Source organism: Capra hircus, chromosome 7, assembly GCF_001704415.2.
Source record: "Capra hircus breed San Clemente chromosome 7, ASM170441v1, whole genome shotgun sequence".
In the NCBI taxonomy this organism is placed as follows: domain Eukaryota; kingdom Metazoa; phylum Chordata; class Mammalia; order Artiodactyla; family Bovidae; genus Capra; species Capra hircus.
In genome coordinates this window covers 93,959,479-94,103,657 of record NC_030814.1, presented here as the reverse complement: position 1 = coordinate 94,103,657, position 144,179 = coordinate 93,959,479, and the positions used below count along the sequence as shown (strand labels likewise).

At 40.0% G+C, this 144,179-nt stretch overlaps 2 protein-coding genes and 6 pseudogenes across 2 annotated transcripts in view; 2 read left to right on the top strand and 6 right to left on the bottom strand.

The window, feature by feature from the left end:
* Positions 1-561, top strand: part of LOC102176031 (zinc finger protein 699) — a 19,031-nt gene extending 18,470 nt beyond the window's left edge. Inside the window, exon 5 of the mRNA XM_005682333.3 lies at positions 1-561. This exon is cut by the window's left edge and continues 2,507 nt beyond it. The gene's annotated coding sequence lies outside the window, so the exon portion shown is untranslated.
* On the bottom strand, positions 9,492-10,828 carry LOC102184615 (annotated as a pseudogene).
* Positions 31,024-32,028, bottom strand: LOC102175757 (annotated as a pseudogene).
* Positions 46,727-47,649, bottom strand: LOC102184334 (annotated as a pseudogene).
* Positions 56,818-57,880, top strand: LOC108636396 (annotated as a pseudogene).
* Positions 63,142-67,181, bottom strand: LOC102184051 (annotated as a pseudogene).
* On the bottom strand, positions 88,424-89,503 carry LOC102183783 (annotated as a pseudogene).
* The window catches only part of LOC108633275 (tumor necrosis factor ligand superfamily member 14-like), an 8,674-nt gene continuing 3,320 nt past the window's right edge, over positions 138,826-144,179 (bottom strand). The window contains exons 2-4 of the mRNA XM_018051672.1: positions 143,611-143,642; positions 143,281-143,322; positions 138,826-142,653 (exon numbers count right to left, since the gene is read on the bottom strand). Coding sequence (XP_017907161.1) covers positions 142,245-142,653; positions 143,281-143,322; positions 143,611-143,642 — 483 coding nt within the window. The 3' untranslated portion in view covers positions 138,826-142,244. The remainder of the gene's footprint in view (positions 142,654-143,280; positions 143,323-143,610; positions 143,643-144,179) is intronic.

The window sequence follows — 144,179 nt, the reverse complement described above, 5'->3', positions numbered from 1 at the left end:
AGTTTCCAGCTTTTTGCCTAATTATTGGACTCACTGATCAATACTGGCTCAAAGCAGAACACAAAGTGCTTGACTTTCATTATCTCAGAGGCAACCACTCCATAGACCCCCCCATAAATTTCTCCATCATGGCCATACACAGCTTCTTGGATTTTTCTGGCAAGTTCTTGCATTGTAATTTTGCTGATATTACAGGCCCTTTGGCACATCTGTTGACTGCATAGAGTTGGCTCCAGTTTGGATCAGGGTTGTTGTCATCTACATGGTCCAAAGTGTGCTAATCTTAAGTGTACAGCTTGATGAAATTTTACACTAAATACTGTGACAAACAGAACTTTTCCAGGATTTCAGAAAGTTCATTTATATGCTTTCTCAATAATTGCTCTGGGGACTTTCCTGGTGGTCCAGTGGCTAATAATCTGCCAGCCAGTGCAGGGAGCTGGGGTTTGATCCCTGGTCAGGGAACTAGATCTCACATGCCACAACTAAAGATCCTGCATACTGCAACTAAGACTTAGTGCAGCCAAAAAAAAAAAAAAAAAAAAAAAAAAAAAAAAAAAATTATGTTGCTCCACAATTTTGGCTTTGATTATAATTTATTAAGTTTGCTTGTTTTTGATCTTCATGTAAGTGTTAAGATACAGTATATACAGTTACATATTTGGCTTCTTTTTTCAATGTCTAATTTGCCTCTTAATTGCTGTTTTGGCAGACTATGAACTTATGTCTCTTGTTACATACTTTGAATATAAGAATGAAATTACTGAATCATAGGATAGACTTTATGTCTAGGTAGGTATTCCAGTTTTTCAAAAGCAATTCCACTTATAATCCTAAAAGCAATGAATGAAGGTCCTAACTGTTCCACATGCCTGATTAGCACTTTCTAATTTTAGCTGTTCAACACAGAATGTACTATTATCTTGTTTCTGGTTTTAATTTGCATTTACCTGATATGTAACAATGGTGAATACTTCTTTTATATGCTTATTGATTATTTGGATATCTGGTGTTTTTTTGGCTGTGTGACTTGCAGGTTTTTAGTTCTCTGACCAGAGATTGAACCTGGGCCATGATAGTGAAAGCCTGGAATCCTAACTGCTGGGGTCCAGCCCCCGCAGGATCCAGGGAAACCCGAAGGAGAAACAGTGTCGGCGATTGATTTAGAGAGAGATAAGGAAAGAATGTTGTAGATAAGAAAATAGAGGAGAGAAAGAGGCTGATATTCCTTGGTTTACATAGAGAACCAATAAAACTTCAAGACAAGAAGTTTGCCCTGTTCACAGAGGCCACAGGTGCCCTCCCGGTCTCCCAGGGGAGTGAAGATGCAGAACGTCTTCCCGTTCAGGTCTTAGAAACCTGGGCAGATAAGTGAACGCAGGGAGCCCCCATGCTCCAAGGGATCAGCCTGAAAAAGAGAGGGAGAGGGAGAGAGAGAGAGAGAAAGAAAGATAGAGAGAAGAAAAAACACGGGGTGAGCAAGCTTCTGCGATGCCCCAAAAGCTTCATTTTTCAAAAGGTACTTTTATACCTTGCCTTTACATAGAGGGAAATGAAAGAGGCAAGGTCATACAGAGTCAGCCCAAACATTCCAGCAGTTTTGCCCTTATCAAAACCAGGATTTTTCTGTATACCTTTTCCACAAAAGATGTTGTGTACAGTATCTTCTGGCCTTGGAGGCCTTTGAACGTTTTATGACCCTCTTTTGATAAAGGCTGCTCAACCAGAAAACTTATTTTCCCTCAAAGTGTTTTTTCTTTATATTTTAAATCTATGTCAGCCTCAGAAAATGCCAAACAGAGTTACGTTTTTCATAGAGCAAAGGTGCAGTGAGTTACAAGAAAGAACCAATTAGCTCAAAAGTCTGATATGGTTAAATTCAAGGCTACACTTGTTTTTCTTGCATTCTCACTATGTTAACTAATGTATTCCCAGGTGCACAGTGGATAAGAGATATGGGAACTTAGCAACAAGCATTGGCCCAATAATGAAATCCTACATCAGCACTAGCATTACTCTAATAACTTTTAACTCTTTTAAAGGCTCTATGTTTTAGGCTTTCTGTGCCTCTCACAGTTGGGAGGCTGTACATAATCACATGCGTAGCTGTAAGAGTCTGGATATACCTGCCAAGCAAGCTAGAATGCTAACAGAGGGAGTTTGATTTGAAATATTCCTCTCATGTCCAGGAAACTTATTAGCTATAACCCTAAGTTGATTTTTTCCAGAGAAAGGTGGTCAGGGTTAGCCCCCTGTTAATGTCAGAGGAGTTGGTGAAAGTCATGAAACAGTAAAACAGACAGATTCTGGTTTGGGGGTAGATGCTCGAGAAAGCCTAGGGAGCCCCTTAAGTTCTGAAGCCTTGCTTAACAGTTCTCTTCCACATGACCCTGTCATGGGTGGGATCTCCCGTGGCGGCTGCCAGCACCTAACCACTAGGCAACCAGGCAACTCCCTGGATGTCTTCTTTCTGGGGGATACCTGTTGAAGCATTTCACCCATTTTTGGTTCCTTTCTGTTTGAAAGGTTTCCTATGGTTGTGTGTGTGTGTGTGCTCAGTTGATCAGTCATGTCCAGTTCTTTGCAATGCCAGGGACTGTAACCTCTAGTCCCCTCTGTCCATGGAATTCTCCAGGCAAGAATACTGGAGTGAGTAGCTGTTCCCTTCTCCAGGGGGATCTTACTGACCAGAGATAAACCCCAGGTCTCCTACAATGTAGGTGAATTCTTTGCTGTCTGAGCTACCAGGGAAGTCAGGTAAGCCCTGACTGTAGTTAGATCTTGAAAATTTATTCATCTTTTATCTGGCAGTTTGCATCCTTTGATCACTATCTCCCCATTTTCCCCACCCCTGGTCCCTGGAGAAACTGGTTGCATGAAATCAAGATTAAATTGTGTAGAGTCTACAGAGATAAGAAAAGAGTTCTATACCTGTGGCAGTGAATGTAGGAGCATGTGAGAATACATAGCTGAGACCTAAAAATGTTATAGAAAATTGTAATTGTTATTGGCCCCATTTTAAAACTAAGAAACTGACATTTCTATAGGCTGGGTAACAAAGTTTTTAGAAACAGGTATTAATAGTTTCAGCTACAATTCATACTTAGAATTACAAGTTGATTCAAAAGAGGAAATATGAACTTTACTTTCATGAGAGGACTATAAAAGAATTTGAGAGCCATGTCTTAAAACTGCCACGTTTGTGCATGATCAGTCACTACACTCAGTCATGTCCAACTCTTTATGATCCCATGGACTGTAGTCCACCAGGCTCCTCTGTCCATGGGATTTCCCAGGCAAGAATACTGAAGTGGGTTGCCATTTCCTTCTCCAGGGGATCTTCTGAGCCAGGGATTGAACCCATGTCTCCTGTGTCTCCTGCATTGGCAGGAGGATTCTTCTGCACTATACCACCTGGGAAGCCCTTCCTCTGGTTACTTATCCTTTTTAAATGTATGTATATGTCTCTATCTAGTTACATACATATACATAAAACATCTGTTGTATATTATATATATGTAAATTATGTATACTGTATATACTTGTATTGCAGGTATATACTATATATAAACTGTTTTGCAGATAATTTTTCCCAGTCTCTGGCCTGTCTTCATTCTTTGCATTTTTGTAAACTATAAAGAGAATTAAATAGTTTGATTACAGAAAAATCCTTGGTTATAACTAATTGCAGAGATGGCTGGATCCTGGAGCTAAAAAGATGTTATCTGGATGAATTCTGTCTCCATTCCTTGACTGTACATCTTTCTGCATTAACTATTCTTCCTGGTGGGCTCTTTCTCTCCACAGTGGCCCTCAGAAGATTCTAGCTGCTTTCTTTCCAGGTTGATGTGTCAGGGAGAAGAGAGTGATTGTCATTCTGACCAATTCCAATATGCCTGTTACAGTTCAATCTGATTGGCTTACTTGCCAACTGTTACCAATTCATTGTGGCCAGAGAAATACAATTCTTTGGTTGGTTTAGGACTGGCTTCTCACTGAATCTTGTTATTCCGTTGCTAAGTCATGTCAGAATCTTTGTGACCCAATGGACTGAAGCACACCAGCCTTCCCTGTCCTTCACTATCTCCTGGAGTTTGCTCAAACTCATGTCCATTGAGTTGGTGATGCCATCCAACCATCTCATTCTCTGTCACCCTCGTCTCCTCCTGCTCTCAATCTTTCCCATCATCAGGGTGTTTTCCAATGAATTGGCTCTCTGCATCAGGTGGTCAAAGTATTAGAACTTCAGTTTCAGTAATGGTCCTTCCAATGAATATTCAGGGTTGATTTCATGATGTATATGGTGAAGGGAGAAGGCAGCAGGGGCAGATAGGGTATAGTAATAGATGTAATAATAACATGCGCCAATACAATATGCTTACTCTGATCCTAGCAGTGGGAGGGAACTATGAAGTCTGGGAATTCCCAGCCAGCCATAGTTCAAGGAATCTTTCAGAAAGGTTTGATTATGTTACCATCTCTTTTGATTGCTGAAGATGATTTCTCAGTCTTAACATAATTTTGCAATATTTTTAGATACTTGGTAGCAAGAGCCTTCCAACCTTTTTATTCATCAAGATTGTCATGCTTTCTCTATTTCCCACTTGATTCTATATTAATTTTAGGATCCCCTTAGCAATTTTCACAAATCTTTTGGGACTCTGCTTGGAATTGCATTGACTTTATAGAATAACATGAATAGAATTAACATTTTTACAACACTAAGTCTTCTAATTGATGAGCCTAATATAATTGTTAATTTATCTAGGTCAGCTTTAATTCCTCTTAACAGTTTTTTTTTTGGTAGTTTCTATTGTAGAGGTCTTGAATAACTTTATTTCTAGGCTTGTGGTATGTCTTCCTTTGTAAATATTTTAATTTAAATTTTGATTTTGGAGGCTAGCACATAGAATTGCAGTTTCCTTTTGTACATTGATCTTTTATCCATGACATTTATAAATTCAATTATTTATTCAAATGGTTTATGAGTTATTTTGGATTTTCATTGTATATAATCTTATCAAGACCAATAAAAGAAAGTCTTACTTGATTTCTAAATTTTACCCTTTCTTTTTCTTCTTTATAGTAATAAATAGAAATGATGAAAGTGAACATCTTTGCATTCTATATTTTGCCATTAAGTATAATAATAGTTATAAGTTTTTCATAGATAACTTTTAAAAAGGAAAGGAATTCTGTTCTACTATCTATTCCTCAATTGTGAAGATGTTTTTGAAAAAATACCTTGTAACTTAAAAAAATCTTTATTGGAGGATAATTGTATTATAATGTTGTGTTGGTTTCTGCAGTACAATAACATAAATAATCCATAATAAGTCATATATATATGGGAAGAGTTTTAAAAATCATTAATGGATAATGGATTTTATCTAGTGCCTTTTCTGCCTATGTCAAGGTCTTTAAAAATAATTCCTTGGTCTCTTAACGTGGAGAATTACTACATTCCTTGATTTTCAAGTGGTAAGACAACATGTATTCCTGGAATAAACCATACTTGTGAATGTTATAGATTAGCTTATTAACCTATTCATTTTGCTAGATTCAAAATGCTATTTAAAAAAATATTTCTGTGTCTGTGTTAGTGACGTTTGTCTTGTAATTTCTTTTATGTCAGTATGCTTTGTATCAGGTTCATGCTGCCTCATAAAAGTTGGAAACTGTTCTGAAGACTTTATATGAAATCTGAACTATCTATATCTATTCCTTATATATTTGGAAAAATTCACCAGGGAATCTGTATTTGGGTTTTCTTGACAGGAAGCTTTTGTAAAATAGTTTTACTGGTAAATTTGTGTGTGTGTGTGTGTGTAATGCTCAGTTTTGTCCATCTCTTTGCAACCCCATGGACTGTAGCCTGCCAGGTGCCACTGTTCATGGAATTTTCCAGGCAAGGATTCTGGAGTGGGTTGCCATTTCCTACTCCAGTGGTGATTTGTATTGAATGTATAAATAGACAAAAGATTATTTAAAATTTGTGTTTGTTTTGCTATATTGTATCTGTCCCTTCCATAACTTTCCAAATTTGTTGGCCTAAAGTTATTAATAAAATCCTATAATTTATTTTTAATGTCTAAAAGCTGTAATGATAATAATATCTCCTTTTTCATTCCTGATCTTGGTAATTTGTGTGGTCCCCCTTTTCTTCATCTTGGTAGGGATTTAGATATTTTAATTGTTTTTGAAGAACCAACTCTCAGTTTTATTCTACTTATAATTCTTTAATTTTTGGTCTTATTCCTTCTACTGAATTTGGGTTTAATTTTCTCATATTTTCCTAGCTAGTTGTGATAGATGCTTATGTCAGTGCCTGTCTTCTGTTTTGCGTAGTTTGCTTATAGAACCATCCCATCAGAATATTCTACCATTAACATTATCAGTTGCGATGCATTTGAGATGTATACAGAGAAACACCTTTATGTGCCTATTGTCATAAGGTCACAGGGTTTCCTTGTTGGAATGGAAAGAAAACTGGTTTGGGAACCAAGACACCTGTCTTCACTTTTCAACTCATTACCTCTGTGACCTTAGAAAAAAGTCATTTAAGCTTTCTGGTCCTTAGTTTAGTGTATTAGAAATGCACATAGGAAGTGCTACTGCAGTGGCCGGGGTGGGACTGCATCCTTTCTGTGCTATCAGAAACACTTCCTTCTCAAGGACTTCCCTGGTGGTCCAGTGGTTAAGACTCTGTGCCTCCAATGATGGGGGTGTAGGTTTGATCCCTGGTCAGGGAACTAAGACCATTGGAACTAAGATGTTACATGCCATGGGGCCATACCCATGTCCAATACCGTGGAGAAGTTTGCTATTGCTGCTGCTGCTGCTAAGTCACTTCAGTCGTGTCCGACTCTGTGTGACCCCATAGACAGCAGCCCGCCAGGCTCCCCCGTCCCTGGGATTCTCCAGGCAAGAACACTGGACTGGGTTGCCATTTCCTTCTCCAAGGCACGAAAGTGAAAAGTGAAAGTGAAGTCGCTCAGTCGTGTCTGACTCTTCACAACCCCATGGACTGCAGCCCACTAGGCTCTGCCATCCATGGGATTTTCCAGGCAAGAGTACTGGAGTGGGGTGCCATTGCCTTCTCCGGTGGAGAAGTTTAGAAGACTTAAATCTGTTTCAGAGAAGGCTTTGAAGAGAAGGGGCTGATTTGGTTTTATGATAAGAGGGAAGAGGTAAGAGAAAAATAATATTTCATAAGTTTCACTCTGTGTCATTCACTATCTTAATACTCAAGATATTTCTATGTATTAATCTTTTTGATTGTCACAAAAATTTATGAGGCAGATACTTATCCACTTGACACAAATAGGGAAACAGCACACATGAGCTCAAATAATTGGCAGGTGTTATACATGTAGTGAAACTACGTCTGAATTCAGAGTGCATGATTTTTATAACTACACTATATTGCCTCCAGTGACCAAAGAATTCTGAAGAACCAGTTAGAGAAAGCAGGCTTATTTGTGGTTAGACAGGGAACTGCTAGGGTCAGCTGAGACTGAGACAGCATTTTGGAGTGACCTTCACTTGGCATCTTCTAGGCAAGCTCCACATATCTTTCCAATTATCCACAGAATATAAACTCCTTATCTTATGGAAGGAGTGTGGTTACAAGGGAAGGAAAGAATCCATTTAATAAAGTATAAGACCTAATTAAAAAAGACACATGCACCCCAGTGTTCATTGATGGACCTAGAGAATGTCATACAGAATGAAGTAAGTCAGAGAAAAGCAAATACTGTATATTAATTCATATATATGAAATCTAGAAAAATAGTATAGATGATATTTGCAAAGCAGAAATAGAGACACAGGTGTAGAGAACAAATATATGGATACCAAGGGGAAACGATGGGGTGGGAGGAATTGGGAGACTGATATTGACACATATATACTACTTATACTGTGTATAAAATAGATAACCTACTGTATAGCACAAGGAACTCTACTTAATGCACTGTGATGACCTGAATGGGAAGGAAGTATGTACACGTATAACTGATTCATTTTTCTGTATAGTAGAAACTAACACAACATTGTAAAGCAACTATACTCCAATAAAAATTAAAAAAAATAAAATATGAGACCAATACGTACAGCTGATCGTTAGCAATATATGCATATTAATAGTTTGATTCAACTGAAATAGTTATGGTTTATTGAACTGTTTGTTACTCTGTGCAGGGAACTCTTTGAAACACTTTATAGCTCCAACGTATTTACTCTTCACACACAAAAATTTTGAGATACCTCTTTTCCAGCTGGAACCATGAAGTGTGCAGAAGAGGAAAAAAAAGGAGGTTCCTACTGTGCCTGAAACCCCTAAGAAAAAGCAAAAGAATTTCACAGAGCTTAAGATTAAGCACCTGAGAAAGAAGTTTGCCCAAAAGATGCTTTGAAAGGCAAGGAGGAAGCTTATCTATGACAAAGCTAAGCATTACCACAAGGAATACATGCAGATGTACAGAACTGAAATTCGAATGGCTAGGATGGAACAAAAAGCTGGCAACTTCTATGTACCTGCAGAACCCAAATTGGCATTGGTCGTCAGGATCAGAGGTGTCAGCGGCGTGAGCCCAAAGGTTCAAAAGGTGCTACAGCTTCTTCGCCTCTGGCAGATCTTCAGTAGCACCTTTGTGAAGCTCAGCAAGGCTTCAGTTAACATGCTGAGAGTTGTGGAGCCATACATTCCCAAGAGATCGAGCAATCAACACGTTACCTGTCAGGGCAATTTGCTTCTTGCTGATTTTTCCATAACCATGTTTGTTACGGACTTCAGATTTGGGTACGTCTGGCGTGCTGCAATTCATGGGGTCGCAAAGAGTCGGACACGACTGAGCGACTGAACTGAACTGAACTGAACTGAACTGATGCAATGTATGGCTCCACAATTCTGTGAATGACACAGAGTGAAACTCATGAAATATTAAATATTATTTTTCTCTTACCTCTTCCCTCTTATCATAAAACCAAATAAGCCCCTTCTTTTCAAAGCCTTTTCTGAAACAAATTTAAGTCTTCTAAACTTCTCCACTGGAGAAGGCAATGGCACCCCACTCCAGTACTCTTGCCTGGAAAATCCCATGGACGGCAGAGCCTGGTGGGCTGCAGTCCATGGGGTTGTGGAGTCAGACATGACTGAGCGACTTCACTTTCACTTTTCACTTTCATGCCTTGGAGAAGGAAATGGCAACCCACTCCAGTGTTCTTGCCTGGAGAATTATTCATCTTTTGAGGATGCTTGAGCTACCAAAGATAAACTATAGAATCTGCATAGATATAATGAGATTCACTCAAGGAGTGATTTTGATACAAAAACTCTTAGAATTCCCTGCTCTCATATTAAACCATGTGTGTTTGCACGTGCTCAGTCTTGTTTGACTCTTTGCAATCCTGCAGACTGTAGACCACCAGCCTTCTCTGTCCATGGGATTTCAAAGGCAAGAGTACTGGAGTGGTTGCCATTTCCTCCTCCAGGGATCTTCCAGACTCAGGGATTGGACCTGTGTTTCTTGTGTCTCCTGCACTGGCAGGGGAATAAACCGTAAAGAGAAGTAATATTCAGGTAGAAAGTGAGGAGAGACATGAAGTCCATAAGAGCTATAAAAATGGTATCATGAGAGAGGTGGAATTTTTAGATCTTCAGGTTTAGTTTTGCTACATTTGTTAGTATACACGCAAATGGGTTGCGAGGTCCTAAGTTGAGTTTGTGCTACCAGGAACCTCCACAGGGCCCTTTGGATGTCTTTGTTCCTCAGGCTGTAGATGAAGGGGTTCAGCATGGGGGTGACCACAGTGTACACCACCGAGGCTGCTGCATCCTTCCTGGGAGATTGTGAGATGGCTGAGCTGAGGTACATATCCAGGGCTGTTCCATAAAATAAGCAAACAACTGCCAGGTGAGAACCACAGGTGGCAAAGGCTTTGTACATCCCACCTGATGAGGGGACTCTCAGAATGGAGACAAGAATTTTACAGTAAGAGAAAATGATTCCTGAGATAGAGAGAAAACCAGTCAAGGCACCGATAGTATAGCTGACTGTGTTATCGGTGAAAGTGTCAGAACAAGCAAGGTTGAGCAGTTGAGAAGGGTCACAGAAGAAACTAGAAATTTCTACATCCTTGAAACAGGTAAGTTGTAACACAATCACATTGTGCACCTGGGAGTCCAAAGGGCTAACACAAAAGGACACCAAAACTAAGGAGCAACACAGGCATGGGTTCATGATGACCGTGTAGTGCAGTGGGTGACAGATGGCCACAAATCTGTCATAGGCATCACAGTAAGAAGCATACAATCCATACATGCAAAAAGGATAAAAATAGACATCTGAGTCAGGCAACCTGAATAGGAGATGACTCTGCTGTGAGACTGGATGTCCACAATCATTTTGGGGACTGTGGTGGAGATGAAACCTATGTCAACCGAGGACAGATTGGAGAGGAAGAAGTACATGGGGGTGTGGAGGCAGGGGTCAGAGGTGACGGCTAATACGATGAGCAGGTTCCCCAGCATGATGACCAGGTACATGGACAGGAAAAGGACACAGAGCAAAGGCTGCAGTTCTGAATCATCTGAGAGTCCCAGGAGGAAGAATTCTGAGACACTTGTTAGATTTCCAGTTCTGTGTATCTCGGACACCTTTGGAAAAAGAAAAGAGGGCTGGAAACAAAGGAAATAAGTAAACGGGCATTGAGACTGTGTCCATATTTTGGATTCAAGCAACTTATTTATAATATACACACCTGTTCCTCCAGCAATATTTCTCACTATGACAAATTCTATTTGCTTAGAATTTTTCCTTCTTGGTTTCTGTTAGACACATCTGTCTACAAACTCTTAGATTATAAAACTTCACAGAAAAGTGAAAGGGAACAAGAACATTAGAATTAATACATCTATGATCTCAGTTAAATACAGCCTACTTCTTTAGAAGTAATACAGAAAGAAATTCCCTTCCCCCTTTAAGAAAAAATATAATTCAAAGAAATTAAACATTTGTATAAATCTTATTTAAATTAAATTCTAGTTCTTTCCTTTATTTGGAATATTTTTACATCTCTATGAAATGAAGAAATTGTTCATCTGGATTCGAAACTAAAAATGAATGTTTACAATCAGAAAACATATTTAGGTGATATTCAGAGTTTTATTATTGGTTTTCCTGTCTTCCCTCCTTCACGAAATAAATGATTACTCAATTATCAGGGTTGCATTTAAAAAATCATTTAGTATATACTTCATTTGACTTTGGTGGACTTAAAAATTTGATCTGTATGGTTTAATTCAGCACACGTGATCATACAGAATTAGTGACTATAATTATGACATTAGCATACAGAGCATTGTCAATGATTAAATGATAATGAAATTTTAGAAACGTTCTTGAAATTTTTTTTTTTAATCGTATACGGTGTTTGTTTCCATACCAGCTCAGTTAAATGTCTAATGTGTGAGACCACTTTACATTTTTTGGAGTCCATTCTTTGCTGGTGAACTAATACTCCTTTATTGTTTTTCTTTTCTTTTTTTTTTTCAGTTTATTGAAGTGATTGACAAAATTGCTTATATTTGGGTTTTGCCACATGAAGTTTATGAAAACTTGTACAAAATGATGATTTACTACAATTCAAATTGTGACTACCACAATCAAATTAATTAATGTATATGTCACCTTACATAGCTTCTATTTGTGCTAACGTGTTTGTGGTGTAAGGTAAACAAACCTTACATAGCAGATTTCAAGAACACAACACAAAATTATTAATTATAGTCATCAGACTGCATATTAGATCCCCAGAATGTATTCATTTTTTAGCAAAAGTTTATATCCTTTGACCAACATTTCTCTACCTTCTCCACCACTAGGCCTCACAACTACAGCTCTTTTTAAAAACTTCTTATTAAAAAAAAATCTTCTTATTTTATATTGGGGTGTAGTCAGTTAACAATGTTGTGATAGTTTCAGGTGGACAGCAAAGGAACTCAGCCATACACATAAATGTACCCATTCTCCCTCAAAATCCCCTTCCCTTCACACTAACACATAACATTGAGCAGAGTTCCCTGTGCTATACAAAAAGTCCTTGTTGGTTGTACATGTGTACCTTTGGCCAATTCATGTCGATGTATGGCAAAAACTATCACAATATTTTAATTATCTTCCATTAAAATAAGTAAATTAATTAAAAACATAAATGTAATGCAGAACAAAAAAAATATAACAGAGGGTTCATGTTGATTCCTCTCTATATCTCCCCTCATGCCTGAGTAATATCCCATTGTTTATATGCACTCCACATTTTCTTTACCTGTTCATCTGTCAACAGACATATATCCATATTCTATTTCAAAAAGTATTGCAATGACAAGGGAGTGTGTTGTGAAAAAGTTTTAAATAGAATAATGCAAACACATCTGAGCAGTTTTCTTATCTATGAAATTGTGATAGTAATTGAACCTACCAATAGGACCATTGCAAGAAAGTTTTAAAAAATCATTTATATTGATTAGAGCAGTGATTTTCAGTTCCATTTCACTAATTATTTACATGTGCTTATTTAAAAATGCTTAGTTACCCTGACCTCAGCCTAGAACTGATTTCAGCACCTCTATAGGTGAGTGTCTCCCTTCTGTGAACCAGGGCTTGATCAACACTGCCTTAGAATGAATATTGCCCAACACTTAGAAAAGTCTCCATGAATATTATTGATTAATACTGTCATGAATACCACACTTATTCTTAAAATATAAACATGTAATAATATTTCTTCAGATCCCAAATATTGTAGAAATTTGAAACTTTAATGATAAAATTTAACTTCTCTTGGAACCTTAGTTCAATCCCACTTCCCTGCATACACGTCCCCAAAGCAACCAGTGTGATGAACTTGACATATGTTTTCTTGTAAATGTTTTCATAATGTCAATATTCATTTACATATCCATAACCAGCTTCGAGGGTTTCTGTAGTAGCTCAGACAGTAAAGAATCCACCTGCAAAGCAGGAGACCTGGGTTCAATCCCTAGGTCAGGTAGATCCCCTGGAGAAGGAAATGGCAACCCACTCCAGTATTTTTGCCTGGAGAATTCCATGGATAGAGGAGCCTCACGGACTACAGTCCATGGGGCACAAAGAGTTGGACAAGATGGAGTGACTAACACACATACAACCAGCTTTTAAAAAACTTCCCTAAAAAAATAATATCCATATTGCCTCTGAATGCACTTTGTTACCACACCATTTGGTTAAGTCTCTTGTGAAGTATGTACAACTACATCAAACAATTTTCTGACACACATTATTACATAAGGAAAGACAGCATTTTCTTCAATTGGTAAATTCATATTTATATAAATTAATTTCACTTTAACAAATTTAACACATTTAAGTGCAGTAATATATAATTTGATATATTTTGAAAAAGCAAGAGAGTTCCAGAAAAACATCTATTTCTGCTTTATTGACTATGCCAAAGCCTTTGACTGTGTGGATCACAATAAACTGTGGAAAATTCTGAAAGAGATGGGAATACAAGACCACCTGACCTGCCTCTTGAGAAATCTGTATGCAGGTCAGGAAGCAACAGTTAGAACTGGACATGGAACAACAGACTGGTTCCAAATAGGAAAAGGAGTATGTCAAGGCTGTATATTGTCACCCTGCCTATTTAACTTCTATGCAGAGTACATCATGAGAAACGCTGGACTGGAAGAAACACAAGCTGGAATCAAGATTGCTGGGAGAAATATCAATAACCTCAGATATGCAGATGACACCACCCTTATGGCAGAAAGTGAAGAGGAACTAAAAAGCCTCTTGATGAAAGTGAAAGTGGAGAGTGAAAAAGTTGGCTTAAAGCCCAACATTCAGAAAACGAAGATCATGGCATCCGGTCCCATCACTTCATGGGAAATAGATGGGGAAACAGTAGAAATAGTGTCAGACTTTATTTTTGGGGGTTCCAAAATCACTGCAGATGGTGACTTCAGCCATGAAATCAAAAGACGCTTACTCTTTGGAAGAAAAGTTATGACCAACCTAGACAGCATATTCAAAAGCAGAGACATTACTTTGCCGACTAAGCTCCATCTAGTCAAGGCTATGGTTTTTCCTGTGGTCGTGTATGGATGTGAGAGTTGGACTGTGAAGAAGGCTGAGCGCCGAAGAATTGATGCTTTTAAACTGTGGTGTTGGAGAAGACTCTTGAGAGTCCCTTGGACTGCAAGGAGATCCAACCAGTCCATTCTGAAGGAGATCAACCCTGGGATTTCTTTGGAAGAAATGATGCTAAAGCTGAAACTCCAGTACTTTGGCCACCTCATGCGAAGAGTTGACTCATTGGAAAAGACTTTGATGCTGGGAGGGATTGGGGGCAGGAAGAGAAGGGGACGACAGAGGATGAGATGGCTGGGTGGCATCACCGACTCGATGGACGTGAGTCTGAGTGAACTCCGGGAGTTGGTGAGGGACAGGGAGGCCTGGCATGCTGCGATTCATGGGGTCACAAAGAGTCTGAACTGAACTGAACTGAGCTGATATATTAAATAAATATTTAGTTTACATTGCATATATTATTTTTATTTATATCAGTTCCTGCTTCCAACAATCCAATGAACATTCTTGTACATTTCTCTGTTTCAGACAAATGGAAATTAGTACATAACATGTGAGTGGTAATCAGTTAAGTTCTCTCAGTGGGTGCATAACCAGTTTGGTATGTGCATGCTCAGTTGTGTCTGACTCCATGTGACCCCATGGACTGGAGCCCACCAGGCTCCTCTGTAAGGATACAGAGGAGCCAGGCTCCATGTAAGAATACTGGAGTGGGTTGCCGCTTCCTTCTACAGGGAACCTTCCCAACCCAGGGATCAAACCTGGGCCTCCTGCATCACAGGTAGATTCTTTGTTGTCTGAGCCACCAGGAAAGCTAATTCCCTGTACTCGTTTCAGTGCAAATATAATATTCTGTCAACTGCATCCAATGCCATTTTCACCTTGTATAGGAAATCTTCTCAACCTTAAATTTCAAAGCTGGACTGCAGTTTGCATGACTATTCACTGAAAACCTTACAGTCATCCATGTTAGTGCCATTATGACCTCTGTAAACTGCAACCTCAGTCCCATGATTCGCAGATTCTCACTGAACCAAAAGAGGATGAAGTAATTATCTACCTTCCTATCACCTATGGGAGCCAAGTAGGTCTGAAAAGAAACACACCAGCTACAGTGGAGATGACTGAGAGCTGGTGCAGGAAAAAGCAGATCAGTGATAAGAGTCCTGGGTCTTTCATCCTTGTAAGTGAAATATGTGCAATTATCTCAAGCTCTCTGTGCTTCTCTTCTTGGACATGAAGATCTAACACCTACTCTAGAATACATGTGGCACCAGAGGGAAGTTGGAAACAATAAATATTTGGTCAGTTGTATAAAGAATTTTAATCATTATTGGGATAATGTGTTTATTAATAGGGCTTTCCATGAGGTGCTAGTGGTAAAAATCCTGCCTGCCAATGCAGGAGACATAAGAGATGCAGGTCAGAAAGATCTCCTGGATGAGGGCTTGGCAACCCACTCCAGTATTCTTGCCTGGAAAACTCCATTGACAGAGGGGCCTGGCAGGAGACAGTCCATGGGGTAGCAAATAGCTGGACACAACTGAAGTGACTTAGTACACATGCATGTTTATTAATTAAGTGCAAAGCCCAAAATGTAATGATGTATCATGGAGTATATGACAGAGAGATCAAAGCCTTTCCTATCTCAGAGGTGGAGCACAGAAAACATCAAATCCTAAAATATGGCTAGGCACGTGAATTAAAATGTGCATGTCCTCTTCTTTTCTAACTCTTTCCCCCCATTTTACCAAAATTTCTTCAATGACTTCTCAATGATTGAATGTTGCAGATGCTATTAAATGGAAAATAACAAGTCTCAAAGGAAGTCCATGAACAGACAGAAACAACCAGTGTTTTAACTTTTCTCTAGTCCTGTGGGACTTTCTGAAAAGGATGAAAACACTGACATAATTGGTCCACTGTGTGGACCATATTGCTCACATGTTGTTTCCATGAAAAAAAGAGTTTATTCAACACTTAACTGGGTATTTTTATCCTTGGTGTCTCTTCTGCACCAACAAGATACAGGTTTTGGGGAATCAGAAATAAATGAGCCTCAGTCAGTTCTCTTAGTCTAGGAAGAATGTACTTGTAGAAACTAAAATGTCCTGTCGCATGGAACAAAATAGAAAGCCCAGAGATAAATCCACACACATATGGACACCTTATCTTTGACAAAGGAGGCAAGAATATACAATGGAGTAAAGACAATCTCTTTAACAAGTGGTGCTGGGAAAACTGGTCAACCACTTGCAAAAGAATGAAACTAGATCACTTTCTAACACCACACACAAAAATAAACTCAAAATGGATTAAAGATCTAACTGTAAGACCAGAAACTATTAAACTCCTAGAGGAGAACACAGGCAAAACACTCTCCGACATAAATCACAGCAGGATCCTCTATGATCCACCTCCCAGAATTCTGGAAATAAAAGCAAAAATAAACAAATGGGATCTAATTAAAATTAAAAGCTTCTACACAACAAAGGAAACTATAAGCAAGGTGAAAAGACAGCCTTCTGAATGGGAGAAAATAATACCAAATGAAGCAACTGACAAACAACTAATCTCAAAAATATACAAGCAACTAATGCAGCTCAATTCCAGAAAAATAAACAACCCAATCAAAAAATGGGCCAAAGAACTAAATAGACATTTTTCCAAAGAAGACATACGGATGGCTAACAAACACATGAAAAGATGCTCAACATTACTCATTATTAGAGAAATGCAAATCAAAACCACAATGAGGTACCACTTCACACCAGTCAGAATGGCTGCGATTCAAAAATCTGCAAGCAATAAATGCTGGAGAGGGTGTGGAGAAAAGGGAACCCTCCTACACTGTTGGTGGGAATGCAAACTAGTACAGCCACTATGGAGAACAGTGTGGAGATTCCTTAAAAAATTGCAAATAGAACTACCTTATGACCCAGCAATCCCACTTCTGGGCATACACACCAAGGAAACCAGAATTGAAAGAGACACATGTACCCCAATGTTCATCACAGCACTGTTTATAATAGCCAGGACATGGAAACAACCTAGATGTCCATCAGCAGATGAATGGATAAGAAAGCAGTGGTACATATACACAATGGAGTATTACTCAGCCGTTAAAAAGAATTCATTTGAATCAGTTCTGATGAGATGGATGAAACTGGAGCCGATTATACAGAGTGAAGTAAGCCAGAAAGAAAAACACCAATACAGTATACTAACACATATATATGGAATTTAGAAAGATGGCAATGACGACCCTGTATGCAAGACAGCAAAAAAGACACAGATGTGTATAATGGACTTTTGGACTCAGAGGGAGCGGGAGAGGGTGGGATGATTTGGGAGAATGGCATTCTAACATGTATGCTATCATGTAAGAATCGAATCGCCAGTCTATGTCTGACGCAGGATACAGTACGCTTGGGGCTGGTGCATGGGGATGACCCAGAGAGATGTTATGGGGAGGGAGGTGGGAGGGGGCTTCATGTTTGGGAACGCATGTAAGAATTAAAGATTTTAAAATTAAAAAAATAAAAAAATAAAAATATATAAAAAAAAGAAAAAAAAATAATCAAAAAATAAAATAAAATAAAATAAAATAAAATGTCCTGTCAGGGATGTAAGGAAACCACAACATCAGATCTAGAGATATTTAAACCTGATGATATGACAAATAGCCTTATCATTATTAGTAACAAAATCAAATATGTATTTTTCCCTTTCTTTGTGCATCCATCACATAGTTATTGCATTGAGGGTGAGCCTGTTTGCTTAGTCCCAATCCAGTGGTTCTGTATTAGTGAGGAATCCCTCAGTTGATAATCCTAAATCTCAAAGATTCTAAGAAATTACCCCACAGTACACTAAGAATGAGTGAAGCAAACAGGATTCAAAACTAAATGTTTTTCTTCTCTGAGTCCCATGCCCTAAATTTCATTGTTTATAGACTTTCTGAAAGTTTTCAGCAGAGGTAGAGAGGTATAACTATGGATACATCTGGAGTATATGATTTTAAATGTTTTCAGTTTCCTTAATAGGACTGGACCCTAAGACTGATTTTGTGTCTCCTTCATGATTGACTTAGCTCATTCTAACTATAGAGGAGAAAGTGGACCGGTGAAGTGAAATCAAAGAACAGCATCAACAGAGATCTACCCTAAAGTATCAGGTGCCAGTTATTTCTACGGCTTCATCTGTGATCTCAGACATTCTTCCTATAGTATATGTGGCAAGTGATACCTGCCCAACACTGTGCCCTCCAGACAACTCCAAGGGGAAGGGCACAGTAAGCAGGGAGTCTCTGCCAGGAAGTGACAGGACTGTTTGGGTGAAAAGGGGAAGTCTGCCCTGATGCTCTGTGTCTGGAGTCAGTCTGCCCAGACTGACAGGCTTCAGACTTGGCTTTAACACTTTAACATGAAGTGGTAGATATGACATAAAATGCTCTGCTTCTTTCCTCTTATTTAAGTAATAATAATGTGTGCACTAATAATTTGGGAAAGATTATGCAGACAGAATCAAGCAAGAAACATAAAACGTGCCTCAGAGCCTGATACTTAGGAAGCCTTGAATAACAGTACATGATGTTATGATGAGCTTTATCCTCCTCATTTTCATCATCTTTTCATCACCATTTCATTTTATTTAAATGTGTGAAAGAAAGTTTACAGAGACCCATTAGGTGCTCTGATGGGAAGGATGCCAGTCAGAATCAGAACCAGTAAGGCGTATGCAGAACTCTGAATGAGAGTTCTCATATGCCAACCAGAACCAAATACATAAATTTCAAAAGTCACTATTCCAAAACCATGTAGATGGGTGTCTTCCTACCTTTCTATGAAAACTATCATATTTGTTGCTCTTGAGGAGGAAATAATGCTGAAATAGTCCCGCTGTCAACCACTGTCTCCCTCTGCACTTACTGGGCTAGGCTGCATTTCTGCTGGAGCATGACCAAGGAGCACAGACTCACTGTCCCTCTCCTGCCTGGCGTGTGATGAAGTCTCAGGGTCCCTCCTCAGGATGGGCAGGAAGACATATTCAGACTGGACCTTCTGATGCAGGTTCCTACAAAGGATGGAGACATAGGTGTGGACTCACAATATTAGAACCGGCAAACTAAAGAGCTGGAGGCACTGGCCAATTATTTTTAATGGTATGACTTTAGGGCTCAATGCCCAAAGCTCATCATTAGTCAGTTGGTCCATGTTATCCCAATCTCTGGAGATTTGTTAATACAGAAAGGAAAAGGAGAAAAGTGAATGTCCTGCGAATGTCCCTCCTCTCCTCAGGTGGTTGTGCACCTCTCCGCTTTACTTCTTACTTCCAAGTTGCAGGAGGATAACATAAAATTCAGACTTTTTTCTCAATTTAATCACACAATGTATGATTTTTGATATTTGTAAGTCTCTTTATTTATCATGAAATCTAGGCATTTTAGGACTTTTTACCAGGGTGTGATACACTTTCCATTTTCTCAGTTAGTTGCCTCTAGGTATAAATTATTGGTTTCATTGCTTTACTCCTTGCTTAGAATGGCATTTTATATCATGAAGATTTACATTTTTTATCTCTAATTTGAATGAATCTTTGTTTCTGAGTTTTTCTCTAATGGAATTACATTGCCATATTAAAAAATATTATTAAAAAAATTATTGGAATACAGTTGACTTACTGGTATTTTAGTTTCAGGTGTACAAGAAAGTGAATCAGTTATACATCATACATATCCACTGTTTTTTAGATTTTTTCCCAAATTAGTCTCACAGAATATTGAGAAGGGTTCACTATGCTATACAGTTGAGTTCAGTTCAGTTCAGTTCAGTCAGTTCTTTGCGACCCCATGGACTGCAGCATGCCAGGCCTCCCTGTCCATCACCAACTCCCGGAGTTTACCTAAACCCATGTCCATTGAGTTGGTGATTCCATCCAACCATCTCATCCTCTGTCGTCTCCTTCTTCTCCCACCTTCAATCTTTTCCAGCATCAGGGTCTTTTCAAATGAGTCAGCTCTTTGCATCAGATGGCCAAAGTATTGGAGTTTCAGCTTCAGCATCAGTCCTTCCAATGAACACTCAGGACTGATCTCCTTTAGGTTGGACTGGTTGGATCTCCTTGGAGTCCAAGGGGCTCTCAAGAGTCTTCTTCAACACCACAGTTCAAAATCATCAATTCTTTGGTGATTAGCTTGCTTGATAGTCTAACTCTCACATCCATACATGACTACTGGAAAAACCATAGCCTTGACTAGACAGACCTTTGTTGGCAAAGTAATGTCTCTGCTTTTTAATATGCTGTCTAGGTTGGTCTTAGCTTTTTTTTCCAGGAGCAAGCATCTTTTAATTTCATGGCTGCAGTCACCATCTGCGTTGATTTTGGAGCCCCCGAAAATAAAATCTGTCACAGTTTCCATTGTTTTTCCATCTATTTGCCATGAAGTGATGGGACTGGATGCCATGATCTTAGTTTTCTGAATGTTGAGCTTTAAGCCCACTTTTTACCTCTCCTCTTTCACTTTCATCAAGAGGCTCTTTAGTTCTTCTTCACTTTCTGCCATAAGGGTGGTGTCATCGGCATATCTGAGTTTATTGATATTTCTCTTGGCAATCTTGATTCCAGTTTGTGCTTCATCCAGCCCAGCGTTTCTCATGATGTACTCTGCATATAAGTTAAATAAGTAGGGTGATAATACTTGATGTACTCCTTTTCCTATTTGGAACCCGTCTGTTGTTCCATGTCCAGTTCTAACCGTTGCTTCCTGACCTGCATACAGGTTTCTCAAGAGGAAGGTCAGGCGTTCTTGTATTCCCACCTCTTGAAGAATTTTCCAGTTTGTTGTCATCCGCACAGTCAAAGGCTTTGGTGTAGTCAACAAAGTAGAAGTAGATATTTTTTCTGGAACTCTCTTGCTTTTTCTATGATCTAACAGATGTTGGCAATTTGATCTCTGGTTCCTCTCTGCCTTTTCTAAATTCAGCTTGAACATCTGGAAGTTCATGGTTCATGTACTGTTGAAGCCTGGTTTGGAGAATTTTGAGCATTATTTTGCCAGTGTGAGATGAGTGCAACTGTGCAGTAGTTTGAGTGTTCTTTGGCATTGCCTTTCTTTGGGATTGGAATGAAAACTGACCTTTTTCAGTCCTGTGGCCACTGCTGAGTTTTCCAAATTTGCTGGCATATTGAGTGCAGCACTTTCACAGCATCGTCTTTTAGGATTTGAAATAGCTCAATTGGAATTCCATCACTTCTACTAGCTTTGTTCATAGTGATGCTTCCTAAGGCCCATTTGATTTTACATTCCAGGATGTCTGGCTCTAGATGAGTGATTATATCATCTGAGTCATGAAGATTATCTGGGTCATGATTATTTGGGTGATTATCTGGGTGATTATCTGATTATCTGGGTCATGAAGATATTTTTTGTATAGTTCTGTGTATTCTTGCCACCTCTTATTATATTTTCTGCTTCTGTTAGGTCCATACCATTTTTGTCCTTTACTAATCATCTGTCAATGAGTAAATGATAATATAATTTAAGAACTCTCTTGAAATTTTGATTCATGGTGATGTTTGGCAAGAACCATTGTAACATTGTAAAGTAATTATCCTCCAATTATAGTAAATGAGTTAAAAAATAGGCATAATATTCTCCAGGTCATTCCATGTTGTCAGAAATCGCAGGATGTCCTTCTTTTTATGGCTGAGTAATATCCCATTGTTTATATATACACCCAACATCTTTTACCTATTCATCTTCAATAAACACACTTTCACTATTCAAGTAATATGATGATTACAAGGGAATGCAAATATCCCTTAGAGGTTCTGATTTCATTTCTTTGGCACCTACCCTGAAGTGGGTTGCTAGATCCTGTGGTAGTTCTATTTCAATTAGTTGCAGCTTTTAATTTTTTTTAAGGAACCTCCATTCTGTTTTCTGCAATGGCTGTATCATTATTCATTCCCACCAACCAAGTACAAGTGTTCCTGTAACAGTGAGCAGGGAGCAGGGAGTCTCTGCCAGGACTGACAGGGAAGTGAGTGACATGATGGTTTGGGGTGGCAGAGGATTGCCCACATACCTTGCATTTGGAATCAGTCTGTCCAAAATGACTGACTTCAAACATGATTTTATCATTCTTTAACTCCTGATCTGGTTGCTATTGTTTAGTCCCTAAGTTGTGTCTGACTCTTTGCTACACCAAGGACTGTAGCCCGCCAGGCTCCTCTGTCCATGTGATTTCCCAGGCAAGAACACTGGAGTCGGTTGCTATTTCCTTCTCCAGGGGGTCTTCATGACCCGGGACTTGAATCTGAGTCTCCTGCATTGGCAGGCAGATCCTTTTGTCACTAAGCCACCGGGAAAGCCCCATAAACTGGTACATGTTACATAAAATATTTCACTTCTTTCCTCTTATTAAAATAATAGTAATGTGTATACATATGATTGGAGAGAAATTATGCAGATGTACTCAAGAGGGAAATATAAAACTTATACTTCAGAGCCCGACACCTAGGAAGCCTTCAATAACAGGACAGGATGGTATGGTTCATATCATCCTCATCATGCTCGTCCTCATCCTCATCACTGATCCCGTAATGAACTGAAGTGTTAGTGGGAAGGGGGACAGAGGATGAGATGGTTGGATGGCATCATCAACTCAATGGACATGAGTTTGAGCAAGGTCTGGGAGATGGTGAAGGACAGGGAAGCCTGGCATGCTGCAGTCCGCAAAGAGTTGGATATAACTGAGTGGCTGAACCACAACTGAACAAGGGGAATGTTTACAGAGGTGCATTTGCTTCTCTCGTGGGAGGGATGCCAGCCAGAGCCAGGCCATTGAGGGTGAAAGCAGAACTCTGAATGAGAGTTCTCACATCTCAACCAGAACCAAGAATATGAACTTCAAAGTGCTTTATTCCAAAGCTGCATAGATTGCTTCCAACATTCCCTTCACCATCCCTCTCTCCCTAGCACTGACTGGGCTGGGCTGCATCTCTGCTGGAGCATGACCAAGGAGCACAGACTCACTCACACCTGCCTGGTGTGTGATGAAGTCTCAGAGTCTCTCCTCAGGTTGAGCAGGAAGACAGACTCAGGCTGGACCTTCTGATGCAGATTGCTATAAAGGATGGGCACATAGGTGTGGATTCACGGTATCAAAACTGGCAAACTAAAGAGCTCTAGGCACTGGCCACTTATTTAAAATAGTATAACCTTACAGCTCGAGGCACAAAGCTCATCATTAGGTCCATGTTGTCCTCATCTCTGGGAACTTGTTAATATTAACAGAACAGGAAAAGGAGAAAAGTGAATGTCCTTGGAAAGGTCTGGTTCCCTCTTCTCTTCAGGAGGTAATTCCATGTACTCTTGTTCCTTACTTCAAAGTTGCAGGATCTTAACATAAAATTACACATTTCCCCCCTCAATTTTGCCACTCAAAGTGTGGTTTTGATAGCTGAAAATCCATCGTATCAATCATGAAATCTGTGTGGCAAGAGATGTAAACCAATGATGTGATACACTTTCCATTTTCAGAGTTAATAAATGTCTCTACAGATAACGTACTTTCATCTCCTTACTATAGCTCACAGTTGATGGGAGGAAATACACAATGGAATGAAAACCAGTTGAGATCAGTGAAAGCATCTAAGGTCCTGCTCACCACACAGGACTCATCCTCTATAAGGACTTTGTGCTCCAAACCCTTCAATAGTCATGTCTTGCCCATCTGCTTTGCAGCATATTCCTAGATTCACTGCACCAACATGATCTCAGCAAAAATTCCCTGGAAACAAACTAGAAATGGGTTGACTTTCTTCTCCACTGGGTACTTCTGCAGACCCTGGTCTATAGCTTCAGGCCATGTAGTCTCAAGTAGACTGCTGGTTTATGGTATACTAGGAGAGCCCCTCCATTAGCATCAGGACAACCTGTAGCTGCTCCATGAACAGATGTAACAAGTTTCTGCATGATATGTTCCACATGTTTCTGATTTCTGCTGATTCGAATGATATCCACTCAAACCTGGGTATGGTTTCTCTTGGTTTCCTTGTGGTCTCAGCTCTTGAAGACTTTAATAAAATGTGGATTTGGCTTACCCATTTTTTGCTAGTGGATAAAGTGGGATGTGTGTGGAGAGTGGTGGGATGTAACCTTCTCAGTCCTGCCATGCAGTCTTCCTGACAGAGAGTGCTCTCCTGATGAATGCAGAGGTTGATTTGTCATTACTGAAGTCCCTCAGTCATGTCCGACTCTTTGCGACCCCATGGACTGTAGCCTACTATGCTCCTCTGTCCATGGGATTTTCCAGGCAAGAGTACTGGAGTGGGTTGCCATTTCCTTCTTCAGAGGATCTTCCTGACCCAGGGATCGAACCCAGGTCTCCCACACTGTAGGCAGATGCTTTACCCTCTGAGCCACCAGTGACATGAAAAAACTTTAAACTAAGTCAAATTGGATATGGAGAGAAGAATGTTATTTAACTGTATGTGAATAAGTGACAGGGTATTTTTAAGAGAGAGCACATAGCAGATATGCACAGGTGGATATGAGAGGAAGAGACTGGGTGTTGGGGCATTTAAATAATTTGTGGTTATTGTTGTTTATTCACTAAGTCATGTCCAACTCTGCAACACCAAGGGCTGTAGCCTATCAGGCTCCTCTTTCCATAGGATTCCCCAGGCAAGAATACTAGAGTGGGTTGCCATTCCCTTATCCAGGGGATCTTCTCAACCCAGAAATCAAACCTTTGTCTCCTGCATTGGCAGGCGGGTTTCTTATCACTGAACCATTGGGGAAGCCCATCTTTTAAAAAATTAATTACATTTATTTATTTTTAATTGCTTGATGATTGCTTTACAATATTGTTTTGATTTCTGCCATACATCTACATGAATTAGCCATAGGTGTACATATATCCCCTCCATTGTGAACCTCCCTCCCACCTCCCTTCCTTTTCCACCTTCTAGGTTGTTATAGAGCCCAAGTTTGAGTTCCCTGAGTCATACAGCACATTTCCATCAGGGATCTATATTGCATATGGTAGTGTATCTGCTTCCATGCTACTCTCTCCAAGGCCATCTTTTAAACTAGAGTACTTTAACCTCCATGTGGTTAAAAATAGTTGGAAAGCATAAGAGTTTGTTTGTTTTTTGCTGGTTCACAAGCTAATGACTTCCAGGAGTTGATGCTTCAGATGAAATATATTACCTGAAAAACCTTTTAGCTGAAACAAAATACTGGCTTATTAACAAGGTGAATATGATAGTGTACACTTCTTGATCCACTACTGTGTCCAAACACTGTTCTGATAAGTACTTGTGATTGTCTAATCTCAACCACTCTCTCAGTTAAGAAATTTTGTTGAAATTCTCCTATAGATGAGGAAGTTGAAAAGATGTTTTGTATCACACGCACAGTCACAGTTGGTAATATGAGGGAACATGTGAGTTGCAAGATGCTCACATGTATTTTGGAGTAGGAAATGGCAACCCACTCCAGTATTCTTGCCTGGAGAATCCCATGGATAAGGGAGAATGGTGGGCTACAGTCCATGGGGTCGCAAAGAGTTGGATATGACTGAGCACACGCACACATGCATAAATTTAAATACATTGCTATGAGGAGGTGAAGATGGGGGAATAAAAGGACACTGAGATCAGCTCCCTGCAGGAAAACAACACAAATGCATCTACATGGGGAGTCATTCTCATTGAAAACAACTGGAAACTGTCAGAGAGACTCTTTTACCAAGACTGTAAAGAGTGAACCACATGTCAAAAAATGTAGAAAGAAATGTGTATGTGTGTATAACTGAGTCACTTTGCTGTACAGTAGAGATTTGCACAACATTATAAATCAACTATACTTCAATAATTTTTTAAAAAAGATGAAAAGAAAACAGAATGATCCACATGAAATTGGGTAGGAAAGGAGAGTGACTTGATACCCTCAGGAGGGGACACAGAAGAGGAGGGACTGGGCTGGGTTAACCTCTATGAGAAGTAGGGATGAGAGATTTGCACAATATATTGGACACCTCAGCCTGAGGCCCAACACTAGGAAGACAAATCTCCACCTCACACCTGTTAGACTGCTTATTATTACAAAGACAAAAAGTAACATGCTGGCAAAAATGTGTAGAAAATGGAATCCTCATGCACTGCTGATGGGACTGTATAAGCACTATGGACAATAGTGTGGAGGTTCCTCAAAAATGTTAAACAGAACTGCCATATGCTACAAAAAACAAACAAAAATGATCCCACTTCTGGGTGTGTCCATAGGACATGACATAACTCTCTCAAAGAAATGACTGCATGGCCATGTTCATTCCAGCATCAGTCATGAGAGCAAAAGATGAAACCAACCTAGTGTCCATGGATGCATAAGGGATAAAGAAAATGTGATATACATTCAGTACATACAATGGAATATTATTCAGTTATGAGAAAGAAGCAAGTCCTGTCATTTGGTACAATATGGGTGAAATTTGAGGGCATCATGGTAACAAATAAGTCATACTGTGAAAGACATATAATGTATTATTTGTTATATATGGAATATAAATTATTGGTCTCATAGAAACAGAATGTATTTTCTCGCCTTTGACCAATTGTGTATATTGTGAAAAAATATTTCATGAATGTTGCAGAACATCTAGGATTAGTATCCAGGTGTGTGCTTTCTATTATAATAACTTTGGGTTTAAAATTTCCTTTTGCTGTGAGAATTTAATATGATTTAATAAGAAAATGGGGCTTCTGAGGCTCTAGTGGTAAATAACCTGCCTGCCAAAATAGGAGACATAAGAGATGTGGGTTCGATTTCTGGGTGAGGAAGATCCCCTGGAGATGGGCATGACAACCCACTTCAGTATTCTTGCCTGGAAAATCCCATGGACAGAGGAACCTGGTGGGCTACAGTCCATCGGGTTGCAAAGATCCAGACACAACTGAGGAGACTTAGCATGCATGCATGCTATAAGAAAATAGGAGGTGTAAATTTAACAGAACATGAACTGGAAACCAAACCACCCACCCACCCACACACACACAAAAGCAGCAATCCTTTGCCTTTTTCCAATATTCTTTCACTATCACTTAGGCTTGCCTAAATGGATATGCAGATGTAGTATTCAAGTAATTTTCATGAATTTTACTGGGTGATATCTCTTCCTCCAACTAATTAAAATTTAGTCTGTGTCGTGTTTTCTTTTCTTTAATATAAAAGTTTCTCAACAATAAAGTTAGTCAGTGATTTTCCTAAGTGGCAAAATGCAAAGTAAATTAAACTAGTTTTTCACAGCTTTTGGATGGCCAAGATTACTTCCACAAAACCCAGGTGTGACACATCTGAGAAGCGATGGATACTAATCTTGTAGAACACAATAGGAACCCTAGGATGTAGGGTTCCTGTGACAGAAGACAGGAAAGCATAGTAATGAAGTCCTAATCAGGCTATTTCTAGTAAAGGGGAAAATCTGTTTGTTGACAATACAGTTCTTTGCAACCCTAAAATTATGTACAAAAAGATAAATTAAGTGTGAAAACTTGGGTGACAATGTACCTCAGGCATCATTAGAGACACACAGCAACTGGACTAGGACATCACTGCCTACTTTTCAGGTGCATGCCCCAAACTAAGACATACGCTTGACATATGCTTTACTCCCTGGGCACATTTTGCAATCTTCCAATTGGAGGTACCTCACAGCATACCTTTATGTCTCTTGCTACTTAGCTGAGATTCAGCCAAGAAAGGAAAAACCAGTTAGTCATTTTAATTAAGGCAATTTAAACTGGGAGTTCACTATGAACAAAGCTAGTAGAGGTGATGGAATATCAGTTGAGCTATTTCAAATCCTAAAAGATGATGCCATGAAAGTGCTGCACTCAATATGCAGCAAATTTGGAAACCTGAGCAATGGCCACAGGACTGGAAAAGGTCAGTTTTCACTCCAATCCCAAAGAAAGGCAATGCCAAAGAATGTTCAAGCTACTTCACAATTGCACTCATCTCACACACTAGCAAAATAATGCTCAAAATTCTCCAAGCCAGGCTTCAAAAGTACATGAATCATGAACTTCCTGATGTTCAAGCTGGATTTAGAAAAGGCAGAGAGGAACCAGAGATCAAATTGCCAACATCTGTTGGATCATAGAAAAAGAAAGAGAGTTCCAGAAAAACATCTACTACTGCTTTATTGACTACACCAAAGCCGTTGACTGTGTGGATGACAACAAACTGTGGAAAATTCTTAGAGAGATGGGAATACCAGAACACCTGACCAGCCTCCTGAGAAATCTGTATGCAGATCAAGAAGCAAGAGTTAGAACTGGACATGAAACAACAGACTGGTTCCAAATTGGTAAAGGAGTATGTTAAGGCTGTATATTGTCACCCTGATTCTTTAACTTCTATGCAAAGTATACCATGTGAAATGCTGCGCTGGATGAAGCACAAGCTGGAATCAAGATTGCTGGGAGGAGTATCAATAACCACAGATACACAGATGACATTGCTCTTAGAGCAGAAAGTGAAGAGGAGAAAGAGCCTCTTGATGAAAATGACAGAGGAGAGTGAAGAGGCTGGCTTAAACCTTCAAAAAATGAAGGTTATGGCATCTGGTCCCATCACTTCATGGCAAATAGATGGGGAAACAATGGAAACAGTGATAAACTTTATTTTCTTGGGCTCCAAAATCACTGCAGATGGTGACTGCAGCCATGATAAAAGATGCTTGCTCTTTGGAAGAAGAGCTGTGACAAACCTAGGCAGCATATTAAAAAGCAGAGACATACTTTGCTGACAAAGGTCCATATAGTCCAAAAGCTATGGTTTTTCCAGTAGCTGTGTATGGATGTGAGAGTTGGACCATAAAGAAAGCTGAGCACCAAAGAACTGATACCTTTGAAATGTGGTGTTGGAGAAGATTCTTGAGAGTCCCTTGGACAGCAAGGATATCAAACCAGTCAATCCTAAAGGAAATCAGTCTTAACTATTCATTGGAAGGACTGATGCTGAAGCTGAAACTCCAATACTTTGGCCACCTGGTGTGAAGAACTGACTCACTGAAAAAGACCCTGATGCTGGGAAACATTGAAGGCAGGAGGAGAAGGGGATGGCAGAGGATGAGATGGTTGGATGGCATCACTGACTCAATGGACATGAGTTTGAGCAAGCTCTGGATATTGGTGATGGACAGGGAATCCTGGCGTGCTGCAGTCTGTGGGGTTGCAAAGAGTCAGACACGACTGAGTAACTGAACTAAATGGAACTGAAACTGGGAGTTGGTTTAAAAGATACTGAAAGACTAACAGGCAAAAAAAGAACAAAGCAATAACATAGCATTTGTGGGTGAAGAAAGATTGTACTCCACCAAGGGCTTGAGGAATATGAAAGGAACAGTTGAGAATTTAGGGCAAAGAGAATTTTACTGACCACTATGGAGTGTATGTAAAATGAACACAAGATAGAACATAGAGCGGTTATTTCCAGAGTCACACTCCGAAGCCAGAGTCACACTCCAAAGCAATGTATACAAGCATGAGTTTGGAGCAGAGATAATAGCTTCATAAACAGCACATAAGCCATAGAGACCAAACTCTGTGGTGCAGAGAGGCTTTATGTGAAGAATCATTATCGGCAATAATGGGGAAACCATGTTGCCTGTTTGGCTTCTCAAATTGTGCAGTGGTAAAGAATATGCCTTCCAATTCAAGAGATGTGGGTTCCATCCTTGGGTCGGGAAGATCCCCTGGAGAAGGAAAGGGCAACTCCAGTATTCTTGCCTGAAAAATATCATGGACCGAATAGCCTGGCAGGCTACAGTCCATGGGATCACTAAAGAGTCAGGAGCAGCTTACTGACTGAATACGCACGCAGGCACGTTGCCCGTTACTATAGCAGGCTCTTTATATCCTCCCCCATGAGCTCAGATCTCTTCAGGATCTGCGACATTTGTCCAAGAGCAGTTAGGACTCATGACATAAAGGTCACATTTGACTGAAAGATCTGACTTAGATCAGAAGTTCTCAACCTTGGCTACACGGTAGAACCAGCCTCAGTGTCTTTAAAAATCCTCATGCTGGGATTTCCCTGGTGGCCCAGAGGCTTAGATTCTGCCTTTGAATGCAGGAGGCATGAATTCAATCCCCGGTCTTGGAATTAAGACCCCACAAGCTTCATGTTATGACCAAAAATAAACAAATATAAGGAATTTTTAAAAATCCTCGGTTCAAGACAACCTAACATTGTGAAGTATTTTTCCTCCTTTAAAATAAGTAATACATTTAAAAATAAATAAGAATAGAATAAATAGACTCTTTGGCAGTGAGTCTCAGTTGACAGTCTTTTTAAAAATTTATTTTATTGTAGGATAGTTGAATTACAATGTTGCAAAATAGTCAGTATTTGTAAGCCCCCCGCCCCACCCAGATTATTTTGTTAAAAGCCAAGGCTGAGAAGCCATAACATGTATCCTCACACGTAGACTGCATACACAGACTTAAAACATAGTAATTAGCTGGAAAATAGACAACAGCTTTAGAAAAAAAATATACTATTTAAATCTGTAAAAAATGGAGTTGTTCATCTTTCTAGTATGTGGGTCACCACAATAATAAATAATAATAATAAACTAGAGACTCCTTCTTGGGTATAATAAGATTCAGTCACAGTAGTTCTGACACCTGCAGAATCCCAGGAGACCCTCCCAGCCCCATCAAAAACATATCCAAAGAAGCAATATTCAGGTGTGAAACAAGGAAAGGCAAGAAGGCCCTAAGAGCTACAACTGATGTCATGAGGGAGGTAGAATTTTCAGACCTAGATGTTAATTTTACTACATTTTCCAATCTACACTCCAAATGGAAGTTAGATTGTTTTGTTGAGGAACCTGCACAAGGCCCTTTTGAAGTCTTTGTTCCTCAGGCTGTAGATGAAAGGGTTCAGCATGGGGGTGACCACAGTGTACATAACTGAGGCCACTGCATCCTTACTGGGAGATTGTGAGATGGCTGAACTGAGGTACACACCAAGACCTATTCCATAAAATAAGCAAACAACTGCTAGGTGAGAGCCACAGGTAGAAAAGGCTTTGTACCTCCCACCTGATGATGGGACTCTCAAAATTGAGGAAATAATTTTATAGTAAGAGTAAAAGATCCCTGAGAAAGGGAGAAAAGCAAAAATGGCACCAATAAAATATATGACTATATTTTTGGTGAAAATGTCAGAACAGGCAAGCTTGAGGAGCAGAGAAGGGTCACAGAAGAAATTAGAAATTTCTACATCTTTGAAGCAGGTAAGTTGCAGCACAATCAGATTGTGTACCTGGGAGTCCATTAGGCTACCAAAAAAAAAAAAAAAAGACACCGAAACTAAGGAGCAACAGAGGTGTGGGTTCATGATAACCGGGTAGTGCAGTGGGTGACAGATGGCCACAAACCTGTCATAGGACATCACAGACAGCAGCATATCATCCATACATCCAAAAAGTATAAAAATAGACATCTGTGTCAGGCAGCCTGCATAGGAGATGACTCTGCTGTGAGTTTGAATGTTCACAATCATCTTGGGGACCGTGATGGAGGTGAATCCAATGTCAGCCAAGGAGAGGTTTGAGAGGAAGAGGTACAAGGGAGTGTGGGGGTGGGGGTCGGGGGTGGGGGTCAGAGGTGATGGCCAGGATGATGAGCAGGTTCCCCAGCATGGTGATCAGCTACATGGACAGGAAGATGATAAAGAGCAAAGGCTGCAGTTCTGGATCATCTGAGAGTCCCAGGAGGAAGAATTCTGAGACACTTGTTAGATTTCCAGTTCTGTGTAGCTTGGACACCTTTGGAAGAAGAAAAGAGGACTGGAAAAATAAAAATACATAAATGGTCATGCAGTACTGTGTCCATATTTTGGACTCAAGTAATTCATTTCTCAGATTATACATCCCAGTTTCTTCAGCAATATTTCTCAGTGTGACAAATTCTATTTTCTTATAATTTTTTCCTGTTGGTTTCTGTGTTATTCACTTCTGTCTATACTCTCTTACATTCATTATAAAGCTTCATGAAAAGTGAAAGGGAGGAAGGATATTAGAGGTAATACATCCATGGCCTCAGTTAAAGACACCCTACTTCTTTAGACATAATACAGAATGAGAGTCCCTTTCCCTTCTAAGAAAGCAAGTAAAAATGCAAATATAAAGAAGTTAAGTTGTTTATATAAATCTTATTTTATTCAAATACAATTCTAGATATTTCCTCCACTTGGAATATTTATAAATATCTATGAAATGCAGAGATACGTCATCTGGGTTCTAAATTAAAGGTGAATGTTCATAATCAGAACTCATTTTATGATACTCAGAGTTTTATCATCCTTTGTTTTTCTGTCTTCTCTCCTTTATGAAATAAGAGATTATTCAAGTATCAGAGTTTTTTTTAGAAGTCATTTAGTATATATATATTTCATATCTTTGACTTTGGCGGACTTCAAATTTCGATCAATATTGTTTAAGTGTACATGAGCTAATGTGTTGTTGACTACAAAGATGGCATTCATGTACACAGCACTGCTAAAGATAACATAATAATGAAATTTAAGAAATCCTCTTAAAAAAAACAAAAAAGAAATCCTCTTGAAATTTTTAATCTTTAACAGGGTTACTTGTTTCAATACCATCTCATTTAAATGTTTGATAGGTGAGACCCTTTACCTTTGGGGGCTCTATTCTGTACTGGCAGAAAAATAATACTTCACTGATTTTCTTTTCTTCAGTTTACTGAAGTGATTGACAAAATTTCATATATTTGAATTGTGCTGCATGGAGATCATGAAAAGATGTACAAAATGATGATTTAATACAATACACATTGGGAATGATTACCACAGTCAAGTTAAATAATGTATGTGGTACCTCACATAGCTTCTGTGAATGTGTGTGTGTGTGTGTGTGTGTGTGTGTGTGTGTGTGTAGTAACAGTTAAACAGATCTCTCTCAGCAGATTTCAAGAACACAACCAGAATTATTAGCTATAGTTATCAGGCTGCATATTAGATTCCCAAACTTACTCATTTCGTAACAAAAGTTTGTACATTTTGACCACCATTTCCTCACCTTTTCTACCACCAATCCTCATAACAAGAGTTTGATTTTCTTAGCTTCCACACAGAACTGAGATCATAGTGGATTTGACTTTCTATGACTGGTATATATAGTTTAATAAGCACAGTATTGTCCAGGTCCATCCATGTTGTCAAAAATGGCAGGATTTTCTTCTTTCTGTGGCTAGATAATATCCTATTGTTTATATATACACATCTCATTTTCTTTACCTATTCATCTGTCAACAGATCCATATTTTCACTATTTCAAATAATATTGCAAAGACAAGGGAATGTAAATATTCACTTTTGAGGGTCTGATTTTATTTCTTTGGCCAATACTCTGAAGTGGGGTTTCTGGTTTCTAGTTCTATTTCAATTTGTTGCAGTTAAAATTTTTTTAAAAAAATTTATTTATTTTAATTGGAGGTTAATTACTTTACAATATTGTATTGGTTTTGCCATACAGCAACATGAATCTGCCTCAGGTATATACGTGTTCCCCATCCTGAACCCCCCGCCCTCCTCCCTCCCCGTACCATCCCTCTGGGTCATCTCAGGGCACCAGCCCCAAGCATCCAGTATCATGCATCGAAGCTGGACTGGCGATTCGTCCAATATATGATATTATACATGTTTCAATGCCATTCTCCCAAATCATCCCATCCTTGCCTTCTCCCACAGAGTTCAAAAGACTATTCTATACATCTGTGTCTCTTTTGCTGTCTTGCATACAGGATTATCATTACCATCTTTCTAAATTCCATATATATGTGTTAGTATACTGTATTGGTGTTTTTCTTTCTGGCTTACTTCACTAGGTATAATAGGCTCCAGTTTCATCACCTCATTAGAACTGATTCAAATGTATTCTTTTGAATGGCTGAGTCATGCTCCATTGTGTATATGTATCACAGCTTTCTTATCCATTCATCTGCTGATGAACATCTAGGTTGCTTCCATGTCCTGGCTATTATAAACAGTGCTGCAATGAACATTGGGGTACACGTGTCTCCTTCAGTTCTGGTTTCCTCAGTGTGTATGCCCAGCAGTGGGATTGCTGGGTCATAAGGCAGTTCTATTTCCAGTTTTTAAAGGAATCTCCACACTGTTCTCCATAGTGGCTGTACTAGTTTGCATTCCCACCAACAGTGTAAGAGGGATCCCTTTTCTCCACACCCTCTCCAGCATTTATTGCTTGTAGACTTTTGGATCGCAGCCATTCTGACTGGTGTGAAATGGTACCTCAGTGTGGTTTTGATTTGCATTTCTCTGATAATGAGTGATGTTGAGCATCTTTTCATGTGTTTGTTAGCCATCCGTATGTCTTCTTTGGAGAAATGTCTATTTAGTTCTTTGGCCCATTTTTTGATTGGGTCGTTTATTTTTCTGGAATTGAGCTGCAGGAGTTGCTTATATATTTTTGACATTAGTTGCTTGTCAGTTGCTTCATTTGGTATTATTTTCTCCCATTCAGAAGGCTGTCTTTTCACCTTGCTTATAGTTTCCTTTGTTGTGCAGAAGGTTATAAGTTTAATCAGGTCCCATTTGTTTATTTTTGCTTTTATTTCCAATATTCTTGGAGGTGGGTCATAGAGGATCCTGCTGTGATTTATGTCGGAGAGTGTTTTGCCTATGTTCTCCTCTAGGAGTTTTATAGTTTCTGGTCTTCCGTTTAGATCTTTAATCCATTTTGAGTTTATTTTTGTGTATGGTGTCAGAAATTGTTCTAGTTTCATTCTTTTACAAGTGGTTGACCAATTTTCCCAGCACCACTTGTGAAAGAGATTGTCTTTTCTCCATCGTATATTCTTGCCTCCTTTGTCGAAGATAAGGTGTCCATAGGCGCATGGGGATTTATCTCTGGGCTCTCTATTTTGTTCCATTGATTTATATTTCTGTCTTTGTGCCAGTACCATACTGTTTTGATGACTGTGGCTTTGTAGTAGAGCCTGAAGTCAGCCAGGTTGATTCCTCCAGTTCCATTCTTTCTTAAGATTGCTTTGGCTATTTGAGTTTTTTTGTATTTCCATACAAATTGTGAAATTATTTGTTCTAGCTCTGTGAAAAATACCGTTTTAAAGAACATCCATTCTGTTTTCTCCAACAACGGTACCAACATTCATTCCCACCAACAATGTACAACAGTTCCCTTATCTCCACTTCCTCACCAGCATTTTTGTTTTCTTTTGATTGTTTTTAATAGCCATCCTAACAGTTATAAGGTGATCTTTGATCTGGTTTGGACCTGTGTTTCTGATATTAACTGATGTTGAGTGCCTTTTTATATACCTGTTAGTCTTGTCCTCCTGACTGTAAACACTTCAGAGCCAGATATCTATGATGCTATGATGTTCTATGATCATAGCAGTAGATGATGTTATGGTTGATGTCACATTCTTCATCCTTGTCCTCAGCTTCATCCTCATCACTACTCTCATAATGAACTGAAGTGTTCAGGGGGAAGGTTACAGAGTCCATTAGCTGCTCTGGTGGGAGGGATTCCAGCCAGAGTCAGAACCAGTGGTGGTGGAAGCAGAACTCTGAATGAGAGTTCTTACACCCCAGCCAGATCCTTGAATGTAGACTTTAAGTGCTCTATTTGAAAACTGAGCAGATCGGTGCCCTCCAGATTTCCCTACCAAGTAACACATCATGTTTGTGGAGGGAATAATGCTCCCAACAGTTTGTCCTTCGATCACTGTCTCCCTCAGTACTTATGGGGCTGGGCTGCATCTCTGCTGGAGCATGACCAAGGAGCACAGACTCACTCACCCTCTCCTGTCTGGTGTGTGATAAAGTCTCAGGGTTTCTCCTCAGGTTGAGCAGGAAGACAGACTCAGGCTGGACCTTCTGATGCAGATTCCTATGAAGGATGGAGACACAGGTGTGGACTCACAGTATTAGAACAGGCAAATTAATTAGCTAGAGGCACTGCCCAATTATTTACAATGGTATGACCTTAGGGCTCAACTCCCAAGCTGGTCCACATTATCCCAGTCTCTGGAGACTTGATAATATTAACAGAACAGGAAAGGAGAAAAATGAATGTCCTAGGAATGATCTGGGCCCCTCTTCTCCTCAGGAGGAAATTAACCTTGTACTTTTACTTATTGCTTCTAACTTGCAGGTACTTAACATAAAATTCAGACCCTCCCTCTTCCAATTTAGCCACTCAATGTATTATTTTGATATCTACAAATCAGTAGTATCAATCATGAAATCTATGTAGTATTAGGTCTATACCAAGAATGTGATATACTTTCCATTTTCACAGTTAGTATTTGTCTCAAAGGATAGCTTCTCTCTTTTTTTTTTTGGCTAATTTTAATGAATCTTCACTTGGGGTCACAAGAAGCAGACATGATTTAGCAACTAAACCACCGCCAAACCAATGAGTCTTCAGTTTTAAGTTTTTTTTCTCTATTGACATTGGCATATTAGAAAACTATTGATCTTTACTTACAATTTAATCACTGATACTTTAAATATTTCAGTGCATCTCCCAGAATGTTGCAATCAAGATGTCAGTCAGGCTGCAGGTATCACAAAGTTAGATCAGCAGATATCCACTCTCAAGCTCACTCATGAGACTGTTGGTAGGATTCACTTCTTCATGGAATATTGTCCAGAGAATTACTTCAGTTCCTTGACATGTGACCTCCTGGTGAGGCAGTTGGGTTTTATTAATGCAAGCCACCAAGAGTGCCAGAGAGAAACACCAAGAAGAGAGCCAGATTATTTTGCTCTGTTCCCAGAAGTGACTTCCCAACATTTCTTTCACATTCTTGTTGTTGGAAGTGGGTCTTTATGTACGTCTTGCACTCAATGGCAGGGAAATACACAGGGGTAGGAAAACCAGGAGTTTGGGTCAGTGAGAGAATCTCAGATACTGCCCACCACACAGAAACCTCATCCTCAATGAGAGGAAGACACTGGGTTTTGGGGCATCAAAAATAATTCATCCACAGCAAAATGTATAACTGTGCATGTGTGCTAAGTCACTTCAGTCGTGTTCGACTCTCATTGACCTTTTGGACTGTATCCCGCCAGGCTCCTCTGTCCATTGGATTCCCCGGGCAAGAGTACTGGAGTGGGTTTCCATGCCCTCCTTCAGGGGATCTTCCAGACTCAGGGATTGAACCCGCATCTCTTATGTCTCCTGCATTAGCCGGTAGGTTCTTTACCACTAGCACCACCCAGGAAGCCCAAAAATGTATTACTAAACTGAAGTTATTTCATAGTGAGTAGAAGAGATAAGATTTTAGGATAAATGACAAAGATGAATCTATAGAACATGAGGCATGTGAGACAGCAAAAGAGACACAGATGTGTAAAACGGACTTTTGGACTCTGAGGGAGAGGGAGAGGGTGGGATGATTTGGGAGAATGGCACTGAAACATGTATACTATCATGTAAGAAATGAATCACCAGTCTATGTTCGATGCAGGATTCAGGATGCTTGGGGCTTGTGCATGGGGATAATCCAGAGAGATGATATGGGGTGGAAGGTGGGAGGGGGGTTCAGGATTGGGAACTCATGTACACCCGTGGCGGATTCATGTCAATGTATGGCAAAACCAATACAGTATTGTAAAGTAAAATAAAGCAAAAAAAAAAATTAAAAAAAAAGAAACCATTGGAAAAAAAAAACAACAAAAAGAACATGAGGCATGAAAACCAAGGTCCATTATGCTTATACCATAAATGTGACATGTACTGCTTCTTTTCCCAATTCCCCCTTTTATGATGAGTATCCTGGTGCTAAACTGTGCTTAGTCACTCAGTCATGTCAGACTCTTTGTGATCCTATGTATTGTAGCCCACCAGACTCTCCTGTACATGTGGATTCTCCAGGCAAGAACACTGGAGTGGGTTGCCATGCCCTCCTCCAGGGGATCTTCCCAACCCAGGGGTCGAACCCAGGTCTCCCGCATTGCAGGCAGATTCTTTACCATCTGAGCCACCAGGAAGCCCAAGAGTACTGGAGTGGGTAGCTTATCCTTTCTCCAGGGGATCTTCCCAACCCAGGTATGGAACTGGAGTCTCCTGCATTGCAGGCAGATTCTTTACCAGCTGAGCTACCCAGGAAGCCCTCAGTATTCTTGATCAAACGGCAACTGAGTAGGGTTAATTATAGAGAGATGGGGAGAGTATTGGGCCTCTTTGAAATATGTGGGCAATGGTAAAAGTGTTAAACTGAGGTCATAGCATTGTGGGGAGAAGGGATCAGGCATTAGGGTGAGAGCTAAGGATGAGTGTAGAAGATATGGTGTATATAAAAGATAGATATTGGTGTTTATGTAGTAAATTAGTGATTTGCTTTGTGCTTGACTCAGTTTTCTTTACATAATGAGTATCTGTAAAGATAACAAGAATCTTCTCACATTCAGTATTTGATGCATCACTGAGAAATTTCTGTCCTCACTATTTATCCCTTTATTCTGTGCAGAAATATTCAAATCCCACACTTTGTTCTATGAGTCTCAATCTTGCAGTTACCTTTAGAGAAAAAATAGATCCTATTGAATGTCCTGATAATAAACCAAAACCATATTTTTAAAAATTAATTTATTTTTTATTGAAGGATAATTGCTTTACAGAATTTTGTGGTTTTCTGTCAAACCTCAACATGAATCAGCCACAGGTATACATATATCATCTCTCTTTTGAACCTCCCTCCCATCTCCCTCCCATCTAGGTTGATACAAAGCCCCTGTTTGGGTTTCCTGAGACATACAAAAAATTCCTATTGGCTATCTATTTTACATATGGTTATGTAAGTTTTCATGTTACTCTCTCCATACATCTCACCCTCTCCTCCCCTCTCTCCATGTCCATAAATCTACTCTCTATGTCTGCTTCTCCATTGCTGCCCTGAAAATAACTTCTTCAGTACCATTTTTCTAGATTCCATATATATCCATTAGAATATGATATTTATCTTCCTCTTTCTGACTCACTTCACTCTGTATAATAGATTCTAGGTTCATCCACCTCATTAGAACTGACTCAAATGTGCTCCTTTTATGACTCAAATGTGCTCCTTTTATGTCCATTGTATATATGTACCACAACTTTTATATCCATTCGTCCATTGATGAACATCTAGATTGCTTCCATGTTGTAGCTACTGTAAATAGTGCTGCAATGAACAATGGGATACATGTGTCTTTTTAAATTTCGGTTTCCTCAGGGTATGTGCGTAGGAGTGGGATTTCTGGGTCATATGGTAGCTTTATTCCTAGTTTTTTAAGGAATCTCCATACCATCTTCCATAGTGGCTGTATCAATTTAGATTCCCACCAATAGGGCAAGAGCATTCCCTTTTCTCCACACCCTCTCCAGCATTTACTGTTTGTAGACACTTTTGATGATGGTCATTCTGAGTGGTGTGAGGTGATATCTCATTATAGTTTTGATTTGCATCTCTAATAATGAATGATGTTGAGCATCTTTTCATGTGTTTGTTAGCCATCTTTATGTCTTCTTTGGAGAAATGCCTATTAAGGTCTTTTCCCCATCTTTTGATTGGGTTTTTTGTTTTTCTGGCATTGAGTTGTATTAGCTGCTTGTATATTTTGGAAATTAATCCTTTGTCAGTTGCTTCATTTGCTATTATTTTCTCCCATTCTGAGGGTTGTCTTTTCACCTTGCTATAGTTTCCTTTGCTGTGCAAAAGATTTTAAGTTTAATCAGGTCTCACTTTATTTTTGTTTTAATTTCCATTACTCTAGGAGGTGGGTCATAGAGGATCTTGCTTTATAGTTTTGTAGATCTTGCTTTATAGTTTTATAGTTCCTTATCTTACATTTAGGTCTTTAATCCATTTTGAGTTTATCTTTGTGTATGGTGTTAGAAAGTGTTCTAATTTCATTCTTTTACATGTAGTGGTCCAGTTTTCCCAGCAGCATTTATTGAAGAGGCTGTCTTTGCCCCATTGTATATTCTTGCCTCCTTTGTCAAAAGTAAGGTACCCAAAGGTGCATGGGTTTATTTCTGGCATTTCTATCTTGTTCCATTGGTCTATACTTCTGTTTTTGTGCCAGTACCATACTCTCTTGATGACTGTAGCTTTGTAGTATAATCTGAAGTCAGGAAGGTTGATTTCTCTAGCTCCATTCTTCTTTCTCAAGACTGTTTTGCTATTCAGGATCTTTTGTTTTTTCATGCGAATTGTCACTTTTTTTGTTCTAGTTTTGTGAAAAATGTCATTGGTAGTTTGATAGGGATCACATTGAATCTGTAGATTCCATTTGGTAGTATAGTCATTTTCACAACATTGATTCTTCCTATCCAGAAACATGGAATATCTCCATCTGTTTATGTCATCTTTGATTTCTTTCATCAGTGTCTTATAATTTTCTGTGTACAGTTCTTTTGTCTCCTTAGGTAAGCTTATTCCTAGATATTTAATTCTTTTTGTTTCAGTGGTGAATGGGATTGATTCCTTAATTTCTCTTTCTGATTTTTCATTGTTAGTATACAGAAATGCAAGTGATTTCTGTGTATTGATTTTGTATCTTGCAACTTTGCTAAGTTCACTGATTAGTCCTAGTAATTTTCTAATACTATCTTTAGGGTTTTCTGTGTACTGTATCATGTCACCTGCAAACAGTGAGATTTTTACTTCTTCTTTTCCAATCTGGATTTCCTTTTTTTTTTCTTCTCTGTTTGCTGTAGCTAGGACTTCCAGAACTATGTTGAATAATAGTGGTGAAAGTGGACACCCTTGTCTTGTTCCTCATCTTAGAGGAATTGCTTTCAGCTTTTCACCATTGAGAATAATGTTTGCTGTAAGCATATTATGTATGGTCTTTTCTATATTGAGGTAGGTTCTTTCTATGCCCATTTTTTTTGAAGAGTTTTAATCATAAATGGGTGCTGAATTTTGTCAAAGGCTTTTTCTGTATCAAGATTGTCATATGCAGATACCATATTTTTATGATTTTAAAGCAAACCATATTTTTTCCCTCTCTTTCACAAGTGGTCTTAGGGACATCGATAGAAGAGTTACAGGACAGAGGAAAAATACTGGATGTATAAATATTAAATTTTCTTTACTCTTTCTTGTGAGGTAGTGGGGTAATTTATTCAATGTTGTACAAAGTAGAGCTGTGCCTAATCTCTGCCCTCTCTGTGCCACATTAGAGTACAAATAGATGAATTTCAGTTTCTGTCTTCAGCCTGGTCAAGGTTTCACTGTGTCAGCAGAAAAATGTAATGGTCATGAGGCATCCCAGATTAAACACTAATGGTATCCAATTCACTTATTTGAAACATATCAATCTCAGAAGAGCTGACAAGAATGATAGCTACATTTAGTGTTTTCTTACCATATGTACACAGTATCTTTTAAATCTTAGAATGCTTTCAGAGGTAGAGAACAAACTTATTGATACCAAAGGGGGAAGGGAAGTGGGATGAATTGGTAGATTGGGATTGACATATATACACTATGGATAACTAACCCAGGTGGCTCAGAGGTTAAAGCATCTGCCCACAATGTGGGAGACCTGGGTTCAATCCCTGGGTTGGGAAGATCTCCTGGAGGAGGAAATGGCAACCTACTCCAGTATTCTTGCCTGGAAAATCCCATGGACAGAAGAGCCTGGTAGGCTACAGTCCATGGGGTCGCAAAGAGTCAGACACAACTGAGTGGATTTCTTTCTTTCTTCTTCCTTTCTTTCACTATGGATACTATGTATAAAATGTATAACTAGGGAAACTACTCCATAGCACAGGGACCACTACTCAGTGCTCTGTGGTGACCTGAATGGGGAGGATATCCAAAAAAAATGGATATATGCATATATAAAACTGATTCACTTTGCTGTACAGCAGAAACTAACACAACAGTGTAAAGCAAATATACTCCAACAAAAATTAATTTATAAAAATCTTATAAAAGCAAAAATAAACAAATGGGATCTAATTAAAATTAAAAGCTTCTGCACAACAAAGGAAAATATAAGCAAGGTGAAAAGACAGCCTTCTGAATGGGAGAAAATAATAGCAAATGAAGCAACTGACAAACAACTAATCTCAAAAATATACAAGCAACTCCTGCAGCTCAATTCCAGAAAAATGAACGACCCAATCAAAAAATGGGCCAAAGAACTAAATAGACATTTCTCCAAAGAAGACATACAGATGGCTAACAAACACATGAAAAGATGCTCAACATCACTCATTATTAGAGAAATGCAAATCAAAACCACAATGAGGTACCACTTCACACCAGTCGGAATGGCTGCGATCCAAAAGTCTGCAAGCAATAAATGCTGGAGAGGGTGTGGAGAAAAGGGAACCCTCCTACACTGTTGGTGGGAATGCAAACTAGTACAGCCACTATGGAGAACAGTGTGGAGATTCCTTAAAAAATTGCAAATAGAACTACCTTATGACCCAGCAATCCCACTGCTGGGCATACACACTGAGGAAACCAGAATTGAAAGAGACACATGTACCCCAATGTTCATCGCAGCACTGTTTATAATAGCCAGGACATGGAAACAACCTAGATGTCCATCAGCAGATGAATGGATAAGAAAGCTGTGGTACATATACACAATGGAGTATTACTCAGCCGTTAAAAAGAATTCATTTGAATCAGTTCTGATGAGATGGATGAAACTGGAGCCGATTATACAGAGTGAAGTAAGCCAGAAAGAAAAACACCAATACAGTATACTAACACATATATATGGAATTTAGGAAGATGGCAATGACGACCCTGTATGCAAGACAGGAAAAAAGACACAGATGTGTATAACGGACTTTTGGACTCAGAGGGAGAGGGAGAGGGTGGGATGATTTGGGAGAATGTGAATTCTAACGTGTATACTGTCATGTAAGAATTGAATCGCCAGTCCATGTCTGACGTAGGGTGCAGCATGCTTGGGGCTGGTGCATGGGGATGACCCAGAGAGATGTTGTGGGGAGGGAGGTGGGAGGGGGGTTCATGTTTGGGAACGCATGTAAGAATTAAAGATTTTAAAATTTATAAAATAAAAAAAATTAAAAAAAAATAAATAAAAATAAAATGAATGAAATGGAACTATAAAAAAAAATCTTAGAGTGCTTTAAGCTCTCTGTGGTTAACAAAGGAAAATTAGAATGCATGAGAAATATTTAAAAACATTTTTTAAGGTAGTATACTCATTTTCACTGTATTGACTCTTCTGATCCATGAACATGGTATATTTCTCCATCTATTTGTGTCATCTTTGATTTCTTTCATCAGTGTTTTATAGTTTTCTATATATAGGCCTTTTGTTTCTTTAGGTAGATTTATTCCTAAGTATTTTATTCTTTTCATCGCAATGGTGAATGGAATTGTTTCCTTAATTTCTCTTTCTGTTTTCTCATTGTTAGTGTATAGGAATGCAAGGGATTTCTGTGTGTTGATTTTATATCCTGCAACTTTACTATATTCATTGATTAGCTCTAGTAATTTTCTGGTGGAGTCTTTCTGGATTTCTATGTAGAAGATCATGTCATCTGCAAACAATGAGAGTTTTACTTCTTCTTTTCCAATTTGGATTCCTTTTATTTCTTTTTCTTCTCTGATTGCTGTGGCCAAAACTTCCAAAACTATCTTGAATAGTAGTGGTGAGAGTGGGCACCTTTTCTTGTTCCTGACTTTAGGGGAAATGCTTTTAATTTTTCATCATAGAGGATAATGTTTGTTGTGGGTTTATCATATACGGCTTTTATTATGTTGAGGTATGTACCTTCTATGCCTGCTTTCTGGGGGGTATTTCTTTATCATAAATAGATGTTTAATTTTGTCAAAGGCTTTCTCTGCATCTATTGAGATAATCATATGGTTTTTATCTTTCAGTTTGTTAATATGGTGTATCGCATTGACTGATTTGCGGATATTGAAGAATCCTTGCATCCCTGGGATAAAGCCCAATTGGTCATGATATGTGATCCTTTTAATATGTTGTTGGATTCTGTTTGCTAGAATTTTGTAAAGGATTTTTTTTCATCTATGTTCATCAGTGATATTGGCCTGTAGATTTTCTTTGTGGCATCTTTGTCTGGTTTTGGTGATGTTGACCTCATAGAATGAGTTTGGCAGTTTACCTTCCTCTGCAATTTTCTGGAAGAGTTTGAGTAGGACAGGTGTTAGCTCTTCTCTAAATTTTTGGTAGAATTCAGCTGTGAAGCTGGTCCTGGGCTTTTGTTTGTTGGAAGATTTCTGATTACAGTTTCAATTTCTGTGCTTGTGATGGGTCTGTTAAGATTTTCTATTTCATCCTGGTTCCTTTTTGGAAAGTTATACTTTTTTAAGAATTCATCCATTTCTTCCAAGTTATCCATTTTATTGGCATATAGTTGCTGATAGTAGTCTCTTATGATCCTTTGTATTTCTGTGTTATCTGTTGTCATTTCTCCATTTTCATTTCTAATTTTGTTGATTTGATTCTTCTCCTTTTTTTTCTTGATGAGTCTGGCTAATGGTTTGTCTATTTTATTTGTCTTCTCAGAGAACCAGCTTTTAGTTTTGTTGATTTATGCTATAGTCTTCTTGTTTCTTTTTTGTTTATTTCTGCCTTATTTTTTATGATTTCTTTCCTTCCACTAACCCTGGTGTTCTTCATTTCTTCTTTTTCTAGTTGCTGTAGGTGTAAAGTTAGGTTATTTATTTAATTTTTCTCTTGTTTCTTGAGGTCAAACAAGTATACTACCCAAAGCAATCTATAGATTCAATGCCATCCCTATCAAGCTATCAATGGTATTTCTCAGACAACTAGAACCAATAATTTCACAATTAGTATGGAAACACAAATAACCTCGAATAGCCAAAGCAATCTCAAGAAAGAAGAATGAACTAGAGGAATCAAGCTGCCTATCTTCAGTCTATACTACAAAGCAACAGTCATAAGGCAGTATGGTACTGGCACAAAGACAGAAATATAGATCAATGGAAAAAAATAGAAAGCCCAGAGATAAATCCATACACCTATGGACACCTTATCTTCGACAAAGGAGGCAAGAATATACAATGGAGAAAAGACAATCTCTTTCACATGTGGTGCTTGGAAAACTGGTCAACCACTTGTAAAAGAATGAAACTAGAACACTTTCTAACACCATACACAAAGATAAACTCAAAATGGATTAAAGATCTAAATATAAGACCAGAAACTATAAAACTCCTAGAGGAGAACATAGGCAAAACACTCTCCGACATAAATCACAGCAGGATCCTCTATGACCCACCTCCCAGAGTAACAGAAATAAAAGCATAAATAAACAAATGGGACCTGATTAAACTTAAAGGCTTTTGTACAACGAAGAAAACTATAAGCAAGGTGAAAAGAGAGCCTTCAGAATGGGAGAAAATAATAGCAAATGAAGCAACTGACAAGCAACTAATGTCAAAAATATACAAGCAACTCCTGCAGCTCACTTCCAGAAAAATAAATGACCCAATCAAAAAATGGGCCAAAGAACTAAATAGACATTTCTCCAAAGAAGACATACAGATGGCTAACAAACACATGAAAAGATGTTCAACATCACTCATTATCAGAGAAATGCAAATCAAAACCACAAGGAGGTACCATTTCACGCCAGTCAGATGGCTGCGATCCAAAAGTCTACAAGCAATAAATGCTGGAGAGGGTGTGGAGAAAAAGGAACCCTCTTACACTGTTGGTGGGAATGTAAACTAGTACAACCACTGTGGAGAACAGTGTGGAAACTCCTTCAAATACTGAAAATAGAACTGCCATTCAACCCAGCAATCCCAATGCTGGGAATACTCACTGAAGAAACCAGAATTAAAAGAGACACATGTACCCCAATGTTCATTGCAGCACTGTTTATAATAGCCAGGACATGGAAGCAACCTAGATGTTCATCAGCAGATCAATGGTAAGAAAACTGTGGTACATATCCACAATGGAATATTACTCAGCTATTAAAAAGAATACATTTGAATCAGTTCTAATGAGGTGGATGAAATTGAAGCCTATTAAACAGAGTGAAGTAACTCAGAAAGAAAAACACCAAGACAGTATACTAATGCATATATATGGAATTTAGAAAGATGGTGACAATGACCCTATATGTGAGACAGTGAAAGAGACACAGATGTAAAAAATAGACTTTTGAACTCTGTGGGAGAAGGCAAGGGTGGGATGATTTGAGAGAATAGCATTGAAACATATATATTATCATATGTGAAATAGATCACCAGTCCAGGTTCGATGCATGAGACAGGGTGCTCAGGGCCAGTGCACTGGGATGACCCTGAGGGATGGGATGGGGAGAGAAGTGGCAGGGGGGCTCAGAATGGGGGACACATGTACACCCATGGCTGATTCATGTCAAGGTATGAAGAAACCACTACAATATTGTAAAGTAATTAGCCTCCAATTAAAATAAATAAATTAATTAAAAAAATAAAGATCAGTATTTCATATCCCATACACTAAAAAAACCAAAACAAAACATTTTTTAGAAACAGATTGTTTTGCTGACAAACCTCCACATGACCCTTTTGACATCTCTGTTCTTCATGTTGTAGATGAAGGGGTTCAGCATGGGGGTGACCACAGTGTACATCATTGAGGCTGCTGTATCCTTCCTGCAAGATTGTGAGATAGCTGAGCTGAGGTACACACCAAGACCTGTTTCATAAAATAAGCAAACAACTGCCAGGTGAGAGCCACAGGTGAAGAAAGATTTATGCCTCCCATCTGATGAAGGGACCCTTAAGATAGAGGAAACAATTTTATAATAAGAAAAAGATCCCTGTGATAGGGAGAAATCCAGAGATGGCACCAAAATACATGACTGTGTTATTGGTGAAAGTGTCAGAACATGCAAAATTGAAGAGTTGAGAAGGGTCACAGAAGAAATGAGAAATTTCCACATCTTTGAATCAGGTGAGTTTTAACACAATCGAATTGTGCATCTGGGAAACCAAGAGACAAAGTGACACCAAACCAATGAACCACGGAGACGTGTGTTCATAATGACCAAGTAATGCAGAGGGTGACAGATGGCTACAAACTGGTCATAGGCCATCACAGTCAGGGGGAGACTATCCAAACACCCCAAAAACATAAAAAAGGACATCTGTGTCAGGCATCCTGCATAGGAGATGACCCTGCTGTGAGTCTGAATGTCCAGAATCATTTTCAGGATTGTGGTGGAGGTGAAACTGATGTCATTCAAGGATAGGTTGGAGAGGAAGAAGTCATAGGAGTGTGGAGGTGGGGGTCAGAGGTGACAGCCAGGAAGATGAGCAGGTTCCTAAGCATGGTCACAAGGTACATGGATAGGAAGAGGATAAAGAGCAAAGGCTGCAGTTCTAGATCATCTGAGAGTCCCATGAGGAAGAATTCTGAGTCATTTGTTAGATTCTGTGGCTCCATATAGCTTTGACACCATTTGAAAAAGAAGAGAAGATTGAAAGAAAGGAAACAAATAAATGGGCATGCAACACTGTGTCCATATTTTGGATTCTAGCAATTCACAAACAAAATATTCACATTTGATCCGAAAGTCTGTTCTTTACGTCTGTGTCTCCTTTGCTGACCTTCAAGTAGAATTGTCGGTACCATCTTTCTAAATTTCATATATATGCATTAATATACAGTTTTGCCTTTCTCTTGCTTTAACTCTGTATGATAGGCTCGGGTTCATCAACATCATTAGAACTGACCTAAATGTGTAAGGTGAGTCAGATCTAAAGAGAGCTAGCTGGGCATTCAGGCAGAAAGAGATTTATTATAGGAAGAAAGAAAGTGACTGGCTTTAGAGAGAAACCAGTGCTCTCCCTTTACAGCCAACGCTTCTTATACCCTATCGACAGGAAATTGTGCCCTGAAAGGGGAGGGGCTTAGTTTATCTTTAGCATGCAGCTGGGGTCTTGTGTTCATGTAGTCAGAGGGCCCTTATGGTCGGGTGGTCACGTAGTCTTGAGAAACTGGCACAAGGAGGGAAAAACAGGATACTGTCTTAAGGAAAAAACAGAGTGTCACCAGGGCAATGTAGCCACTGTGACTTCATCCTTTGCTTGCCAGGTCACCACAATGGGCCATTTTTAAACCATACACTATGAGCCCCTTGTGGACCCTAACAATGTGTCCCATTTTATAGCTGAGTATTGGGGTCATAGGCCCTGGTACCTTCAGCAGTATTTCTGAGTGTCTGAAATCCAGTATTTTTGTTTGTTCATCTTTGTTTTTATACTGTTTTTCCACCCCCCCCCCCCACTGGTTTCTGTGTTACCTTTTTCATTACACTGGTCTGAAGAATGTTAGGAGAGCAAGGAACTTTTGTGATGACAATCTATGATCACAGAAATGGGCTTCTCTGGTGGCTCAGATGGTAAATAATCCACCTGAAATGTGGGAGACATGGATTTGATCCTTGGGTCAGGAAGATCCCCTGGAGAAGAGCATGGCAACCTACTCCAGTATCCTTGCCTGGAGAATCCCCAAGGACAAAGGAGCCTGGTGGGCTGCAGTCCATGGGTTTGCAAAGAGTTGGACACGACTGAGTGACTAAGCACAAACATTTAATGAAATATATTGAATAAGAAATTGACTTCCCCACGTGTAATGAAAATATCTCCTGCCGTATCAATAAATAAGAAATGTCATAGCCATCAGTGATTTCGGGCCCCAAAATGTGAATGCTGTTGTTTAGTCTCTAAATTGTGTCTGACTCTTTGCAACCTCATGGAGTGTAGCCTGCCAGGCTCCCCTGTTCATGGGATTTCCCAGGCAAGAATACTGGAGTGGGCTGCCATTTCCTTCTCCAGGGGATCTTCCTGACTGAAGGGTTGAACCTATGTCTTCTGTGGCTCCTGCACTGGCAGGTGAATTCTTTACCACTGAGCCACCTGGGATGCCCCAAAAGACTTCCCAGACCAGGAATCGAACCCAGGCTGTGGTGGTGAAAGTGCCAAATCCTAGCACTAGACCACCAGGGAACCTCACAAATGTGAATGAGGGCTCCCCAAACTGTGATATGCCACCTCCCACAGTGATTGCTGAGGAGCTGGGACGGGTACTGTGCTGTGCTTAGTCATTCAGTCCATGTAGTCACAAAGGTCCATCTGGTCAAAGCTATGGTTTTTCCAGTAGTCATGTTGGATGTGAGATTTGGGCCATAAGGAAAGCTTTGCACTGAAGAATTGATGCTTTTGAACTGCTGTGTTGGGGAGGACTCTTGAGAGTCCCTTGGACTGCAAAGATATTCAACTAGTCAATCCTAAAGGAAATCAGTCCTGAATATTCCTTGGAAGGACTGATGTTGAAGCTGAAACTCCAATACTTTGGCCACCTGATGCAAAGAAGAACTGACTCATTGGAAAAGACCCTGATGCTGGGAAAGATTGAAGGTAGGAGAAGGGGACGACAGAGGATGAGATGGTTGGATGTCATTACTGACTTGATGGACATGAGTTTGAGCAAGATCCGGGTGTTGGTAATGCACAGGGAGGCCTGGCGTGCTGCAGTCCATGAGGTTGCAAAGTGTCAGAAAAGACTGTGACTGAACTGAACTGATTGCATAGTCATGCATTTTGCAGTCCAGTTTTGAATCTATGTTTGACAATATTTCCTATGCAAGAGAAAAATGCCATGTGAAGCTATTATGAAATTAAAATCAGACATCAAGGATTTTTAAAAATTGTACTTAATAAAACAGGATGCAGTTGACAGAAATGATTTTTGCCTTGAAACAAATATGCTGTGCTGCTTTACTTAGTTGCTCAGTTGTGTCCGACCCTTTGTGACTCCATGAACTGTTGCCCACCAAGCTCCTATTTCATGGGATTCTCCAGGCAAGAAAACTGGAGTGGGTTACCACGCTCTTCTCCAGGGAATCTTCCCCACCCAGGGATTGAACATAGGTCTCTCACTTTGCAGGTGGATTCTTTTACCATCTGAGCCACCAGGAAAGCCCTGATACAAATATAAGCTATTACTGACATTAATTAGTGGAAGTGATTATTAGAACTTGAACAATTCCCACTCACATATTATATGCAAATTCCCATTTTTATAATATAGAGAGAGGTCCAAGAATTTTCATAGGATTGTTGTAAGCATAAACTGATATGAATAAAAATATAATATATATATAATGTAAGTTAAATATTTATTTAATATATAAACTATTAAAGTATATATTATTGCATTTAAAATACATATGAAAGATATATTTTAAATTTATCAAATTTATAATGATTTTTATAAAGGTAAATTTATGAACTGGTGAAAATGTTGTCTTTTCTTATGTAATAAAGTGTGTCAGGAAAATGTTTGAAGTAGTTGAATGTTCTTTGCAAATAGACTTGACCATAATATTGTGGTAAACAAGTCTATTTCAGGGGCAATATGGATAGTATTCTGTTTAGAGAAAATTTTACAAAAGCTAATTATGGATACATAAATGAATACTGATATGAAAACATTGACAAGGAAACATACCCATCAACTCCATGACACTGGTTACTTTTGGGGACCTGTATGCTGAGGAAAGAGATGGAGTTGAGATAAAGAAAAGTTAAATTTTATTGTTAATATTTCAAATCTCTATGAAATATGAGATCTGAATCAAATGTTATTAAAAGTTTATATTTAAAAAATAGGTAGGGGTTACTGATGATAGCATTAATTCATAATACTAATGGAGCTTTTACTAAGTGTTGGGCAATGTTCTTTGGCAGTGTTTAGCCCAGCTTCACATTAGGGTGAGCAGTTAACTCACACGTAGATCCTGAAATTGGTTCTAGGCTGAGGCTGGGGTAACTGAATATTTTTTAAAAGGCACACGTAAATTTGGAGAAGGAAAAGGCAACCCACTCCAGTATTCTTGCCTGGAAAACCCTATGGACTAAGGAGCCCTGCAGGCTACAGTCCATGGGGTTGCAAAGAGTGGGAGCTGACTTAGCGACTGAACAACAGCAAAAGCAACACATAAATTATTGACCAACTGGAACTGAAAACCACTTGTTTAAGAAGTATAAATGATTTTTAAGACTTTCTTTCAATAATCCTATTAGGAAGATTCAATTATTATCACAATTTTAGAGATCAGAAAATAGCCCAGAGGTGTTTACATTATATTATTTAGAAATTTTTCTCAGTTAAATCAGAATGTAACCTGTTAAAATAATGAAGCTGAGTTACTTTCAGGCAGCAGAATGAGAGAATTGTGATTCCTTTACCAGGAAGGGTTCGCATGAAAATCTGTTAATTGATCTAAGAAGACTGGGTCCTGACCTCGTTGTGGGACCTTCCCTGGTGCTGAACTCCTCATCTGCAAACAGGTGGGTTTATGATCAGGAGAACCAGACCATCAGGTATACCAAAAGGCACACTGCTCATGCTAAGTCACTTCAGTCGTGTCTGACTCTGTGCGACCCATAGACGGCAGCCTGCCAGGAGTTAATATTGCAAATGCAAGTCCATAGCTAAATTAAAGTTCAACTCACATCTCTTTGGGTGACTTTTAAAAGAAAAACTTAAAACAAATGTTGGTGAGGATGTGGAATTGAGGGAAAACTTGTACCTGATCCGTGAGAATGAATATTGGTACAGTCATTACAGAAAACAGAATGGATGTTCCTTAAAAATTAAAAACTGAAACTAATTGAAATAGATCTACCATAGGCTCCAGCAACCCCACTTCAAGGTAAATGTCAACAAGATCAATCAGAACCTCAAAGAGATATGTGCGTTTCCTTGTCATTGTGCTGTCATTTGAAATCGTGAAAATACAGATAAGTGTCTATTGATAGATGAATAAGTTTAAAAAAAACCAGCTAATAATTCTGGTTGTTTTCTTAAAATCTGCTAAGAGAGATCTACTTAACTGTTTCTATACACACAAATAGGAACTCTGTGAGGTGACAGGTATGCTAATTAACTTGACTGTAACCATCCCCAAGGTCTCTGTATTAAATCATCACTTCGTACACCTTTAGAAAACTTCATGTGGCACAACTCAAATATATGCAATTTTGTCAATCACTTCAGCAAACTGATCAAAAGACAATGAAGTTGTATTATCTGCCAGCACAGAATAAAGTCCAAAAATAGTACATTGGTTTCTCACATTAGACATTTAACTGAGACAGTAGTGAAACAAATAATCCTATATATAATTTAAAAACTTGAAAGGATTCTTAAATTTTGTTATTGTTTAAAAATTGAGAGTGCTCTGTACACTAACACCATATTTGTAGTCACCAATGCTGTACGATCATGAGTGCTTAGTTAAACCATACTGATCAAAATTTGAAGCCCACCATAGTCAAAGATGTGGTTTCCCAGCTGGCATTAGTGGTAAAAGAACCTGCCTGCCAACGCAGGAAGCATAAGAGATGTGGGTCCCATCCCTGGGTCAGGAAGATCCCCTGGATGACAGCATGGCAACCCACTCCAGTACTCTTGCCTGGAGAACCCTATGGACAGGGAAGCCTGGTGGGCTACAGTCCATAGGGCCACAAAGAGGCGGACTCAACTGAAGCTACTTAGCAAAGTCAAAGATATGAAGTCTATACTAAATGACTTTTAAGAAAACAACCCTGGGGACTTCCCTAGTGTTCCAGTGGCTAAGACTCTGCAATCTTCATGCAGGGCACACTGGTTCGATCCCTGCTCCAAGAACTAGATCCCACATTCCCCAAATAAAGATTTGTTATCTGCAAGGGAGATCAAAGATCCTGTGTGCACACAACTAAGACCAGTCACAAATAAGTAAATAAATAAAAAATATTTTAAAAAGATAAACCTAATATTTGAGGAATCACTTATTTCATGAAGTAATGAAGACAGAGAAACAAAGGATTATCTAAAATTCTGAATGTCATATTAGAGTGTATCCTGGTTAGGAACATTCATTTTAAATTTAGAATTCAGATTATCAGTTCAGTTCAGTCCCTCAGTCATGTCTGACTCATTGCGACCCCATGAATCGCAGCACTCCAGGCCTCCCTGTCCATCACCAACTCCTGGAGTTCACTCAGACTCACGTCCATCGAGTCCGTGACGCCATTCAGCCATCTCATCCTCTGTCATCCCCTTCTTCTCCTGCCCTCAATCCCTCCCAGCATCAAAGTCTTTTCCAATAAGTCAACTCTTCGCATGAGGTGGCCAAAGAACTGGAGTTTCAGCTTTAGCATCATTCCTTCCAAAGAAATCCCAGGGCTGATCTCCTTCAGAATGGACTGGTTGGATCTCCTTGCAGTCCAAGGGACTCTCAAGAGTCTTCTCCAACACCACAGTTCAAAAGCATCAATTCTCGGCGCTCAGCCTTCTTCACAGTCTGACTCTCACCATACATGACCACAGGAAAAACCATAGCCTTGACTAGACGGACCTTAGTTGGCAAAGTAATGTCTCTGCTTTTGAATATACTATCTAGGTTGGTCATAACTTTTCTTCCAAGGAGTAAACGTCTTTTAATTTCCTGGCTGCAATCACCATCTGCAGTGATTTTGGAGCCCCCAAAAATAAAGTCTGACACTGTTTCCACTCTTTCCCCATCTATTTCCCATGAAGTGATGAGACCGGATGCCATGATCTTTGCTTTCTGAATGTTGAGCTTTAAGCCTACTTTTTCACTCTCCTCTTTTACTTTCATCAAGAGGCTTTTTAGTTCCTCTTCACTTTCTGCCATAAGGGTGGTGTCATCTGCATATCTGAGGTTATTGATATTTCTCTCAGCAATCTTGATTCCAGCTTGTGTTCCTTCCAGCCCAGTGTTTCTCATGAGGTACTCTGCATAGAAGTTAAATAAGCAGGGTGACAATATACAGCCTTGATGTACTCCTTTTCCTATTTGGAACCAGTCTGTTGTTCCATGTCCAGTTCTAACTATTGCTTCCTGACCTGCATACAGATTTCTCAAGAGGCAGGTCAGGTTGTCTGGTATTCCCATCTCTTTCAGAATTTTCCACAGTTTATTGTGATCCACACAGTCAAGGCTTTAGCATAGTCAATAAAGCAGAAATAGATGTTTTTCTGGAACTCTCTTGCTTTTTCCATGATCCAGCAGATGTTGGCAATTTGATCTCTGGTTCCTCTGCCTTTTTTAACACCAGCTTGAACATCAGGAAGTTGATGGTTCACATATTGCTGAAGCCTGGCTTGGAGAATTTTGAGCATTATTTTACTAGCATGTGAGATGAGTGCAATTGTGCAGTAGTTTGAGCATTGTTTGGCATTGCCTTTCTTTGGGATTGGAATGAAAACTGACCTTTTCCAGTCCTGTGGCCACTGCTGAGTTTTCCAAATTTGCTGACATATTGAGTGCAGCACTTTCACAGCATCATCTTTCAGGATTTGAAATAGCTCCACTGGAGTGCCATCACCTCCACTAGCTTTGTTCATAGTGATGCTTTCTAAGGCCCACTTGACTTCACATTCCAGGATGTCTGGCTCTAGATGAGTGATCAGACCATTGTGATTATCCGGGTCGTGAAGATCTTTTTTGTCAGTTCTTCTGTGTATTCTTGCCATCTCTTCTTAATATCTTCTTCTGTTAGGTCCATACCATTTCTGTCCTTTATTGAGCCCATCTTTGCATGAAATGTTCCCGTGGTATCTCTAATTTTCTTGAAGAGATCTCTAGTCTTTCCCATTCTGTTCTTTTCCTCTATTTCTTTGCATTGATTGCTGAAGAAGGCTTTCTTATCTCTTCTTGCTATTCTTTGAAACTCTGCATTCAGATGCTTATATCTTTCCTTTTCTCCTTTGCTTTTCGCTTCTCTTCTTTTCACAGCTATTTGTAAGGCCTCCCCAGACAGCCATTTTGCTTTTTTGCATTTCTTTTCCATGGGGATGGTCTTGATCCCTGTCTCCTGTACAATGTCATGAACCTCATTCCATAGTTCATCAGGCACTCTATTTATCAGATGTAGGCCCTTAAATATATTTCTCACTTCCACTGTATAATCCTAAGTGATTTGATTTAGGTCATACCTGAATGGTCTAGCAGTTTTCCCTACTTTCTTCAATTTCAGTCTGAATTTGGTAATAAAGAGTTCATGATCTGAGCCACAGTCTGCTCCCAGTCTTGTTTTTGTTGACTGTACAGAGCTTCTCCATTTTTTGCTGCAGAGAATATAACCAATCTGATTTCAGTGTTGACCATCTGGTGTAGAGTCTTCTTTTGTGTTGTTGGAAGAGGGTGTTTGCTATGACCAGTGCATTTTCTTGGCAAAACTCTATGAGTCTTTGCCCTGCTTCATTCCACATTCCAAGGCCAAATTTGCCTGTTACTCCAGATGTTTCTTGACTTCCTACTTTTGCATTCCAGTCCCCTATAATGAAAAGGACATCTTTTTTGGGTGTTAGTTCTAAAAGGTCTTGTAGGTCTTCATAGAGCCATTCAACTTCAGCTTGTTCAGCATTACTGGTTGGGGCATAGACTTGGATTACTGTGATATTGAATGGTTTGCCTTGGAAACGAACAGAGATCAATCATTGTATTGTTTTTGAGACTGCATCCAAGTACTGCATTTCATACTCTTTTGTTGACCATGATGGCTACTCCATTTCTTCTGAGGGATTCCTGCCTGCAGTAGTAGATATAATGGTCATCTGAGTTAAATTCACCCATTCCAGTGCATTTTAGTTCGCTGATTCCTAGAATGTCGACGTTCACTCTTGCCATCTCCTGTTTGACCACTTCCAATTTGCCTTGATTCATGGACCTGACATTCCAGGTTCCTATGCGATATTGCTCATTACCGCAGTGGACTTTGCTTCTATCACCAGTCACATCCACAGCTGGGTATTGTTTTTGCTTTGGCTCCATGCCTTCATTCTTTCTGGAGTTATTTCTCCACTGATCTTCAGTAGCATATTGGGCACCTACTAACCTGAGGAGTACCTCTTTCAGTATCCTACCATTTTGCCTTTTCATACTGTTCATGGGGTTCTCAAGGCAAGAATACTGAAGTGGTTTGCCATTCCTTTCTCCAGTCAACCACATTCTGTCAGCGCTCTCCACCATGACCTGCCCGTCTTGGGTTGCCCTGCGGCATGGCTTAGTTTCATTGAGTTAGACAAGGCTGTGGTCCTAGTGTGATTAGAATGACTAGTTTTCTGTGAATATGGTTTCAGTGTGTCTGCCCTCTGATGCCCTCTTGCAACACCTACCATCTTGGGTTTCTCTTACCTTGGGCGTGGGGTATCTCTTCATGGCTGCTCCAGCAAAGCACAGCCGCTGCTCCTTACCTTGGATGAAGGGTATCTCCTCCCGCCGCCCTTCCTGACCTTCATTGTGGGATGGCTCCTCTAGGCCCTCCTGCCCTCCTACAGTCCTGCATTTCATAGAGATCTGTAAATATTCTAAATGAAGGAAATACCTAGAATTGTATTTGAATAAAATAAATATATATATCTTAAATTCTTTAACTTTGAATCATATATTTTCTTAGAGGGTAAGGGAATTTCTCATTCTATATTATCTCTAAAGAGGGAGGTGGTATTTTACTGAGATCATGGATGTATTACCTCTAACATTCTTGCTCCGTTTCACTTTTCTATGAAGTTTTAGAAAGTAAGAGTGTGGCAGGAACCCGAAGGCAAGCCGAAGCTGGGTGGGGACCATGGCCGGGATCACCACCATAGAGGCGGGGAAGCGCAAGATCCAGGTTCTGCAGCAGCAGGCCGATGATGCAGAGGAGAGGGCCGAGCGCCTCCAGCAGGAAGTGGAGGGAGAAAGACGGGCCCGAGAACAGGCTGAGGCTGAGGTGGCCTCCTTGAACCGTAGGATCCAGCTGGTTGAAGAGGAGCTGGACCGAGCTCAAGAGCGCCTGGCCACTGCCCTGCAAAAGCTGGAGGAAGCTGAGAAAGCTGCTGATGAGAGCGAGAGAGGTATGAAGGTTATTGAAAACCGAGCCTTAAAAGATGAAGGAAAAATGGAACTCCAGGAAATCCAACTCAAAGAAGCTAAGCACATTGCAGAAGAGGCAGACAGGAAGTATGAAGAGGTGGCTGCGAGTTGGTGATTATTGAGGGAGACTTGGAGCGCACAGAGGAGCGAGCCGAGCTGGCAGTCCCGTTGCCGAGAGATGGATGAGCAAATCAGACTGATGGACCAGAACCTGAAGTGTCTGAGTGCTGCTGAAGAAAAGTACTCTCAAAAAGAAGACAAATATTAGGAAGAGATAAAGATTCTTACCGATAAACTCAAGGAGGCAGAGACCCGTGCTGAGTTTGCTGAGATATCGGTAGCCAAGCTGGAAAAGACAATTGATGATTTGGAAGATAAACTGAAATGCACCAAAGAGGAGCACCTCTGTACACAAAGGATGCTGGACCAGACTCTGCTTGACCTGAATGAGATGTAGAGCACCCCAGTTCCGCCCTGCCGCTGCTCCTCCCTCTCACCCCGACACCGCTGAGGCCAGCCTGCCCGAAGCTGACCTTTAAACTGAGGGCTGATCTTTAACTGGAAGGCTGCTTTCTCCTTTCGCCACCTCTCCCACCCCCCTACTCCTGTGTCCTTTTCGCCAAACTGTCTCTGCCTCTCCCCAGAGATTCCAGTTGGGCTAGAGGCTGAGCCCCTTTGGGAACAACGATTAAGGGAATGTGAGCACAATGCAAAGTGTCTTTAAAAGCATGTTGTGATGTACACATTTTGTAATTTCCTTTTTTGTTGTTGATGTAGCAACCATTTGTAAAAAACATTCCAGATAATTCTGTAGTTCTGAAGCAGCAGTCTAATCCCGTTCTCACTTTTGGAAGGTAACATTTCAGCTTAATACATATTGCCTTCTCCAGAGAGAAAGGGAAAAGGCCTGGGCCTGCCTTACTGAGAGCCTAGCAGCCCAGAGAAAGGCTCCATTTGGGGAAACCTCATTGCTCTGTAAAAAGTACCTGCCAAACCAGAAAGATGATTCCAAGAGGAGTTAGCCAAAAAAAAAAAAAAAAAAAAGTGCTGTTCAGGTTTTCAGCTTTACGGTATCTTTGGACAACCTTTTTTTTTCTTTTTGCATCAGAAGTGACCAAACAATTAAGGTCTCAGTGAAACCTCTGAGACCAAATCCTTGTCCCAGCTCTACCCTGTTCCCAACTGCTCACAGAATGGACCATGTGCCCCTTATGTTGAAGTGACCACTTATTTGCTCTTCTGCCTCCTTGAAAGGAAGGAAAGAAAATTATGTTTTGCCACTGATTTAGCCGTATGAAACTCATCTCATTACCCTTTTCTGGGTCTGAAGCTGCTGTCTCTAAAAAGTGCCATCTCATTGTGCTTTGTATCGGTTAGTGCTGGAGAAATCTTGAAAAGCATATGTACAAAACTTTAAAATTTTTCTATTATTTTGGAACTTTGCTTCTTTGGGGTTGAGGCCCACTGGTCACCCCTCTGCCTATGAGAGTTCTGTACAGTCTGTGGGCTAGCAGTGTGCTGAGCTTTTCAAGTTTCTTTCCCTACCCAGTCCCCCTTTTTTGATGAGGTTTCAGTGAGGTCTGTTAGGTGTGCATCCTGCAGCGTAATTGGCTTAAAATGTTCTCTCCTTCTGTGTGGTCTCTTTGGGGACCAACTGGGAGGAAAAAAAAAACAATAATGTAACTGTTTTGATACTGAAAATTGATAAATGTCTTTTTGAAATAAAGAACCAGTCCCTCCAAAAAAAAAAAAAAAAAAAGAAAAAGAAAGTAAGAGTGTATAGACACAGGTGAATAACACAGAAACCACTAAGGGAACAATTCTAAATAGACAGAATTTTTTACAGTGAGAAATATTGGTGAAGGAAGTGGGGTGTACAATCTTAGAAATGAATTGCTCAGATCCAAAATATGGACACAGTGCTCAACACCCATTTACTTATTTCCTTTGTTTCCAGCTCTCTCTCTCTTTTTCCAGTGGTGTCCAAGCAGCACAGATCTGTAAATCTAACAAGTGTCTCACAATTCTTCCTCCTGGGTCTCTCAGACGATCCAGAACTTCAGTCTTTTCTCTTTATCCTCTTCCTGTCCATGTACCAACGGAGCTATCAGGGAAGCCCCTTTTCAGAAAACTATGATCATGGCATCCGGTCCCATCAGTTCATGGCAAATAGATGAGGAAACAATGGAAACAGTGATATACTTTATTTTCTAGAGCTCCAAAATCACTGCAGATGGTGACTGCAGCCATGAGATTAAAAGATACTTGCTCCTTGGAATAAAAGTTATGACCAACCTAGACAGCATATTAAAAAGCAGAGACATTACTTTGCCAACAAAGGTCTGTCTAGTCAAAGCTATGGTTTTTTAAAATATAACTTTATTTATTTCAATTCTTGACGGTAGTCATGTATGGATGTGAGAGTTGGACTATAAAGAAAGCTGAGTGCCGAGGAATTGATGCTTTTGAACTGTGGTGTTGGAGAAGACTCTTGAGAGTCCCTTGGACTCCAAGGAGATCCAGCCAGTCCATCCTAAAGGAAATCAGTTCTAAATATTCATTGCAAGGACTGATGTTGAAGCTGAAACTCCAATACTTTGGCCACCTGATGCGAAGAACTGACTCATTGGAAGAGACCCTGATGCTGGGAAAGATTGAAGGTGGGAGAGAAGGGGGTGACCGAGGATGAGATGGTTGGATGGCATCACCTACTCAATGGACATGAGTTTGAGTAAACTTGGGTTGATGATGGACAGGGAAGCCTGGCGTGCTGCAGTCCATGGGGTTGCAAAGAGCTGGACACGACTGAGCGAATGAACCAAACTGAAGTGAGCAGAGGTGGATTAGACAACGTGGAAGTGATTGCTAGGATTGTTTAAAATATTCAGACAGTAGCAAAAATAATATTAACCTGGACTCATGGCATATAGTGTACAGGGGATACACTATCAGAGAGACTGCCAGAGATGTGGGTATAGGACATGGTGTATGAAAAACACAGATATTTGTGTGTATGTAATAAAATTAATGATTAGATTTTCTCAATTTCTCTTCACATGATGTGTTTCTTTTCAGGAAATGGTAATCTTTTCATCATGTCACGTGAAACTGAGAAATTTCTATCCTCACTTTTTCTCCCTTTGTTATTTGTAGTACTGTTCAAACCCCAGCCTATATTCTGTGAGTCTTAACCTTTTCTTTTCTAAGCTTATTTAATTGGAGGATAATTAGTTTACAATATTGTGATGGCCTTTGACCTACATCAACATGAACCGGCCACTGGCATTCAAGTGTTCCCTCCCTTCTGAACTCTGCTATTTCTGTTTTGTAGATAGGTTTATTTGTACTACTTAAAAAAAATTCCATGTATAAGCAATATCATATGACATTTGTCTTTCTCTGACATACTTCACCCAGTGTGACAATCTCTAGGTCCACCCATGTTGCTGAAAATGGCATTATTTAGTTATTTCATGTGCTGTGTAGTCCTCTGCCAGGAATAATGCAATTAGTCCTTTGAGTGAGAAAATTTAATAAAGCGAGTTGGTTAAAGAGTTACTGAAGGACTGAAAGCCAAAAAGAACAAAGCTACTGTAGCAATCCTAAGTGAAGGATGAAGTTACTACCCCAAGGGCTTGAAGAGTATGACTGGACCAGTTGAGCTTTAAGGACACAGAGGTTTTACTGACCACTATTGAAAGTATGTAAGATGACGACAAGATGGAGAATAGAGCAGTGATTTCAAGCCCCCTAATCCAAAGAAACGCTGGGCTAGATGAAGCACAAGCTGGAATCAAGATTGCTGGGAGAAATATCAATAAGCTCAGATATGCAGATAACACCACCCTTATGGCAGAAAGTGAAGAAGAACAAAGAGCCTCTTGATAAAAGTGAAAGGGGAGAGTGAAAAAGTTGGCTTAAAACTCAGCATTCAGAAAATTAAGATCATGGCATCTGGTCCCATCAGTTCATGGCAGGTAGATGGGCAAACAGTGGAAACAGTGGCTGACTTTACTTTTTTGGGCTCCAAAATCACTGCAGATGGTGACTGCAGCCACAAAATTAAAAGATGCTTACTCCTTGGAAGGAAAGTTATGACCAACCTAGACAGCATGATGTATGGCAAAACCAATACAATATTGTGAAGTTAAAAAAAAAATGCTTAAAAAAAAAAAAAAGCAGAGACACTACTTTGTCAACAAAGGTCCATCTAGTCAAGGCTATGGTTTTTCCAGTAGTCATGTATGGATGTGAGAGTTGGACTATAATGAAAGCTGAGCGCCGAAGAATTGATGCTTTTGAAGTGTGGTGCTGGGGAAGACTCTTGAGAGTCCCCTGGACTACAACGAGATCCAACCAGTCCATTCTAAAGGAGATCAGCCCTGGGTATTCATTGGAGGGACTGATGTTGAAGCTGAAACTCCAAAACTTTGGCCACCTGATGTGAAGAGCTGACTCATTTGAAAAGACCTTGATGCTGGGAAAGATTGAGGGCGGGAGGAGAGGGGGACGACAAAGGATGAGATTATTGGATGACATCACTGACTCAATCGACATGAGTTTGGGTGGACTCCGGGGGTTGGTGTTGGATGGGGATGCCTGGCGTGCTGTGGTTCATGGGGTCACAGGGAGTCGGACACGACTGAGCGACTGAACTGAACTGAATTGAAAGCAAAGCCCAGGTGTATGATGTAGAGAAGCTAAATGAAGAAAATTATCAGAAACAATGTGTAAACACATTGTCTAGTGTTAAAGTAGACACTAGACACTTTGTATCTTCCTCCTCTGACCTCTGATCTCTTTCAGATCTTGAATATTTGTGCATGAGCAGTTAGGACCCAATGTTCAGAGGTCACCTTTGAGTGAAAGATCTAACTTACATCAGTAGTTTTCTACCTTGGCCATATACTAGAAACACCTGAGTACTTTTTAAAATCCTCATAGTCAGACCACACCCAAGTCGGTTAAATCAGAATATCTGGTCATAAGACCCAGGGGTCAGAATTTTTAAACTTTCCAGATGATTTCAAAAACAGCCAAGGTTGAGAAGCTGTGACAGGTATACTCACACATAACTGCATGCAGAGATGTGAAAAATAGAATTTACTATGGAAAATACATGGGCTTCCCTGGTGGCTTAGATCATAAAGAATCTGCCTACAGTACAGGAGACCTGGGTTCAATTGCTGTCTTGGGAAAATTCCCTGGAGAAAGGCATGGAAACCCACTCCAGTATTCTTGCCTGGAAAATCCCCATGGACAGAGGAGCCTGGTGGCTACAGTATACTCTTTGGGGTCCCAAAGAGTCATACGCAAATGAAGCAACTAGGCACATGCACATAGAAATTACATAAGGGCTGTGGAAGAATTGTAAACTTTCAATGTATTAAAAGAAAAATTTTTAAAGATTTTATTTTTATTAGCTACTATACCATAATACATAAGGTAGTTACAAAGTTGAGAACTAAAACCTGAAGAACAATGTAAAAAGATATGAAAGCTAAGTTTTACTTGCTTGTGGCTCTTTGACATAGATACTTTTTCCTTTTTTCCTTAGAGGATAATTGCTTTACAATATTGTGTTGGCTTCTGCCATTCATCAACATGAATCAGCTATAGGTATACATATGTTCCCTCCTTCTGGAGCCCCCATCCCATCTCCCATCCCATTCTACCCCTCTTGGTTGTCACAGAGCACTGGGTTGAGATTCCTGTGTCACATAGCAAATTCTCACTTACTATTTATTTTACATATGGTAATATATAAATGAAAGGGAATTATTTATATTTTGAGGATGCTTGGGCTACCAATTATAAACTATAAGATCTCTGTAGATATAACAGCATTCAGTCAAAAAGTGAATATGACATACAAAGGATGATAGAACTCTCAAATGGTCAGATAAGGACCTAAGAAAGGATTAACAATTAAGCTGTTAAGGAAGAGATGTGAAGCCATAAGGGCTACAGAAATGATGTCCTGAGAGGTGGAATTTTTAGGTCTAGATGTTAATTTTGCTACATTTTTCAACCTTATACACTCCAAATGGGTGGCACAGGTACAAAGATGAGATTATTTTGCTGAACAACTTCCACATGGCCCTTTTGATGTCTCTGTTCCTAAGACTGTAGATGAAGGGGTTCAGCATGGGGGTGACCACAGTGTACACCACTGATGCTGTCACATCCTTCCTGGGAGATTGTGAGATGGCTGAGATGAGGTACACCCCAAGGCCTGTTCCATAAAATAAGCAAACAACTGCCAGGTGGGAGCCACAGGTGGAGAAGGCTTTATATTTCCCACCTGTTGAGGGGATTCTCAGAATGGAAGAAAGAATTTTATAGTAAGAGAAAAAGATTCCTGATAAAGGGAGAAAACCGAAGACGGTACCAACAAAATACATGACTATGTTATTGGTGACAGTGTCAGAACAGGCCAGGTCGAGGAGCAGAGAAGGATCACAGAAGAAGTTAGAAATTTCCACATCCTTGAAGCAGGTAAGTTGTAACACAATCAAACTGTGCACCTGGGACTCCAAAAGGCTAACCAAGAAAGACACCAAAACTAAGGAGCAGCACAGGCAGGGGTTCATGATGGCCGTGTAGTGCAGTGGATGACAGACGGCCACAAGCCGGTCATAGGCCATAGCAGTCAGAAGCGTGCAATCCATGCCTCCGAAAAGGATAAAAATAGACATCTGAGTCAGGCAGCCTTCACAGGAGATGACTCTGCTGTGAGTTTGGATGTTCACAATCATTGGGGACAGTGCTGGAGATGAAACCAATGTCAACCAAGGACAGGTTGGAGAGGAAGAAGTACATGGGGGTGTGGAGGTGGGAGTCAGAGGTGATGGCCTGGATAATGAACAGGCTTCCCAGCACAGTGACCAGGTACATGGACAGAAACAGGATACAGAGCAAAGGCTGCAGTTCTGGATCATCTGACAGGCCCAGGAGGAAGAATTCTGAGACACTGGTTAGATTCTGTGTTAGATTCTGTGGTTGTATGTATCTTGGACACCTTTGAAAAAGAAAAGAGTTTGGAAGAAAGATTACGAGAAAATGGCATGTACCACTGTATCCATTGAAAAATTCAGACTTAAATTGAAGAAAGTATGGAAAACCACGAGGCTGTTTAGGTATGGCCTAAATCAAATCCCTTATGATTATACAGTGAAAGGGACAAATAGATTCAAGGGATTAGATCTGATAGAGTGCCTGAAGAACTATGGATGGGGGTTTGTAACATTGTAGAGGAGGCAGTGATCAAAAGCATGCCCAAGAAAAAGAAATGCAAAAAGGCAAATGGTTGTCTGAGGAGGCCTTACAAATAGCTGAAAAAAGCAGAGATGCAAAAGGCAAAGGAAATAAGGAATAAATAGCCACCTGAATGCAGAGTTCCAAAGAATAGCAAGGAGAGATAAGAAAGCCTTCCTAAGTGAACAATGCAAAGAAATAGGGGAAAACAATAGAATGGGAAAGATTAGAGATCTCTTCAGAAGAATTATAGATGCCAAGGGAACATTTCATGCAAAGGTGGGCACAGTAAAGGACAGAAACTGTATGGGCCTAACAGAAGCAGAAGATATTAAGAAGAGGTGGCAAGAATACACAGAAGAACTGTACAAAAAAGGTCTTAATGACCCAAATGACCACTCTAGTCATTCAACTAGAGCCAGACATTCTGGAATGTGAAGTCAAGTGGGGCTTAAGAAGTATTAGTATGAAAAAGTTAGTGAAGGTGTTTAAATTCTAACTTAGCTGTTTCAAATCCTAAAAGATGACGCTGTTAAAGTGCTGCAATCAATATGCCAGCAAATTTGGAAAGCTCAGCCACAGGACTGAAAAGGTCAGTTTTCATTCCAATCCCAAAGAAATGTTAAAAGTGTTAGTTACTCAGTCGTGTCCAACTCTTAGTGACCCCATGAACTGTAGCCTGCCAGGCTCCTCTGTCCTTGGCATTCTCCAGGCAAGAATACTGGAGTGGGCTGCAATTCCCTTCTCCAGGGATCTTCCCAACCCAGGGATCAAACCTGAGTCTCATGCATTGTAGGCAGTTTGTTTACCATCTGAGCCATCAGGGAAACATAATCCCAAAGAAGGGAAAAGCCAAAGAATGTTCAAACTACCACACAAGTGTACTCATTTCACAGGCTAGCAAGGCAGTGCTCAAAATCTTTCAAGCTAGGCTTCAATAGTACGTGAACCAAGAACTTGTAGATGTACAAGCTGGATTTATTATTTTTTAATATAAATTTATTTTAATTGGAGGCTAAGTACTTTACAATATTGTATTAGTTTTGCCATACATTGGCATAAATCCACCATGGGTGTACACGTGTTCCCCGTCCTGAACCCCCCTCCCAACTCCCTCCCCATCACATCCCTCTGGGTCATCCCAGTGCACCAGCCCCGAGCACACTGTATCCTGCATCGGACCTGGACTGGCGATTAGAAAAGAGGAACCAGAGATCAAATTGTCAATGTCTGTTGGAATATAGAAAAAGCAAGGGAATACCAAAAAACATCTACTTCTGCTTCATTGACTATGCTAAAGCCTTTGACTATGTGGATCACAGCAAACTGGAAAATTCTTAGAGATGGGAATACCAAATCACCTTAGCTGCCTCCTAGGAAACCTGTATGCAGGTCAAGAAGCAACAGTTAGAACCGGACATGGAACAATGGACTGGTTCCAAATTGGGAAAGGAGTATGTCAAAGCTGTATATTGTCACCCTGCTTATTTAACTTATATTCACCATGAACATCATGCAAAATGCGGGGCTGGATGAAGCACAAGCTGGAATTAAGATTGCCAACAGAAATATCAGTACCTCAGAATGCAGATGACACTACCCTAAACGCAGAAAGCGAAGACTAACTGAAAAGCATCTTGAAGAAAGTGAAAGAGGAGAATAAAAAAGCTGGTTTAAAACTCAACACGCAAAAAACTAAGATCATTGTATCTGGTCCTGTTGCTTCATGGGAAATGAATGGGAAAACAACAGAAACAGTGACAGACTTTATTTTCTTGGGCTCTAAAATCATTGCGGACAGTGACTGCAGCCATGAAATTAAAAGATGCTTGCTCCTCGGAAGGAAAGATACGATAAATCTAGACAGCATATTAAAAAGAAGAGACATTGCTTTGCCGACAAAGGTCCATATAGTCAAAGCTGTGGTTTTTCCAGTAGTCATGTATGGATGTGGGAACTGGACCATCAATAAGGCCGAGCACCAAAGAATTAATGCTTTTGAACTGTGGTGTTGGAGAAGATTCTTGAGAGTCCCTTGGACAGACAACAAGGAGACCAAACCAGTCAATCCTAAAGGAAATCAGTCCTGAATAGTCCTCAGTATTCATTAGTCAATAGTCATTGATGCTAAAGCTGAAGTGTCAATACTTTGGCCACCTGATTCAAATAGCTGACTTATTAGAAACACCCTGATGCTGGGAAAGATTGAAAACAGGAGGAGAAGGGGGCAACAGAGGATGGAGAGATGGTTGGACAATCTATGCAGAGATGGCTGGATGGCATCACCTACACAGGCGACATGAGTTTAAGCAAGATCTGGGAGATGGTGAAGGACAGGGAAGCCTGGTGTGCTGCAGTCCATGAAGTCAAAAAGAATCCAACACAACTGATATACTGAATAACAAGAATCAATTCATTGCCATCTGTATATCCCAACTGTCATGTTTGTCTTGTGGAAAAAATCATGCTCCCAGACTCCCTTCACTTTCACTGTCTCCCTCAGCACTTACTGGGCTGGACTGCATCTCTGCGGGAGCATGACCAAGAAGCATAGACTCTCCTGCCTGGTGTGTGATGCAGTCTCAGGGTCCCTCCTCAGGACGGGCAGGAAGACAGACTCAAGCTGGACCTTCTGATGCAGGTTCCTACAAAGGATGGGGACATAAGTGTGGAGCCAGAGTACTAGAACAGGCAAATTAATTAGCTGGAGGCACTGGCTAATTATTTATAATGGTATGACATTAGGGCTCAATGCTCACAGATCATCATTAGCCAGTTGGTCCATGTTGTCCCAAACTCTGGGGACTTGTTAATATTAATGGAAAAGGAAAAGGAGAAAAGTGGATGTCCTGGGAAGGGACTGGGTCCCTTTTCATCTCAGGAGGAAATTCCACGTACTCTTGCTTCTGACCTCCAAGATGCAGGATCTTAATATAACACCAGACCTTTTTTCTCAATTTACCACTCAATGTGTAATTTTGATATGTTGAAATCCATTGTATCAGTAATGAAATCTATGGAGCATGAGGTCTAGACCAATGATGCGATATACTTTACATTTTCAGAGTTAATAATTGTCTCTAAAGAAAACGTACTTTCATCTCTTTACTTCAGCTCAGAGTCAATGGTAGGAAATACACAACGGCATTAAAACCAGGAGCTGGAATCAGTGAGAGCATCTCAGATCCTGCCCACCACACAGGCCTCATCCTCTATAAGGAATCGGTGCTCCAAACCCTTCAAGGGTCAGGTCTTGCCCATCTGCTTTGCTGTATATTCCCCAGATTCACTGTGCCAACATGATCTAAACAAACAAACAAAAAATCCCTGGAAACAAACTAGAAATCGGTAGGCCTTCCTCTCCACTGGGTACTTCTGCAGACCTGACTTGACAGCCTCCAGTCATGCTGTCTCACAATGACCCCTGGTTTGATACACTATGAGAGTCCCTCCATCAGCATCAGGACAACCTGCAGTTGTCACATGAACAGATGTAACAAATTTCCACATGTTATGTTTCTCATGTTTCTAATTTCTGCTAATTCTAAAGAATCCATTCAAGTCTGGATATATTTTCTCTTGGTTTCTTTGTGGTCTCAGCTCTTGAAGACTTTAATACTATGTGGATTTGGCTTACCCATTTTTACTAGTGGATAAAGTGGTATGTATGTGGAGAGTGGTGGGATGTAACCTTCTCAGTTCTGTCTATGCAATCTTCATGACAGAGTGTGCTCTCTTGAGGAATGTGAAGGTTGGTTTGTCATTAAGTGATATGAAGAAATCTTTAATTTAAACTCTATCAGATTGGATATGCAGGAAAGAATGTTATGCAACCATGTATGAACAAGTGACAGGGTATTTTTAAGGGAGATCACATTGTGGATATGCACAGGCAGATATGAGAGGAAGAAACTAGGGGCTGTGGCATTTAAATATTTAGTTCTTGGCAAAAAAAAATGTATTACTAAACTGAAATGCTTTCATACTGAGAGCAAGGAATAAGATTTGAGGGTCAAAGACAAAGATGAATATATAGGGCATGAGGCATGAAAACCAAGGTAGATATGTTTGTCCCATAAAATGTGATGTATGTCTTGTTCTTTTCCCAGTTCTCAATACCTTCTATCATGATGAGTAGTGAAGTGATGTCTCTCAGTTGTGTCTGACTCTTTGTGACCCCATGGACTGTATCCTCTGTCCATGGGATTTTCCAGGCAAGAGTACTGGAGTGGGTTGCCATTTCCTTCTCCAGGGGATCTTCCTGACCTAGGGATCAAACTGTAGTCTCCTGCACTATAGGCAGATGCTTTTACCATCTGAGCCACCAGGGAAGTATCCATGACCCAATAGCAACTCAGTAGAGTTGATTATGGGATGCCCTGATTTTGTTGTTCAGTTGCCCGGTTGTGTCTGACTGTTTGTGACCCCATGGACTGCAGCATGGCCAGGCTTCCCTGTCCTTCACCATCTCCCAAAGCTTGCTCAAACTCATGTCTGTTGAGTTGGTGATGCCATCCAATCTTCTCATCCTCTGTCATCCCATTCTCCTGCCTTAAATCTTTTCCAGCATCAAGGTATTTTCTAATGAGTCAGCTCTTCATATCAGGTGGCCCAAGTATTGGAGCTTCAGCTTCAGCATCATCATCAGTCCTTTCAGTCAATATTCAGGGTTGATTTCCTTTAGGATTAATGGGTTTGATCTCCTAGCAGTTCAAAGGACTCCCAAGAGTTCTTCTTTAAAAACCACAGTTTGAAAGCATCAATTCTGCAGCACTCAGCCTTCTTTACTGTCCAACTCTCACATCCATATATGACTACTGGAAAAACCATAGCTTTGACTATATGGACCTTTATTGCTGCTGCTGCTAAGTCACTTCAGTCGTGTCCGACTCTGTGTGACCCCATAGATGGCAGCCCACCAGGCTCCCTGTCCCTGGGATTCTCCAGGCAAGAACACTGGAGTGGGTTGCCATTTCCTTCTCCAAGGCATGAAAGTGAAAAGTGAAGTTGCTCAGTTGTGTCCGACTCTTAGCGACCCCATGGACTGCAGCCTACCAGGCTCCTCTGTCCATGGGATTTTCCAGGCAAGAGTACTGGAGTGGGGTGGCATATTAGCAAAGTAATTTCTCTGCTTTTCAATATGCTATCTTGCTCTGTCATAGCTTTTCTTCCAAGGAGCAAATGTCTTTTAATCTCATGACTGTAGTCACTATCAGGAATGACTTTAGAGCCCAGGAAAAGGAAATCTGTTATTGTTTCCCCATATATTTACCAGGAAGTGATGGGATCAGATGCCATGATCTTAGTTTTTTGCATGTTGAGTGTTAAACCAGCTTTTTCATGTTCCTCTTTCACCTTCATCAAGAGGCTCTTTAGTTCCTCTTTGCTTTCTGCATTTAGGGTGGTGTCAGGTGCATATCTGAGGTTGTTGATATTTGTCCTGGCAATCCTGTTTCCAGCCTGTGAGTCATCCAGCCTGGCATTTTGCATGATGTTCATGGTGTATATGAGTTAAATAAGCAGAGTGACAATATACAGCCTTGACGTACTCCTTTCCCAGTTTTGAAATAGTCCATTCTTCCATGTCCAGTTCTAACTGTTTCTTCTTGTCCTACATACAGGTTTCCTCAGGAGGCAGCTAAGGTGGCCTGGTATTCCCATCTCTTTAAGAATTTTTAACAGTTCTTACATTAGTAAAGACTCTAACATAGTCAATGAAGCAGAAGTAAATAGTGTTCTGGAATTCCCTTGCTTTTTCTATAACAACTCGATAGCTGGTTCCTTTGTCTTTTCTAAATCCAACTCGTCCATCTGGAATTCTCTGTTCATGTACTGTTGAAGCCTAGCTTGAAGGATTTTGAGCATTACCTTACTAGCAGGTGCAATGAGCACAATTGTGCAGTAGTTTGAACATTCTTAGGCATTGCCCTTCTTTGCAATTGAAATGAAAACTGACTTTTTCCAACCCTGTGGCCATTGCTAAGTTTTCCAAATGAGTGAGGGTAGCACTTTAACAGTGTCATCTTTTAGGATTTGAAATAGCTCAGCTAGAATTCCATCAATTCCACTAACTTTGTTGTAATGCTTCCTAAGGCTCACTTGACTTCACATTCCAGGATGTCTGGCTCTAGGTGATGACCACACCATCATGGTTATCCAGGTCATTAAGACCTTTTAAATACAATTCTTCTGTGTATTCTTGCCACCTCTTTTTTCTTTTTTTTTAAATTATTTTTTTATTAATTAATTAATTAATTAATTAATTAATTTTAAATTTTAAAATCTTTAATTCTTACATGCGTTCCCAAACATGAACCCCCCTCCCACCTCCCTCCCCACAACATCTCTCTGGGTCATCCCCATGCACCTGCCCCAAGCACGCTGCACCCTACGTCAGACATGGACTGGCGATTCAATTCTTACATGACAGTATACATGTTAGAATTCCCATTCTCCCAAATCATCCCACCCTCTCCCTCTCCCTCTGAGTCCAAAAGTCCGTTATACACATCTGTGTCTTTTTTCCTGTCTTGCATACAGGGTCGTCATTGCCATCTTCCTAAATTCCATATATATGTGTTAGTATACTGTATTGGTGTTTTTCTTTCTGGCTTACTTCACTCTGTATAATTGGCTCCAGTTTTTTCTTTTTTTTTAATTTTTATTTTTACTTTATTTTACTTTACAATACTGTATTGGTTTTGCCATACATCAACATGAATCCACCACGGGTGTACATGAGTTCCCAAATATGAACACCCCCTCCCACCTCCGACCCCACACCATCCCTCTGGATCATCCCCATGCACCAGCCCCAAGCATCCTGTATCCTGCATCAAACACAGACTGGCGATTTGTTTCTTGCATGATAGTATACATGTTTCAATGCCATTCTCCCAAATCATCCCACCCTCTCCCTCTCCCTCTGAGTCCAAAAGTCTGCTCTACACATCTGTGTCTGCTTTGCTGTCTCACATACAGGGTCATCTTTACCATCTTTCTAAATTCCATATATATATGTGTTAGTATACTGTATTGGTGTTTTTCTTTCTGGCTTAATCGGCTCCAGTTTCATCCATCTCATTAGAACTGATTCAAGTGTATTCTTTTCAATGGCTGAGTAATACTCCATTGTGTATATGTACCACAGCTTTCTTATCCGTTCATCTGCTGATGGACATCTAGGTTGCTTCCATGTCCTGGCTATTATAAACAGTGCTGCGATGAACATTGGGGTACATGTGTCTCTTTCAATTCCAGTTTCCTTGGTGTGTATGCCCAGAAGTGGGATTGCTGGGTCATAAGGCAGTTCTATTTCCAGTTTTTAAAGGAATCTCCACACTGTTCTCCATAGTGGCTGTACTAGTTTGCATTCCCACCAACAGTGTAAGAGGGTTCCTTTTTCTCCACACCCTCTCCAGCATTTATTGCTTGCAGACTTTTGGATCGCAGCCATTCTGACTGGTGTGAAGTGGTACCTCATTGTGGTCTTGATTTGCATTTCTCTGATAATGAGTGATGTTGAGCATCTTTTCATGTGTTTGTTAGCCATCTGTATGTCTTCTTTGGAGAAATGTCTATTTAGTTCTTTGGCACATTTTTTGATTGGGTCATTTATTTTTCTGGAATTGAGCTGCATAAGTTGCTTGTATATTTTTGAGATTAGTTGTTTGTCTGTTGCTTCATTTGCTATTATTTTCTCCCATTCAGAAGGCTGTCTTTTCACCTTGCTTATAGTTTCCTTTGTTGTGCAGAAGCTTTTAATTTTAATTAGATCCCATTTGTTTATTTTTGCTTTTATTTCCAGAATTCTGGGAGGTGGATCATAGAGGATCCTGCTGTAATTTATGTTGGAGAATGTTTTGCCTATGTTCTCCTCTAGGAGTTTTATAGTTTCTGGTCTTATGCCTAAAGACTCCACCAGAAAATTACTAGAGCTAATCAATGAATATAGTAAACTTGCAGGATATAAAATCAACACACAAAAATCCCTTGTGTTTCTATACACTAATAATGAGAAAGTAGAAAAAGAAATTAAGGAAACAATTCCATTCACCATTACAAGGAAAAGAATAAAATACTTAGGAATATATCTACCTAAAGAAACTCAAGACCTATATATAGAAAACTATAAAACACTGATGAAAGAAATCAAAGAGGACACTAATAGATGGAGAAATATACCATGTTCATGGATTGGAAGAATCAATATAGTGAAAATGAGTATATTACCCAAAGCAATCTACAGATTCAATGCAATCCCTATCAAGCTACCAGCAGTATTTTTCACAGAACTAGAACAAATGATTTCAAGATTTGTATGGAAACACAAAAAACCTCGAATAGCCAAGGCAATCTTGAGAAAGAAGAATGGAACTGGAGGAATTAACCTGCCTGGCTTCAGGCTCTACTACAAAGCCACAGTCATCAAGACAGTATAGTACTGGCACAAAGACAGAAATATACATCAATGGAACAAAATAGAAAGCCCAGAGATAAATCCACACACATATGGACACCTTATCTTTGACAAAGGAGGCAAGAATATACAATGGAGTAAAGACAATCTCTTTCACAAGTGGTGCTGGGAAAACTGGTCAAGCACTTGTAAAAGAATGAAACTAGATCACTTTCTAACACCACACACAAAAATAAACTCTTTTTTAAAAAAATATTTATTTATTTTTAATTGAAGGATAATTGCCTTACCAAATTTTGTTGTTTTCTTTTAAGCCTTAACATGAGTCAGCCCCTCCCCTTTGATCTTCCCTTTCATCTCCTTCCCCATCCCATGCCACTAAGTTGATATAGAGCCCCTGTTTGAGTTTCCTGAGCCATATAGCAAATTCCTGTTGGCTATCTATTTTACTTATGGTAAGGTAAGTTTCCATGTTACTCGCTCCATACATCTCACCCTCTCCTCTCCTATCCCCAGGTCCATAACTCTATTCTTTATGTCTTTTTCTTCATTTCTTCCCTCCAAATAAATTCTTCAGTATCATTTTTCTATATTCTGTATATGTGCATTAGAATACGATATTTATCTTTCTCTTTCTGACTCACTTCAGTCTGTATAATAGGTTCTAGGTTCATCCACCTCATTAGAATTGACTCAAATGCATTCCTTTTATGGCTGAGTAATATTCCATTTTGTTTATGTACCACAACTTGTTTATCCACTCATCTGTCGATGGACATCTAGGTTGTTTCCATGTTTTAGTTATTGTAAACAGTGCTGCAATGAACAATGGGATACACGTGTCCTTTTCAATTTTGGCTTTTTCAGGGTATATGCCTAGGAGTGGGATTGGCTCAGAGGTTAAAGTGTCTGCTTGGAATGCGGGAGACCCAGGTTTGATCCTTGGGTCAGGAAGATCCCCTGGAGAAGGAAATGGCAACCCATTCCAGTACTCTTTCCTGGAGAATCCCATGGAGGGAGGAGCCTGGTAGGCTACAGTCCATGGGGTCACAAAGAGTCAGACATGACTGACAGACTTCACTTCACTTCACTTGTGGTGCTTTTATTCCTATATTTTTAAAGGGATCTCAATATTATCTTCCATAATGTCTGTATCAATTTACATTCCCACCAACAGTGCAAGAGCATTCCCTTTTCTCCACACCCTCTCCAGCATTTTCTGTTTGTAGACTTTTTGATATGGCCATTCTGAGTGGTGTGAGGTGATAGCTCATTGTAGTTTTGATTTTCCTTTCTCTAATGAGCAATGTTGAGCATCTTTTCATGCATTTGTTGGCCATCTGTATGTCTTCTTTCAAGAAATGTCTGTTTAGGTTTTTTTCCCCACTTTTTGATTGGGTTGTTTTTCTGGTATTCAGTTGTATGAGCTACTTGTAAATTTTGAAATTTAATCCTTTGTCAGTTGTTTCATTTGCTGTTATTTTTTCCCATTCTGAGGGTGTCTTTTTGCTGTTATTTTTTCCCATTCTGAGGGTGTCTTCACCTTGCTTATAGTTTCTTCTGCTGTGCAAAAGCTTTTAAGTTTGATCAGGTCCCACTTGTTTACTTTTATTTTTATTTCCATTACTCCAGGAGGTGGGTCATAGAGGATCTTGCTTTGCTTTGATTTATGTCATTGAGTGTTCTGCCTATGTTTTCCTTTAAGAGTTTTATAATTTCTGATCTTACATTTAGGTCTTTAACCCATTTTGAGTTTATCTTTGTGTATGGTGTTAGGAAGTATTCTAATTTCATTTCTACACGTAGCTGTCCAATTTTCCCAGCACCATTTATTGAAGAGGCTGTCTTTGCCCCATTTTATATTCTTGCCTTCTTTGTCAAAAATAAGGTACCCATAGGTGCATGGGTTTATTTCTAGACTTTCTGTCCTATTCCTTTGGCCTATATTTCTGTTTTTGTGCCAGTACCATACTGTCTTGATGACTGTAGCTTTGTAGTATACAAAGTAATAATGAAGTCTGTAATCTGAATTCAGGAAGGTTGATTCCTCCAGCTCCATTCTTCTTTCTCAAGACTGCTTTGGCTATTTGTGTTTCCATATGAATTGTGAAATTTTTTGTTCTAGTTCTGAACAAATACCAGAACAATACAATGTTCTAGTTCTGAACAATACCAGAAAAATGCCATTGGTAGTTTGATAGGGATCGCATTGAATCTGTAGATTCCATTTGGTAGTATAGTCATTTTCACAACATTGATTCTTCTTATGCAGGAACGTGGGATATCTCTCCATCTATTTATGTCGTCTTTGATTTCTTTCATCAGTGTCTTATAATTTTCTGTGTACAGTTCTTTTGTCTCCTTAGGTAAGCTTATTCCTAGATATTTAATTCTTTTTGTTGCAACGGTGAAGAGGAATGATTCCTTAATTTCTCTTTCTGAGTTTTCATTGTTAGTATATAGCTATGCAAATGATTTCTGTGTATTGATTTTGTATCTTGCAACTTTGCTAAATTCACTGATTAGCTCTAGTAATTTTCTGATAGTATCTTTAGGGTTTTCTATGTACAGTATCATGTCATCTGCAAACAGTGAGAGCTTTATTTCTTCTTTTCTGATCTGGATTCCTTTTTTTCTTTTCTTCTCTGATTGCTGTAGCTAGGACTTCCAGAACTATGTTGAATAATAGTGGTGAAATTGGACACCCTTATCTTGCTCCTGATCTTCAGGGAAATGCTTTCAGTTTTTCACCATTGAGAATAATGTTTGCTGTATGCTTATCATATATGTCCTTACTATGTTGAGGCAGGTTCCTTCTATGCTGATTCTTTGAAAGGTTTTAATCATAAATGGGTGCTAAATTTTGTTAAAGGCTTTTTCTGTATCTATTGAGATTATCATATGGTTTTTATGTTTCAATTTGTTAATATGGTATATCACATTGATTGATTTGTGTATATTGAAGAATCCTTGCCCCCCTGGAATAAACCCAAGTTGATCATGGTGTATGAGCTTTTTAATGTGTTGTTGAATTCTGTTTGCTAAAATTTTGTTGAGGATTTTTGCATCTATGTTTGTCAGTGATATTAGCCTGTAGTTTTCTTTATTTTGTGTTGTCTTTGTCTGGTTTTGGTATCAGGCTGTGGTGGCCTCGTAAAATGAGTTTGGAAGTGTTCTTTCCTCTGCAATTTTTGGAAACAGTTTTAGAAGTATAGGCATTAGCTCTCCTTTGAATGTTCAATAGAGTTCTCCTATGAAGCCATCTGGTCCTGGGCTTTTGTTTTTTGGGAGATTTTTGATCACAGCTTTCAATTTCAATGCTTGTAATTGGGTTGTTCATAATTTCTATTTCTTCCTGGTGCAGTCTTGGAAGATTGAACTTTTCTAAGAATCTTTCCATTTCTTCCAGGTTATCATTTTATTGCCATACAGTTGTTCATAATAGTCTCTTACAATCCTTTATATTTCTGCATTGTCTATTGTAACCTCCCCTTTTTCATTCTAAGTTTGTTGATTTGATTCTTCTCTCTTTTTCCCTTGATGAATCTGGCTAAAAGGTTTGTCAGTTTTATCTTCTCAAAGAACCAGCTTTTAGTTTTATTAATCTTTACTATTGTTTCTTTCATTTATTTTTCATTTATTTCTGCTTGGATCTTTATGATTTCTTTCCTTCTGCTAATTTTTTTTGGTTATTCTTTTTCCAGTTGTTTTAGGTGTAAAGTTAGGTTGTATAGGTGATGTTTTTCTTGTTTCTTGAGGTAGGATTGTATTGCTATAAACTTCCCTCTTAGAATTGCTTTTGTTGCATCTATTGGTTTTGATTTGTTATGTTTTCACTGTCATTTGTTTCTAGAAACTTTTTAATTTTCCTTTTGGCTTCATCAGTAACCTGTTGGTTATTTAGAAACATATTTTTTAATCTTCATGTGCTTGTGTTTTTTAGTTATTTTCTTATAATTGATATGTAGTCTCATAGCATTGTGGTCAGAAAAAATGCTTGATACGATTTCAGTTTTCTTAATTGCCACCTCTTCTTAATCTCTTCTGCTTCTGTTAGTTCATTATGCTAACTGAAATAAGTCAAGCAGTGAAAGATGTGGAACATAGGATTTTGCTTCTCTGTGGAATGTAAAATATTAAACTCATACAAGCAGGATGTATTTTCTGACAATTTGGCGGTTGTGAACATTGCAGAAAATCATTTCATGAATATTGTAGAACACCTAGGATTACTATTCAAGTGTATACTTTCTATAATAATATTTATGGAGTTAAAATGCCCTATATTCATTTTCTATGAGAATTTAATATGATCTAATAAAAAACCATGGGATATAAGTTTAACAGAACATAAACAGTATATTAAACCCACAGAACCACATGCACACACGCATGCACACACACACACACACACACATGCACAAAGTAGCATTATTTTGGCCCCTTCCAAGATTCTTTCATTGTCACTTAGGTTAGCATTAATGGATATGCAGGTATAGTATTTCAGTGATTTTAATAACTTTTATTGGGCAATATCTCTTTGCCTAAATTAATAATAAAATCTCTTTTGTCAAGTGTATTCTTTTCTTTAATATCAAAGTTTCTTATCAATAGAGTTTGTTGGTGATTTTCCTAAGTGGTAAAATGAAAAGTAAGCTAATGTAGTTCTGCACAGCATTCAGTCAGCCAAGATTACTACCATACAAAAAATGTGACACCTCAAAAAGTGATGGATACTTGTCTTGCACAACTCAATAGGAGCCTTATGATATAATTATTATGATGGAGGACAGTAAAGCAGGGTAATCAAGTGAAGTCCTAACCAGGCTGTTTCTAGTAAAAGGAAAAGTCCTCCCTTTGCTGATAATAGGTTCTTTGCAATCTTAAAGATATGCAAAGCAAGGTAAATTTATTGTGAAGATTTGGGTGATTCAATGTACCACAAGCATCATGAGCCACATAGCAATTGGACTATGATACCACCTATTCTCCAGTTGCATACCCAAAGCTGATATACCCTTGACAACCATGTGTCTTTCCTGGGCGTATTTTGCATCTTCCAATTGCAGGTACATAACAACAAACTTATATCCAGTGCTACAGTATGAGTTAAAATTCAGTAAGAAAAGAAAAACCATTAGCAGTTTTGCAAAATTTTTTTATTGGAATAGAGTTGATTTACAATGTGTTAGTTTCAGGTATACACCACAGTGAATCAGTTATACTTATATCCATTCTTTTTTAGATTGTTTTCTATATACTTCATTACAATGTATTGAGTAGAGTTTCATTTGTCATAGTTCTTAATAGCTATCTATTTGGATATAGTTATGTTTATATGTCATTTCCAACCTTCCAATTTATCTCTCCCTACCGCTTACCCTCTGATAAGCATACATTTCTTTACTACATCTGTAAGTCTATTTCTGTTTGGTAGATAAGTTCATTTGTACCCTTTTACAGATCCCACATATAAGTGATATCATATGATATTTGTCCTTCTCTGACATACTTCACCCAGTGTGACAATCTCTAGGTCTATCCAAATTGCTACAAATGGCATTATTTCATTATTTTTTATGGCTGAGTTGCAGTCAGCCAGGAATAATGCAATTAATCATTTTAGTGAAAAGCTTTAACACAGAGAGTCATTTAAATAGTTATTGAAGGGCTGAAAATTAAAAAAAACAAACAAACAAAGAAGTAAATAGCAATCATAAGTGAAGGAAGAAGCTACTCCATCAAGGGCTTGGGGCGGGGGGTGTAAAGGAATCAGCTGAGCTTTTAAGGCATAGAGACATTTTTAGACCACTGTTGAAAATATGTAAGATGAACACAAGATACAATGTAGAGCAGTGATTCCGAGAAGCCCAAGCTAGAGCAAAGCCCATGCATATGATGTAGAGAAGCTGTGAGAAGAAAATTATCACAAAAATGGGGAAAGAGAATTGTTTGTTACTACAGCAGGGTCTTCTGTCTTCTCCCTTTGACCAGTGACTCTTCCATATCTTCAGCATTTGTGCATGAGCAGTTAGGACCCAAAGAATAAAGGTCACTTTTGGAGGAAAAACCAGACTTACATCAGTAGTTCTCAATCTTGGCCAAACACTAGAACCATCTGAGTGCTTTAAAGAATACTCATACTCAGGCTACACCCAAGTCGAGTTAAACCAGAGTGTCTAGTGGTGAGACCCAGGGTCAGTAGTTTTAAATTTCCTAGATGTTTTTGATAAAAGCCAAGGTTGAGAAACAGTGATGAGCATCCTCAAATATAACTGCACGTGGAGATTTGAAAAATAGAAATAGAATTTACTATGGAAAAGACATAAGAGTTGTGGAAAACTTGTAAATTTTCAACAAATCTAAAGGGAATTAATCATTCTTTGAAGCTGCTTCACCACCAAAGAAACATCACAGAATCTCTGTAGATATAATGAGATTTAGGCAAAGAGTGATTATGATACACAAAGGATCCTAAAACTCCCTACTGTCATGTTAAACCGTAAAAGAGAAGCAATATTCAGGTGTAACACAAAGAAAGAAATGTAGGTCATAAGAGTTGCAAAATGACATCATGAGAGAGGTAAAATTTTCAGATCTCCAGGTTTAGTTTTGCTACATTTTCTATGGGTGGCCAGATGAGAAGGTTTTGCTGAGGAACCTGTACGTGGCCCTTTTGATGTCTCTGTTCCTTATACTGTAGATGAAGGGATTCAGCATGGGGGTGACCACAGTTTATACCACTGAGGCCACTGCATCCTTCCCGAGAGATTGTTAAATAGCTGAGCTGAGGTACTCACCAAGATTATACACCACTGTTCCTTCAACAATATTTCTCACTGTGACAAATTCTACTTGCTTAGAATTTTTCGTCCTTGATTTCTGTGTTATACAGATCTGTCTATAAACTCTTAGATTATAAAACTTCATGAAAAGGGAAAGGAAACAAGAACATTAGAGTTAATACATCTATGATCTTAGTTAAATATAGCCTACTTCTTTAGAAATAACATATAATGAGAGATTCCCTTCCCCTTCTAAGAAAATATATAATAATTAAAATATAAAGAGATTAAGTCATTTATATAAATCATTTCCTTCAAATACAATTTTAGATATTTCCTTCATTTAGAATATTTACAAATATCTATGAAATACAGGACTATGTCATCTGGATTCTAAATTAAAAATGAATATTCATAATCAGAACATAGTTTATTTGATATTCAGAGTTTTATCATCTTTGATTTTCTGTCTTCCCTCCTTCATGAAATAGGGATTACTCAAATATTAGAGGTTATCTTCTAGAAGTCATTTAGTATATACATCATATCTTTGGAGGAGGTCAAATTTCAATCAATATTGTTTAATTAATTGCACATGATCTAATGCATTGGTGACTACAAAGATGGTATTCCTGTGCACAGCATTGTCAAGGATTACATGATAATGAAATTTAAGAAACCCCCTTGAAATTTTTTATCTTATCCAAGGTTATTTGTTTCAATACCATCTCAATTAAATGTCTGATGTGTGAGACCACTTTACATTTTTTGGACTCTGTTCTGTACTGGCAGAAAAATACTGCTTCATTTTTTTCCCCAGTTTATTGAAATGATTGACAAAACTGCATATATTTGGGTTGTGTCACTTAAAAGTCTTTAAAAGATGTACAAAATGATGATTTAATACACATACACATGGAGAATAATTACCACAGTCAAGTTAAATAATGTATCTGGAAGCTCAAATATTTTCTATTTGTGTGTGTGTGTGTAGTAACAGTTAGGCAAATCTCTCTTGGCAGATTTCATGAACACAACCAGAATTATTAACTATAGTAACCAAGCTATTTATTAGATCCCCAGAATTTATTCATTTTATAACTGAAAGCTTATACCCTTTTACTAACATTTCCCACTTTCCTCACCACCAGTCCTCACAGCTGCAGTTCTAATCTATGGTCCTAAGAGTTTAATTTTCTTAACTTCTACACCTAAGTGAGATCATAGTGGATTTGACTATGTCTGGTGTGTATATTTCAACAAGCATAATATTCTCCAGATCCATCCATGTTGTCACAAATGGCAGGATTTCCTTCTTTGTATGGCTGAGTAATAGTCTATTGTCTTTCTATACACACCATATTTTTCTACCTGCTCATCTGTCAACAGACACGTTTTCATACTTTCACTATTTCAAATAATAAGATAATGACAGGGGAATGTAGATATCTCTTCTAGGTTCTGACTTCATTTCTTTGGCATCTACCATGATGTGGGGTGCTGGATCCTAAGGTAGTTCTACTTCAGTTTGCTCCTTTTTTTAATTTTTAAAGGAACCTCCTTTCTGTTTTCTGTAAGAGCTGTACAAATATTTATTCCCACCAACCAGTTACAAGGGTTTTCTTACCTCCACATCCTTACCAACATTTGTTGTCTTTTTTTTTTTTAATAGTAGCTATCCTAACAGATGTGAGGCAATATTTAACGTAGATTTTGACCAACTTTTCCTGATATTAGCAATGTTGAACACATTTTCATATACCTGGTAGGCTTGTTTTCCTGGTCATAAACTCTTATTTACATTGAAAAGCTTAGCATAAGAAAAATTCCTACAGCCAGGTGAGAATGCAGACCTCAGTGTGTGTGCATGCCTGCTAAGTTGCTTCAGTCATGACTGACTCTTTGCAACCCTATGGACTGTATCCCACCAGGCTCCTCTGTCCATGTGATTCTCCAGGTGAGAAGACTGGAGTGGGTTGCTATACCCTCCTCCAGGGATCTTCCTGACCCAGGGATTGAACCCGAGTCTCTCACGTCTCCTGCACTGGCAGGTGGGTTCTTTACCACTGAGCCACCTGGGAAGCCCCCTCTAAGTCTAGTTAACAGAATTTCATATCAGTGCTTCCTAATAAAGGAATTGCAATCTTATACTTCTGTGTCTATTTGATTGATGATTTTAATGTGCTTATTTTAAAATACACAACTACCCTAGCTTCATCTAGAACAAATTTCAGTATCTCTACATGTGTGCTTTTGGTCACCCTAATGTGAAGCTGGACTTGATAAACACTGCCTTAAAATATTGTCCAACTTAGATAAAGCTCCATGAATATTACCTATTATTATTATTCTCATCAATACCCACTACTTATTTTTAAAATATAAACATTAATTAATATATGCTTCAATCTCATACTTGGTAAAGATTTGAAATATTAATGATACAGTTTAACTTTTCTTGGAATTTCAGCTCCATCTCATTCCTCTGCATACACATCCCCAAAAGGAACCAGTGTTATGAAGTTGATGAGTATTATTTCCTTGTCTGTGTTTCCACAATGTCAATTTCATTTATGTATCCATAACCAGCTTCTTAAAATCTTCCTTAAACAGAATACTACCCTTATGGCCTCTAAGATGCTCTTGTTTACCACAACTTTGAGGTTAAGTCTCCTTGTGAAATACATAAAACTACTTCAAACATTTACCTGATGCATATTATCATGTAAGGATATATAATATTTCCTTTATTGCATAAATTTATGTTTATATGTATTGATTTAAATTTAACAAATTTAAAATAATGTTTTGCATTCATTTAAATGCAATTTTAATTTATATTATATATATCATATTTGTCATATTACTTATATTAGTTTATTCTCAAATAACATGGAGAGGGTATGGTAATCCACTTCAGTATTCCTGCCTGGAGAATCCCATATACAGAGGAGCCTGGCATGTTATAGTCCATGGAGTTGAAAAGAGACATGCCTGGAATGACTTAACACATACACACATTCTCAAATAATCCTACAAAAATTCTTGTATCTTTCTTTGTATTGTACGATGAGAACTTGTATATATTATGTGAGTGGAGATTAGTTATTCAATTTCTAACAATTGGTGTATAATCAGGTTTATTAACGTTAACTTTCTGTATTTGTTGCAATATAAAAATCATTTTCTATGAACTAAGTACCTGGTGATAATTACTTAATATGTGCACATAGCATTTTCATCTTTTATACATAATATTTTCAACCTTAGATTTCAACGCTGGACTGCAAAACATGACTATTCATAGAAAACTCAATAATCTACTATGTTGGTGTCTATATAGTTCATGTAAATTACTGCCTCATTCCCATAATTCACAGGTAGACTCACTAAACCAAAAGAGAATCAATCAATTCTACCTTCATTGGACATCCTGGACCAATAAAGCAGGTTAGAAAAGGAACACTTATGAGCTACAGTGGAGGGGACTGACAATAGGTGCATTTGTCATGGTTTTAGCCCTGGATCTTCCCTAAAACCTAGATCAAGGTTTTAATCCCAGATCTTTCAGGATTAAAGTATGTGGAGTGTGCTTCCACCTCTCTGTGCTTCTGTTCCTTCCTGGAAAAAAAGAGTCTAACATCCACCTCTGCAATATATGTCACAGCCAAGACACATCTGGAACTTATACATATTTGGTCATTTAATAAAGAATTTAAAACATTATTAAGATAATGTGTTTAGCAATGAAATGCAATACCAGATTTAATGATGGTTTCTGGTTTGTATGGCAAAGAGATCAAAGCCTTTCCTGTATCAGAGCATCACAGCATGGAATGAAATGAAACATAAAATGTGTCTCAGTTCATGCAATCAGATGTACCCTGTCTTTCTTTTCTGACTCTTTTTTTCTCCATATTTATGAAAATTTCTGCAATGGTTTTTCAATCATTGAATCCTGCAGATGCTATTAAATAGAAGTTAATAGATCTCACTGAAAGTCCATGACCTAGACACAAACAAGCACTATTTTATCTTGTCTCTGGTCCTATGGGACATTCTGAAAAGGATGAAACACAGCAGGACCCTGTGGTCCTTCCCTCCATATCTTCTGCCTGCCTTTTGTTTGTGGAAATACTTTAGTCAAAGAATAAGTGTAATCAGAGAAATGAGAACATGCAAAAACAAGGAAAACAGTCAAAGGAGACCAAATAATAATAATATTCATTAAGCAAAGTCAAGGACCTTTAGTTCCTCCTCAAGGGCTATAGATGATATTCTGAGCCTTATTCTGTGAACTGTCTTACTGAAACCCTCACCAGGTGGAGAAGTTAACTACATGGATCAGACTGTAGCAGTGACATAGCTGCCACAATTCCGAGAATTGGCCTCAAAGAAATGAAAACAAACTGACTCTGAAACTGAAAATTAACTGTACCTAAAACAACTATGATTATGCTGTTCAGACCATCAATGACCAATCTGAAGATGACTGTCAGAGCTGATTATACTGTTTCTGCATGTAGCCCCCTCCCTCAGCCTATAAAACTCTTCCCTACTGACTCTCAGTGAGAGGGAGTCAGCCTTTGGATAGATGTCACCACCCACCAGTTGCCCACAACTGAAGTAAAGCAAATTTTCCTTTCCACCAACCTAGCCTGTTTATTGGCTTTTGAGCAGTGAGCAGCCAGATCCTACCTTTCAGGAACAAGTCTATGGTGTGGAAGAATTGCTTAACTTTTTTTTTTCCTATCAAAAATGGAAGAATTTGTTCAATATTTAATTTTTTTTAAAATTCTTGGTGCCTCCTCTGTAACAACAAAGTATAGGGTCTGGGGATTCAGAAATAAATGAGCCTCAGTCATTTCACATAGTTGTTGCATAGAAGGCATCCATTATTTGTTTAGTCTTACTTCAGTGGTGTTGTATCAATGAGGAATCAACACATTTGACAATTCTACATCTCAGAGATGTTATGAAATTGCCCCATAATATACTAAGAATAAGGGGAGCACACAGGATTCAAAAACAAGTTGTCAGTCTCTGAGTCCCACATACTAATTTTGTTGTTTCCAGACTTTCTGAAAGGTTTAAGCAAAGATGAAAAAGTGAAAAGGTTAGTCTCTCAGCCATGTCCAACTGTAGCCTCTGTCCATGGAATTCTCCAGGCAAGAAAACAGGAGTGAGTTGCCATTTCCTTCTCTAGGGGATCTTCCCAACCCAGGGATTGAACCCAAGTCTCCTCCACTGAAGGCAGATTCTTTACAGTCTGAGTCACCAGGGAAGACAAAGGTACCAAGGTCTAATCAGAGATATATCTGAGGTATATTTATTAATGTTTCTATTTTCCTGAGTGAAGATGAACAACAAGACTCTGACTTTATATTTCCTTTTGTGATTGAGTATGTGGATTATAAATGTGGATGAGGAAGTGAACAGTTAAAATCCAGGAGCAGGATAAGCGGATAAATCTGCCTTGAAGTGTCTGGGTTCCTTCTCTCAATGAGTTTGCCAGTGATCTCACCCACTCGTCCTTCCTGTGAGCAATGCAGCAAGTGCAGCCTTTGTGTCCTCTGGAAAACTCCAAAGGGAAGGGTGTGGTAAGTAGGAAGTCTCTTCCAGGACTGCTCAGTCATGTCACTCGGGGTTTGCAGGGGGCACTGTCTAGGTGCCCTTTGTCTGAAGGAAATCTGCCCAGATTCACTGGCTTCAAATCTGGCTTCAACCCTTTCTAACTCATGACCTGGTACAAGTTACAGAAAATGCTGCGAGCCTTTCCTTTTCTTAAACTGCTAATGAGGGCTTCTCTGATGGTTCAGTGGTTAAGAATCCACCTGCCAATGCAGGGGACATGAGTTTGATTCCTGTTCCAGGATCCCACATGCCTCAGGGCAAATAAGCCCATCTGCCACAACTACAGAGTCCATGCTCCTCAAGCCCATGCTCCACAAGAGAAGCCACAGCAATGAGAAGCCTGAGCACTGCAACTAGAGAGTAGCCCCCTCTTTCTGCAACTAGAGAAAGTCTGCGTGAAGCAGTGAAGACCCAGCGCAGCTAAAAAAAAGTATTAATAATGCGACTGTACTTATAATTTAGAGGGGTTATGCAGATGAAATAAAAAACTGTACATAAAACGCAAACCTCAGTGCCTGCCACTGGGGATGACCTCAGCAACAGAACATGATACTATGGTTAATGTTATCTTCCTTATCATCCTCATCACTGCTTTCAGGATCATTAGAACTGCTTATGTGAAGTTTACAGAGACCCATGTGCTGCTATAATTGGAGAAATGCCAGCCAGAATCAGAACCAATGAGGGTAGAAGTAGACCTCTGAATGAGAGTTCTCACAACCTAATCAGAACCAAGAACTTAACCTTCTTAGGGCTCTGATCCCAAATCTTGTATATCGGTGCCCTCTCATCTTTCCATCTCTATTGTCATGTTTGTTCCTCCTGAACAGAAAATATTGCTCCCAGTGGTCCCTCCTTCAATCACTGTCTCCCCCTCAACACTTACTGGGCGGGGCTGCATCTCTGCTGGCGCATGACCAAGGAGCATAGACTCATGACCCCTCTCCTGCCTGGTGTGTGGTGAAGTCTCAGGGTCCCTTCTCAGGATGGGCAGGAAGACAGACTCAGGTGGGAAACATCCAATGCAAGTGCTTCCAAATGGAGGAGACATAGGTATATATCCACATGCTTAGAACTGGCAAACTAATGTGTAGATGGCAGCAGCCAATTATTTACAATGATATGACCTAGGGCTTAATGCACAAAGGGTATAATTAGCCAATTGGTCCATGTTGTCCCAATCTCTGGAGACTTTTTAATATTAATGGAAAAGGAAAAAAAAGGAAAAGTGAATATCCTTAGGAGGGTCTGGGACCCTCTCTCCTCAGGTGGACATCCACTTTTACTTCTTCCTTCCAATTTGCAGGATTTTAACATAAAATTCAGGCTTTTGTTTCTGTAACCACTTTAACATGAAATTTTGATCTCTGTAAATCCATTGTATTTCGTGTGAAGTCTATGCAGCATTAGGTCTACACCAAGGTTGTAATACCTTTTCCATTTTCTCAGTTATTATTTATCTCTAAGTATAACTTGGGCCTTCCTTTGTAGCTCAGTCGTTAAAAAATCTGCCTACAATGCAGGAGACCGGGGTTTGATTCCTGGGTCAGAAAGATTCCTTGGAGAAGGAAATGGCAACCCACTCCAGTATTCTTGCCTGGGAAATCCCATGGACAGAGGAGCCTGGCAGGCTACAGTCCATGGGGTCGCAAAGAGTTGGACATGACTTAGCAACTAAGCCACCATGAAGGATAACTTATTTTCTTTTCCTTAGTCTTTGCTTTGGTTGGCATTTTATAGGATGGAGATTTACATGGTTTTATTTTTTGCTTATCAGAATATGTCATCAGCTCTAAGTTTTTGCTCTAATTGTATACATTGGCATATTAGAAAACTATTAATTTTTACACATTTGTTGGTAACTGGTACTTAATTAAATGCCTTCCTGGGTGGCACAGTGGCAAAGAGTTATCTTGGCAATGCAGGAGACACAGGAGATATGGATTGAACTCTGGGTTGGAAGATCCCATGGAGAAGGAAATGGCAACTCACTCCAGGATTCTTGCCTAGAAAATCCCAAGGACTGAGGAGCCTGTGTGAAAAGTGGAAGTTGCTCAGTCATGTCCAACTCTTTGTGACTCCAAGGAATTCTCCAGGCCAGAATACTGGAGTGGGTAGCCTTTCCCTTCTCCAGGGGATCTTTCCAACCCAGAGATCAAATCCAGGTCTCCCACATTGCAGGCATATTCTTTATCAGCTGAACCACAAGGGAAGCCCAAGAATATTGGAGTGGGTAGCCTATCCTTTCTCTAGTCCATGGGCTCACAAAGAGTTAGACACAACTGAGCAATGGGCATACATGAATGAATGTAAGAACACAAGATGGTAAACAGAGCAGTGATTTTAAGAGCCCCAGCCCAAAGCAAGTGCAGAAGTGTGAGTTTGGAGCAGAGACAGTAGCTTCATAACCAGCACTTACACCAGACTGTATGGTGTGAGAGAGACTATATGTGAAGAATCATTATTAGAAAGGGGAAAATTGCCTGTTGCCATGGTAAGCTCTTCATATCTTCCCACCTTGAGTTCTGATCATTGTCCAAGAGCTGTTAGGATTCAAGGTATACAAGTCATCTTGGAATCAAAGATATGACTGAGATCAGAAGTTCTAAACCTTGTCCACACTGGATCTCTTTAAGTGCTTTTAAAAATCCTCAGGACACACTCAAGTATAAGTCTCTGGTTGGGAGACCTAGTTGTCAGTGTTTTTTTTTTTTTAATTTATTTTATTTTTAAATCTCAGTTTTATTTATTTATTTATTTTACTTTACAATATTGTATTGGTTTTGCCATACATTGACATGAATCCGCCATGGGTGTACATGTGTTCCCGATCCTGAACCCCCATCCCATTACCCTCCCCATCCCATCCCTTGGGGCTGGTGTCAGTGTTTTTAAACTTCCTGATGATTTCAATCATAATCAAGGTTGATGTCACATCTAGCCTGTGTAAATACACTTCAAACTTGAGAAAATTTTATGAAAAATAGTCAAAGCTGTGAAAAAAGATGTGAAATTTTAATATATAGAAAGAGTTATTCATCTTTTCAGGCTCCTTGGACCACAGATAATAAACAATAGAATCACAATAGTGAAAACTACTCAATCATGCCATGATTAAGATGGACAAAGGATCCTAGAAGTTTCCCCCAGTCCCATTAAAACAATACCAAAAGAAGAAACACTCAGTTGTTAAGCAAGGAGAGGCATCAAGGCCATGAGAGCTACAAAATTGATGAGATGAGAGAGGTAGGATTTCAGGTCAACATGCTTAGTTTTACTGCATTGGCACAGGGACTGAAGTTAGATTATTTTTCTGAGAAACCTCCACATTGCCCTTTTGATGTCTTGGTTCCTCAGGCTGTAGATGAAGGGATTCAGCATGGGGGTGACCACAGTGTACACCACAGAGGCCACTGCATCCTTCCTGGGAGATTGTGAGATGGCTGAACTGAGGCACACACCAAGACCTGTTCCATAAAATAAGCAAACAACTGCCAGGTGAGAGCCACAGGTGGAGAAAGCTTTGTAGTTTCTACCTGATGGGTGAACTCTCAGAATGGAGGAAAGAATTTTACAGTAAGAGAAAAAGATTCCAGAGAAAGGAATAAAACCAAAAATGGCACCAACAAAATACATGACTATATTATTTGTGAGCATGTCAGAACAGGTAAAGTTGAGCAGTTGAGAAGGGTCACAGAAAAAATTAGATATTTTCACATCCTTGAAGCACGTAAGTTGTAACACAATCAAATTCTGCACTTGGGAGTTCAAAAGGCTAACAAAAAAAGACCCTGAAATTAATTTGCAACAAGTGCATGGGTTCATGATGACCTGGTAGTACAGTGGGTGACAGATGGCCACAAACCTGTCATAGGCCATCACAGACAGAAGCATACAATCCATCCCTCCAAAGAGGATAAAAATGGACATCTGCGTCAGGCAGCCTGCATAGGAGATGACTCTGCTGTGAGACTGGATGTTCACAATCATCTTGGGGACCGTGGTGGAGATGAAACCTATGTCCGCCAAGGATAGGTTGGAGAGGAAGAAGTACATGGGGGTGTGAAGGTGGGGGTCAGAGGAGACTGCCAAAATGATGAGCAGGTTTCCCAGCACGGTGACCAAGTACATGGATAGAAATAGTCCAAAGAGGAAAGGCTGAAGTTCTGGATCATCTGAAAGACCCATGAGGAAGAATTCTGATACATTTCTTAGGTTTTGTGGTTCTATGTAGATTGGACACCTTTTAAAAAAGAAAAGAATTAGTGGAAAAAAGAAAATAATTATATGGTCATGCAGTACTGTGTCCATATTTTGGATTCTAGGAATTCATTTCTAAGATCATTCACCCCAGGGCCTTCAGCAATATATCTCAGTGTGACAAATTCTATCTGCTCAGAACTGTTTCTTCATTGCTTTCTCCTTCTCCACCTCTCTCTATACACAATTATTTTGTAGGTCCTGGACTGAAGGATAAAAGAAGTGCAAGAATAATGGAGATACTCAATCCATGATCTCAGAAAAAAATAGTCTTCTCTTGAGAAAAAAAAAACTAGAATGATAATGGCCCCCTCTAAGAAAAAGTGGTATATGTATAATTATGGCTGATTCCCATTGTTGTATGGCAGAAACCAATACAACATTGTAAAACAATTTTATTCCAGTAAAAAAATTAAAAAAAATATTCAAATTGAAAGAAAGTGAGGCATAGTAATATAAGTCTTATTTTATTTAAATACAGTCTAGAAATTTCCTTTATTTAGAATTTGTAAGCACTCTATGAAACATAAGATTGTGTCATCTGAATTCTAAATTTGAGATTAACAGTCAGAAAACGTTTTTGTGTCATAGTAATCTTCATAATTTGTATCATTCTTCGATTTCCTGAATTTCCTATTTCAAACAATAAGTATTTACTCAAAAATGAGAGTTGTTCTTTAATTAATTTATTTGAGAGTTGGCTTTTAAAAGTCATAAAGTATATACTTCATACCATTGGTTTTGCTGGAATCAAACTACAAGAAGTATGGTTTCGTCAGTGTACCTAATGAAACATTGCTAAGGACGGCAAAAATGATGTTAGTACACATGAACATGAAAGTTGCTCAGTAGTGTCCGACTGTTTGCGAACTCATGGACTACACAGTCCATGGAATTGTCCAGGCCAGATACTGGAGTGGGTAGTCTTTCCCTTACTTCAAGGGGTCTTCCCAACCCAGGGATCGAACCCAGCTCTTCCATATTGCAGGCGGATTCTTTACCAGCTGCGCTACAAGGGAATCCCAAGAATACTGGACTCGGTACCATATCCCTTCTCCGCGGGATCTTCCCGACTGAGGATTCAAACTGGCGTCTCCTGAATTGCAGGTGGATTCTTTACCAACCGAGCTATCAGGGAAGCCTCAGGGCTCTGTTAATGTTTAAACAATAATAAGATTTTGAAACATTTGATTTTTTTTTTTAACGTGAAGTTGTTTCAACCCAATATGTATAATCTCGGTGCTTCCCCGGTGGCTCAGCTGGTAAAGAATCTTCCTGCAATGTGGGAGACCTGGGTTTGATCCCCCAACTGTTTTGTGACCCCATGGACGATAGCCTGCCAGGCTCCTCTCTCCACGGGAATTTCCAGGCAAGAATTCCGGAGTGGGGAGTCATTTCCTTCTCCAGGGGAACTTCCTGACCCAGGGATGGAACCCACATCTCTTTCATGGGCAGGAAGATTCTTTACCAACAGAGCCACCAGGAAAGTCCCGATAAATGCGTGAATAGATAGAGATACAGATACATAGATGGAAAATTAGGTATAGACAAATAGATAGATAGATATACAGAAAGGTAGATGGTGGTTTAGTTGCGAAGTCATGTCTGACTCTTTGCGATCCCATGGACTGTAGCCAGCCAGGCTCCTCTGTCTATGGGGATTCTCCAGGCAAGAATACTGGAGTGTGTTGTATGGCAATGTTTAAGTTCATCCATGTTGCTGTAAATGGCATTATTTCATTATTTTTTTATGGCTGTCTAATGGGATATTAGTCATACCAAGTGAAGTAAGTTAGAGAAACACAAGATAACTTATGATACCAGTTAAAATGGTATGAATGATCTTATTTTCAAGAGACATGGAGTCACAGATGAAGAAAACAAACTTATGGTTACCAAAGGGGAAATGGGGGGAGGAATAACCTAGGAGCCTGGGACTGACATATACACACTACTATACATAAAATGACCCAGATGTGATCTCTGGGTCGGGAAGATCCCCTGGAGGAGGGCTTGGCAACTCACTCCAGTGTACTTGCTTGGAAAATGCCATGGACAGAGGAGCCTGGCGGGCCACAGTCCATGGACTCTCAAAGAGTCAGACATGACTGAGTGACTAACACATACATCAAATAAATAACGAATAAAGGACCTACTGTATAGAACAAGGGATTCAACTCAATATTCTCTAATAACCTCTATGGGAAGCAATCTAGAAAAGAGTGTATATGTAAAAAAGTATGTATATGTATAACTGTTTCACTGTACACCTGAAACGAACACAACATAGTAAATAAACTATTCTTCAATAAAAATTTTTTAAAATTAGCATTATCAAAAATATATTTAACATATTAAAATGCAATAACTATAACAACATTTACATATATACTAAATATTTAATGTCACATATATTATTTTGTTATATTATTATTTATATCAATTTTGTGTTACAGCAATCCTATGAAATTTCTTGTACCTCTCTGTGTCATACAAGTGAGAATTTGTGTATGATATGTGAGTGTTCAACAGTTATTCAATAACTAAGAATTAGTGCATGTCCAGTCTTATTGATTGCCTATGCTCATTTCAATGCAAAAAATATTTTCTATCAACTGCATGTGTGCATGCTCAATCACTTAGTCACATCTGATTCTGCAGCTCATGGATTGTTAACATCTGCCCTTATTAAGGTATCATATGAATATATTATTGAAGTCTGTCTTCTGATCATTTCATGATACCTGCGACTGAGCGACTTCACTTTCCCTTTTCACCTTCATCCATTGGAGAAGGAAATGACAACCCACTTCAGAATTCTTGCCTGGAGAATCCCAGGGACTCAGTGCTGGTGGGCTGTTGTCTATGGGGTCACACAGAGTTGGCCACAACTGGAGCGACACAGCAGCAGCAGCAGCAGCAGCAGCAGCAGCAGCACATGGTTTTTCATCTTCTACAGGAAATCTTATCAATCTTATATTTCAAAAGTGAAAGTGAAGTCTCTCAGTCGTGCCGGACTCTTTGCAACCCCACGGATAGTAGCCTGCACCAAGCTCCTCTGTCCATGGGATTTTCAAGGCAAGAAGTACTGGAGTGGGTTGCCATTTTCTTCTCCAGGGAATCTTCCCAACCCAGGGATAGAACCCAGGTCTCTCACATTGTAGACAGTCGCTTTACCATCTGAGCCACCTGGACTGCAAAATATGACTATTCATATAAAATCCTATATTCCATCATGTTAGTACCTTTATGAACCCTCTATAATACTGCCTCATTCCCATATTCACTGGTTGACACTCTGAGCCCTAAGAGGGTGAATCAATTATTTTCTCTTCATTTCAAAACTGAGACCAAATTAGAGAGTAGCATTGACATATATATATATTACCATGTGTAAAGTAGATGGCCAGTGGAAAGCTGCTGTATAGCATGGGGAGCTCAGCTCAGTGTTCTGTGATGATCTAGAAGGGTGGGATGGGAGGGTGGGAAGAAGGCTCAAGAGGGAGGGGATATATGCACACATATAGCTGATTCATGATGCTGTACAGCAGAAACAAACACAGCATTGTAAAGCAGTTACATTCCAATAAAATAATGAAAAAAAAAAAAAACAAAAACCCAACCTGAGGCCAAAGTAGGTTTGAAAAGAAAGAGTCACAGTATTAGCAGTGAAGTTGGTTGAGAACTGGTGCAGGAATAAGTAGATCAATGATTGAGTTCTGGGTCTTTCACCCTCGATTAATGAAATGTCTGTAAATCTCCCCACCTCTCTGTGCTTCTGTTCCTTCTGGAAAAATGTCTAAATTGCACTTATAGAATGTACATGGTACCTAAAAGAAGTTTGGAGCTTAACAGATATTTGGTCATTTTTTAAAAAAGAATTTCAATTTGAGGTACTGCATTTAACGAGGAAACACAGATCCCAAATTTAATGATATTTCATGGATTATATGGAAGAGAGATTCAGGCATTTCCTGTTTCAGTGATCTGAATCATGGATGACAACAAATCCTAAAATGTGTCTCAACTCATGCATTAAGCTGTTCTGTCCCCTTCTTTCCTGACTTGTACCCGCCCCCCAATATTTGTGAAACTTTCTGCAGTGGCTTTCCAATCATTGAATGCTGCTGATGCTACTCAATGGAAAATAATAGGCCCCAGAGAAAGTTCATTAGATACACACAAAAAACACACAATTTTATCTTGTCTCTGTCCCTTGGGATATTTCTGAAAAGGATGAAAACAGTGGTATGTGTGGTTGACTGTGTGGGGACTTTACTGAACACTCCGTTTCCATGCAAAATAGAAGTTTTTATTCAAATCTTAACAGGGCTTTGTAAAAAAAAAGTTTTTTTTTTTTTAGAAGTGCAATGCAACTCTTTATTTTTTAATTTAAATTCATTTATTTTAATTGGAGGCTAATTTCTTTACAATATTGTATTAGTTCTGCCACACATCGACATGACTCCACCACGGGCATACACGTGTTCCCCATCCTGAGTCCCCCTCCCACCTCCCTCCCCGTACCCTCCCTCTGGGTCATCTTAGTGCACTAGCCCCAAGCATCCTCTATTGAACCTGGACTGGCGATTCATTGCTTATATGATATTAAACATGTTTTAGTGTCATTCCCCCAAATCGTCCCACCCTCTCCCTCTCCCACAGAGTCCAAAAGACTGTTCTATACATCTGGGTCTCTTTTGCTGCCTCACATATAGGGTTATCGTTACCATCTTTCTAAATTCCATATGTATGTGTTAGTATACTGTATTGCTGTTTTTCTTTCTGGCTTACTTCACTCTGTATAATCGGCTCCAGTTTCATCCACCTCATTAGAACTGATTCAAATGTATTCTTTTGAATGGCTGAGTAATACTCCATTGTGTATATGTACCACAGCTTTCGTATCCATTCATCTGCTGATGGACATCTAGGTTGCTTCCATGTCCTGGCTATTGTAAACAGTGCTGCGATGAACATTGGGGTACACGTGTCTCTTTCAATTCTGGTTTTCTCGGTGTGTAAATCTAGCCTTGGTAAATTCCAAAAAATTGAAATCATTCCAAGCATCTTTTCTGATCACAATGCAGTAAGATTAGATCTCAATTAGAGGAAAAAAACTATTAAAAATTCCAACATATGGAGGCTGAACAACACGCTGCTGAATAACCAACAAATCACAGAAGAAATCAAAAAAGAAATCAAAATATGCATAGAAACGAATGAAAATTAAAACCCAACAACCCAAAACCTGTGGGATACTATAAAAGCAGTGTTAAGGGGAAAGTTCATAGCAATACAGGCATACCTCAAGAAACAAGAAAAAAGTCAAATAAATAACCGAACTCTACACCTAAAGCAACTAGAAAAGGAAGAAATGAAGAGCCCCAGGGTTAGTAAAAGGAAAGAAATCTTAAAAATTAGGGCAGAAATGAATGCAAAAGAAACAAAAGAGACCATAGCAAAAATCAACAAAGCCAAAAGCTGTTTTTTTGAAAAGATAAGTAAAACTGACAAACCATTAGCCAGACTCATCAACAAAGAGAAAAATCAAATCAATAAAATTAGAAATGAAAATGGAGAGATTGAAACAGACAACACATAAATACAAAGGATCATAAGAGACTACTATTAGCAATTATATGCCAATAAAATGGACAATGTGGAATAAATGGACAAATTCTTAGAAAAGTACAGCTTTCCAAAACTGAACCAGGAAGAAACAGAAAATCTTAACAGACCCATCACAAGCACGGAAATTGAAATTGTAATCAGAAATCTTCCAGCAAACAAAAGCCCAGGTCTAAATGGCTTCACAGCTGAATTCTACCAAAAATTTCAAGAAGAGCTAACACCTATCCTACTCAAACTCTTCCATTCCCCTTACAGAGGAGGGTAAACTTCCAAACTCATTTTGTGAGGCCACCATCACCCTAATACCAAAACCTGACAAAGATGCCACAAAAAAAGAAAACTACAGGCCAAAAAAATTCTTGATATCTCCTCTGCGATATCAGGATGTAGGCTCTGGTGTGTGCATGCTAAGTTGCTTCAGTTGTGTCTGACTCTGTGTGACTCTATGGACCATAGCCTGCCAGGCTCCTCTGTCCATGGGATTCTCCAGGCAAGAATACTGAAATGGGTTGCTACACCCTTCTCCAGGGGATCTTCTTGACCCAGGGATCCAACCCGCATCTCTTATGTCTCAAGCTTTGGCAGGCAGGTTCTTTACCACTAGCACCACCTGGGAAACCCAAGGAAATCCAGTAGGCTCTGGGGAATCAGAAATAAAAGAGCCTCAGTTGTTTTCTTTCATCTATGAAAAACATAAACAAAACCAAATATTCTGTCAGGGATGTAGGAAAAATATACCATCAGGTCACCAGATATTTAAATCACATGATGTGAAAATTAGCCTTATCATTCAGTTCAGTTCAGTCACTCAGTCATGTCTGACTCTTTGCGACCTATGGACTGCAGCACGCCAGGCCTCCCTGTCCATCACCAACTTCCGGAGTTTACTCAAAAGCATGTTCATTGAGTTGGTAATGCCATCCAACTATCTCACCTTCTGAAGTCCACTTCTCCTGCCTTCAATCTTTCCCAGTATCCGGGTCTTTTTCAATGAGTCAGTTCTTTGCATCAGGTGGCCAAAGTATTGGAGTTTTAGCTTCCAATGAATATTCAGGACTGATTTCCTTTAGGATGGACTGTTGGATATCCTTGCAGTCCAAGGGACTCTCAACAGTCTTCTCCAACACCACAGTTGAAAAGCATCAATCTTCGGTGCTCAGCTTTCTTCACAGTCCAACTCTCACATCCATACATGACTACTGGAAAAACCATAGCCTTGACTAGACAGAACTTTGTTGGCAAAGTAATGTCTCTGCTTTTAAATATGCTGTCTAGGTTGGTCTTAGCTTTCCTTCCAAGGGGCAAACGTCTTTTAATTTCATGGCTGCAGTCACCATCTGCAGTGGTTTTGGAGCCCAAGAAAATAAAGTCAGCCACTGTTTCCACTGTTTTCCCATCGATTTCCCATGAAGTGATGGAATCGGATACAATGATCTTAGTTTTCTGAATGTTGAGCTTTAAGCCAACATTTTCACTCTCCTCTTTCACTTTCATCAAGAGGCTCTTTAGTTCTTTTTCGCTTTCTGCCATAAGGGTGGTGTCATCTGCATACCTGAGGTTATTGATATTTTCCCGATATTCTTGATTCTAGCTTGTGCTTCCTCCAGCCCAATGTTTCTCATGATGTACTCTGCATATAAGTTAAATAAGCAAGGTGACAATATACAGCCTTGACCTACGCCTTTTCCTATTTGGAACCAGTCTGTTGTTCCATGTCCAGTTCTAACTGTTGCTTCCTGACCTGCATACAGATTACTCAGGAGGCAGGTCAGGTGGTCTAGTATTGCCATCTCTTGAAGAATTTTCCACAGTTTGTTGTGATCCACACAGTCAAAGGTTTTGACATAGTCAATAAAGCAGAAATAGATGTTTTTCTGGAACTCTCTTGCTTTTTTGATGATCCAACGAATGTTGCCAATTTGATTTCTGGTCCCTCTGCCTTTTCTAAATCCAACTTCAACATCAGGAAGTTCACAGTTCATATACTGTTGAAGCTTGGTTTGGAGAATTTTAAGCATTTCTTTACTATTGTGTGAGATGAGTGCAATTGTGCAGTAATTTGAGCATTCTTTGGCATTGCCTTTCTTAGGGATTGGAATGAAAACTGACATTTTCCTTGAGTTTTTGAAATTTGCTGGCATATCGAGCCAGCAAATCTTTTGTCACAGCATCATCTTTGAGGATTTGAAATAGCTCAACTGGAATTCCATCACCGCCACTAGCTTTGTTCGTAATGATACTTCCTAAGGCCCACTTGACTTTCAATTCCAGGATGTTTGGCTCTAGGTGAGTGATCAGACCACCGTGATTATCTGGGTCATGAAGAACCTTTTTGTGTAGTTCTTCTGTGTATTCTTGCCACCTCTTCTTAATATCTATCTTCTGCTTCTGTTAGGTCCATACCATCTCCGTCTTTTATTGTGCCCATCTTTGCATAAAATGTTCCCTTGGTATCTCTAATATTCTTGAAGAGATTTCTAGTCTTTTCCATTCTATTGTTTTCCTCTATTTCTTTGCACTGATCACTGAGGAAGGCTTTCTTATCTCTCCTTGCTATTCTTTGGGACTCTGCATTCTTGCCCTTTCATTATGCATCCACCACACAGTTATTACATAGAGGGCATCCATTATTTATTTGCTCATAATTCACTGAAGTTGCATCAACAAGTAATAAATTCAGTGGACAATCTTTAGCTTATTTATATAAAAACTTGTTCCTAAATAAACTGATAATAAGTGGAACAAACAGAATTCAAAATGAAGGTGTCAGCCAGAGTCCCTCACACAAAATTTCACTGTATCCAGGCATTTTGAAAGTTTAAGCAGACTTCCCAGGTGGTGTTAGAAGCTGCCTGTCAATGCAGGAGATATAAGAAATGTGGATTTGATTCCTGGGTCAGGAAGATCCCCTGGAGAAGGGCATAGCAACCCGCTTCAGTATTCTTGCCTGAAGAATCCCATGGACAGAGGAGCCTGGTGGGCTACAGTCCATGGGGTCTCAAAGAGTCAGACACCACTGAAGCAACTTAGCTGGACTACCCATGGATATCTAACCACAAATATGTGTGAAATACATTTATAAAACTGTTTTCAGTTTCCTAAGCAAGAATACACAATAAGACTCTGAATGTATATCATTTTGTGTGATTGAGTATGCTGATTATAAGCATGAAGGAGAAAGTGGACAATGGACATTACATCTGGGAGCATGATCAACAGAGAATCTCCCTGAATTATCCTGTGTCCCTTTTCTCTAAGACATTGCTTGTGATCTCGGCCACCCTTCTTATAGTAGATGCAGCCAGTGCTGCCTACTGCCTTCCTCTATGTCCTCCAGAAAACTCTAAAGGGAAGGACACAGTGAGCAGTGAGTCTGCCAGGACTGACAGGGAAGCGACAGGACTTTTTGAGTTTGCAGGAGGAGGACTGCCCATGTGTCCTGTGTCTGGAGTCAGTCTGCCCAGAGTGATGGGCTTCAATGCTTTCTAACTCATGATCAGATATAAATTACATAAAATTCTGTATGCATTTACTCTTATAAAAATAATGATGTCTGTGCACTTATTATCAGGAGATTATGCAGATGAAATCAAGCAAGAAACAAAACACATACTTTTAAGCCTGGCACTTAGGAAACCCACAGTTACAGTACATTATGGTTAATATCTGGCTTCCCAGGGAGTGCTAGTGGTAAAGAATCTGCCTGCCAAAGCAGGAAGCATAAGAGACGTGGGTTCAATCCCTGGGTAGGGAAGATCTGCTGGAGGAGGGCATGACAACCCACTCCAGTATTCTCGCCTGGAGAAACCCTAGGGCAGAGTAGCCTGGCAGGCTACAGTCCATACGGTTGCACAGAGTAAAACATGACTGAAGTGACTTAGCATGTGGTTAATGTCATCTAATGTTGACTCTATACAGTCAACAAAAACAAGACCAGGAGCTGAGTGTGGCTCAGATCATGAACTCCTTATTGCCAAATTCAGACTTAAATTGAAGATAGTAGGGAAAACCACTAGACCATTCAGGTATGACCTAAATCAAATCCCTTATGATTATACAGTGGAAGTAAGAAATAGATTTAAGGGACTAGATCTGATAGATAGAGTGCCTGATGAACTAGGGACGGAGGTTTGTGACATTGTACAGGAGACAGGGATCAAGACCATCCCCATGGAAAAGAAATGCAAAAAAGCAAAACGGCTGTCTGGGGAGGCCTTACAAATAGCTGTGAAAAGAAGTGAAGTGAAAAGCAAAGGAGAAAAGGAAAGATATAAGCATCTGAATGCAGAGTTCCAAAGAACAGCAAGAAGAGATAAGAAAGCCTTCCTCAGCGATCAATGCAAAGAAATAGAGGAAGACAACAGAATGGGAAAGACTAGAGATCTCTTCAAGAAAATTAGAGATACCAAGGGAACATTTCATGCAAAGATGGGCTCGATAAAGGACAGAAATGGTCTGGACCTAACAGAAGCAGAAGATATTAAGAAGAGGTGGCAAGAATACACAGAAGAACTGTACAAAAAATATCTTCATGATCCAGATAATCACGATGTTGTGGTCACTCATCTAGAGCCAGACATCCTGGAATGTGAAGTTAAGTGGGCCTCAGACAGCATCACTACGAACAAAGGTAGTGGAGGTGATGGCATTCCAGTTGAGCTATTTCAAATCCTGAAAGACAATGCTGTGAAAGTGCTGCACTCAATATGCCAACAAATTTGGAAAACTCCGCAGTGGCCACAGGACTGGAAAAGGTCAGTTTTCATTCCAATCCCAAAGAAAGGCAATGCCAAAGAATGCTCAAACTACCACACAATTGCACTCATCTCACATGCTAATAAAGTAATGCTCAAAATTCTCCAAGTGAGGCTTCAGCAATACGTGAACCGTGAACTTCCAGATATCAAGCTGGTTTTAGAAAAGGCAGAGGAAACAGAGATCAAATTGCCAACATCCACTGGATCACGGAAAAAGCAAGAGAGTTCCAGAAAAACATCTATTTCTGCTTTATTGACTCTGCCAAAGCCTTTGACTGTGTAGATCACAATAAACTGTAGAAAATTCTGAAAGAGATGGGAATACCAGACCACCTGACCAGCCTCTTGAGAAACCTATATGCAGGTCAGGAAGCAACATTTAGAACTAGACATGGAACAACAGACTGGATCCAAATAGGAAAAGAGTACATCAAGACTGTATATTGTCACCCTGCTTATTTAACTTCTATGCAGAGTACATCATGAGAAATGCTGGGCTGGAAGAAGCACAAGCTGTAATCAAGATTGCCAGGAGAAATATCAATAACCTCAGATATGCAGATGACCCCACGCTTATGGCAGAAAGTGAAGAGGAACTAAAAAGCCTCTTGATGAAAGTGAAAGAGGAGAGTGAAAAAGTTGGCTTAAAGCCCAACATTCAGAAAACGAAGATCATGGCATTTGGTCCCATCACTTCATGGGAAATAGATGGGGAAACAGTGGAAACAGTGTCAGACTTTCTTTTTTGGGGCTCCAAAATCACTGCAGATGATGACTGCAGCCATGAAATTAAAAGACACTTACTCCTTGGAAGAAAAGTTATGACCAACCTAGATAGCATGTTGAAAAGGAAAGACATTACTTTGCCAACAAAGGTCCATCTAGTCAAGGCTATGGTTTTTCTTTTGGTCATGTATGGATTTGAGAGTTGGACTATGAAGAAAGCTGAGCGCCAAAGAATTGATGCTTTTGAACTGTGGTGTTGGAGAAGACTCTTGAGAGTCCCCTGGACTGCAAGGAGATCCAACCAGTCCATTCTGAAGGAGATCAGTCCTGGGATTTCTTTGGAGGGAATGATGCTTAAGCTGAAACTCCAGTACTTTGGCTACCTCATGGGAAGAGTTGACTCATTGGAAAAGACTCTGATGCTGGGAGGGATTGGGGGCAGGAAGAGAAGGGGACAACAGAGCATGAGGTGGCTGGATGGCATCACTGACTTGATGGATGTGTCTGAGTGAACTTTGGGGGTTGATGATGATCAGGGAGTCCTGGCCTGCTGCGATTCATGGGGTTGCAAAGAGTCGGACACAACTGAGTGACTGAACTGAAGTGAAAGTCATCCACCTCATCATCACTGTTTTCAGAATTCTTTAAATTGCTGAGGGGGAAGTATACCGAGACCCATTCACTGCTGTGGTCTGGGAGATGCCAGTCACAGCCAGAACCATGAGGGTGGAAGCAGAACTCTGAATGACAGTTCTCACACCCCAACCAGGAATAAAAATATACAGTATAAGGGTCTGAGCCAAAATTTGTACATTGATGCCCTCCCACCTAACTATACCAACTGTCACATTTGCCTTGTTGAGGAAAAAACATCATGCTCCCAAACTCCCTTCATCCATGTCTGTCTCCCTCAGCACTTACTGAGCTGGGTGGCATCTCTGCTGGTCCATGACCAAGGAGCACAGACTCACTGATCCTCTCCTTCCTGGTGTGATGAAGTCTCAGAGTCCTTTCTCAGGACAGGCAGGAAGACAGACTCCGGCTGGACCTTCTGAGGCAGGTTCCTACAATGGATTGGAGACATAGGTGTGGATTTCCAATATTAGAACAGGCAAACTAAAGAGCTGGAGGTACTGTGTATTTACAGTGATATTAACTTAGGATTCAGTGCTGAAACCTCATCATTATCCAGTTTGTCCCTGTTGCCCCAATCTCTGGAGACTTGTTAATATTAACAGACCAGGGAAAGGAGAAAGTGAACATCCTGGAAAGGGTCTATGTCCCTCTTATCCTCAGGAGGAAATTCTCCTCTACTCTTACTTATTAATTCTAACTGCTGCGCTGCTAAGTCACTTCAGTCGTGTCCGACTCTGTGTGACCCCAGAGACAGCAGCCCACCAGGCTCCCTCGTCCCTGGGATTCTTCAGGCAAGAACACTGGAGTGGGTTGCCATTTCCTTTTTCAATGCATGAAAGTGAAAAGTGAAAGTGAAGTCGCTCAGTTGTGTCTGACTCCTAGCGACCCCATGGACTGCAGCCTACCAGGCTCCTCTGTCCATGGAATTTTCCAGGCAAGAGTACTGGAGTGGGTTGCCATTGCTTTCTCCGATTAATTCTAACTAGCTGGATCTTAATATAAAATTTAGACTTCTGTCCTCAATTTGACCACTCAATGTGGTTTGATAGCTGCAAATCCATTGTTATTAATCATGACATCTATGCAGGATCAGTTCTGTATGAAGGATGTGATACACTTTCCATTTTTACAGTTAATATTTGTAAAGATAACTTTTCTCAACGGGACCCTCTTACACTGTTGGTGGGAATGCAAACTAGTACAGCCAGTATAGAGAACAGTGTGGAGATTCCTTAAAAAACTGGAAATAGAACTGCCATTCAACCTAGCAATTCCACTGCTGGGCATACACACCAAGGAAACCAGAATTGAAAGAGACACTTGTACCCCAATGTTCATCACAGCACTGTTTACAATAGCCAGGACATGGAAGCAACCTAGATGTCCATCAGCAGATGAATGGATAAGAAAGCTGTGGTACATATACACAATGGAATATTACTCAGCCATTAAAAAGAATAATACATTTGAATCAGTTCTAATGAGGTGGATGAAACTGGAGGCTGAATCAGCAGGTGTCCACTTTCAAGCACACTCATGAGGCTGTTAGTGGGACTCACCTGTTCACACAATATTGTCCAGAGAATTCCTTCAGTTTCTTGACACATGGCCTCCTGGTGGGGCAGCTGGGTTTTATCCATGTGAGCCATCAAGAATGCAAGAAAGAGGAGCCGGAAAGAAAACCAGATTACTTTACTTGTTCCCAGAAGTGACTTCCCAACATTTCTTCCACATTCTTATCATCGTAATTGACACACTATATGTATTGACTCGATGGAAAGGAAATACACAAAATTATGACCACCAACCTTTGGGATCATTGAAAATATCTCAGATCCTGCACCCTTCTGACCCCAACCCACTACAGTCCTCATCTTTACAATGACTTTGTGCTCCAAGCAATTCAAGACTCAGATCCTGTCCTTCTACTTTCCAGCATATTCTCAAATTCATCCCACAACCTCAGCAAAGCTTCCCTGGACACAAACTACCATTTGATTCAAACCTCTTCCACTGGCTACTTCTGTAGACCTCTCTACTGCTTCAGGTCATGCAGTCTCAAGTAGATCCCTGGCTTCTGATACACTAGGAGAGCCCCTGCATCAGCATCAGCACAACCTGCAGCCATTCCATGGCAAAATGTAACAAATAGTCCAAGTGTTCTGATTTTTTTTCTAATCAGAGAGCAACCAGCTAACTTCAGAATATATCTTCTTTACATACCTTTGTGGCCTCAGCTCTTGAAGACTTTAATAAACAAAATGTGGTTGGGCTTACCCTATTTTTTCCTACTGTATAAAGTGGGATGTAGGTGGAGATTGGTGTTATGTAACCTTCTGAATCCTGTCCATGCAGCCTTCCTGACTTAGAGACCTCTTTGCTGAGGAATATGGAGATTGGTTTGTCATTGACTGATATGAAAAAAAACTTTAATTTATACCAAAATCAAATTGGATGTGGAGGGAAGAATGGTATTTACCTGTGTGTGGATAAGTACCAGAGGGTATTTTTAGGAGAGAACACATGGCAGATATTTACAGGCACATACGAAAGGGAGAGACTGTGTGTTGAAGCACATAAACGAATTAGTTCAGGCAAAAATGCATTACTAAACTGAAATTATTTCATAGTGAATAGAAGCAACAATATACTAGGGTCAGTGACAAACTCAATTTCCAGGACATGGAATATGAAAATCAGTGGTAGTTGTTCGTACAGTAAAATATTTTGGTAAGCATGTCACTATATATACATGTATCAAAACATCCTATTGTACATCTTGAAAGTGAAAGGATTAGTTGCTCAATCATGTCTTACTCTTTGCAACTCCATGGACTGTATCCTGCCAGGCTCCTCTGTCCATGGAATTTTCCAGGCAAAAATACTGGAGTGAGTTGCAATTCTTTTTTCCAGGGGATCTTCCTGACCCAGGGATTGAATCCCAGGTCTCCTGCATTGTAGTCAGATTCTTTTTTTTTTTTTTAAATTTCTCTTTCTCTGTCTGACCTACTTCACTTAGCATAATACCCAACAAGTCCTTCCAGGTTGTTGCAAACTGCAAAATCTCAGTCTTTTAATGGCTGAGTAGTATTCCATTACATCATCTTTAAAAAAATAATTTATTTTAATTGGAGGCTAATTACTTTACAATATTGTAGTGATTTGTAGCCATACATTGACATGAATCAGCCATGGGTGTATATGTGTTCCCCATCCTGAGCCCCATGCCCTCCCTCAGGGTTATCCCAGTGCACCAGCCCTGAGCACCCTGTCTCATGCATTGAACCTGGACTGGTGATCTATTTCACATATGATAATATACATGTTTTAATGCTATTCTCTAAAATCATCCCACCCTTGTCTTCTCCCACAGAGTCCAAAAGTCTGTTCTTTACATCTGTGTCTCTTCTGGTGTCTCGCATATAGGCTCATCGTTACCATCTCTCTAAATGCCATATATATGCATTAATATACTGAATTGGTGTTTTTCTTTCTGACTTACTTCATTCTGTATAATAAGCTCCAGTTTCATCCACCTCTTTTTTTTTATTTTAATTTTTATTTTATTTTACTTTACAATACTGTATTGGTTTTGCCATACATTGACATGAATCCACCACGGTGTACATGAGTTCCCAAACATGAACCCCCCCTCCCACCTCCCACCCCATTTCATCTCTCTGGATCATCCCCATGCACCAGCCCCAAGCATCCTGTATCCTGCATCAAACATAGACTGGCGATTCGTTTCTTACATGATAGTATACATGTTTCAATGCCATTCTCCCAAATCATTCCACCCTTGCCCTCTCCCTCGGAGTCCAAAAGTCTGCTCTACACATCTGTGTCTCTTTTGCTGTCTCACATTCAGGGTCATCATTACCATCTTTCTAAATTTCATATATATGTGTTAGTATACTGTACTGGTGTTTTTCTTTCTGATTACTTCACTCGGTATAATAGGCTCCAGCTTCATCCATCTCATCAGAACTGACTCAAATGTATTCTTTTTAATGGCTGAGTAATACTCCATTGTGTATATGTACCACTGCTTTCTTATCCATTCATCTGCTGATGGACATCTAGGTTGCTTCCATGTCCTGGCTATTATAAACAGTGCTGTGAGGAATATTGGGGTACAAATGTCTCTTTCAATTCTGGTTTCCTTGGTGTGTATGCCCAGAAGTGGGATTGCTGGGTCATAAGGCAGCTCTATTTGCAATTTTTAAAGGAATCTCCACACTGTTCTCCATAGTGGCTGTACTAGTTTGCATTCCCACCAACAGTGTAAGAGGGTTCCCTTTTCTCTACATCCTAGCCAGCATTTATTGCTTGCAGACTTTTGGATCGTAGCCATTCTGACTGGTGTGAAGTGGTACCTCATTGTGGTCTTGATTTGCATTTCTCTAATAATGAGTGATGCTGAGTATCCTTTCATGTGTTTGTTAGCCATCTGTATGTCTTCTTTGGAGAAATGTCTATTTATTTCTTTTTTTTTTTTTGCTGTGTTATATTTTATTTTTATTTATTTATTTATTTAAAATTTAAAATCTTTAATTCTTACATGCGTTCCCAAACATGAACCCCCCTCCCACCTCCCTCCCCACAACATCTCTCTGGGTCATCCCCATGCACCAGCCCCAAGCATGCTGCACCCTACGTCAGACTTTGGCCCATTTTTTTTTTTTTTATCAATTTGTAACCATTTTTTTTTTATTTTTAAAATTTTAAAATCTTTAATTCTTACATGCGTTCCCAAACATGAACCCCCCTCCCACCTCCCTCGCCACAACATCTCTCTGGGTCATCCCCATGCACCAGCCCCAAGCATGCTGCACCCTACGTCAGACATGGACTGGCGATTCAATTCTTACATGACAGTATACATGTTAGAATTCCCATTCTCCCAAATCATCCCCCCCTCTCCCTCTCCCTCTGAGTCCAAAAGTCCGTTATACACATCTGTGTCTTTTTTCCTGTCTTGCATACAGGGTCGTCATTGCCATCTTCCTAAATTCCATATATATGTGTTAGTATACTGTATTGGTGTTTTTCTTTCTGGCTTACTTCACTAGGTATAATTGGCTCCAGTTTCATCCATCTCATCAGAACTGATTCAAATGAATTCTTTTTAACAGCTGAGTAATACTCCATTGTGTATATGTACCACTGCTTTTTATCCATTCATCTGCTGATGGACATCTAGGTTGTTTCCATGTCCTGGCTATTATAAACAGTGCTGCGATGAACATTGGGGTACATGTGTCTCTTTCAATTCTGGTTTCCTCAGTGTGTATGCCCAGCAGTGGGATTGCTGGGTCATAAGGTAGTTCTATTTGCAATTTTCTAAGGAATCTCCACACTGTTCTCCATAGTGGCTGTACTAGTTTGCATTCCCACCAACAGTGTAGGAGGGTTCCCTTTTCTCCACACCCTCTCCAGCATTTATTGCTTGCAGATTTTTGGATCGCAGCCATTCTGACTGGTGTGAAGTGGTACCTCATTGTGGTCTTGATTTGCATTTCTCTAATAATGAGTGATGTTGAGTGTCCTTTCATGTGTTTGTTAGCCATCTGTATGTCTTCTTTGGAGAAATGTCTATTTAGTTCTTCTTTTTCTTTTGCGGTGTTTTTTTTTTTAATTTTTTTATTTTTATTATTTTTAAAATTTTAAAATCTTTAATTCTTACATGCGTTCCCAAACATGAACCCCCCTCCCACCTCCCTCCCCACAACATCTCTCTGGGTCATCCCCATGCACCAGCCCCAAGCATGCTGCACCCTACGTCAGACTTTGGCCCATTTTTTGATTGGGTCGTTTATGTTTCTGGAATTGAGCTGCATAAGTTGCTTGTATATTTTTGAGATTAGTTGTTTGTCAGTTGCTTCATTTGCTATTATTTTCTCCCATTCAGAAGGCTGTACACTTTCACCGCTACTATTCAACATAGTTCTGGCAGTTTTGGCCACAGCAATCAGAGCAGAAAAAGAAATAAAAGGAATCCAAATTGGAAAAGAAGAGGTAGAACTCTCACTGTTTGCAGATGACATGATCCTCTACATAGAAAACCCTAAAGACTCCACCAGAAAATTACTAGAACTAGTAAATGAATATAGTAAAGTTGCAGGATATAAAATCAACACACAAAAATCCCTTGCATTCCTATACACTAATAATGAGAAACTAGAAAAATAAATTAAGGAAACAATTCCATTCACCATTGCAACGAAAAGAATAAAATACTTAGGAATATATCTACCTAAAGAAACTAAAGACCTATATATAGAAAACTATAAAACACTGGTGAAAGAAATCAAAGAGGACACTAATAGATGGAGAAATATACCATGTTCATGGGTCGGAAGAATCAATATAGTGAAAATGAGTATACTACCCAAAGTAATCTACAGATTCAATGCAACCCCTATCAAGGTACCAGCGGTATTTTTCACAGAACTAGAACAAATAATTTCAAGATTTGTATGGAAATACAAAAAACCTCGAATAGCCAAGGCAATCTTGAGGAAGAAGAATGGAACTGGAGGAATTAACCTGCCTGACCTCAGGCTCTACTCAAAGCCACAGTCATCAAGACAGTATGGTACTGGCACAAAGACAGAAATATACATCAATGGAACAAAATAGAAAGCCCAGAGATAAATCCACACACATATGGACACCGTATCTTTAACAAAAGAGGCAAGAATATACAATGGAGTAAAGACAATCTCTTTCACAAGTGGTGCTGGGAAAACTGGTCAAGCACTTGTAAAAAGAATGAAACTAGATCACTTTCTAACACCACACACAAAAATAAACTCAAAATGGATTAAAGATCTAAATGTAAGACCAGAAACTATAAAACTCCTAGAGGAGAACATAGGCAAAACACTCTCTGACATAAATCACAGCGGGATCCTCTATGATCCACCTCCCAGAATACTGGAAATGAAAGCAAAAAGAAACAAATGGGATCTAATTAAAATTAAAAGCTTCTGCACAACAAAGGAAAATATAAGCAAGGTGAAAAGACAGCCTTATCCACCTCTTTAGAACTAATTAAATTGTGTTCTTTTTAATAGCTGAGTAATACTCCATTGTGTATATGTTTCACAGCTTTCCTATCCATTTGTCTGCTGATGGACATCTAGGTTGCTTCCATGTCCTGGCTATTGTAAACAGTGCTGTGATGAACACTGGGGTACAAGTGCCTCTTTCAATTCTGGTTTCCTTGGTGTGTATGCCCAGCAGTTGGATTGCTAGGTTGAATGGCTGTTCTAATTCCAGTTTTTTAAAGGAATCTCCACACTGTTCTCCATAGTGGCTGTACTAGTTTGCATTCCCACCAACAGTGTAAGAGGGTTCCCTTTTCTCCACACCCTCTCTAGCATTTATTGCTTGTAGATATTTTGATAGCAGCCATTTTGACTGACATGAAATGGTACCTCATTGTGGTTTTGATTTGCATTTTTCTGATAATGATTGATGTTGAGCATTTTTTCACGAACTTGTTAGCCATCTGTATGTCTTCTCTGGAGAAATGTCTGTTCTTTGGCCCATTTTTTGATTGGATTATTTATTTTTCTGGCTTTGAGCTGCAGGAGCTGCTTGCATATTTTTTAGATTAATTCTTTGTCAGTTGCTTCATTTGCTATTATTTTCTCCCATTCTGAAGGCTGTCTTTTCACCTTGCTTATAGTTTCCTTCATTGTGGAAAAGCTTTTAATTTTAATTAGGTCCCATTTGTTCATTTTTGCTTTTATTTCCATTACTCTGTGAGGTGGGTCATAGAAGATCCTTCTGTGATTTATGTCAGAGAGTGTTTTGGCTATGTTTTCCTCTAGGAGTTTTATAGTTTTGGTCTTTACTGTCTGAGCCCTTTACATTGACAGTGTTATATGTCAATGATTTCTCAGTAAAGCTAGGAAAAACTTATGCTGTATTTTTGTTGGGAAACAGGTGCCTCTGAAGAATCTCTATTGTGTTTACTATTGTTCCAGAAAGAATTAGTGGAATGGGATAATAACCAGAAAAGAGGACCATAAGACAGATCAGTCACAAAAAGTTGTCCTGTATGACAAAGAAATCTAATTTATCCCATTTTCTAGTCATTTGGGAACATCTTTAAACAAAATTATTTTCACATTTTTAAAAGTCATTTAATTTCACACAATTTTCTTTTTCTTTTGGACTTAATTTTGTTGATGTGTTGTAGCTGATTAACAATGTCATAGTTTCAGGTGAACAGCAAAGGGACTCAGCCATGCAAATACATGTACTATTCTCCCCCAAACTCCCTTCTCATCCAGGCTCCCACATGTCATTGAGCAGAGTTCCGTGTAGGTCCTACTTGATTATCCTTTTAAAATATAGTAGTAATTTCACCCAACCTTGTCTTGCTAGTGTCAGTTCAGTTCAGTTCAGTTCAGTCATTCAGTCGTGTCCAACTCTTTGCAACCCCATGAATTGCAGCACACCAGGCCTCCTCTGTCCATCACCAACTCCCAGAGTTCACTCAGACTCACGTCCATCGAGTCCAGTGATGCCATCCAGCCATCTCATCCTCTGTCATCCCCTTCTCCTCCTGCCCCCAATCCCTCCCAGCATCAGAGTCTTTTCCAATGAGTCAACTCTTCGCATGAGGTGGCCAAAGTACTGGAGTTTCAGCTTTAGCATCATTCCTTCCAAATGAAATCCCAGGGACTGATCTCCTTCAGAATGGACTGGTTGGATCTCCTTGCAGTCCAAGGGACTCTCAAGAGTCTTCTCCAACACCACAGTTCAAAAGCATGCAATTCTTTGGTGCTCAGCTTTCTTCACAGTCCAACTCTCACATCCATACATGACCACTGGAAAAACCATAGCCTTGACTAGATCGGACCTTTGTTGGCAAAGTAATGTCTCTGCTTTTCAATATGCTATCTAGGTTGGTCATAACTTTCTTCCAAGGAGTAAGTGTCTTTTAATTTCATGGCTGCAGTCACCATCTGCAGTGATTTTGGAGCCCCCAAAAATAAAGTCTGACACTGTTTCCACTGTTTCCCCATCTATTTCCCATGAAGTGATGGGACCAGATGCCATGATCTTCGTTTTCTGAATGTTGAGCTTTAAGCCAACTTTTTCACTCTCCTCTTTCACTTTCATCAAGAGGCTTTTTAGTTCCTCTTCACTTTCTGCCATAAGGGTGGTGTCATCTGCATATCTGAGGTTATTGATATTTCTCCCAGCAATCTTGATTCCAGCTTGTGTTTCTTCCAGCCCAGCGTTTCTCATGATGTACTCTGCATAGAAGTTAAATAAGCAGGGTGACAATATACAGCCTTGACGATACTCCTTTTCCTATTTGGAACCAGTCTGTTGTTCCATGTCCAGTTCTAACTGTTGCTTCCTGACCTGCATACAGATTTCTCAAGAGGCAGGTCAGGTGGTCTGGTATTCCCATCTCTTTCAGAATTTTCCACAGTTTATTGTGATCCACACAGTCAAAGGCTTTGGCATAGTCAATAAAGCAGAAATAGATGTTTTTCTGGAACTCTCTTGCTTTTTCCATGATCCAGCGGATGTTGGCAATTTGATCTCTGGTTCCTCTGCCTTTTCTAAAACCAGCTTGAACATCAGGGAGTTCACGGTTCACATATTGCTGAAGCCTGGCTTGGAGAATTTTGAGCATTACTTTACTAGCATGTGAGATGAGTGCAATTGTGTGGTAGTTTGAGCATTCTTTGGCATTGCCTTTCTTTGGGATTGGAATGAAAACTGACCTTTTCCAGTCCTGTGGCCACTGCTGAGTTTTCCAAATTTGCTGGCATATTGAGTGCAGCACTTTCACAGCATCATCTTTCAGGATTTGAAATAGCTCAACTGGAATTCCATCACCTCCACTAGCTTTGTTCATAGTGATGCTTTCTAAGGCCCACTTGACTTCACATTCCAAGATGTCTGGCTCTAGATTAGTGATCACATCATCATGATTATCTGGGTCGTGAAGATCTTTTTTGTACAGTTCTTCCGTGTATTCTTGCCACCTCTTCTTAATATCTTCTGCTTCTGTTAGGTCCATACCATTTCTGTCCTTTATTGAGCCCATCTTTGCATGAAATATTCCCTTGGTATCTCTAATTTTCTTGAAGAGATCTCTAGTCTTTCCCATTCTGTTGTTTTCCTCTATTTCTTTGCATTGATCGCTGAAGAAGGCTTTCTTATCTCTTCTTGCTATTCTTTGGAACTCTGCATTCAGATGCTTATATCTTTCCTTTTCTCCTTTGCTTTTCACTTCTCTTCTTTTCACAGCTATTAGTAAGGCCTCCTCAGACAGCCATTTTGCTTTTTTGCATTTCTTTTCCATGGGGATGGTCTTGATCCCTGTCTCCTGTACAATGTCACGAACCTCATTCCATAGTTCATCAGGCACTCTATCTATCAGATCTAGTCCCTTAAATCTATTTCTCACTTCCACTGTATAATCATAAGGGATTTGATTTAGGTCATACCTGAATGGTCTAGCGGTTTTCCCTACTTTCTTCAATTTAAGTCTGAATTTGGTCAATAAGGAGTTCATGATCTGAGCCACAGTCAGCTCCTGGTCTTGTTTTTGCTTGACTGTATAGAGCTTCTCCATCTTTGGCTGCAAAGAATATAATCAATCTGATTTTGGTGTTGACCATCTGGTGATGTCCATGTGTAGAGTCTTCTCTTGTGTTGTTGGAAGAGGGTGTTTTCTATGACCAGTGCATTTTCTTGGCAAAACTCTATTAGTCTTTGCCCTGCTTCATTCCCATTCCAAGGCCAAATTTGCCTGTTACTCCAGGTGTTTCTTGACTTCCTACTTTTGCATTCCAGTCCCTATAATGAAAAGACATCTTTTTGGGTGTCTTTGTCTGGGTTCATAGACTTCAGCTTCCACTTACTGGTTCATACTTAAACTGTGATTTGAATGGTTGCCTTGGAGATCAGGATCTCTTTGTTTTTTGCTAGTCTCATTTGGACCTTTGTTGCATGATTTCTTCTTCTGAGGGATTTGCATAGAATAATGTCATCTAGAAAAAGCATTTAGTGCGATGTGTCGTTCACTTCACAACCAGTTAATCTATGGAATAGTTACTGAAGATAATGATTCTATGATAGACTACAAGACTCTGTTATAAGATTCTTTTCATTATAGGGACTGGAATGCAAAAAGTAGGAAGTCAAAGAAACACCTGGAGTAACAGGCAAATTTGGCCTTGGAATGGAATGAAGCAGGCAAAGACTAATAGAGTTTTGCCAAGAAAATGCACTGGTCATAGCAAACACCCTCTTCCAAAACACAAGAGAAGACTCTACACATGGACATCACCAGATGGTCAACACCGAAATCAGATTGATTATATTCTTTGCAGGCCAAAGATGGAGAAGCTCTATACAGTCAACAAAAACAAGACCGGGAGCTGACTGTGGCTCAGATCATGAACTCCTTATTACCAAATTCAGACTTAAATTGAAGAAAGTAGGGAAAACCGCTAGACCATTCAGGTATGACCTAAATCAAATCCCTTATGATTATACAGTGGAAGTGAGAAATAGATTTAAGGGCCTAGATCTGATAGATAGAGTGCCTGATGAACTATGGAATGAGGTTCGTGACATTGTACAGGAGACAGGGATCAAGACCATCCCATGGAAAAGAAATGCAAAAAAGCAAAATGGCTGTCTGGGAGGCCTTACAAATAGCTGTGAAAAGAAGAGAAGTGAAAAGCAAAGGAGAAAAGGAAAGATATAAGCATCTGAATGCAGAGTTCCAAAGAATAGCAAGAAGAGATAAGAAAGCCTTCTTCAGCGATCAATGCAAAGAAATAGAGGAAAACAACAGAATGGGAAAGACTAGAGATCTCTTCAAGAAAATTAGAGATACCAAGGGAATATTTCATGCAAAGATGGGCTCAATAAAGGACAGAAATGGTATGGACCTAACAGAAGCAGAAGATATTAAGAAGAGGTGGCAAGAATACACGGAAGAACTGTACAAAAAAGATCTTCACGACCCAGATAATCATGATGATGTGATCACTCAATCTAGAGCCAGACATCTTGGAATGTGAAGTCAAGTGGGCCTTAGAAAGCATCACTACGAACAAAGCTAGTGGAGGTGATGGAATTCCAGTTGAGCTATTTCAAATCCTGAAAGATGATGCTGTGAAAGTGCTGCACTCAATATGCCAGCAAATTTGGAAAACTCAGCAGTGGCCACAGGACTGGAAAAGGTCAGTTTTCATTCCAATCCCAAAGAAAGGCAATGCCAAAGAATGCTCAAACTACCACACAATTGCACTCATCTCACATGCTAGTAAAGTAATGCTCAAAATTCTCCAAGCCAGGCTTCAGCAATATGTGAACCGTGAACTCCTGATGTTCAAGCTGGTTTTAGAAAAGGCAGAGGAACCAGAGATCAAATTGCCAACATCTGCTGGATCATGGAAAAAGCAAGAGAGTTCCAGAAAAACATCTATTTCTGCTTTATTGACTATGCCAAAGCCTTTGACTGTGTGGATCACAATAAACTGTGGAAAATTCTGAAAGAGATGGGAATACCAGACCACCTGACCTGCCTCTTGAGAAATCTGTATGCAGGTCAGGAAGCAACAGTTAGAACTGGACATGGAACAACAGACTGGTTCCAAATAGGAAAAGGAGTATGTCAAGGCTGTATATTGTCACCCTGCTTATTTAACTTATATGCAGAGTACATCATGAGAAACGCTGGGACTGGAAGAAACACAAGCTGGAATCAAGATTGCTGGGAGAAATATCAATAACCTCAGATATGCAGATGACACCACCCTTATGGCAGAAAGTGAAGAGGAACTAAAAAGCCTCTTGATGAAAGTGAAAGAGGAGATGTGAAAAAGTTGGCTTAAAGCTCAACATTCAGAAAACTGAAGATCATGGCATCTGGTCCCATCACTTCATGGGAAATAGATGGGGAAACAGTAGAAACAGTGTCAGACTTTATTTTTGGGGGCTCCAAAATCACTGCAGATGGTGACTGCAGCCATGAAATTAAAAGACCTTACTCCTTGAAGAAAGTTATGACCAACCTAGATAGCATATTGAAAAGCAGAGACATTACTTTGCCGACTAAGTCCAGTCTAGTCAAGGCTATGGTTTTTCCAGTGGTCATGTATGGATGTGAGAGTTGGACTGTGAAGAAAGCTGAGCACCAAAGAATTGCATGCTTTTGAACTGTGGTGTTGGAGAAGACTCTTGAGAGTCCCTTGGAATGCGAGGAGATCCAACCAGTCCATTCTGAAGGATCAGTCCTGGGTGTTCATTGGAAGGAATGATGCTAAAGCTGAAACTCCAATACTTCTTCAGGAGGCGAAGCCAAAAGGGATGATAGGTAGGAGAAGTATTTGAGAATACGTTCCCCAGCCTAATAATGAAAGTGGTAGAAGTTGAAACCATAATCAAAATTTCCCCAACATAGTCGGAGTCTATTACCCCGGGAATTATGGTTAGACCTCTCAAAGCTGCACTGCTATGGCCTAATACTAAGGCAAAGGTGCCTTTAGGCAGTGGTCCGAATACATTTGTTTTTAATTTGTAAATGCCTCCTCCTGGTGACAAAAGAACATTCTCAGCTAGTGGCAAATCAGCAGCAGCACTCCCTGAAGTAGCAGACCGTAAGTCTGAAATCATCATTTGAGGTCCTTCTAATGAGGCATTGACTGGTAACTGTTGCTGGGAGGGAACAGGGTTGGGGTAGGCGGGACGGCAGGAGGACAGGGAGGAAAAGTCCCCGGTATTGTTCCTGGGCCCCAAGGACTTAGGCCCGCAAGATAGTTTCCCGGTATTGGGTTGCCCATTTTGTCTGTTTTAGATTTGCATTCATTAGTCCAATGAAGCCCCTTCCCCATCGACGGCAAGGTCCAGGAGGAGTTTTAGTCCTCCCAGCAAGAGATCTGTCTTTAGGAATTGCACCTTGATCAGCTTTTAATTTCTGACATTCTCTTCTCATATGACCAGGTTTTCCACAATGGAAGCAGTTACCTCCCTTTTGTGGTCTCATAGCTTTGGCCAAGGCTGTAGCAAAGACATTAGCCTGATGCTCTGTTCCTCCTACTCCCGAGCAGGCTCTGATATTCAGCTATAGATGCACCCTGTCCCTTTAATGGTCCCAGTATATATTTGCATTCAGTATTTGCATTTTAAAATGCTAAAGTTTGTAATAATATCTCTGAAATTTCATCCCTCCCTACAGCTTGTTCCACAGCTACCCTCAATCTTGCTAGAAAATCAGTATATGGTTCATTGGGGCCTTGCATTGTTTTAACAAAGGAGGGCTGGGCGTGGCCAGTAGGCACCACACAGCGCCATGCTCGTAAAAAGACCTGGTGGACTTGTTGTAAGTCCTGATCAGAGTACTGAGCCTGTTTTCTTAAAGCCTGATAAAGGCCCTCTCCCATTAACTTGTCCTCGAGAGGACCAGGGAGATTCTGCCCTTCATTAATCCGAGCCTGCTTTCTAGCTTCTTCTTCCCACCAGCTACGAAGTTGCAACCATTGAGAACCCTCCAAGACAGCTTGGGCAATAGATTCCCAATCTAACGGAATGATTAATTTGCCTTTTCCCAATGATTCCAGCATAGCCAAAACAAAGGGAGATTAAGGACTGTAATGCACTACTGCAGCTTTAAAATCTTTAAAACATTTATATTCCAAAGAGTTATTGAATATTTAATCACGTTGTCATCTTGCTGTCTCTGGATGGAAAATAATGTGCGAGGATGCGATAAAACCACCAAGGGGGAGCATGGTAAGTCATCACCTCATGAAGCACAACAAAGGAAAGGAGAACCGACACATCGTTCCCTTCCCACATCGGTCGACCAACCGCGGCGGGAAAAGATAAGCATAAGGAGAGCAGAAGGCACAGATTTCTTTTCCTCCCTACGGATCTCCACCATTCCTGGAATAGATGCGGTTGTTTCTTTAATCTCTTTCCCTGCCTCTGACGAAACCGAAGAGCCTCTTTTGGGGGGGGGAATCTTCTGCATTCTGAAACTATCAGATGTTTCACTCATTTCCAGAAGGGAAGTCACCTTGTATTCCTTACCTTCAGCAATGCAGAAACCCCACCAACGTTTGGCACATCCTCATTAAATTGCCTCTCCCTTCATTGAAGCATTAGATTTAGTCTCATCTATCAGTAGATAGCAAGCGTCAAAGCCTGTGTTATTTTTTTTTTTTTTTTTTTTTTTTTTTTTTTTTTTTTTTTTTTTTTTTTTTTTTTTTTTTTTTTTTTTTTTTTTTTTTTTTTTTTTTTTTTTTTTTTTTTTTTTTTTTTTTTTTTTTTTTTTTTTTTTTTTGTTTTTTTTTTTTTTTTTTTTTTTTTTTTTTTTTTTTTTTTTTTTTTTTTTTTTTTTTTTTTTTTTTTTTTTTTTTTTTTTGTTTTTTTTTTTTTTTTTTTTTTGTTTTTTTTTTATGTATTACATAAAGTCCATAAACTTCAAAGGATCAACATCACCATTCTGATGTTGCTTTCTCGAATTTCTTTGAATAATTTTCCACTCCTTCAAAGTTTAACTGTAACTTAGTTTGATATTGAAACCAGATGAAAGTATTGCTCACCAAGCGAAAGAGCTCTCTCACGACAATCGAGGCCTTAACGCCTATGGAGTGGAGAAGCTCCTTGACCAGCCTCCATGTATTGTGTCCTAATGCATGATGAGGAATTCCCCATATTTCGAAAGTTCCCTGCCTAGAGGTGAGGAATTCCCATGATTTTTTCCCAAAAGTTCCCCTCTATGGATTTAAAATCCCCTGGGGTTACTCACCCATTCGGTTTTCACTCAGCCCCACGGTGGCGCCAGGTGTTGGAAGATTGCAAGTGAAATGACACAAAGACAAGACAACACACACAAGAGACAGACACCCACCACTCCTCCAGACGAAAAAGAACTGCCGAAAGGCTTGCGTTTATTTCTTTTTATAGCCCCCTTGGGGAATCCAGATTGCATGCCTAAGCCTTTTCAGCATCGCAGGGCATAAATGTTATCATACAGCCAAAAGGGAGTGAAATTCATGTTTTACTGCAGCAGTTCTGTCCAGAGCCGTTTCTTTTCCTTATCACAGGAAGGGGATGTTCCGTCGGTTGCAAGGACCATAACTCAGGGCTGTGTCCAGACTCCTTGGGCAGAACGCCTTGTTTGCAAGCGCATTCAGCCGAGCCAAAGGCCCTGTTTGCAGCCACATCTGCTTCCCTATTGTGGCTGCTTACAACCCTTTAGTTTTGCTAACATGCTAAAAAGAGTAGTAAATCATGACCAAATTGGTTTTCTTCAGAATGCCAAGGTTGTTTTAACATTCAAAAATCAATTATTGTAATGATCATATGAACATAATAAAGGAAAGTAAAATTATCGTCGAAGGATCATAGGAAGCATTTATAAATTTAACAATTTTTAATGACAAAAACTTGTAGCAAACTAGAAATATATTATTGTTGTCAGTTGCTCAGTCTGTCTGACTCTTTGCGACCCCATGAATCACGCAGCATCACGAGCCATCTCCTGTCCTCCCTATCTCCTGGAGTTTTGCTCAGATCATGTCTCATGTAGTCTGCTGATGCAGTATCGAACCAATCTCTCTCTGCATCCCTTCTCCTCTTGTCTCAATCTATCTCTAGCATCAGAGGTCTTTTCAGGTGTAGTCAGCTCTTATGATCAGGTGACCAAAGTATGAGGTCTTCACAAGCAATCCTTCCAATGAAATGCAGGGGTGATTCTCTTAGGATGACTGTATTGATCTCCTGCTGTCCAAGCGGACTCTCAGAGTCTTCTCCAGCACCACAGTCTAAAGCATAGAGCACCTTATTATTGCTAAAGGAATATCAAACAAATATCTGAAGCAAAAACATATTGGAAGGGTGGTAGTGAAAACTGGAATTACTGTCACCCATATTCTGGCTCCCAGTGACACTAGTGGTTAAAGAATCTGGCCTGCAGATCAGCAGATGCGAAGAGATGCAGGCTTGATTCCTGATCGGGAAGATCCCCTGGGGGTAAGAAGTGGCAGCCCACTCCAGTACTCTTGCCTGTCGAGAAGAATCCATGCGACAGAGCGATCCTGGTGCGGCAAGTTTCATAGGGTTGCCAAAGAGTCAGCCATGACTGCACTGACTTAGCATGCACACTCATATCACACTTCTTCCTAGCACTGCACTGGAGTCCTAGTCAGTACACAGGACAGAGAAATATAGCAAAAGATCGCTAAAGAAAGAAATCCATACTCCAAAAGGCACCTCTGCAATCACATATGGTATATGTAAAAAAACTGAAAACATCTTGCACAGATTTAATATATTAATTTATATAGCAAAGTCACTTGCATCAACAATCAAACACAAAATCATATTGTGTTTCCTGTACAACAAGCCTTAGAAAAACGACATTTGAAAATGATGCCCATTTGCATCAATATCAAAAAACATTTTAAAATTACCTATATTGAAGCTAGTTGAGAGCACTGCCCAAGAATTCTACACAGGATAAACACAAATGAATAAAAAAGGCATTACTGGAAAATAAATCTAACAAAATAGAAAAATATTAACTGTGATCATGATTGGAGACATATGGTTAAAACATTTTTCTTTTTTTAGCCATGCTGCATTGGCACATGGAATCTTAGTTTTCCTGACCCAGTATTGAAACTGTGCCCCCTGCCATGCCAGCACGAAATCTTAAACCAACTGGACTGCCAGGCAAGCCCCCATGAAAACATTTAATTCTACATCAACATCTATTTGATCTACAAGGTTCAGTGGCAAGAATCCAATCAATAGCTTGTAGGAGTGTGTGTCTGGTGTGTGTGTGTGTGTGTTGTTGTGTGATGTATGGGGTGTTGGTGGGAATACAGAATGGTGCAGCCCAATGGAAGACAGTATGGAGGCTCCTCATAAAACTAAAAAGTAGAACTACCTCACATGCAGCCAGTTCCTCTTCGGTATATAAACTCAAAATAATGAGTCAGGATCTCCAAGAGAACTTGTACTTTTTAATTCATTGATGAGTTATTTACAATAGCAAAGCTATAGAAACAACCTTATGTATCATCAGTGAATAAAGGATAAAGAAATATGACATTATATGTGTATACACACACACACACACACAACACACAGTAGAGTCTTTTTCCAGGCTTAAGCAAAGAAGGAGTCGACCCTTTGCAACAACATGGAATGAGTTTGGAAGCGTTATAATTTTACTTGAAAAAGCCAGAGCAGAAAGACATTAAACTGCTATAATTCCACTGTATGTGACGGGATTATGTAGTCAAACTTAAGACAGGATATAGGAATGGTGGGTGCAGGGAGGAGAATGGGAGTTACTATTTACACTGGTGCTAGCCTTTCAGTTATGCGAGATGAATAAGTCCAGATCTACTATAGAGCATTATGAGGGCTTCCCAGGTGGCACGTAGGGGTAAAGAACCGTCTCCAATTGCAGGGGACATACAGAGACACAGGTTGCCCATTGGCGTCAGGAAGGTTCCCTGGAGGAAGGTATGGCAATCACTCCATGTTATTGCTTGGGAAGTCCCGTGTGACAGAGGAGCCTGGCTGACCCCAGTCCATAGGGTTGACAGAGTTGGGCACGAGTCTGCGGGTCGCCCAGAGTTAATGCCAACGCATATGCATAGCAAGTTAAAAAATACTGCTAGCTGATATACTTAAACATTTTTCTACGTGAGTATATCTGATGTTAGATTATCAAAAAAATACAGAAAAGAAGCATTAGAGTTATTGGTTAATTTATAGCACTGTTTATGGTGATTTTAAGGTATTTATCGTCAAATTTCATAGAAAATTTACACATTAAACATGTAAGGCGTTTTGTATGTTAGTCCTTACAATTAGTTAAAAATAAATGCAATGGTTTATTTTTTAAACTTTTTCTTTATATTTGCGAATTTAGCTGATTAACAGTGTGTTAATTTCAGGGGTACAGGCAAAGCACTCAGTATACAAGCTATCTATTCTTTTTTCAATCTTTTCCCAGTTTTGGTCTGTGGAATATTGAGCAGATTTCTCTGCTGCTTTACAGTAGATGCTTGGCTAGTTATCCATTTTAATTACAGCAGTGTGTTCATTCAATTCCCAAACTCCGCTTAACTATCCCTCCTCCTAAAGCTCACCCCACCCAGCCCTGTAACATCCGGTTTGCTCTCAGTCTGTGAGTCGTTTCTGGTTTGTAAATAAGTTCATTTTGTGTATCTCTTCTTGTTAGATGCCACATCTAAATGATATCATGCGATATTTCTCTTTCTCTGTCTGACTTAATTCACTCAGTATTTTACCTCGTTAGGTCTGCCCCATTGTTGCTTGCAAATGGCATTATTGTATTCTTTTTAATGGCTGGTAATATATCCATTCGTGTATATGTACCAATCTTCTTTATCCACCTTTCTGTGATGGAATTTGTTTAATGTTTAACAACTTTTTTTTAAAAGTTTAAACAATGTTTTTAAAAAGTGACATTTACAATTTGGTTACTTTTGCTTCTCTGTGATACTTGAGTTGACTTATTTGTTCCTTTGATTAGCTAAAATTTTCATTTTTCCGAAAGAGTGGTAAAAAGATCTTTGTTTAATCCTAAAATTTTTGTCTGTTAACAGATGTCTTTACATAGTTTGTACATTTTATCATATTAAAAAAAATTGACAAAAAACTCACGTTAAGCGCTCTATGAGAATGCCTTGAGGGGCGAGACATGGAATGGAGAGCATTTGGGAGGCTTTTGGAGACGAAGCGCTGAATAAGGACAGACTTTTGATTAGATGCCTGTTCTAAATTAAAGTGTCTACAGAAGCCTAAATGCAACAATGTAAAATCAATACACTTCAATAAAAAATTTATCTAAAAGATAAAGTGTCTCAGAAATGTCCAAAAAGAACAGAAGTAAATGTTGTAACTTTCTAAAACTAAGTGTAGAGAAAAACTGGAATGACCAAATTTCCAAACAAGGCCAAGGAGTTGAGAAAAAGAAAATATAGCAAAAAAAATATTAGTACAGAAAGTACCTAAGAAATCCAAACACAGTAGGAACGGCCAATCAATGTAAGATAGTCTAATCTACAGGTAGTCCATACAGTGCACAAGCCGTACGTCAAACTGAGCATTTGAAATGGGCATGGATCTGAAACTGAGGCGTCTGTTAGGGTTGAAATTTGCACCCCAAAATTGGGGAGACCTGGATTTTCTTGAAAAAGTAAAATATACTTATAGTTGATTCTTTTTTGCGGTGATAACATTCTGGATATGTTGTTAAATAAAACATGTTATTAAAATGAAATTTCACCATTTTGTTCATCTGTTGCGATTGTGCGCTAGAAACAAGTTAAATTAGGAGATGGCCACGCTTTACATTGCTATTGGACAGCATCAGTACAGGGTGGGGCAGTGTGTGTGCTTGTCATGCCCAAGCTGTTGCAACTCTCTGACTGTTAAGCCCACCAGGGCTTCTCTGCTCCATGCGCGATTTCCCAGACAAGAACACTGAGTGGTCTCCATTCCCTCCTCCAGGATCGGTACAATACTTGAATAAAAGACAAATATTTTCTGCTGCTAAGAACGAATTAAAAATCAGAAAACATATGCGCATGGTAAACTTACACAATATAATCAATCCCATTAAGGATGTCAACAGCCAGAAAAAAGTTGTTTAAGTCTATTATTAGCTGATGCATACTTTTTTTTTTTGCTGGCAATGCAGTATGTGGATTCTTAGTTTCCGCATCGAGCATGCGAACCTGCCCTCTGCAGGAATTACAGAGTTGTAACCCTGACACCAAGGAATATCCTGGACTGCATAGACTTTTAATTAGGAAAAGCTTACTAGGATAAACTAAATCTTTGTCATGAAAATATGACAGTTTAAATGGGTCATGCACTTCAGTAATGGTTATCACAATAGTAAAGCAAGAATCGACATAAGTACTCAAACACTGTATATAGTTTGAATTGAATGTGCCTATAGATGTAAAATGCTCCAAAGAATTTGAAGACCTGAAATAGAGGTGGGGTATCTAAAATACCTTACATTAGAACTGATCAACCAAAGTGGTCGAGATTTTTACAGCATCCTTCTTAGCAACGGATACTCCACGCCAGACAAAAAGTGAGGATATACCACAGAAGATGAAAACTTAACTTAAAAAAAATACATGCACATCCAGCGTTCATAGCAGCACCACAGAATAACCAAGACATGCACAACCTAAATGTCGACAGATGAATGGTTGAAAGATGCGGTTACATAGGCCACAGTAGAATATTACTCGGCTCGTAAAAAGCGTGAGATATGCATGTGCAGCAACAGGGGGACCCTAGGATGATCATACTGAGTGAAACAAGTCAGAGAAAGACAATACAACATGTATCACTTACATGTGTTTTATTGATTTTGGTATGCTAGTCTCAGTGTGGCCATGGGATCATGGATCTTTATTGCAGTGTGTCAAACTCTTATTTGTATAGCACAGTGATTCATAGTCCCCTATCCCAGCACTACCCCGCCTCCTGCATTGAAAAAGCTCCAAGTCTTAGCACTGACCAGCAGGAAGGCCCATGAATTAAAAAAAAAAAAAGAGTCAATATGAACTTATATTACAGAAACAGAAATAGACTCACATAGAAAGCAAATTTTAACTTACCAAAGGGGAAAGGGCGGGAGGATAAATTTTGAAATTAGGCGGGATTAACAGATATGCACTACTATATATAAAATAGCATATCAATATGACCTATTATAGCAAAGAAAACTGAATTCAGTATCTTTAATTACCTGTAATGGGACAAAGAATCTGGAAAAAAATATCACTATATATATCTATCTTATCTATATATATATAATATGTAACTGAATCACTTATGCTGTATACTGAACATTGTAAATCAATTCTACTTCATTTTAAAAATAGTAAGGTCTAGAGTTGAAACCACGTCATGAAACAAGCTTGTATCATGAAAACATCGCACAGAACCCTCTGAAAAATACACAGCAAATATTTGAGGAGCCAGCTGAAATGTTAAAATGCGTGTAGCCACAAAAGGAAAACACAGTCGCATTCCTCAAAAAATTTAAATGGCCAGTATTTTAGTGTTTTGAAAAGAAGAACATGATCAACTTCAAATTAGAAATATTATCAATGAGAAAGAGACCTAATACAGAACTGCAGATCTGAGCGAAACGTTTAAGAAAGAAGTGATAGAGCGTTCCTGGAGCCTCGAATCGTAAAGGTCTCTCGCCAGTGCACGAAACACAGGTTCCATCCCTTGGTCTGAACATCTCCACAAGCCCGGAGCAAACTGAAGCAACTATGCACAACTACTGAGACTTTGTGCTCTGGAGTCAAGAGCTGAACTACTGAAGCCGCCTAAGAGAAGCCAACTTCCAGTGAGAACCCTGTGCACCACAACTCAAGTTGACCTCTGCTTTTTGCAGCTAAAGAAAAAGCCTGCCCACACAGTAACAAAAGACCCAGCACCAGCCAAAAAAAAATAAATTAAATTAAATTAAAAAGTATTATCAGTTGCAAAGCGACATAATTATTTGAGGGTGCAGAAGTTGAAAAGCATTAAGACATAGAGAATGTATGAATTTATTCACCAATATAGACATCTATTACCCATCACTGAGAAAATGTAATAAAATATCCACATTTCTAGAAAAATGGTACTTAACCCAGATCACTTAAAAAACACATCTTAAAGAATTGAAATTTATTTGAGATAAAAAGTGAGCTAATTTTGCGGATTGGTAAGCAGGTGCATTATCAGTTTTCAATTCAATTGGTAATCCCATAACTGCAAAATAAGATAACAAATGAGTAATAACAGCGTCAGCCTTTTCAGAATGTAATGCAGTGGCCCATTGAAAGTGTGTGCAAGTATCTATAGTATGATGCACACATTTTTGTTGTCCGAAGGAAGAAACGTAAATTACATCCATTTGCCATATTTGATTTGCTTGTTGTCCTCTCATGTTGACACCTGGTGGGGTAAATGGCAAAGCAAAGGGTGCACATATGGAACAAGAACAAACAATATTTTGAGCTTGTTTTTGTGATAGCATGAGATTTTTTGTAACCCTTTGGAATTGGTATGCTGTAAGACATGTTCTTGTTTTGCTGCTTCTATAGGATAAAGTAAGGCATCAATTGTAGCATTTCTGGATGATAAGGGTCCAGGAAGGGCAGAATGTGCACGGATGTGAATAAAGAAAATTAACTCTGAATGCTGCAAGAGCAATTGTTGTACTTGGTAAAACAATTTATCAATAGCTGTTTTAAGGGTCAGTGGAAGGGAGACATGGGGAAGCTGTAAGCAAGAGAGAACAGCATATTGAGAATCTGAAACAATGTTAATAGGAATTTGGGGAAAATCTTGCAAAACTAAATAGATAGCCCACAACTCAGCAGGCTGTACAGAAGAAAATGAGTGGGGGAGAACCTTAGAACTTTCCGGGTCCAATATCCAGCAGTATTTTTATTCGCATCTGTAAAAATAGTGGGTCCCTTAACTGGAACATCTGAAATTGGGGATTGAGATATCATAGAGTTAGTCCGGAGAAAATCAATCAATTTAGATGACGGATAGTGATTAGAAAACGAACCAGGAAATGAGGCAAGAGAAATTTGCCAGTTTTCATTAAATTGTAAACATCGAGATATTTGAGCAGTTGTTAACTGAGTAACAATCTGGTGTGGTTCACATCCTGACCATTGTAAAATACGATGGCGACCCTTCTGTATAAGGAAGGCTGATTTATCCATATATGTAGTCAATTTTTTGAAAACTGTTAGGTTAGAAAATCCATTCTATTAATCCTTTTTCTTGAGCAGTTACACCAGATTGGAGAATGAGGGGTATGAAATATTATAAACGAAATAGGTTGAGACGCATGTAAGTAAGTCAAAAAACATCCATTTAGTCGTTGCTCAACAAATTGAAGTTCCTGTAAAGCCAATGGGGTTAAAGTTCGGGGGCTATCCAGAGCTGTACCTCCTCTAAAGTAGAAAACAAATGTCATAATTGATAAGTAGGAATCCCAAGTACTGGGCGTAGCCAATTGATATCTCCCAATAACTTTTGAAAATCAATTTAAGGTTTTGAGGTGGTCTCTTCTGATTTGCAACTTTTGGGGCCTATTCTATGTTGTTCCAATACCGTCCCTAAATATGAAATAGGAAAGTCTTTTTGAATTTTTTCTGGGCTATTTGCAAAGTGTATAATCTTAAAGCCTCGTGTACTTCTAGAAAGAATTCATCTGTTCAGCAATACTAGGAGCTGCTAATAGGAGATCATCCATATAATGGTATAGAATATAATTGGGGTATTCTTTGACGGAGGGATTGTAAAGAGCGAGCTTATGAATTCTTGACATAAAGTAGGACTATTTGTCATTCCCTGTGGTAAGACTGTCCATTGATAACGCTTAACAGGCTGAGCATGATTAAGAACAGGAACTGTAAAAGCAAATTTATCTCTATCTTGCAATTGTAGGGGAATGGTAAAAAAAAAATAGTCCTTAAGATCTAGCACCATTAAGGATCAATTCTGAGAAATAAGAGCTGGAGAGGGGAGTCCCAATTGTAATACTCCCATAGGTTCAATACATTTTATTAACTTCTCGTGAATCAGTTAACATTCTCCATTTTCCCAGATTTCTTTTTTATAACAAAAACAGGAGAATTCCAGGGGGAGGTAGAGGGCTCTATATGACCAAGTTGGAGTTGTTCTTGTACTAATTGTTCTAACGCCTCGAGCTTCATTTGTGGTAATGGCCATTGCTCAACCCATTTTGGAGTATTAGTTAACCACTTTAGTGGGAGTGCTCGAGGAATTTGAGCAGTGGCTACTAGTTTTCCGGTGGAATGGTTACAAAAGCCCCCAAAGGAGAGAGAAGATCTCTTCCCCAAATATTAATAGGTATGTTTACAATATAAAAGGTAACAGACACTGATCTTCCATTATGGAATTGGCATTGCAAGGGATGGGTACTCTTCCAGACATCTGCAATGGAGCCCAATCCCATCAGCAGTAGAAGGCTTTTTTCTTTTTTTCCAATCTTGGGGCCTTGTTGAGAAGAAATAGCTGAAACATCTGCCCTGTGTCTACTAGTCCCTCAAAGTTTTTTCCTTGTATAATCAAGGAGAGAACAGGGCGAGAATCTTTGATAAGCATTTCCCAAAATATATGTCTCCCAGTACTTCCAAATCCTCCTGTTCGTTCAGGAGGAGCCAAAAAGGGATGATAAGGTAGGAGAAGTATTTGAGCAATACGTTCCCCAGCTAATAATGAAAGCGTGGTAGAAGTAGAAACCATAATCAAAATTTCCCCAACATAGTTGGGGTCTATTACCCTAGGAATTATGGTTAGACCTCTCAAAGCCGCGCTGCTACAGCCTAATATCAAGCCAAAAGTGCCTTTAGGCAGTGGTCCAAATACATTTGTTTTTAATTTGTAAATGCCTCCTCCTGGTGACGAAAGAACATTCTCAGCTAGTGGCAAATCAGCAGCAGCACTCCCTGAAGTAGCAGACCGTAAGTCTGAAATCATCATTTGAGGTCCCTTTAATGAGGCATTGACTGGTAACTGTTGTTGGGAGGGAACAGGGTTGGGGTAGGCGGGACTGCAGGAGGACAGGGAGGAAAAGTCCCCGGTATTGTTCCTGGGCCCCAAGGACTTAGGCCCACAGGATAGTTTCCCGGTATCGGGTTGCCTATTTTGTCTGTTTTAGATTTGTACTCATTAGTCCAATGAAGTCCCTTGCTGCATTGACGACAAGGTCCAGGAGGAGTTTTAGTCCTCCCAGCAAGAGATGTGTCTTTAGGAATTGCACCTTGATCAGCTTTTAATTTCTGACATTTTCTTCTCATATGACCAGGTTTTCCACAATGAAAGCAGTTACCTCCCTTTTGTGGTCTCATAGCTTTGGCCAAGGCTGTAGCAAAGACATTAGGCTGATGCTCTGTTCCTCCTACTCCCGAGCAGGCTCTGATATATTCAGCTATAGATACACCCTGTCCCTTTAATGGTCCCAGTATACGCTTGCATTCAGGATTTGCATTTTCAAATGCTAAAGTTTGTAATAATGTCTCTGAAATTTCATCCCTCCCTACAGCTCGTTCCACAGCTACCCTCAATCTTGCTAGAAAATCAGTATATGGCTCATTGGGGCCTTGCATTGTTTTAACAAAGGAGGGCTGGGCGTGGCCAGTAGGCACCACGTGGTGCCATGCTCGTAAAAAGACCTGGTGGACTTGTTGTAAGTCCTGATCAGAGTATTGAGCCTGTTCTCTTAAAGCCCGATAATGACCCTCTCCCATTAGCTTGTCCTCAAGAGGACCAGGGGGATTCTTTTCCTCATTAATCCGAGCCTGCTTTCTAGCTTCTTCCTCCCACCAGCTACGAAGTTGCAACCATTGAGAACCCTCCAAGACAGCTTGGGCAATAGATTCCCAATCGAATGGAATGATTAATTTACCTTTTCGCAATGATTCCAGTATAGCCAAAACAAAGGGAGATTGAGGACTGTATTGTGCTACTGCAGCTTTAAGGTCTTTAAAAAAATTTATATTCCAAAGGAGTGTATTGAATATTTATCACGTTGTCATCTTGCTGTCTCTGGATGGGAAATAATTGTGGAGGATCGATAAAACCACCAGGGGGAGCAGGTAAGTCATCATCATGAAGCACAGACAAAGGAAAGGAGAACCGACAATGTTCCCTGCCCACATCGGGCCGACCAACCGCAGTGGGGAAAAGAGAAGCATAAGGAGGAGCAGAAGGCACAGATTTCTTTTCCTCCCTACGGGATCTCCACCATTCCTGGAATAGATGGGTTGTTTCTTTAATCTCTTTGCCCTGCTCTGACGAAACCGAAGAGGCCTCTGAATCTGATTCTGAACTATCAGATGTTTCACCATTTCCAGAAGGAGGCTCACCTGTATCCTTACCTTCAGGCAATGCAGAAACCCCACCAACGTTTGGCACATCCTCATAAATTGCCTCTCCCTTCATTGAAGCATTAGATTTAGTCTCATTATCAGTAGATAGCAAGGTCAAAGCCTGTGTTATAGCATTACATAAAGTCCATAACTTCAAAGGGATCACATCACCCTTCTGATGTTGCTTTCTCAATTCTTTTTGAATAATTTTCCACTCCTTCAAGTTTAACTGTAACTTAGTTTGATATTGAAACCAATGACAATATTGCTCCACCAAGCGAAAGAGCTCGCTCAATCGACAAGTCGAGGCCTTAACGCCTATGGAGTGGAGAAGTCCTTTGACCAGCTCCATGTATTGTGTCCGTAATGATGATGAGGAATTCCCCATGATTTTCCGAAAGTTCCCCTGCTAGGGTGAGGAATTCCCATGATTTTCCCAAAAGTTCCCCTGCTATGGATTTAAAATCCCCCTGGGGTTACTCACCCTTTCGGTTTCACTCGAGCCCCACGTTGGGCGCCAGGTGTTGGAGATTGCAAGTGAAATGACACAAAGACAAGACACACACACAAGAGACAGACACCCACCACTCCATCCAGACGAAAAAGAACTGCGAAAGCTTGCGGTTTTATTCTTTTTATAGCCCCCTTGGCGGAATTCCAGATTGCATGCCTAAGCCTTTTCAGCACTGCGCAGGTGCATAAATGTTATCATACAGCAAAAGGGAGTGAAATTCATGTTTACTGCAGAGTCTGTCCAGAGCCGTTTCTTTTTCCTTATCACAGGAAGGGAATGTTCCCTCGTTTGCAAGGGACCACTAAACTCAAGGCTGTGTCCAGACTCCTTGGCAGAACGCCTTGTTTGCAAGCGCATTCAGCCCGAGCAGAGAGCCCTGTTTGCAGGCACATCTCGCTTCCCTATTGTGGCTGCATTAACCCTTTAGTTTGTAACATGTAAAAAGAGTAGTAAATCATGACCAAATTGGTTTCTTCCAAGAATGCAAGGTTGGTTTAACATTCAAAAATCAATTATTGTAATGAATCATATGAACATAATAAAGGAAAAGTAAAATTATCTCGAATGATGCAGAGGAAGCATCTGATAAATTTAACAATTTTTAATGACAAAAACTTGTAGCAAACTAGAAATATATTATTGTTGTTCAGTTGCTCAGTCTTGTCTGATTCTTTGGACCTCATGTACTGCAGCATGCCAGGCTCTCCTGTCCTCCACTATCTCCTGGAGTTTGCTCAGATTCATGTCCATTGAGTTGGTGATGATATCTAACCATCTCATCCTCTGCCATTCCCTTCTCCTTTTGTCTTCAATCTTTCCTAGCGTCAGGGTCTTTTCCAGTGAGTCAGCTCTTTGCATCAGGTGACCAAAGTATTGGAGCTTCAGCTTCACCAACAGTCCTTCCAATGAATATTCAGGGTTGATTTCTTTAGGATTGACTGGTTTGATCTCCTTGCTGTCCAAGGGGCTCTCAAGGGTCTTCTCCAGCACCACAGTCTGAAAGCATAGAGCACCCTTATTCTGCTAAAGAATATCAACAAAATATCTGAAGCAAAAACATATTTAAGGGTGGGGTAGTGAAACTGGAATTACTGTCACCATTTCTGGCTTCCCAGGTGACACTAGTGGTAAAGAATCTGCCTGCCAGATCAAGAGATGTAAGAGATGCAGGCTTGATCCCTGGATCGGGAAGATCCCCTGGGGTAGAAGTGGCAGCCCACTCCAGTACTCTTGCCTGGAGAATCCCATGGACAGAGGATCCTGGTGGGCCACAGTTCATAGGGTTGCAAAGAGTCAGCCATGACTGCAGTGACTTAGCATGCACACTCATATCACCACTTCTTCCTAGCACTGCACTGGAGGTCCTAGTCAGTACAACAGGACAGAAGAATATAGCAAAAGAATCGTAAAGGAAGAAATAAAAGTCACCCTCTGCAGATCACATTATTGTATATGTAAAAAACTGAAAACATCTATGCACAGATTTAATATATAATTTATATAGCAAAGTCACTGGATCTAAAATCAAAACACAAAAATCAATTGTGTTTCCTGGTACCAACAAGCCTAGAAAAAGACATTTGAAAATGATGCCATTTGCAGTCATATCAAAAAACATTAAATACCTATGATTGAATCTAGTGAGAGCACTGCAAGAATTCTACACAGGATAAACACAAATGCAAATAAAAAGGCATTACTGAGAAAATTAAAATCTAAACAAATAGAAAAATATACTGTGATCATGGATTGGAAGACAATATTGTTAAAACATTTTCTTTTTTTAGCCATGCTGCATGGCACATGGGATCTTAGTTTCCTGACCAGGTATTGAACCTGTGCCCCCTGCATTGGCAGCACGAAATCTTAACCACTGGACTGCCAGGGAAGCCCCCATGAAAACATTAATTCTACATCAACATCTATTGATCTACAGGTTCAGTGAAATCCCAATCAATAGCTTGGTAGGGAGTGTGTGTGTGTGTGTGTGTGTGTGTGTGTGTGTGTGTGTGTATGTGTTGGTGGGAATACAGAATGGTGCAGCCCAAATGGAAGACAGTATGGAGGCTCCTCATAAAACTAAAAATAGAACTACCTCACCATGCAGCAGTCCTGCTTCTGGATATAAACTCAAAATAATTGGAGTCAGGATCTCCAAGAGATACTTGTACTTTTACATTCATTGATGAGTTATTTACAATAGCAAAGCTATAGAAACAACCTATGTGATCATCAGTGAATAAATGGATAAAGGAAATATTACATATATGTGTATACACACACACACACACACACACACACAGTAGAGTCTTTTTCAGGCTTAAGAAAGAAGGAAGTTCTGCCCTTTGCAACAACATGGATGAGTTTGGAGGTTATAATGTTACTTGAAATAAGCCAGACGCAGAAAGACATAAACTGTATAATTCCACTTATGTGAGGGATTTGTAGTCAAACTTATAGACAGGATATAGAATTGTGGGTGCCAGGGAGGGAGAATGGGGAGTTACTGTTTACCTGGTGTAGCCTTTCAGTTATGGAAGATGAATAAGTCCCAGGATCTACTATAGAGCATTATGAGGGCTTCCCAGGTGGCACTAGGGGTAAAGAACCCGTCTGCCAATGCAGGGGACATAAGAGACACAGGTTGGCCATCTGGGTCAGGAAGGTTCCCTGGAGGAAGGTATGGCAACTCACTCCAGTGTTATTGCTTGGGAAGTCCCGTGGACAGAGGAGCCTGGCTGACCCCAGTCCATAGGGTTACAGAGTTGGGCACGAGTCGGTCGCAGAGTTATGCACAGCATAATGCATAGAGTTAAAAATACTGTACTGTATACTTAAACATTTTTCTACGTGAGTATATCTTATGTTAGATTATCAAAAAATACAGAAAAGAAGCATTTAGAGGTATGGTTAAGTTTATAGCACTGTTTATGGTGATGGTTTTAAGGGTATTTATCTTCAAATTCATAGAAATATACACATTAAACATGTAAGGCTGTTTTGTATGTTAGTCCTACCTTAGTTAAAAAATAAATGCAATGGTTTATTTTTTAACTTTTTCTTTTATATTGGAATTTAGCTGATTAACAGTGTGTTAATTTCAGGTGTACAGCAAAGCAGTCAGTTATACAAGTATCTATTCTTTTTCAAATTCTTTTCCCAGTTTGGTTGTGGAATATTGAGCAGATTTCTCTGTGCTCTACAGTAGATGCTTGCTGGTTATCCATTTTAATTACAGCAGTGTGTTCATGTCAATCCCAAACTCCCTAACTATCCCTCCTCCTAAAGCTCCACCCGCACCCAGCCCTGTAACCATCGGTTTGCTCTCTCAGTCTGTGAGTCTGTTTCTGTTTTGTAAATAAGTTCATTTGTGTATCTCTTCTTTTAGATGCCACATATAAATGATATCATGCGATATTTCTCTTTCTCTGTCTGACTTAATTCACTCAGTATTTTAACCTCTAGGTCTGCCCATTGTTGCTGCAAATGGCATTATTTTATTCTTTTTAATGGCTGAGTAATATTCCGTTGTATATATGTACCACATCTTCTTTATCCACTCTTTTGTTGATGGACATTTGTTTAAATGTTTAACAACTTTTTAAAGAGTTTAAACAATGTTTTTAAAAAGTGAATTTACAATTTGGTTACTCTTTGCTTCTCTGTGATACTTGAGTTGACTTTTGTTCCCTTTGATTAGTAATTTTCATTTCCGAAATAGTTTAAAAAGACTTTTTTAATCCTAAAATGTTTTTGTTTAAACAGATGTCTTTACATAGTTTTGTACATTTTACATATTAAAAAAAAATTTACCAAAAATCTCACGTTAGCTGCTCTATGGAGAATGGCCTGTAGGGGGCGAGACTGGAAATGGGCAGAGCATTTTGGAGGCTTTTGGAGACGAAGGCTGAATAAGGACAGACTTTTGATAGATTGCCTTTCTAAATTAAAGTGTCTACAGAAGCTAATGCAACAATGTAAATCAACTACACTTCAATAAAAAATTTATTAAAAGATAAAGTGTCTCAGAAAATGTCCAAAAGAACAGAAGTAAGATGTGTAACTTCTAAACTAAGTGTAAGAGAAAAATGGAATGACCAAAATTCCAAACAAGGCAAGGAAGGTGAGAAAAAGAAATATAGCAAAAAGAAATATAGTACAGAAAGTACCTAAGAAATCCAAACACATTAGGAACTGCAATCAATGTAGATAGTCTAAATCTACAGGAGTCCATACAGTGCACAAGCCGTACGTCACAACTGAGCATTTGAAATGGGCATGGTCTGAACTGAGGCGTGCTGTTAGGGTGAAATGCACCCCAAAATTTGGAGACCTGGGATTTTTGAAAAAGTAAAATATTACTTATATTGATTCTTTTTTGCGGTGATAACATTTTGGATATGTTGTTAAATAAAACATGTTATTAAAATGAATTTCACCATTTTGTTCATCTGTTGATTGTGCCTGCTAGAAAAATTTAAATTAGAGAGATGGCACGCTTTACATTGCTATTGGACAGCATCAGTACAGTGTGGGGCAGTGTGTGTGCTGTCATGCCCAGCTGTTTGCAACTCTCTGGACTGTAGCCCACCAGGCTTCTCTGTCCATGGGATTTCCCAGACAAGAACACTGGAGTGGGTCTCCATTCCCTCCTCCAGGGGATCGGTACAATACTTGAATTAAAAGACAAATATTTTCTGGCTGGCTAAGAAAGAATTAAAATCCAGAAACATATTGCTTGCATTTAAACTTACACAATATAACAAGTTGCCATTAAAGGATGTCAACAGCCAGAAAGAAAGTTTGTTTAAGTCTATTATTACTGGATGGCATACTTTTTTTTTTTTTGGCTGGGCAATGCAGTATGTGGATTCTTAGTTCCGCATCGAGGCATGGAACCTGCCCCTCTGCAGAGAAAGTACAGAGTTGTAACCCCTGGACCACCAAGGAAATCCTGGACTGCATAGACTTTAATGTAGGAAGCCTTACTAGGTATAACTAAATCTTTGTCATGAAAATATGACAGTTCTAAATGTGTATGCACTTAGTAATGGTATCACAATAAGTAAAGCAAGAATCGACAGAAGTACTCAAACATGTATATAGTATGAATTGAAATGTGCTATTGATGTAAAATGCTCCAAAGAATTTGAAGACCTGAAATAGAGGGTGGGGTATCTAAAATACCTTACATTAGGTAACTGCATCACCAAAGTGGGAGATTTTTACAGCATCCTTCTTAGCAACTGATACTCCAGCCAGACAAAAAGTGAGGATATACCACAGAAGATGAAAACTAACTTTAAAAAAATACATGCACTCCAGCGTTCATAGCAGCACCACAGACATAACCAAGACATGGCAGCAACCTAAATGTCGACAGATGAATGGTTAAAGATGTGGTACATAGGCACAGTAGAATATTACTCGGCTGTAAAAAAGGTGAGATAATGCCATGTGCAGCAACATGGGGGGACCTAGAGATGATCATACTGAGTGAACTAAGTCAGAGAAAGACAAATACCACATGTATCACTTACATGTGTGTTTTATTGATTTGGCTATGCTAGGTCTCAGTGGTGGCTCATGGGATCATGGATCTTTAGTTGCAGTGTGCAAACTCTTATTTGTAGCACGTGGATTCTAGTTCCCTGATCAGGGACTGACCCCAGCCTCCTGCATTGGAAGCTCCAAGTCTTAGCCACTGGACCAGCAGGGAAGTCCCATGGAATTAAAAAAAAAAAAAAGATTCAAATGAACTTATTTACAGAACAGAAATAGACTCACATAGAAAGCAAATTTTTACTTACCAAAGGGGAAAGGGAGGGAGGGATAAATTGGAAATTAGGGATTAACAGATATGCACTACTATATATAAAATAGATAATCAATATGGACCTATTTATAGCACAGAAAACTGTATTCAGTATCTTGTAATTACCTGTAATGGAAAAGAATCTGAAAAAGAATATCTATATATATCTATCTATCTATATATATATATATATGTAACTGAATCACTTTGCTGTATACTGGAAACATTGTAAATCAATTCTACTTCAATTTAAAAATAGTAATGATCTAGATTTGAACCACGCAGTAAACAAGCTTGATCATGAAACATGCACAGACCCTCTGAAAAATACACAGCAAATATTTGAGGAGCCAGTTGGAATGTAAAATGGTGTAGCCACAAAGGAAACACAGTGCGGCGATTCCTCAAAAAATTTAAATGGCCAGTATTTAGTGTTTTGAAAAGAAGAAACATGATCAACTTCAAATTAGAAATATTATCAATGAGAAAGAGGACCTAATTACAGAGACTGCAGATGCTGAGGAAACGTTAAGAAAATATAGAAGCTTCCTTGGTAGCTCAATGGTAAAGGGTCCTCCTGCCAGTGCAGGAAACACAGGTTCCATCCCTGGTCCTGGAAGATCTCCACAAGCCCCGGAGCAACTGAGCCCAAATGCCACAACTACTGAGCTTGTGCTCTGGAGTCCAAGAGCTGAAACTACTGAAGCCGGCCTAAGAGAAGCCACTCCAGTGAGAACCCTGTGCACCACAACTGCAGAGTGACCTCTGCTTTTTGCAGCTAAAGAAAAGCCTGCACACAGTAACAAAGACCCAGCACAGCCAAAAAAAATTAAATTAAATTAAATTAAAAAGTATTATCAGTGAGAAAGGGGACATAATTATTGAGGGTGCAGAGGTTGAAGAAGCATTAAGACATAGAGAATGATGAACATTTTATTCACCAATATAACATCTATTCACCCATCACTGAGAAAATGTAGATAAAATATCCACATTTCTAGAAAAATGTAACTTAACCCAGATCACTAAAAAACACATCTAAAGAATTGAAATAAAGCAGAGGCATCACTTTGCCAACAAAGGTCTGTAAAGTCAAAGCTGTGGTTTTCCCAGTAGCCAAGTACAGATGTGAGAGTTGGACCATAAAGAAGGCTGAGTGCCGAAGAATTGATGCTTTCAAACTGTGGTGTTGGAGAAGACTCTTGAGAATCCCTTGGACTGCAAAGAGATCAAACCAGTCAATCCTAAAGGAAATCAACCCTGAATAGTCATGGGAAGGACTGATGCTGAAGCTGAAGCTCCAATACTTTGGCCATTTAATGCAAAGAGCTGACTCATTGGAAAATACCCTGATGCTGGAAAAGATTGAGGGCAGGAGGAGAAGGGAGTGACAGAGGATGAGATGGTTGGAAGGCATCACCAACTCAATGGACATGAGTTTGAGCAAACTATGGGAGATAGTGAAGGACAGAGAAGCCTGATGTGCTATAGTTCATGGGGTCACAAAGAATCGGACATGACTTAGCGACTGAACAACAACGAAGAATTGAAAGCTCATTAAAGACATTGAATAATAACCTAGAAGAGGCTGGAGTCCTGTTCCCCGTTGCAGAGAGACTGCAGGTCCCCGAAGAGGAAATGACTCAATGGTGTCTCTGGGCCACAGAGACACAGAGCGCCTCAAAGAGTTTCCTGTACCTAAACCCAGCCTGAATACCGGCCTCCTGAGCAAGGCTCAGGAGTAGCAGAGAATGCACCGCTTTAGAGAGACTATAGGGACATAAACGGGGTGGGTGGATCAGACGAAGCTGGGCACCATGTGCGTGTGTGGCTTAAGAATCAGACGATGGGAGGGACATAGGTAAATCTATGGCTGATTCATGTTGACGTTTGGTAGAAACCAACAAAATAAAGCAATTATCCTTCCATTAAAAATAAAGAATCAGACAAGATCCCTCCTTCATTCTTTTTTTTTAATGTTTCTAATTCCTTATTTTTTTTTAACTTTTAATTTTTTATCGGGGTGTAGCCAAATAACAATGTTGTGGTAGTTTCAAGTGAACAGCAAAAGGACTCAGCCTTGATTTTGTCCCTTAAGACTCATTTCTGACTTCTGAGTTCCAAAACTGTAAGATAACCAATTTAGTATTGCCTTAAGCAGCAACAGGAACTAATACAACTAGGATGCATGAGTCCTCCTAGTTGTGTTAGTCAACTAGGTCAATACAACTATTGACCACCACCCCCCGCAATAGGGTCATTGTGAGAATTCAGGGAGTTACTGTGAATTAAAGAAGACTGGATGCCAAATCACTGATGCTTTCGAGTTGTGGTGAACTGACTCAATGGGGAAGACTCTGATGCTGGGAAAGACTGGAGGCAAAAGGAGAAGGGGTCAACAGAAGATTGGATGGTTGTATAGCGTCATCGACTCAATGGACATGAGTTTGAGCAAACTCCGGGAGATAGTGAAGGACAGGGAAGCCTGGCGCACCGCAACACATGGGGTCACAAAGAGTCAGACATGAATGACTTCGCGAGTGAAGAACAGCAGTGCACTTAGAACAGTGCCTGGCATGCGGTGCGTGCATTAGTATGACCTGTAATTAAGGATCATTATTGCTTTAAGAAAACCAGCTGTGCAGACGTGATGATGAAAGGCAGCTGACACTCAGTCTTCAAGTGGAAGACCATGGAGAGGAGTGGATGCCGGGAGCCAGCGTGAGGAATCCCACCCATGACAAGGTCATGTGGAGAGGCCTGATGGGCAAGGTGAGTCAGGTCTCGAGGGGTCCTCTGTCTGAGCATCTACCCCGAAACCAAAATCTGTCTGTTTACTGTCTGCTCTACTATATTCTTCTGACACTCTCTGGAAAAAGTTAACTCAGTCTCTGGAAAAGTAACTTCAGTCTTCTGCATTTGAAAGGAGTGTTTCAGTTCAAACCCCCTCTGATAACTCTCTAACTTGCCTAACAGGTTCCCCTGGACTTTTTACAACTTGTGAATTGGTTACAGCCCCCCAACCGTGAGAGGCACAAAGCTTAAAGCATCTTAAAGATACAGAGCCTTTTCTAAGAGCTAAAAATTATATTGGTGATGGGATTTCACTGTTGACTCAATGATTGCTGCCAGGCCTCCATATTCTTTATCTTTTAGGCACCTGGGAGGATATTAATCAATGTAATTGGGATATAGAAAAAGGTATATAGTAGTTTTGATGTTATCAACACTAGACTTTTGAGTTTAATTACTTTTGTTATAAATCACTGTACTCCTTTTACTTGTTATAAATTGCTGTATCTTTGCTATGTAAGAATGTAACTTTATTTAGTGTTTTCTGAGAGAGGCCCCAGACTTTGTGAAGAACAACACAAATAAGTCTTCTGGTTAACAAACCCTTATCAGAAAAGGGCCGTAAAATGTTAATTGGCCCTCTGGCCGGAAGATGATGTAAATCACCTACGACTTGTGTATACAACTAGATATGAAGAGAGAAAAACCTGGTTTTGACGAGTCTGGGCTGCTAACGCTGCATAACTGTATTACCCATTGATCTTGATGTACAAAAAAAGGTATGAAAGGCCTTTCTGCACAATAGAGGTTGGGCCAGTCACTGGACTGGTTTCCCCCGTGTCTCCTCTTTACTCTAATTTCTGGCTGAATTCCCATCTGGGGTGTGGAGGCTCACCATGTCTACTTACTTGTCCCGGCTTTTAATATCCACGTGAGGGGGAGCCCAAGGTGGGGCACCCCCCCCCACTATTCAAGAGGATCCTGGTGGCCTAACATAGATGGTGCAAGTTCCTTGTCTTGGAACGTTATTGGTTTTCCATGTAAACCAAGTTATTCAGCCTCTTTTCTCCACTAAATTTACCCACTATACTATTTCTTCCTAATCTCTTTTAATATCTCTGAATAAATAAGTTTTTTCCTTGCCTACGCTGTTCACCCTTCGAATTCCCTGGATCCATTGGGGCTTGACCCTGGCAAGTGGAGGCTGGTGAGCTGGTGAGCTGATGCCCTCTCCACAGAGGACAGCTGCTACCCAATCTGGGTTGCCGTCACAGCCCCCAACTTGCCAAGAAATCTCGATTTGTCCTGTGCAAAGTTTCATAACCTTTAAACACTGGCTACTAAGTCCTGTTTGAAAAACACACTTGGTGATTAGACGTGATCTTACATCTACAGATATAAGATCACCTTATGTAATAACTGAAAAGAATCAGAAAAAAATTTTTTTGAAGTTTTGATACTTTATTTTTGTTTGTTTGGGCCACATGGCATGCAGGTTCTTCCCCAGTCATGCAGGTTCTGTTTCTTGGAGACGATGCATCTCAGTGTTTGTATGCCATAGTAACGCAGCAGGGAGGGGCATAGGGTCATCAAAGGAAAGTAGGAAGCAATTTAATTGCTATGATTTTTCCTTCTATTACCTCTGGATCCTGGCAAGTGATGGGGAGAAGGAGAAGAGTTTTCTGTTCCACGGCTGGGGGTCGGGGGTTGTATTGAGTGAAGACAGGAGACTTTGGGTATTGAGAAAGTATTGGGGCGGGGAGAGGGTGAAATCAGAAAAGATATCGGTGGTGTTAGCGGAAGTCAAGTAGATAGGCTTCTAAGAAGTTGTAAATAGGTCACTGGCCTGGGCTGGGGGCTTCCTGCTCCCGCATTTTATCTGAAATCAAAGCCCCTCCCAAAGGTGATCTTAGGAGGCTCAACTCTGTAGAGGTTCCATCCCCAGGCAGATGTTGGTGGCTGCTGGTGACTTTGATGAGTCCCCCTCATACACACACGCACACACCCTGGCTTTCTCATCAAAGCCACGGAAACAGAAAGACCACGAAGAGAGTAAAGGAAACTCCAGCATGGGTGGAGGCTGGGCCCCTGGGGCTGTTTCTCCTCCCAACAGCCCAGCCAGGGAGGCATGAAGCTGGGTGCCCTTGGTGTGGGCAGAGTGGGGTGGGGGAGGCACCTGAGCCTTGGTCGCTGCATCTGGAAAGTGGGGGCAACAGCAACTCCTGCCCAGAGGTGCAGGTGAAGATGCGACTCGCCACCTATGGCTGATTCACGTTGATGTTTGACAGAAAACAACAAAATTCTGTAAAGAAATTATCCTTCATTTAAAAAATAAATTTAAAGGATGTGACTTGCACAAGATGTCTGGGGCAGGGGACATGCCTGACAGATGCTCTCCTTAATATCTCTAAATGACACTCATGTACTTATGGATCTCTTCCTGCATACCAGGCACCATACCAAGTCGCTTTTTTCCTCATCTAATTTTAAAATTCACTGTTTCTTTCTTTTTTAAAAAAATTTATTTATTTGGCTGCACTGGGTCTTAGTTGTGGCACGAGGGATATTTAGTTTCAGCATTCAAACTCTCGGTTGCGGTATGTGGGATCTAGTTCCCTAACCAGGGCTTGAATCGGGGCCCCCTGCATTGGGAGTTGCAGAGTCTTAGCCATTGGACCAGAAAAGTCCCTCCTCATCTGATTTCATCTTTACAATAAGCCCAGGAGGTGAGAATCCTTGTTACCTAGTATTTCACAGATGAGGGAACTGGGCATGGAGAGGTGATGGGGTTTGCTCCTGTGTCACATGGCCAGGAAATGACAGAGTAGACTTGGAACTCAAGACCATCAGATGGCAAAGCCGGTTCCCTTCCCCCCTTTACCAGGCAACTGTGTCAACAGTAACAAGAGTGAGTCATTCTCTGGGGTCTGAGCTGTGATCCTAGGGTCCAGGGAAACCTTGCTTCCTGGGTCCATGCTCATTTGCATAAAACATCAGGTCTGTAAGCATATCATTACCTGTCCCTCCCCACACTCTTGGATGCCCTGTTACCCCAAGCTCCCAGCTGCCTGGGTAGAGTGCCAGTCTGTGCTGAATGTCGGCAAGAAGGGTACTGAAGTGTGTAGCCTCTGCTTTCTCAGGAACTGTGGATTTGAGGCTAGAGCAAACCTGGGCACCAGGTCTCTGGCTTCCCTGCTAAACCTCCTGCATGGAGTTGGGTCAGCTGGGTTCAGAGTTCTCAGCTGTAAAAGTGACCTCTGTGGGTCATTCCATCTGTCCCTGGGCCTCCATGAGCCACCTGCCCCTTAAGAACTAGACAGGCCAGCTGCAACGTTCAGCATTTATTTCCAAGGCCAGTGGTCCAAGGGCTACAGACTAAGTCTGGTCCTCACCCCAGGATGTGAGGTGGCTGGGAAGAACTGGCTATGTGTGTTTGTCATTGTGAGGCTGCGAGTGTGTGTGATGGGTGTGACTGTGATGCAGCATGTGGGAGTCTGACATAGAAGCATTGCATCCCATGTGTCATACGTGGTGTGACTGTACGGCCCAGTGTGGCTGACGGGCTGTGATGATGACTTGTGTGTGACTGTGTGGTACATGGTTGTAATGTAGTGTCTGTGACTGAGGGTTTGCTCTGCCGTCTAGGACTTCCAGGTTGTGTGGGAATCTGATGTTTGGTGTGTATGTGTCTAAGGTTGTCAAGGAGTGGCTGAGCTTGTGATTCTCTGGGATGCTGCAGCTGCGATGACAGTGGATTTCTTTCACTTTTGCTACCTTTTCTTTCTCTTTCCTTTCACTCTTCATTTCCATCTTTTCTTTCTTTCTCTATCAGTCCATCTTTCTTTCCTTTCACCCTTCCTTTTTTTCTACCTTTCTTTCACCTTTTCTTCCTTCCTTTCCACCTTTATTTCTTTTCTGTCTTTATCTAACCATCTTTCTCTTCTTTCACCTTTTCTTTCTTTCCACCTGTCTTTCATTTTTCCTCCCTTCTCCCCCTTGCTTCTCTCACGCTCTCTTTCTCTTTTTTTCTTTTTCTCCCTTGAAACATCTTCTAAGTGCCTGTGCAGCAGCCTCTGGCTTGGGTGCTGAAACAGCAGTGCTGGGTGTCAGCCAACCTGTGGATGGTATACACCGGGAGCCAGAAACGAACCACAGAGGGAAAATTTACACCATGGAAATGGGTGTCCCCTCCTGGGACAGCTGTTTGTTGAACACCTCCCAGCACGTCCCTACGCCTGTTTCTCTGAGGGTAGCTTCGTGGCCAGGCTGCGGTGTGGCCACAAGCCCCATGGGTGGAACTTGGGTCATGACTATGACCATGGGTAGGGCTGGGCTGGGCTGGGCTGTTCAAGGTGGGTGAGTCTTGATGATAAATCCTCTCCACCCATTACCAGACTTCGCCCACACTTGTGAGAGGGTAGAGGGTGTTAAGAAATTTTCTGTTCTCAGGCAACTCCCCGGACCCCCATGTCCCACTTTAATCTGAATCAAAAGTATAAATACAATTTCCTGTCTTAGCCAACCACCGCCACCATCACCATGTCCCTTAGATCTGAATCGGAAGTATAAATAGCCACCCCTCACCCCTTCCTGAATATCAAGATCAGCTTTAGCCCCTGCCTGGGGGCTAACAGACCCCCCCAGTGTTGTCCAGGCAGGGCCTGCAGTCTCCTTTGATCCTTCAGAGGTGCCTGCTGGTTCTTGGGGCAGCTGCATTCTCGCTAGTCCCCACTGAGCTCTCCACCTGTCAACTTTGGGTGTCCCCCAGGCCCGCTCTAAAAACCTCCTGTTCTTCTGTGTCCAGAGGCATCCTCTGAGGTCTCTTACTTGTCGGAGACGCAGGTTGGATTAGCCCCGACCACGTACTTCACACCATGAAGGCCTCGAATTAGGAGCGTGTGCCGTCGTGGGCTTGGATTGCGCACTCGCCTGGCATACGTACCACCACCTCGTCCCCCACGTCCAGGTGGACCACTCCGCCCAGGAAGCTGCTGTCCCACCACACCTGGGAGCCGTCTGCTCGCCCGCACCGCGACCGCCGGTTGACCAGCAGCTCCACCTCCTCGGGGTAGCTGGCGGTGCGCTTGTAGAGCCCGTGGGTGATGGGCAGGCAGCCGGTCAATCCCTGGGAGCAGCCCGTACCACCCAGCTGCACCTTGGAGTAGATGTAGTAGTAGCCGGCCTGGGCGACCACCAGGGCCCCATCCCGGTAGCTAAGGCCCCTCAAGAAGGCCAGGCCCAGTTTCGTCTTCCATCGCAGCGGGCCTTCCTTGCCAGTCCGGCTGAAGTCTGCCCCTCTGGAGGGAGACAGAGCAGGGCTGGTGAGCGCACGTTTCCTGCTCGCAGTGGGACCCCGGGCCAGTCGCCAGCCCTCTCTGAGCGCCACCTTGCTCTGTGCTGGGCTTTAAATGTATGCACTCACTTTATCCTCACTTTACAGGCAGGGGAACTGGAGCACAGTAAGTGGCAAAATAACTTGCTTATCCTCCATCTTAACGCTTTCACCCCCTTCTTGCAGACGGGGAAACCGAGGCACAGGGCAATGGATTCACCCAAACCGTCAGAAATTGTCAAGTGGCAGAACTAAGGATTTAAGCAAAACACATCATGGCCCAGCAGGTTATAACCTCTGTATGCCTCAGTCTCCCTCTCTGGAAAATGGAGCTATGAATAGTCCTGGCTAAGGATTGAATGAATGAAGAAGTCGAAAGCCCTCTTCAGTGTGAGCCAGAGAGTATGCACCCTACAAGGGTTTATTCAGTAAATGAAATTAGAAATTCGTGGACTCAGGCAGTGTCTGTGCTCTGGGCAGCTTTGAAGAACTAATGAATAAAGGAGTACTCAGCCACCACTGGGGGGTCTGTCTGGTCGCCCCAAGACCCACGGAACCCTCTTACCCCTGCCAGGACCTGAGGGCCCCTCACCTGTGAGGTGTGCTGCTGGTTTGTCTTGCTTGGGCTTCTGCTCTGGAGAGAGAGAATCAGAGGTCAGAGGTGAAGGTCGTGGTGGGGGGTAAAGGGCCAGCCTCCAGAGGGGTCACCTAGTCCACCTCCTGGTGTCAACCTCACCCTTTCCGGAATGACCCAAACTTCTGCTTCTCCGGCCTGGGGGAGGGGCTTCCTTGGGGCTTGGGCCAGTTGTGCAAATTGCATTGGGCAATGGACTGAGGGGGTGGGGGCAGCATGGGAACCATACCGTCCCCTCCTGGGCGCGCGTTGCGGGGGGCGGGCGGAGGAAGCAGGACCCTGACTCACCTTGTAGCAGCTGCTCCCAGTGTTTTGCACTTTTATCCTGAAAGTACAGAGCAGCCCCATGGTGAGGATCTGTGGGGCCCACGCCCTGGTATCACTCAGACTCGTGGCCAAGAGGCACACACAGACCACGGGCACAGACGTCGCCCTCCATCGACTCCAAGGCCACGTGCAGGCCCCACCCCTACTCCCTGCCACCCAGCAGGCTCTTAACCAGCCAGGACCTCCGTTTTCCCCTCTTGTAAATGGACACATGGAAAATGCCTGGTTTGAATTCCCATGTGAAGTGTAATACAATGCCTGGCACAGAGCAAGTGCTATAGAAGTGTTTATTACATAAGTGCTAGGAAGCTCAGTCCCTGGATCAGGAAATGGCAACCCACTGGAGAGGGCAATGGCAATCCCTGGAGAAGAAAATGGCAACCCACTCCAGTATTCTTGCCTGGAGAATTCCAGGGCCTGGCAGGCTTCCATCTATGGGTCGCAGAGTCAGACAGGACTGAAGTGGCTTACCACACACACACACGGAAGATACACAGTCATCTGAATGGCTGGACACTTGTACATAAATG